The 144,179-nt window shown below is 35.9% G+C and overlaps 1 protein-coding gene across 4 annotated transcripts; it reads right to left on the minus strand.

Annotated features, from left to right (window-relative positions):
- Nucleotides 1–12,927: 12,927 nt before the first annotated feature.
- On the minus strand, nucleotides 12,928–114,232 carry Slc36a4 (solute carrier family 36 member 4). Of its 4 annotated transcripts, XM_005337194.4 has the most exons (12): nucleotides 114,107–114,232; nucleotides 86,697–86,898; nucleotides 46,630–46,753; nucleotides 45,478–45,568; nucleotides 44,230–44,318; nucleotides 42,765–42,860; nucleotides 40,879–40,963; nucleotides 33,771–33,998; nucleotides 31,620–31,718; nucleotides 29,334–29,503; nucleotides 21,173–21,342; nucleotides 12,928–17,502 (listed from the first exon to the last, which is right to left on the minus strand). In XM_005337194.4, exons 3-12 carry the CDS (start codon nucleotides 46,749–46,751, stop codon nucleotides 17,195–17,197), a joined length of 1,458 nt encoding a protein of 485 aa, XP_005337251.1. In that variant the 5' UTR covers nucleotides 46,752–46,753; nucleotides 86,697–86,898; nucleotides 114,107–114,232; the 3' UTR covers nucleotides 12,928–17,194. The 4 variants fall into 4 exon arrangements, with proteins under 4 accessions (XP_005337251.1, XP_077902988.1, XP_013219160.1 ...); XM_078046862.1 differs by lacking the exons at nucleotides 86,697–86,898; nucleotides 114,107–114,232 and adding an exon at nucleotides 61,687–61,998; XM_078046864.1 differs by lacking the exons at nucleotides 86,697–86,898; nucleotides 114,107–114,232 and adding an exon at nucleotides 61,687–61,998 and having other exon boundaries at nucleotides 17,336–17,502; nucleotides 21,186–21,342.
- Between the last annotated feature and the right edge of the window lie 29,947 nt (nucleotides 114,233–144,179).

Raw genomic sequence — 144,179 nt, forward strand, 5'->3', positions numbered from 1 at the left:
TTTTCTCTTATGAACAACTAAAGACATGTAAAACAACTAGTGGATATTCTAGTGAATAAGGAGACAACGGCCATTCCAAAACTGCTATTCTACTCCACAGTGCCCCCTAACACTGTGCAGTGTACAACCTACAGAACTATACTGGTTGGGCTGTGGTGGATGGGCATATGTCTTGTAAAACTGCATTTATAAAGCAAACATAATGTTTACATTTACATGTTTTCTTTGACAGTTTGAAGGGGAGGATGATAGAGATTTTGTAGTCCTATTTATTCACTCATTCACTTATTAATGCAAAAAGATTATTGAATGCCTATTATATATGCCAAGACCTGATAGACAAATGACTAAGAAAAGGCACCAAGTGTCCTCATACTTTTTACTGAGAAAGACCAATCGTAAACAAAATAATATTTAGTGTAAGGACAAATAGTGTTTTATTGTGAGTAAAAATAAATCAATACAAAGAGGAAGTAGCAGGAAGTATTAAAATAGGGTAAATTAAATTAGGTCCCTCTGAAATGTTACATTTGAAACTAGATCCAAATGCAGTAAGGGAACAAGTCATATGAAGGAAGGGAAGGGAATTCCAGGCAAAGGGAGCAGCCAGTGCAAATACCTGGGGCAGGAGGTCTTTGTGGCATGTCTGAGAATCAAGAAAGTTAATGTCCTGGTAGCAGAACAACCTAGGAGAGAGCACAAGCCGTGGGAGAAGAGAAGCGAGGACTAATCATGAAGGGCCTCCTGGGACAAAGGGGAGATCAGACTTAATGTATATCAGGGAGCTATTACGGGCTTGTGAACAGAATGAAGATAATCTGATTAAAGCTTTAAGGTACATTAATATGGATGAATTCGAAAACATCATATTGAAAAAGGAAGCAAGGTCTGAGAAGGATTAATGAGTCCAAAACAAACAGTTCCGATGGACTTATTACCTAGAGGCATATTTTTTAAAAGTGAAAAGCAAGGAAAATGATTAAAACAAAATTTAAAATTTGGGTTACCCCTGAGGAGAGGCAGAAGAATACAATTTGTGAGAGAATACAGGTGTTTCTCAAGTGTGGTAAACTCACTGGTAAGTGGGGGAAGTAGCGTGGACATTCATTTTATTACTCTTCTTTAAACCACATATAGTCTCTTGTAGATAGGATAGATTTTATCATACAAGTGTTTAAATACTCTAGCAACAGTGGGTCGGCTCCTTGGAGGTGGAATAAATGCAGGCAGGCTTATGACAAGGGATGGGCTTGGTGTTGAAAGAGGACCCAATCGGAATCTAATACACATTGGACAGAGGGTGTGAGGGGGAAAGGAAATGGGGCAAGAGGTAGATAGGAGAGGCTAGAGACAGGTCTATTTGGGAGGCCCCAGAACCAGATCTTTCCAAACCCTTCTAGCTCATAAGAGTCTGTGGCTCATGACTCTAAGAGGCCTTTGCGAAGCTCTTCAAGGAAAGTTCCAGGGAACATGTGTATGGGAACCAGCCTCTCTGAGAACTCCAAGAGCACACAGGACCCTACTCACATAGAACAGACTTCAATTCCAACTGCTTGTCCCAGGGCCACTGGAGTGGAAACTGAGGAGAGTGAAGATTTGGTAGAAAGAGGGTAGGGGAGGACCTCTTCTTGTTTTTCCAAGAAGTTGTTCACTTGATAATTGGGCTTTTAAGCAGTCTAAGCAAAGAAAGAAAAGAAAGAGGCTGAAACCCAAAAAACAAAAGCAAAGCACCAACTAAAGGATGACATGATGGCCCCAGGATGGGCAAGAGGGACAAGATGCAGACATCTTAACATACTCCATCTCTCAGGGAAGCTTCACCTCCTTGGAAGACTCCCTTCTGCTGAGGTCAGAACCGCCCTGAACAGGGTGTCCAAGGCACCCTGACTCCTCCCTGTCCTGCAGGGCCAGTTCTGCTGATCTGGCTGGTGCTATGGGAGCCTACACAGGGCAGAGAGGTCTTTTCCAGTCTCCTACCTTCATGCATACATATAAGGATTGATAAGGAGGAGGAGAAGAAGAAGGAGGATCCTCAGCACTGCACACCAGCTCCCTCCCCTTTGGCCTTAAGCAGGCAGAAATTTTCAGCACAGATCTTAATTATGAGAGCTCGCTACCTTCTGTTCCATGAGGGAAGGAGAGAGCTCTGGCTTCTTCATGCCCTACCAGGGCACCAGTACATTCATGAGGGCTCTATCTGGAGACCTAAGTACCTTTCAGAAGCTCCACCTCCAAGTACTGTCTCATTAGGAACTTAGGTTTTAACATAGAAATGGGGGTTGGGGGTAGCACAAACTAGCATGCAGTCTGCAGCACTTACTAATTCCCCTGACTACAACTTTTAGTACAGTCTTAAATAGAGGTAGTGAGAATGGACATCCTCTTCTTGTCTTTGATCTTAAGGGGAAAGAATTTGGTCTTTACCCATTAAGCATGTTTTAACTGTAGGTTTTTTACAGATGTCCTTTGTCACATTTAGGAATTTCAAATTCTTTCCTAGTCTGTTTAGAGTTTTTAATATGAAAAGGTGTTTAATTTTAGCAAGTGTGTATGTTCTGCATCTATTGAGATAATCTTGGTTTTTGTTTTATTCTATTAGTATGTTGTATTACATTAATTGATTTTGAGATGTTAAAAACCAAATTACATTTCTGGAATAAATCTCCACTTAACCATGTTGTATATTCCTTTTTATATGCTATAGGATTCAGGTTTCTAGTATTTTTGTAACTATATTCATAGGTTTTTTGTCTACAGTTTTCTTTATCTGCTTTTGGTAGCTTCTTGGTATCTGGCATCACAATGTAAGTTTAGGCATGTTCTATTTTTTGGAAAACTTTGTGAAGAATTGGTTTTCAGAATTGGGGGTTAAGTGATCTGGAATAGCTTTTCCAAAATAGACTTATGATTACTTTCCCTGTCTCAGTTCTGTTTCTCTCACTTCCATTTCTGGTATCTAAAGGTGCAGGGCTGGATGCTTCCCAGGTTCTGCTGAGAGAATGGGCTCCCATTTGCACAGCAGACCCTGGATGATCATTTTCTAGAGTGAACTTTTCTTCTATTCTGTTTTATATATTTATATATATTTACACTTATTTATTCAATGGCCTATAGAATTTCATGAAGCTTCTATTTACTGGTGACTGTCCTGCAGTTCTCTTTTCTATCATGTATTTCTTCCATTTGGCATAGGTACTGCTCCTTTGAAGGGTCTCGGGAAAGAGAAGAGCCGATTGTGCGCTCAACCTTCCATCCTGAGATGCAAGTCCAGTGCTTAGCATCATGATTAACACTTAAGTAGCTGGCCCCTCAGGGTCTATGAACTTGAACTGAACTGGTCATTGTGTCCAAACTTGAAACACTATATTATGTTGTTTATGGTCTTACTTTAAGTTTTTTGTATTTATAAAAATGCAATATCATTTGATTTACTTTTATAACTCTGAACACGCAACTCAATCACTAAATTCATTCTAGAAGTTTTCATTTTAATAACATGTATGTTTTAGAAGGACTTTAATGTCATGTGTCCACATATATACAAATACATATATGTATTATATATGTGTGTATGCATATGCATACATATATACACATGCATCAAAATTGTAATTATATTGAATTAACATTGAAATTATATTGGAATGTGACTTTTTGTTTTCTTTGAAGGCCTTAATTAGCAATAAAATGTTATCAAAATCCAAATTATTCTCACATTCAGAGAGATTTGGTATCATTTGATCTTTCCTTATTATAACCAAAGAGATTTTAGATATTTGCTTTCAAAGATCTGAATTTTGGTTTGGAATTTTCATAATACTGAAAACCCTTGAAGTCTCTCAGAAGTAATTTAATCAATTCTTCTTGCTCTGGGCTGAACCCTTTAAACCTTTTGCAGACATCTTAACATACCCCATCTCTCAGGGAAGCATTTCCATACTTATTACACTCTTGGGAAGTTCTTTCTTTACATATGATCTGCTTCAATGTGAGCTGTCTCCACTCTTTGTCTCCTGACATTTTTGAGGAGAGCAGAACATTCTGGAAACTTTCACATAATCACCCAAGAAGTTACTACTTCATTATCTGACTTTTAAAAAATGCCAAGAGCTATTAGCATTAAAATTAAATAATGCCATAGGTTGATAATTACTTTGATCTTTAACTTTTCAATATCATCTCTCTGCACAGAGAGGCAATTGAGTATAATAGTAATGTACTGGTAGAGGGCTAGGGTTAGTGTTGGTCAGACAACACTGGGTGTCCCCCTGCCTTCACCTTTACTAGCTATGTCTCTTCTGCATGTTGTTTAAGCCTTACTAAGTCTCTGTTTCATCTTCTGGAAATTGGGGTAATAATAATGCCTGTTTCATGTGGTTATGATACTTAAACAAGACTCTGCCTGTAAAGAGCCTTGTGTAAAGGGGGCAAATGCTTGTTTTCAGTGTTTATTATCTACACTAGACCTCCTAATAGGCTCTACCTCTTAAAGGTTCTGCACCACCTCTACACCACCAAACTGAAGAACAAGCTCCCAACAGATGAATCTTTGGGAGACACTTAAATCATACCCACCATAGCAGCTTGCTTAAATTTCACCTATTATCACCAGAGGTCTTTATTTAAATATTGCATTTAACTATGCTTTTTACTGAAAAATGTGAAACTTGAAAATATTTATTTCCAGCCACATCACAATTACACATTTAATGCTATTGCAGTTCAAAAACAATCTCCTTTAATAAATGTGGAGATTAAATTAAATAGAAAATTTAATTGCTGATTTTATCTTTTTAATGGAAAATGATAAAGTCCTATCTATATTAAATTTTTTTCCTTACATCTATTCCTCGATTCTTCAAATGTTTATTGACACCTTGCTGTGCTTGGAAGGAAAATGTAAATTTATTTCAGTGCCTGCATTCCTTGTATGAAGCTTGCTTAATTCTGACAAATAAGGGTCAAAGAAGAGAAAATACACAAATTTAAGAAGCAAAAAACATGTGAAACATCCTCCATGTTCATCTCCATAGCTAATGTTTCTAATCTCTCTCTCTTGAATGCTAAAAGATGAACAGATGGGATTCCTTTCACCTTTTTTTTGTTGTTGTTATAAAGTAGTCCCCAATCACTGCCTCCTTGAGGTTCCCACGCTGAGGCTGGATTTCATACTAAACAGATCAGAATTCCATCTTTCACCTGAGTCGCTTGTCTCCATTAAACAGGGAATGATGGGAAGGAAGGTAAAAGAAGAAACTTTGTTCTAAGTGTACAGATTGTGTACCTGGCTTTGGCTTTCAGATGTTGGTCACTGAGAGAAGATGAAGGTGTGAGGACAGCTCAGTCTGAGCCTGTTTCTGCTAGCTCATAGTTTTGGAGGCTGAAAGTACAAATAGTAGTGTGGCAAAGACACCTTTTAGGACAGCAGTGTAGATATGTTTTCTTAGAAATCTATAGTATAATCCAAATTAGAATCCTTCAACTCAAAATTTCTTTGAAGTATCATGCTTTATTTTAAAAATTCACATACTTTTTTAGATGTCCATCAACAGCATAAAATTGTATTTTGATATAAAATGGTATATATTGCTGTCTCCAGATGAGACCTGCTGGATGTTTACCAATCCCATTTCCTCTTTCTGGGCATATGCAGACTGTTTTTCAGCTCCTCTTGGACTTAGCAACGTAAGTCCTATGACTGCATGCTTGGCAGTCAGATGCTAGTATAAGTGACGGACCCCTAAACCAGGCCTGGCTTCAGCAGCCCATGGAAGATCATCTGGGCTTTTCCTTCCCTTTTAGTTGTAACTCTAGGGCCATGTGTTTAGCATAATAGTAACACAAATACAAGAGCCATATGTCTGTATCCCTGTGTGGAGGAGAGTTGGCCCAATGTACAATGTTCATTGTGACATGAACAAGAAATAAACTTTGATTATATTAAATCACTAAGGGGTGGTTTGTTACAGCAATCTGAATAATATACCATTAGAAAAAATGATTTTTACTATCAGCTGTGCTCATCAAGATGCAATTTATTAATTAATTTTGAAAACAGAGTTGAATAGAAAATTCTGAATAGCATTATTAGTTCAAGTGTTTAGGCAATTTCTCTCTTTATTGTTTTTAAAATGTTTACATACCTCAGACTAACAAAAATATGTGGATACCAAATTCGTTTTTCCCATTTCTTTCTTTTTACCTGAGCTCTATCTGATAAAGAATGTCTAGAATACCATTTTTATAATGTAATATTTTCATTCTGGTGAGGATGGAGGAAAAAGGAACACTCTTACACTGTTGGTGAGATTGTAATTCAGTACAATCATAAGGAAATCAGTATAGAGGTTCCTCAAAAGACTAGGAATGGAACCACAATATGACCCTATTATACTACTCCCTGGTATTTATCCTGAAGAATTAAAGTCAATGTACTTTCTATTCCTGCATAACAATGTCTATAGGAGCTCAATTCACAATAGTCAAGTTATGGAACCATCCTAGATGTCCATCAACAGATGAAAGGACAAAGAAAATGTGGCATATATACAATAGAGTTTTACCCAGCCATAAAGGAGAACAAAGTTACATTATTTAAAGGAAAATGGATGAAACTTGAGAGCATTACGTTAAGCAAAATAAGCCAATTCAGAAAGCCAAGAGTCATATGTGGAAGCTAGAGGGGAATAAAAGCAGGGAGATTCTCATGAAATTAAAAGGGAGAGCAGTAAAGTAGAAGGGAAACAGGGATGAGGAGAAGGGAAAGAAAAGGGAGGTACTAAGGAATGAAATTCACCAAATTCTGCTGAGTGCATGTAAAGATATGTCACAAGAAATCTCACTATGAATAAATATCAGATGCTAATAAAAAATAATCATAGCCAGGCACAGTGGCCCATGCCTCTAATTTTCCTGCTGAGGCAGGAAGATTGTGAGTTCAAAGCCAGCCTCAGCAAAAGCTAGGTGCTAAATAACTCAGTGAGACTCTGTCTCTAAATAAAATATGAAATAGGGCTGGGGATGTGGCTCAGTGATCAAGTGTCCCTGAGTTTAATCCCTGGTAACCCCCCCACCCAAAATCATAAATAAAAACATAAATGCAATATTTGGGAGCCAGTTGGGTATAAGGAAAGCAAATGGAGTCAGAAGCAAGGTGCAGAGACAAAGCAGAAGAAACTACTCCCCTGAGCTTCTAGCTTTATTTGTATCAATAGGTTACTTTAGGTCATTGGCATCATTAGCACATACTGTTAATTGTATTACTAGGCAGGTTGCAGACTTAGCAACATTATGCAGCTTATTCTTCAGTTACATACTGAGTTGCAATGTGCAATGTTAAGAGCTTTGCATAGCTTTCAAGAAAGTCCATTGAATAAAGTTACTGTTATGTGGATAGGTTTAGGCTCAGTGAAACACTGTGGTTGTCTAATAAGAAAGTCCCTTTATTCCCAGGAGCTGAGTGTCTGAGATCAAGGATAAGACTCTAGCATAGAGCCTCCTCATGAAGGACATTGCTACAGCAGCTAGGCATTCTGTGTCTTTGCATAGAAACTTCCTAGTCCCCAAGCATGGCACAGTCATGAAGCTATCAGAGACCTCAATCCCACAGAACCCTTATAGTTGGGTCAAAATTTTGTCTAGTGACTCTTCTTGTCCAAAAGAAAAATTGTTTGTATTACATGCCATATTTAAAGGTTTTCTCACCCAATATTATCTGTTAGGATCTCAACTTTTAACTGGAAAAGTATGACAGATGACACATTATTTTACACTAATGAGACCATTTCTCTTACTTATACATTAAGAATCTCAAAAGATTCTCCATCCTTATATTCACTGTTTTCATCAAATGTAAATTCTAGGGCTTATAACACTCCCACCCTTGCACCTATTCTCAATACATTTTGATTTTCCATGGATACAAACTGGAAAAAAAACCCTTGAAAAAAATCTTTCATTGTGTATCATTCCACCTACAACCTTTTACCAGTGTCTTAGTTTTTTTAACCTCAGCCCAGTTGGTGGTTGCTCTGTGTTCTCTTGGACCATTAACTTTAAATGAATAGAGACAGGATGAGTATTTAAATAATTTTAAAAATGGAGTGTAATATTAATAGTAAAAATAATTGTGTCATGTCAGTGGAAGAAATAATCTCGCTGCTAACCTTGGTTGAGTTTGTTAAGTTTTCTGCTTAGCAATTGAAGCATTTGGTTCTACATACAGAATGCTTCTTTCCTGCATCTTTATTGCTTTTAAATTACAGAATCCAAAGTTATGGTTATAGGTCATTTTAAATGTCATCAAGTATTTGATGGCTTTGTCTCATCATTCTGGATATTCAGCTAAAGCACAGATCCAGAATTAATGGAAAGATTTACCATTGAGCAGTAAAGCCCCAAATCTAATTGAAAGGAGGTTGTGACAAATAAATTTCTAATCTACTCTTTGAAAGCGTTGCACTCTGCAGAGTAGTTCTTCATGTTTCATTGCAGCATCTTGATATGATTTTTACATGTGCCTAAGATTTCACTGCTTTGTTTTCTCTTAGGAAAAGAAAATCATCAAATATTGTGAGTCAAAAGTTCAGTGACTGAGGCATTAGGACCAGAGCTTATTTTCTGTTTTGCTTTGTTTTAACCTTGATATTTTATCCTCGCCATTGAAAATTCATAGTGGTTCATCCCGGAAGTAATATAATTCTGGCCTTTCAATATAATTAAGGATATTGATGAGCACACCGTGCATTTGAAATGACAAAATTGTCTTTTTAATATTATCAGTATCAATGGAGAAATTTTCCCATTTCTCAGCTCCTAGGACAACTTTCCCTCTGTCAATGAGCATTTTTATGCTCACTCTCCCATTTCTTGGAAGAATGTTCTGAAAAGGTATACTCAATACCTGCAAGCTATCACAGCTATATTTCTCACTATTTCCTTAATCATAAACTTGCAGCCAGGAGGTACTATGGTAGACTGGTAGTTTATCTCTGAAAACAAAGTAATGTGTGGATTTGCATTTAGAGGTACTCATCAAGTCTCATAATAATTCAGTGGTCTGTCAGAATTGAGCACAAAAAAAATGTTCTCCAGTGTACATGATGGCTTGAAAATAACTTCTAATTAAAAAAATCTCCTGCTATGGGATGTTTTCTGTAGTATAATAACCAAAAGTCACAAAGCACTTCCTCCTTATATACTACGCAGCTATATGTTGCTATTCTTATTTTCATTTTTTCTTTTCTAGCTATTTGTACAAAATGATCATCTTGGCAGATTCGCTTTCCCCAACACTTGAGAATTCTCGTTCTTTATTTGCACGGGGGTCCTTTTATGGCACATGCCATGATGAACTCAGATAGTAGGTAGATTTTCAGAATGCTGGGAATGCCCTCTTTGGTCAGAAGATCCCCAAAACTACTGAATATATATATAAATATATCTCATTAACAAGCAGAGAACTCCTTGGTAACAAAAGTCCAGGAAAACATTCTTAGATTTAGATGTTACACTTTTGCATTTTTAGACAGAAAAGGACCACTTGCATTTTAGATTGCATCTATTTTTTAAACAATGGATAGAAAATTCACTTTTTTCCACAAAATTCAGTCTGCTTACATAAAACATGAAGGGTTAGGAGGAAGGGTTTTTAAAATATTTTCCTTCTTATAGACTCCACACACATTGCCAGAATGTTCTGCATGTTTTTAAGGCTTGTCTGATTCTGTTTTCTTCAATTTTTTATTGATAAATAACGGTGCATTTTTATAGAGTGCAGTGTAACATTTCAGTACATTATGTACTTACTGATCAACTCAGATTATCATTCATCTCAAACATTTATCATTTCTGTATAATGGAAACATAAAAATCATGTCTTCTAGAGATTTTGAATTATATTACTGACTATAATCACACTCTGCCATAGAACACCTGAATATATTCCTCCTATTTAATGTATTTTGTACCCTTTAACCAATTTCTTCTCATGGAATTTTCTCTAGGACATTCAGACTTGATTGTCTTTGCTTTAGCTTTTTGTGCTAGCATTCAAAGTGGAAAAGAGGGTTAGCCACATTCATTCAACAAATGAGTCATAGGGACAAAATACACAACTTTTCTCCTATAGTTAGTAAAGATTTTAAATATCAGAGATTTAATATGGGCTTTTCCTTTCATTCTTTTATTTATTTCAGCAACTCATTCATTCATTCAACAAGTGTTTCTGAGCATGTATCATGGACCTAACACTTTTCTAGGCATCAGTGAACATAATCAACAAAGCAGCCTCCATCTAGAGATTGTATCATCAAAGGGAGGGTAAACAGACAAAACAAATTAAAAAAATGAACTACAAAACTCATTTTGAATAGGAGCAAGGCTGTAAGGAAAAGCTTGCTTATTGAAGAGACTCCTAAACTAAATCCTAGCAACTAAGGCTTGGCCAGGAAGAAAAATGGGTGAAAGTGTTCATTTTAGTCAGCTTTTCATCATTGTGACCAAAATAACTGACAAGAATAATTGACAGAAGGAAATACTTATTTAGGCTCATGTTTTCAGAGGTCTCAATTGTTCTGAAGTGAAGCAAAAGGGCATGGCAGAGAACAGGTGCTCAGTTCATGAAAGTGGGGAAACGAGAGGAAGGTACCAGGGAAAAGACAAACTCTTCAGGGCATGCTCTCAGTGATCCACTTCCTCCAACCAGGTCCCACCTTCCAGTAGTCCATCTAGTTGATGAGGTCCCAAGCCTTCATGATCTAATTACTGCCTAAAAGCCCACCTCCGAACTTTGTTGCAGTGGAGACCATGCTTATGACACACAAGCTTGTGGGGGACATTCCATATCCAAACCATACCAGAGAAGGAAATCATTGGAGGTGATGGAGTCAATGCCGATCAAACACAGAATGTGTGTAGCATGTTTGTGGTGCCATAAGCTGTAAGGTGTTGCTTTTACCTGTAGGGTGAGACAGGGGTATGCTGCTCTGGTACCACATTAAGAATGTAGGTCTTTGATCAGCCATGACTGGAGAAGGATACAAGAAAAAAGAAAGGACAGTTCAACTCCTATTTCCTTGAAAAGTACTGATAGGTGTTGAAGCTATAAACAAGACACCACAGGTCCATGATGGAAGGTGCTATACTGCATTTTTCTTTTCTTTTTATCTACTTTCTTATTCTATTGTAGACCTGTTTGAACTTGGCCCACCACAGGACTTCGTGCCTCCTCACTCAGTGTGGGTGAATATTTCATGGTCATTCTCTATCCAAAGTCCAAGAAACAGCACAGAAGATAACAAAATCACTTCCTAATTTCTTCACAAGGTTAACCAACCAGCTTTAGTTAAGAAGTAGTTTATCATCCACTACTAGCTTTTTCTATGCTTTATAGTACAGAAAACTGTTGAGACCCAAAAGACCTGACTCCTTGGTACCATATTAAGCTATTAAACAAACTCCTTTGCAGGGAAGCTTTCAACCAAATCTCTTCTTCAAGCACTGATGCATGTTTCCCAAGAATATTACCCCCTGAAGTCCATGGACCCCTTGAAATGTGAGCTCCATCATTCCATGTGCAAAATTTTGTTAGCATGTGTTTATCTCTTAAGAAAAACTGCTCTAAATCTTTTAAATTATAATTTTTTCAAAGTAACCATACATCTTTTCCTCTAGCAAGTATTCTACAGGGATTTTCATTACATTTACATCTACATCTTTATGCACCTAGTCCCCCCACCCTCTCTCTCTCTATATATATATATATATATAGAGAGAGAGAGAGAGAGAGAGAGAGATGTAGATATGTAGAGAGGGAGATATGTAGATACAGACAGACAAATCCCTGTTCCTTCTCTTGCTTGCCAGGAACATATGCTACTACTTTGTTGTTTTGATGCTGGGGATTGAACTCAGGGCCCCAGGCATGGTAAGCACATGCTTTACATCTGAGCTATACCCCTGTGCCTAATAAGGTTTTATAAATTCCACTGCCTCCCCCAAACCATTTCCCTTTATTTCTCTCACAGACTCCTTTGACTCATTATTTTGAAATAGTGAAATCTATTTTCTTTATCCTAATACCTTGGCTCCATTTTCTGCATATTTTCTGTTATTACATAAGAATATTTTTACAGAACTGCAATCAACAATTAATTTATATACATTTCTTTACCATATTAGAAATCTCTGTAAATACCTATTGTATTCTAGGTGAATACAATTAATGAACTCTTTATTGCTAAAGTTGAATTGTTTGCAATTTTTCACTGTTAAAGCACAATGGTGCAGATATAGGTATAGTCTTTAGGTATAGTCTGTCTTCTCTGCTATGAGACATCCTCAGGTGACACAAGAGCAGAATCCCTGATGGATAGGTATAAATATTTTTGTGGTCTTTGACAAGGGGTTAACATAGGCTTTCCAAAAGCATCATTCCAATATAATGTTGCAAGCAAAGGGTCCATTGGCAAGAAGTTGGGATTTTTATCATTTAATTTTTTTATATTCTCTATTTTTTAAATAGAACAAAAACTTTACTGGGTATTGAACATGATTAAACATTTGTATACAATGTGTAATGTTTACAACTACCACCTCAAAGTGAAGTGAAAACATTTACAATTCTTCAAGACTTTTTGAGATCAGGAGAGTGATAAATAATCAAAGCAGCATCTGAAGAAGGCTAACCCTACATTCACTCTGTAGGAAGTTTAAGCCATGGTTTTGAGTGTGTCCTTTCATTTTTAATCAACTTCTGTTCTTAATCTTAGAGGTATTCAATATTAATTTCCAAAATGACAAATAATTAACCATAAAAACTGATTTAGGTGTTATTATGAGAATATTATACTAATATCATTTTCAGCTTACGACATCTGTTCAAAGTCATTTAAACTTACAAAGGACTTATTTATTTAAAAAGGCAAATGAAAGCAAAATAATTATGTTTTATTGAAAATTCAGAAGCATTACAGTACTTTAAGACAGACTTTTTCATATTCTTTTACAAAGAAAAATAAAACAATTGACTCGAGCACAATGATATTCAGTTCTAAAACTAACAAAATCCTTTTGAAAAACAAAAATCCACAGCTTGATTTATTTAGGTCATAAGCATGTCTTTTCCTATTTGTTGCCTAAAAAACTCAAATGCACAATTTTTTAGAGTGGTATTTCCAATATATCATCTTTCAGGATCCAATTTAAATGGTAGATTATATTTTTGTCTAGTTCACATAAGTTACTGGTGTGTGTTTGTACATGTGGGTGCACACATTCCAGCAGGAATTAGCCTATTTTAACATAAACTTTAAAGAATCAGAGTGATCCATCATTTCACTTATGGGAGGACAACAAATACCATGTCTAGTCATTTCTTAAGCATATATTCTGATCTCCTAGGCCAAAACCAACCAGTTTCAGAATGATATGAGACCTAGAATTAAATGTTAGTGGTATGTATTAGACTAACCATAATTCTATAAAGTATTAACTATTACAGTCTGCAATTTAATGTTAGAAGTATCCAATCTTTTAGATCAGCTTCTCAAATTATAGTATGAAGAGGGAGCCAAAAAGACCAAAATAAATCAATTTTTTAAAATTAATGTTTATTTTTAGCAAATTATTTTATGCCTCAACATTCATTGAAATACTAGTATTATTTAAATAATTTTATGTAATATATACATCTACTCTACTCTGTATCTTCTCCCTTTTAAATGAAAAATAAGAGATAAAGAAATGGAATTTGGGTACCTATTGTCAACAAATGCATTACTCAGATGCTGCATTGACATCTGTGGTGAAGAGATAGATAGGTATGTTACAGCAAGATCTGTGTTTTTTCACCACTAGAAATGGCATAATATAGAACTTTAATATTTTATACTTTGAAGTTAAACAGCTTCTATGTAACTATTAAGCAAATATTGAGGGAAATCAAATCCCATTAGAAAATTTATAACACATGCAGTGTATAATCCTCTTGTAAAAATTTAAGTGCATTTTCTACACAAGAGGCAGAGATCATTTTAATAAAGAAGAATTAAGGACAGAATTAAAGTGTAATGTGGCATTTGCTAATACAATACTTATTTTCATTTGGTAACACTATCTAAAGTAATCTTCAACCAACAAAAACTCTTACTTAATTGTAAAGAAATCTGGCCATGAGGAATAAATTTCCTCTGACAAAATGTTTGGGAAGCAGTGCTTTAACAACAAGTTGACTCTGATCCTAATAAAACTCTAGGTGTAAGGGAGCAGAGATAACTTGGTAAAAACAGAGCTTCACCAGAGGTAAATAAAGGTTTTCTCCCCTGCCCCACCCATTCAGCAGAGATGACTCTCAGACAACTTTCAGAAAAAAAATTTCACTGTGTAGTAGATAGATGCTGTCATTTCAAGCATATCATGATGGACCAAAAAACAGTAGACACAAAATTCCACAGGTACAATCACTCTCAATTCTCCCAGCTCCCAAAGTAAAACCAACAGCTGATACAATCAAAATATTTTCTCCAAAAATCTTTAGAAAATGTTATGACTCATAAAAACTAAATTTCAGAAAAATATTACCAATGATAAATATGTATTTCACTGCAGAATCATTGACACTGAACTAATGCATATTCATGAGCATTCTGTGCATCCTGATCTTCCACCAAAGACAGCTTAGTAAGAAATGATTTTTAAGTAATACCAACACAATGCTTAAAAAAAAAAAACTTCACATAATGGTTGTACCCCACTTTCAAAAAAAACTGGCATAAAATCTGTAATGATTATGTAGTAATATTATTATCAAATACGCTTAAATAAGAGTGCATTGAAACACTGCATTTAGTGTATCTTAAGAATTAAAACCATTTTCTCCCCCTTTAGCCCTTCTTCCTTTCTAAATTTCAACTTTTTCTTGTAGAATCTTGATAATTTAGTGACTTTCAAATTAGATGTTGAGTCAGCATTATCACTGCATATGAAAGCCCAGTTGACAACATGCTCAAGATGTGTTGATGCTAAATGTAAAATTTATTTTTATGATCAACTATTCAACATTTCATTATATTTTATTAATTCCATAAGGAAATAAATAGGTGAAAGTACAAAAATAAAATTTCACACAGACTATAAATACATTGTGAAGATAGCTGACAAAAAACTAATGCTATTTTCCATTAAGCAATGGTTTTTTAATCATTTTACAATTTATAAATTTTTAAAACGTCTAATTTATTTTTAGATTCAAGATTATATAACATTAGTTTCAACGAAGATTACTTTTCCTTTTCCATATTCTCTTAGTATGAATAAAGACTCAATGTAACATATTTAATACAAAAGTATTACAAAAACTATTATTGGCAATACTTAATGTAAATGTTTTTAAGAAGTTTTGATTCTTATGAATCTGTAGCAAAATAAAGCTTCTGATATATCTTTAGGATCATATTGATGATCAGTGAATGACATAAGCAAAAAATATCTATGTAAACATTTATATACAAAAATAGAGAATATAATCTCTACAGTGAGTTTAATGGCATCTTGCAGCATTATCCATTAGACTACCACCAGGCCAATTAAAATGTTCCATGTTTTAAAGTTTGAATTTTTTTAAGTCAAAAGAAATTCTTCTCCTTATGCTTTAAACTTAATAATTTTCATCTTCCACATCAAATGAGATTATTTGTTCTGGTTATTAAGTGTGCTTGAAGAATTTGGAAGAATAGAAGGTATTTCTCTGGAAGATACCTGGAGTGTCTCAATATTTAGTTAATAGATTATTATTATTTGAATTTTTCCTATCAATGCATTTTAAAATTTTTTTTTAGTTTTTATAGTTGGACACAATATTTCTTTTTTATTTATTTTTATGTGGTGCTGAGGATCGAACCCAGCGCCTCATACACGCTAGTTGAGAGCTCTACAGTCCCAGCCCCCTATCCATGCATTTTATGGTTCTTTTATTTTGCCCAATCAGATCAATGAAAGACTGGAAGAAGGAAAACCATAAGGCTGAAAAAATCCACAAGTCCTATATTTCGTCAGTATCTATTTTCTGCTGTTAAGGAAGATAGTGCCTATGAAACTGAGGGAAGAGAAGGAACATAAGGAGAGCTCCAGCCACAAACACTGCAGCACAGCCCATTCTAGCCCACCATGTCATAGCAGCAATGGTCTCAATTCTGTATTAAAAAACAATTGCTTCTTTCCCTTGCTGAGGTATGAAGCCACAGTGCTCGGTTCTTAGTTTCCTGGTTTTCTGTTCAGGTGATGTATACTATTCAAAGATCATATACCCACTTTCAAAATATAAAAATATAATTAAATAGACTCAACAATAAAATTAAACTGAAGATAATTTATTCTTGGATGTGATGTGAAAAATAAAATCCCTGGCCTGGTAGTCAAGAAATCAGGTTCTCTTTTTCTCAAGCCCGAGCAGCCTTGACCAAGTTGCTTAACTTTTCTGAGCTACACTTACAACTTACAAGGAATTGTACTGGGTAACCTTTAAAGTCCCTTCCAAATCTGACTGAAACACTAAATCAGAATCTTGCTAAGTACCTCCTGCCTAATATGAATATCACCTACTATACAGTACAGTGTAAAAATAATTCTGTTTGGGGGATTTTCTGATGCTTATATCATGGGAAGTATATTTTCCAATGGATGGGCTAAGCATAAGTAAGTATTTGGCTAAATACCTAATAAAAACAATCCATATTTTCTTACGTTATACAAAAAGCTTACTCTGATATTCACTTGGATGGTCTAGAGAGAGACTTTTGTTATGTATGTCCTGATTTAATTCCCAAACTGCTGAAGTCCTATATCTCCTCAATTTGGTGGCAAAAAGGTAGCATGGGGGTAAGAGAGAAATCTTGATTAAAGTGTTTCTTACAAAAATTATAAATAATTTAGAAATAGTTTTATTCTTTAACTTTTTTACATTTTAATTTTTCTAATTGTCCAAAGTAATTTAAACATTATTGGTATTATTTAAAGCATGTCATAGTTCACCATTACTGGTAAAGTATTGTAGTTTTCTGCCAAAATATTAACACTGTGCCAAAAATGGGGAGAGGATGATCTATTTTTGAGTATACGGTGATGTGTATTTTACTGTTCTCATTTTAATTGCTTTCAAAACTGAGACAAAAGTATAAGAATCTGAACTCTGCTTCTGTTATTTCAAACCAGATGCTAAGCATGTTGAATTCAAACTCAGAGAGGGATTTTGTGGAGTACCAGTTACATCTCTGGCAGTTGGATAAATAATTTCTTCAACAGTTACATATGTACCTAATAAGAAGCCAACAACTCCAGTGAATGCTATAGAAATATTTTTCAGGATCATCCATATATTGTAATGTTCCTTAGAAAATGTAAGAATTTCAACCAAAGGTGGTAGAATCAGGGCCAACGTGCTGCTGCTCACAGCTCCAACGAAGGAAATCACGATGTCTAAACGAGGAATAAGAATTGCTCCAGCACCTGAAAATAAAAATACATATTTATCTAGTTTAAATATCTAGTACTTACATGAGTACTAAATACAATATGAATACTTACTGAATACTAAATACTTTTCAATATAGTAAAAATAGCTAATGGAAGTCAGACTACTAAACTATTGCTTTGGAAGACTCTGCTATAGTTTTTTTCTGAGCATATTTAAAAAAGGGAAAAGAAGTCAAAACAGTAGAGTGATACTTCTTGAACTTTGACTTGTCAACAGTTTTGTATATAAACAATGTTTAATTTTTTGCTCTAGGGAAGTTTGGATAGTTTATTTCCAAAGTATTTGAATTATTCTGCCTGTCATACAGATCATTCTACAATACACAAAACAAGGGGTGATATGATATAAATAAATGAGAGAGAAGAGACACCTAGTCCTTACAGTAATATTCCAATTAATCAAAAAGGAAAGAGTGATGGAAGTAGAAAATCATTTTAACCAAATACCAACATAATCATTGAACAGGAAAACTCACTCAAGGATGTTACAAGTGGACATCAGGATATTTACAGAGTCTCACAATACTTCCCTACAACATACTAATTATAAAAGGAAAAATAGTGTCTTTAAAATGGAGATCTAGGTCAGAGACCATGTTAGCCAAGCGAACAAAGTTGATATCACCAGTGCAACATACTAAAACCATGATTTGATGTACTGAGAAGTGCAGAGCATCACTCCTTTGTAATTATTTTTTAAATGCTTGATTTTACTCATAAGCAAGCATCAGGAAAATCTAAACTGGACGAAATGCTACAAAATTACTGGCACTTCAAAAATGTCAAGTTCAAAGACAAAGAGACAAAATCAAAAATAGAAAGACAAAGACAAGGACTATCAAGATTAGAAGAGACTAATAAGACATAATAACTAAATTCAAGTTGAACCTTGGATTGATTCTCAGACCAGAAGAGAATATTAATGGGAAAATTAAAATAAAGTCTATATATTGGTTAGTACCATTATACCATGTTAATTTCCTGGATTTTAATAATTGTATCATAGTGATATAAGAACATGAGAGGAAGCTATGTAAAAGATTTATAGGAATTCTACCTTCTTTTACAACTTTTCTGTTACATTACTTCAAACTAAAATGACTTTTAAATAAACTAAGTTTAGCTCAGTCTTTATTTATGGGGTAGTGTGGTAATTTGATACACGTACATAATATATAATACTCAAATCAGGATAATTAAACTAGGCAGGGTGGCACATGCCTATAATTACAGGGGGGTGGGGTGAAGGCAGGAGAATTACAAGTTTGAGGCCAACCTGGGCAATTTAGCAAGACCCTATCTCAAAATAAAAAATAAAGAAAAGGTTGGGGATGTGGATTAGTGTAAAGAATCTATGGGTTCAATACCTAGTACTGCAAAACAAAAAAAATCAGAAAGATTAGCATTTCCATCTTCTTATCATTTCTTTGATTAGAGAGCATTTCAGTTTATCTTTTCTGTCATAAAATATATAATAGGTTATTTCAAATTACAGTCACCCTACTGTATTGTAAAACACCAAAACTCATTTCTCCTAATTGCATGCTTCACTATTGTCAGAAGAATTTTCTTCCAAGCCATTTTCAAGTTTGTAATTTGTAGTTGTAGCCTGGTGCTTTCTTGATCTTATCTTGATCTTATCAAAAGGTGTCAACAGAAATATTTATAAACATCAAAAATCATAGTCCTTCTTCATATTATATTTAAATTGTGATTTATTGAGAGTTTGGAGTTGCTAGCAGAAATAACAGCCTAATTTGCTCCATGCATGCTGTGGCAACACCACCATCACTGTCATCAATGACAAACATATCACCAAAGTTTTTTCTTTGGGGCCAATTATGCCAGTGTTGACTCTCCTTTACTTGTCTTCAAATACCATCATTTTGTCTCTAATTCTTTGTTATCTCTCTAAGTTCATTTCCTTTTGCTTTTCTTGTTTCTATCTTCTTTGTCTTTTATTAAATTTTCTGTGATATATCTATTTCCCTACATATGGTTCAAGTGAAATACTGCTGTGAGAAACCATGTGGAAAAATACTATATAATGTTATTATTTATATATTAAATTTCACCAAACATTTAAAAATCAAGTAGTAGTATAATTTCTTTTTGTTGTTGTTGCTTTAATTTTTGATTCTAATTTGTTATATATGACAGCAGACTGCATTACAATTCATATTACAGAAGTAGTATAATTTCAATGAGTTAAAGCCATATTTAAAATCTTATATAACCAATATATATTTGCTACTGAAAATGACTTGAAAAATGTCATTTAGTAATGATATGAGTAGACAAAGTAGTACATAAACTTTAGACAAATCCATAATACAAAAACTCAAATGGGCAAATACAATAAAATTAAGGAATGTTTAAGATAAGAATAGTTTAGTTTTTTAAAATATTCACTATGGGATTATTATAAATACATTGGCCTGTGTCATCTACAGACAACTATCATAAATAGATCTACTAAGTGCTAAATAAACTTATTCTACCCATGTGCATAAATGGATAAAGATATTAAAAATTCTGGCCTCTATTAATATGTCTACAGAACCCTAAAGAAAGAAATCAAAGAAGACCTTAGAAGATGGAAAGATCTATCTTGCTCTTGGATAGGCAGAATTAACATTATCAAAATGACCATACTACCAAAAGCATTATACAGATGTAATGCAATTCTGATCAAAATCCCAATGGCATTCCTCATAGAAATAGAAAAAGGAATCATGAAATTCACCTGAAAAAATAAGAGACCCAGAATAGCTAAAGCAATCCTTAGCGGAAGAGTGAAGCAGGTGGCATCACTATAGCAGACCTTTAAAAACTATACTACAGAACAATAGTAACAAAAACAGCATGGTATTGGCACCAAAAAAGACTGGTAGACCAGTGGTATAGAATAGAGGACACAAAGACTAACCCACAAAATTATAATTATCTTATATTAGACAAAGGTGCCAAAAACATTCATTGGAGAAAAGATAGCACCTTCAACAAATGGTGCAGGGAAAACTGGAAATCCATATGCAACAAAAATTAAATTAAACCCCTCTCTCTCACCATATACAAAACTCAACTCAAAGTGTATCAAGGACCTAGGAATTAATTTTTTTCTTTTTATTTAGTCCAATTATCAAAATGTCAATAAAAGCAATGTATGAAAACATTTAATTTTTTAAAATAAATTTTTCCTACTGGATGTCTCATGAACCACCAGAAAATGGGCTCATCAACTTTATTTAGCAATATGATTTCCCTTATAAATTGATGTAACTCTTTTATATCATTACTTTAATAAGTTTTATCTATTCTTTCCAGTTTTATTTTTCTCTTTCTAACAAAATATAATACAATCAATTCTTTAAATATAGGCACAAGCTCCATCCACACTGCTCAGTGTGATTTATGGAGTTGACCAGAAGTTCTAGGTCTATATCCTCTAACCCTAAATGGGCCAAAACAGAATTCCCAGTACTGCTTGTTCCTTGGAATACCAGTAATATGACCATTTTAGCAATCCCAGGCTAGTCCAGTGTTGTAATGCTTCCTGTTATAATAGTTGATTTGTGATAAAATAATTTTAAGAAATTCAACAATAAAAATTATTTTAATACAAGTATGCAGTGATACTTACAAGTAATACTAACCAAGAAGGATCTTATCCCAAATTCACAAATTTGCTTCCATTTAGCATGAAATTTAGATGTGACTCCAGGGATAATGATTTCTGCTGGAACATAGAACTGAATTGAATATGTCACAAAGATGCCAAAGGAATACAAAATTTTCACTGATTGATATAACCTGTTGAGAAAAATCAAAAATTTAGTCTTAATATGAATCTAGCTTACCTCCTTTTTTTTTGATAAGATAAACAAGAAATTCAGAAAAACAACAAACAAACTTGGACTAGAACCCACTAACCAAAAATATTGTTTGTAAAAAGTCAACTGATCTCCACTAATTAGGTTTCTAGATGATATTTGAACTTTGACAAGCCTGGAAAGTTTGGACATGGCATGCAAAGGTTGGCTATCTACTATTGGGAAGACTTCACTGTGGGCTAAGGGTTAAGCCAGTGTTCTGAGGGTACGCTCAGCCCCATCAAGAGCTGATGTTTTTCAACTTTCTTTTTATAAATTAAGCATATTTGTTGTCTCTGAAATCTTGAGACATGACTCAGCAATCTGTATTTAGAAGAGAAACTTCAGTGAATTCTTAATCATAGTTTATCTTGCTTAAAAATCTTGGTATGATGTTATTTGCAGCAGAAATAGGAGGGGTCTAAACAGTTTCAACATGCAAAGTTTTCTAAATTATACTGCCTATGTTAAAATTATGTTAATAATGGAAACAGAGTTCATGGAATATTCTTTTGTCCAAAAAATTTTATCTCTTTGAAATTCAGTACTTCAAAATAGCATAGAAATTTTAAGTTTCATTAATATTCTTAGATTTCTTTTAAGAATTATTTTTCAATAGATACCTAATAATTATACATATTTATAAGTGTACCACTATAGTATATTTTGGTATGTGTATAAAATGTGTGATCTCTGAATTTCTACATTATAGATAGCCTCCTATCAAACTCAGTATGCATATTTGATAAAAATTTTAGTAAATTTCTTTTTGTCTGGCAAAAGATTTATTTTATTTATTTATTTGGTACCAGGGATTGAACCCAGGGGTGCTCAGCCACTGAGGCACATCCTCAGCCCTTTTTATAAGTAATTTTGAGATAGGGTCTCCCTAAGTTGTTTTTGAACTTGTGATCCTCCTACCTCCACCTCCCAAGCTACTGGGTTTACAGGTTTGCAACCACGGCACCCAATGAAGATTTTTGTAATATTAAAAATGACAATGAATAGAAAAACATACAATAACAGGTCTCAGTAGAATATAACAGAACCTACACCCTTGGGCTATAGAAAATAAAATTAATGTGTTCTATTTTTAATATATCAGTATTTCCCAACAGTCAAAAGAAACATCCAATCAGTCTTGTTTGTTTGTTTTTTTTTAAAGAAACAAACTAGTGAGGAGGCAGGGAACTGAATGTGCTATGGCGTTAGAGCAATGATTAACGTGTGTTCTCTTTTAGCAGCAACATGATCTATAATCATAGACTTTTCACTTAAGAGTTCTACTTTCCCTCCTAAGAGTTCTAAGCACAGGGAATAGTATTTTCTTAGGATATAAATTATTTATAGATTGGGGCTGGGGTTGTGGCTCAGTGGTAGAGCATACATCTTGCATGTGTGAGGCACTGGGTTCGATCCTCGGCACCACATAAAAATAAAGGTACTGTGTCCATCTATAACCAAAAAAAATATTAAAAATAAATAAATTATATATTTATAGAGTTTTCTTTCTTAGTATATAAAATAATTTAGGATATATATCATTTCTTAGGATACAAATCATTTAAAAGGATATAACACATTCTACTTTTAGTAAAATGTTTAATTAGGCTTTAAGTTTATTTCTGATGTCTCAAAAACTTAAGTAGTAAGGATTATAAACAGTTCTTTAAACTGTGGCCAAGCAAGAAGAAATTCCATAAGTATCCTGTTATAACATATTCATCACATAATTAAGAAGATATTGCTAAGTGAAGTTAGCCATTCCCAAGAAAACCAATGCTGAATGTTTTCTCTGATATAAGGAGGCTGATTCATAGTGGGATAGGGAGAGGGGGAGCATAGTAGGAATAGACAAACTCTAGTTAGGGCAGAAGAATGGGAAGGGAAGGGAGGGGGCATGGGGTTAGAAATGATGGTTTAATGTGATGGACTTTACTACATGTATGAAGACACTAATTGGTATATTCATATACTTTGTATACAACCAGAGATATGAAAAATTGTGCTCTATATGTGTAATAAGAATTGTAATGCATTCCACTGTCACATATAAATAAAAAATTAATTAAAAAAGAGAGGTATGTTTTGTTCCTGAGAGGTATATACCATCACTGGAGGACACTTGATAAGACAGAACACAGATATTACTATTTGCTATTCAAGTCTTCTCAAGAACTTATTAAATCATCATTGGCACTCAGTGATTACCCTCAAGTCTCTGCACCTTCAACTCTCCTTTACAATAGAGATACAAACTAAAAATCTCCATCTCCATCTCTGTTCTGAGATCCATAAATTACTATTGGAAGAGTTAAGAGACAGATGAAATTTAAATACAATCATCTAGAAGATTTTAAAATTATGCGGTATTCACTCTCAAGCCCAAACTCAAAAGATAATTCTTAACACCTCTGCTGCTAATCTAATTCCACATTCTGTGTTTTAGGGATTTTCCAGATCAAACTAATATAAACACTTTCTAATTAGGACCTCCATGTTGGTAAGGAGATTCTATAACTTCAAGTAATACCAGTAACATGTAAGAACCTGACATTTATATGAAAAAAAACAACAACAAATTATATGAGGCAACCACAGTCCTTATGAAAATGAACATTTCTATGGTCCATATTATCATTTACATCACACATTTTTGAAGTCCTGTATTTGACAGGTTGATAATTTCTTTTTGGTTATTCTTCTTGCAACTGCCCTGAAACACTTTTTTTGAAAAAATCCTGAATTATATATTCCTTCTGGACTGTGGCAGTGTGCTTGGGGTTTTCCAAACTATAGATTATGTGGCGAACTTTTCTAAAGTATAGATTTTACTCCAAGACAGAATTTTTGAGAGAAAATTATTTTGAAAGAAAATGATTTCTGTATAAACTAGAATGCAAAAGGTATACTTTTTAAAAATAAAGTATACACTGATGTTGTGCTAAAGTTAGGCCATGTTGGGACCTGTCCCAGGACTCCCGAGGGAATGCTTTTCTTATTCTTCTATCTGGGTTGCTGCTATAGTATGGATAAGTGTTCCCCAAAGGTATATTTTATAAAGGTTTGGTCCTCAGATTGGACTTTAGGGAGGTTGTGAAATTTTTAAGAGAAAAGGTGGGATCTAGTGGGAGGATCTCAGGTCCCCAGGGGCATGCCCTTGAATGGAATAATGGGTCCTTCAGTCCTTTTCTCTTCTGACTTTCACTTCCCAGTCATGAGGTAAGTGAGTGATTTTTACTCAGTCATGTGCTATTGCTATGATGTTCTGCCTAGTCAGCCATGGACTGAAACCTCCAAAACTTTAAGCCAAAATAAAACTTTTTATTTTATAAGTTTAATTATCTCAGAGTAATGAAAGGCTGGCTAAAATAGTTACTCTTTGGGAAAAAAGCTAGCAAAACATTTGAATAGAACTAGAAGTCATGTCTTGATTATACTATTAGGTTACACAGGAAATGCTTCTAAACTTATAATAGTATTTTGTGAATTTACTTTATTATCACCTTTAAAATACACTCCTTGCTTCAAAAGCCAAACATATTACCTTGAATAGCATTATTCATAACCAGCTTTTACCGATGACAACTCAGGAATACTGAAGATGTAATAACTTGGAACTTCTATAATTCACACTCACTTCATCCTAGGGTCTCTAATTCAACCTTTTCTTGAAAAAAAACAGCCGTTATAATCTCTGAGACTAGTCAATTTGGCATCAAAGTCCCCTTATTCCTTGCCATGGCTAATAGTCATTAGGTCCCTGAAATGCTCTTGCTAGAGTCATCAGCTTTCATACTCAGCCACTGAGTACACTGTACACTCTGTACCTTCCAAGGCCTTCTGTATTAAATACAGAAAAAGAAGGGAAGAAAAAACATTAAAGAAAGGAATCTCAGATATAATCTCAAATTACACTAATTGAAACTTCTCACTTTATAAACAACTATAACTGTAAAAAGACGGACAAAACTTTTTCTGTATTCCTAGGCATGACTATTATTTTAACATTCCCACAGGTGCAGAGATCAAAAAGAAATATTACAGGCCACCAAAAGCATATTTCCACAATGAAAAGGAATGAAGCAACAGAAGTTCTCTCAAAGGAAATATTCATCTTGACATGCTTTCCTATTTTTTTCTGTTTTTGTTATTCTTTGAATAATTATTGTAGGTTCACTAAATGAAAAGCAGGTGACTTGCTAGACTTTCTTGAGTAGAAACTATGATCAATTTATTAGCCCCCCTTTTAATCAAATGAGTTCCATTCTAACCAGAGAGCCATAACAATTAAGGGGTAAGAAGTAGCTGTGGGAACAGAAAAAGATTAATTAGAGCTACTACATGGACAGTGTCATGTCCCAAGATTGAGCTGTGGATACCAAAAGAATTCCCTCTTATTCCTGTCCATTTTTCCTTCACCATATTCTTACTTGTCTTGGGATAAGGAATATATTATTTTGAATGTGTGCATATTTCCTCTTCTGTCCCTTCTCCCATAAAATTTTCCTTAAATGCTTTCTGAATAAGAGTAGAGAACAATTTTGAGATTGCTTCTACCTGTTTTATATTCAACATTAAAACTCCCTTTCACATTTCTCAAAAGAAGACATACAAATGTCCAACATATAAATGAAAAAATGTTCAATGAGAATAAAAACCACAATGAGGTATCTCACCTTACTCCACATGAGAATGGCTCCTCTCAAAAAGATTAAAAAAATAACAAATACTGGGAAGGATTTAGAGGAAGAGAGACTTTATACACTGTTGATGGAAATGTAAATTAGCATAGCCACTATGGAGAAAAGTACTGAGGTTTCCCCAAAACTAAAATTATACCTATCATACCATCCAGAAATCCCACTGCTGGCAATATCATCAAAGAAAATGAAATCAACATGATGAAAAGACACTTTATTGTAGCACTATTTACAATATCCAGGATATGGAATCAACCTAAATGTTCACCCATGAACAAATGAATAAGAAAATGTGGTGTATATATACATATGCAATGGAATAAAATCCAGCCATAAAAAGTATGACATCCTATCATTTGTGACAACACATACAGACCTGGAGGACACTATGTTAAATGAAGTAAATCAGGCAAAACCAGAAACTACATGATCTCACTCATGGATGTGATGGCACAGCAAGGTGAATGTAATTAACAATAATGCATGATCTCTCACTCTCATGGATCATGTAAAGAAGCAGAGGTTTCTATCCTCATAAAGGATAAAATGAACTTCAAGCCAAAATCCATCAGAATGGACAATGAAGGACATTTCATACTGCTTAACGAAATTATCCATCAACAAGACATAACAATCATAAATATTTATGCCCAAAACAAGGGAGTGTCTACATACATCAAACAAACTCATCTCAATTTCAAGAACCAAACAGACCACAATACAATAATACTGGGTCATTTTAACATGCCTCTGTTGCCACTGGATAGATCCTCCAAACAAAAACTAAATAAAGAAGCTACAGAAGTAAAAAAATACAATTGATAATTTAGACTTGACATATATAAATTATTTCATTCATAAATGACTGAATACACTTTCTTCTCAGCAACACACAGATCTTTCTCTAATATAGACCATGTTATGTAAACTATCACATATGTTGGCATCAACTATAATATTACCTTAATATATTTTTTAGCATTTGTAGAGTTATCTTAATATCTCCCTTTTTATTAATATTAATTTTTGTGTTCTTGCTTTTCTCTTAATTAGAATTGTTAGATTTTTATCAAATTTTAGCTGTATTATTTCTTCTCTATTTCATATATTTTTGCTACTGTTCTTATTTTTTCCTTCCTACTACATAATTTGAAAATAATTTGATTGTTAGTCTAGCTTCTTTCTGATACAAGTACTTTAAGTTATAAATGTTCATCTGAGAACTGTTTGATCCCAAAGATTCTAATATCTTAAGCTTTTATCATCACTTAATTCAAAGCATTTTTATTTACTTTTATTATACATTCTTCCTTGACCTCTAAGACATTCATAAGTGTTCATATAGGAAACACAGTCTGCATGATTTCAAATTTTTTAAAAAGTAGTGGAAATGCTTTTTACATTGATTGTATTGGTTACAATACATATCAAAACTGATCAAATTGCATAATTGAAATATGTGAATTTTATTGTACTTAAATTTTACCTCAATAAAGCTACAGGAAAATTTTTTAAAAATGCATGCTCTCTTCTCAAAATACTTGGAGGAAGAAATTTGAGTATATTCACCATGAGGAAAAGATAAAAATTTGAGATGATGGTTGATTCCTATCCAATGTATATCTGAATGAAAACACTGCATTCTGTCTAATAACCATGTAAATATTATGTATCAACCAGAAAGTTAAAAATATAAATAATAAAATATACCTGTCCAATTTTAAATTATTATTTTTAAGATTGAGACTAAATGTTACTGGCTTATAATTGGAAAAATATATATTTTCTAGATATTTTATAATATTCAAAGTATGAACTATACTATCATAATTTTTAGCCTTCATTCTTTTCAACTAAGTTGTTTAAGCTTTTAGTCCTTATATATGAAAAAGAAAAATATATATTTGAGGGAAACAAAAGTATGTAATTAACTATAGCATGGGTAAATTAAATATATATATAGCTTCTTTGCAATCATGACTCCATCCTGAAATACATTTACAACATTTGAAACATGTTTCCACCTTGAAACATTAACAAAATGTCACTAAGATAAAATTATGATTAAAAAAGTTAGATAAACACACTGAATGTGTGCCCCCTGACACCTGGAAACTATCCTACTTACATTCCTCTGACTTGAATGGCTTCCTATGTGCATTTGTCCTAACAAAATATTTAATCAAAAAATTCCCTGAATGCAAATGATAATTAAATAACAGACAAACTCTCATCAGGAAGCCATTCAGAAAACACAATTTCTGCTGTTGCTCATTTTCTCTATACTGGTGAGATATTTTAAAGTTTCACAGACTTCCAGCCAGGCATGGTGGCGCACACCTATAATCCCAGTGGCTCACAAGGCTGAGGCAGGAGGAACATGAGTTCAAAGCAAGCCTCAGCAATTGTATAGTAAGGCCCTAAGCAATTCAGTGAGACCCTGTCTCTAAATTAAATACAAAACAGGGCTGGAGATGTGGCTTAGCACTTGAATGACCCTGAGTTCAATCCCAAGTACCCCAAAAGATAAATAAAGTTTCACTGACATCCAGCCAAGTAGCTGAAGGAGCAGTGTGACATTTAATAAAACAGCAACTTAGCATTTATTCTTTTCATTTATCAAAACTAAGGCTTTATCCATTTTGTAAATAAGAGATTAAGTCTATATCATTATCACTGCTCATACTTTGTTAAAATTCCCAAACACCAAAAAACTCTAGGAAAACTCACATATATTGCTTCATTTACAAGACTATGATTATAATATTAAAACACTAAGATGCATCATTTCATTATTAGTAATGAGTCCCAATTGGATTCTGAATCAATTTGAAGTACATATAATACAAAGCTGACCAGTAGAATACTAAGGACCATAAATGATGACATGTTATTTTATCAAAAACCCAATGTCTTTGCTTTTTTGGCAGCAAGAATGAGTATTTTTCTATTACAGTGTGTCCATATTACAATAATTTATATTTTGCTTTTACACATGACTCATGTTTGAAACACAATTTTTTTTAATTATTTTTTTAAATCCCACAGAGATCCACAAATTCATAGATGATCTCCTCAGAGACTTATGAAAAACCCAGGTTACCCAAATAAATAAATCACAGTGAATGTTTTAAATGATTAAATCATAAATCCAACATACCTTTACCATTGAAGGCAGTAAGCTCTATCTATAAAATATAAAAACTAGGATGAACTCATATCCACCTACCATACATCCTGGGGAAGATTCAAAGTTATGCTGCCTTTGATTTCATCACGAAAGCACATATATCCTAAAGTAGCCAAAGTCACATACAAAGTTGTAACGATGCCCATGCCAATATTCAGAGCTTGAGGGAAGCGTTTTGAGTCTTTCATTTGGTTTTCCAGTGGAAGGACCTAAAATAAAAAATATAATTATTTTAAAGAGAATGTGACTCAAGTATGTTTGAAAATATCAGGGTCTCAAATTGGTCTTTTTATAGTTTATATACAAAATCTTTCTTTAAAATAATGCATATAATTATTAAAGGATTTTACCTTGTCCTATATTTTCTACAATAAACATTAAAATGTTTTTTTAAATATTTAAAAATCAGTCCTTGGCAGGCAAACCTGTCCATTTCTTAAATATTTTTTTTATTTTTGGAATAATTTTAGATTTACAAAAAAGTTACAGAGTTCTCATATATCCCTCAAGAAGTTTCCCCCACTGTGAACATATTACTTACCATGTCACACGTGCTACAACTATAAACCAATTTTTTATGTTATTATTATTTGTGCATTTCTAGTAACTAAACTCCAAACTTCATTTGTATTAGATTTTTCATTAATGCCCTTCATCTCTTCCAGAGTCCCATCCAGGATAACACTGCATTTTGCCAGCTTTCATCCTATGTCTTTTCTAATCTCTGGTAGTTTCTCAATCTTTCCTTCTTGTTCATTATACTGAAATTTTTTTTAGCAGTATGGATTATCTATTTTGCATAGTATCTCTCTATTCAAGTTTGCCCAACATTTTTTTGTGACTAGTTTGGGATTATAGGTTTTAAAGAATACCACAGAAGGGAAGTGCTCTTGTCATCATATGCTTTTATGCCTGGTGAAGTTCATTTTGATCACTTCATTAAGGTATTTTGCCAGGCTTCTCTGCTACAAAGTTATTTTTTTCTCCTTTCATCATGTTCTTTTTATATTCTAAATTGAGCCCATACTCCAAAGACTAATGGGAAATTAACTACACCTTCCAGAGGGAGAAGTCTCCACATAAATCATTTGAGATTTTGCCTCATGTATTTATTTGCTTAATCATTTATTCATATTAGCTTGGACTGACATAGATTTGTTTAATATATGGAATTATAATCAAATATTCTTGTTATGCATTTGGTCACACATATTGCTTTAACCTTGGCCATTCTGAATTCTATCAGGATAGCTCCTGTGTCCCTTTGATGTGTCTCCATTCTTTTGTTTTTAAGCATTTCCTTACTTTCTGGCACTCCAGACTCATACTGAATTTATTTGCTTCAGCCCTAAAATCAGTCATTTGTCTCTAAAGAACTTGAGTTCTTTTGTTGGAAAAGTGTATTTAGAAATAAAGATCTGGGTTATGGGCATGCTTGTTTCTTCTAGATGTCACTCCTTGTAGGTCCTATCAGGAGACAGAGCTAGGAAATACATGTGTGTATACTAACACATGTATGCATACATCTGTAACTGGTTCTATATCTATCCATTTGTATCGACTGTCTGTCAATTTCATTAAAGATAGTAACTTTTAAGGAAAAGGCTAATTGAAAAAAAATCAAGGTTTTTAGGTTAATGTTCAAAACATAATTTAACTGTACAGGGAATGACAGTATATAATAAAAATAGCAAGTATTTATTAAGTGTTTAAGTACAGCAGCTATTATTCTAAAAGCTTTGCAATAGCATCTTAGTCAGTTCTCAGAATAGCCCTGGAAGTAGTATCACTATTACTACTCTGACTTTTCATGTAAATAAGTCCATTTCATATGGAAACATTAACTGATAAAAATTTATATTTGAATTTTATATAACAATATAGTAATAATTTCAATTTACTTCAAATAATCTAGCCTATAAAATATATGGAATTTGCTTAAGTATGTGGAGTACAGATAAAACAAATTGAATTAAATTTTGAAAGCTGGTGAGTTGAATTTTGGAAGCTGGTGATGCTTACACAGGCAGTCATTATATTACTCTCCAAATTTTGTATAGATTTAAAATTACATAATATGATGTTAAAATCATCTAGTTTAGTTTCCTTATTTTACAAATAAAGAAGGAGTTAATACGTTTAAGATTAAACTCTTCATGGAAGAATTAAACTATAATATAAATCTACCATACCAAACTGGAAATCATGTTCCCAGAATAAGGAAAACTGAAATTAGAAAAAAATAAATATGCGTTTTTACATAGCTTCACAATGTTAGTCTTTGAGATAACTTAATATTTAAAAATAATACAGACTAATTCTTACCACTCCTATGCCTTCAAAAGCAAATACAGCAGTACCAAAAAAAAGCGGGTATTTTTTCCAACCAGCCACTATTGGAAGGTTGTGGGGATCTGGCATGTTCTGCAAAAAGGAGAAAAAACAGATAATATATTTATTTATTTTAGAGAATTTGGAAGAAAGAGTAAAATCCCATTCTTCTGAGCTTCACAACAGGAAATGTGAGTTATATATTATATTTCTTTCAATAAACACTTTAAGCAGCCTATGTTAAATGTAGCAAAATGTTAGGATTTAATTGCCAAAGCAACTGTTTTCCTTATGGCCACACATTCCATCTGAGCAAAATTCTCCTGATTACCTGTTTCCACCTGTAAGTTCCAGACTGTGCACACTGGGTGTGGCTCCTGCCACAACAGAAAATACAAAAGCACACTCAGGTCTAGGCTAAGAGCCAAATGGTTAATTAACAAACACTGCTTTTGGTACTCAACAGACAGTCTTTCTCCACTCTACTATCATTGCTCCTTTTGGCCTCTGAGATAACTTGGTTCCTGATTCTGGCTTTCTGTTTCACAGCTCTGCTGCTGCTCCCAGTATAAGTTTCTTCTGGTTTCAGTATTTACTCAGTGAGCTAACAGTTGTTATTACCCTTATTTCTGTATAGGTGACCTGACTCTGGTTTTGATTACATGACACTGATACATAGCCTTGTTTCTAATTCTCACAATCTGACAAACTCTCAAAGGGCATATTTTGTTCAAACTCTCTGGGTCTACAACAACCACTTCTTCCAAAGTCTGGTCCCTACTTCCTCACCATCCTGCATTCTCTGGCTTACCTGACTAGACGCAGAATTCAAGGTCAAGAAAAGCAGATGAACAAAACAACTGAAGCATGAAGCACAGGGACAATTTAGGGAATAGAAAGGGCTGGAACAATGGAAACATAGGTATAACTGTATGATAAAAGGTGATACGGTACCAAAAACGTAGGCTAGGGTTAGAAAAGAAGTTTGAAGGGTCTGAATTATTTGTCACCACTAACTGTTAGAAAAGGCAAGCAGGATGCTATTTCACTTCTTCATGAATGAACTCATGCCATTTCCCTCTATCCAGGGAACCACCTTTTCTGCCTGCTAAGTCTTACACATTCAGCTAAGGGGTCATGAATTCCAGAAAGCCTAATGTGATCTTCTTTCCTGTCCCTTTACACTCTTAAGTACTATAAGAGAGAATAAGGGTTTGGGAAATCAAAGAAGGGAAAAATGAAATACAGACCCACAATAAGAGTTTACAATTAAATTGTTACAGAGATTTGCAACAATTATCTTTGAAGAAACATATAAGAAGGATTAGATCAGGAGGAATAGAACAAGGATTTTCAACCTTTTCTGGGTAACTGGCCCTTTGAGAGATGAAAGCCATACAGCTGCTTAGCAGAGAAAAGTGTGTGTGTATACATATATATGTATATATCTAGAGAGAGAGGGAAGAAAGAGAAGGAGGAGGAGGAAAAGGAGAAGGAGGAGGATTAGAGACAGGGAGAGAGACTAAATCTTAAAAACAATTCTAAGGGATTTGCAGATTCCCTGAACCCTGAGAGGTTTTAAAGAAACTGTGATGAAAAATCCTCAGAATGAATAATAAAATTAGTTCAGGTTATTGCATATACTTCATACAAAGGGATTACAGAGTTGTACAGTGGGAATGGGTTGAAGCAGTGGCAGAATATAAATATGTAGAAGTGAAAGAAAATTGTGTAACTACATACATTTCCCCATAAATTGTTACTGGTTCAAATTTTAAAGGAAAAGATAATATACTTAATAAATTGTTCCTTGTGAGCCACTGTACTGAAACCACAACCCTAAATCTCACAAGAACTCTATGGGGTATGCAGCATCATCTTCTGAAGCACTGACACAAAGCCCAGAAGCATATTTACCAAGACCTAAAATCAGGCCAGACTAAAGAGCCTGTACTTGTCACCACTACTTCACACACTTTCAAATTAGCAGTATCCCCCAGAAAGAAACCAAGGTTTACCACTGTCTGCTGTGGCCAGATGTGCACTAATAGTCTTTATGTGTCATTACTTTTAACTCCAAAGTAAACAAAAGTTTTACTTGTGTAGGAAATATATGACATTTAGTTAAAAATACGTCATACTTACCCTAACAATGTACTGGTAAATTATCACAAGACTGACAGCCATGGAAATGTTGGCAAGGAATGAAAGTACAAATAGATTCTTTAGCTCACGAATGAAGACCAAAAGAATTATAAATGGAAGAAAGCAAAGCATGTATATCCTTAGGTCAATACTTCTTCTTTCACATGGATTTGACGAATTGGTACTATTCAAAACAAATACTTTACTGTCCAAGAATCCTTCATGAACCTATACAGGATTACCAGGGGAATAAGGGAGGAGGAAAGACACACATCAACTTATAAGAGAGAAATGAAAAAAATTACAATCTACATACATTGTGACACACTGTACAACAAAACACTTATATTTCTGGATACTCTGGCTTCCTAGAAACATATAAGAATAATTAAGGTAGGAAAACATTCTTTTCAAGATAACTTATTTTTTGTACTGTAAAAAAGTTCACTAGAAAATTATAAGGATGAGTTTACTAATTTAATCTGAAGCTTTGTGATCATGATGCTCATGATCCCTGCAATGACTCAAAAGATCCATTTCTGAGATCATCAAACTGGGAGCACATTTGTCTAGAATGACCAGGGGTATTCTACTCCAGCTTATTTTCTTCAGAATATAAAACAAACACTAAGTATCTCTTGGATACTTAGTCAAAGTGAAATTTAAAGAAGTCAAAGTAAAATTTAAAAATCACAGACTAACTTTAAAATGCATGTAAAGCAACTATTTATAAATTATCATCATTATCAATATTACTAAGAATCCACAAAATTCACATTGCTATGTTACACAATAGATGATTTTTGCTAGAAAAATTTCTACAATAGAAATCAGTTTCACTTAAAAGCCTATTCACCAATTTTATACTGCAATTTTTATATTTTTCAAAGAAATGCAAGAATTTATAAACTTCATGTTAAAAACTGTCTCTGATTCAGTTAGTCATATAATCCAACTTTCTAAAATAGAAACAAAATTACAGTAGAATTTAGAAACAATCTTCAAAACTTATAGCACAGGCAAATCAGACTATCATTTAAATACCAATGAAAAATTACTTGCAACCAAACCTCCTTTGAACACACTGATATCGTCAAGCATCAGGTTATATTCTTAAGAAACAGATCCTATAATAGTAACAGCTAGCATTTTTTTAGTGCTTTCTATGTATCAGGTACTGAACTAAAAGCTTTTTAAACATCTCATTTAATCTTCCAAATGATTCTCAGAAGTGGGTTACAATATTAATTTCAATTCAAACTAGATAAAACTGAGGTTTGCAGAAGGGGAAAGAAAAAACTTGCATAGTATCGAGCCAATGAGTGGTGGTCCTAGGATGCAAACTCAAGCCTAGATATTAACCTGACCAAAATAGTACTACCTGAAGAAGGGTACTATGTCCAAAAAGCTACCCACCTCTACTCTGACATCTTTCTTGAAAGGTACTTAATATTAAGGGGCAAACAAATCAGACACTTAAAACAAAAATCTGATATGGCTCATAATTCATGTTCCTTTTACTCTACTTTTATACTTAAAATCCATGATAAGAATTGTTTAATTAATCACTACAAACACACATGTCATCTTAGATGGTAGGGAATTTAGTAGATTTTTAAGCTACATAGGCATTTTATAATTCACACTGACCTAACAAACCCTCAAATTATACCATGCACCATTTAAGAAATGCACTGCTCATCATTTCATGTAACTGGCCATGAAAACTTTATATTTTATGTTTTATAATTTGAAATTGAACCAAAATTATTAATTTACAATACTTGGCTTTTAAGAAGATATTCAATTGTTGGCTTAATTTTCTCAGTAACCAAATCTTAAGTCAAGCACTTATCAAAGCAATACTTCTGATAATTGGATTATGTAATGATCAAGTTCAACTCTAACAAAAATTCCTGGTAAGAGAATGGCAGTTACATAAACAAAATTTTAAAGGGATGTTTGAATTATTAGGTGCTTAGAAATTTAAAAATTAGCTCTATCACAATATCTAATAAAAATTTAGCATTCTCTGGCAGAAAGATGGTTATGAAATTTCTCAGGATTAAAAAAATACAATAAAAAATGTAGATACATACCTAGAGCAAGATTCAGGTAAACATTTGAGTCCTTTGGTGCCCTCTAGAGACAGAGATGGGCTAATAGGACTTCCTATGGTCTCACATGTTTACCAAAATGTAAAACACTGGAATAAATATTATAAAATAAAATTACTAAATTCAGTTTTATTCATTTAGAGATCAAATTTACTAAAAACCCACTACTTGTTAACTTTCAATGACTCAGTAATTTTATGATTAAAATTCCAAAAGCAGATTATGTTTTTTAGTAAACTAAATCCAGTATTAAATAATTCCCTACATTTGAATACTGTTTTACATTTCACAAAGGCTTTCACAAACCTTCTGTGTCATCTAAGCCTCACAATAAGTTTATGAGGAACAAGGGTAAATTTTGTTACTACTCCTGTTTTACAAACAAGGAAACAGAGGGTTGGCCAAAAATAAGGGGATCTTGTTTAGTAAGTGAGTTAAAACTGAGAGTAAGGATACGAACTCACATCTTCTGACTATAGTCCATGAATCTGGTACCACTACATTTTTCCCTTTTACTATAATATTTCTTCCTCAATCTCCATATCCATGTACACTATTGTATCTATTTGAAATTTTCTAGAGTATCTAAATCAATAAGGGAAGAGTGATTAGAACCATGATGACCTACAGTCAAAAGCACTAGGGTTATTTTTCTCTACTGACGATCCATAATGGCTTAATGAGAACAGCAGCAGCTGTGTGGCAGCTAGAGAGCAGGTTTCCATATCTGGATGGCAATGAAACCCTTATTTCTTTGTGTTAATGAAATATTGCACCTTCAATTTCATGTACATTAAGGCAGCTTTTAATGATAATAGCAGTAATAATTGGTAAGGTTTAATTAACCAGTATGTGCACTATTGTATACTGCTATCAAATGTAAAAGAACACCTCTTGAGAGATAATGAAAATCTCTAATCTCATGCTGCTTTGGTGACCATCTACCTACTCTGCCCAGTGATGTGTTCATTATTAATTTCATCTATTTTCTAAAGCCTTTTTGTCTTTTTCCATGCTGCTCTTAATGCCTCCAAAAGAGTTTCACCTTTCTATCCACAGCAGGTGTTCTCTCTGCCTCCTAGAGCAACATGTTTTCTATGTATCTTCTTAGAAAATGTACAAATAAGTTAAACTTTTCTATTCAATTTTGGAAGAAACCTATAATATTTCATAGAAGAAAGCCACCCAAAGCTTCTAGACATTTACTGTCTCCATTTTTTCCACTATTCATGTCACATACACATACATAAACATACCCTTAATATCTGAAAATATCCTGTCCAGAGATAAGCAAATAATATATTGGGTGGCAACTCAGGCAGACACCTAGGTTTCAAACTAATTCCACATAACTTGGAGCATATTACTCATGTTTTGTGAGATTTCTTCATAAAATGAGCATAATACAGTCAGGCATGGTGGTGGATGCCTATAATCCCAGTGGTTAGGAAGGCTGAGGCAAGAGGATTGCAAGTTCAAAGCCAGCCTCAGCAACTTAGTGAGTTCCTAAGCAACTTAGTAAGACCCTGTCTGTAAGTAAAATATAAAAACGTGCTGGGGATGTGGCTGAGTGATTAAGTGTCTCTGGGTTCAATCCCTAGTACAAAATAAAAAGAAGAGAAAAAAAGCATAATACTTTACAGAGCCATTGCAGAGATTATATGCCATCATCGCTTATAAATATAAAATTGCAAGGCATTATCAACATTATTCCTAGATTCAAACAGCTTGCTGGTGACTCTTAGGAGATATTAGAAAATATATAGTGCTATCATGTTGTACAATCCTAGAAAGGTATTATTCCCATAATATTCTATGTAAATGATTGGTAAGATGAGTTATCAGTTCTGAATTTAAATGGCCTCATGATGAATGAGGAGTCCTAAGAATAAGCAATTTCTGAACTTAAATACTTGTAACATCTAATGCATATCATTTAGAGTGAGTAATGCTAATGAAAACACTGACACTTTATTTTGGTAAACAAATGAGTATAAACAGAATTCTAATTAACTCCAATTGCTATTGGTCTTTTCTATATTATCCACATCTCTTATTTCTGCTTCCTTTCACTAGTCTTTCACTCATTATTTTATAACTACAATATCTAAAGGAACAGCAATGATTTATATTACATACTTATCTTCCAGAAAATTTGTTTCATAAGAACTTAATTATTCGAAAGTATCAAGGAAAAGAGAGGAGAGAATAAATAGCCTGGAAGCAGGATATTTGAAAAAAATAAATAGTAAAATGAGGCCAAAAAAACAAACTACATGATTTATTAGAGCTCTCAAGTAGAGACAACATCTAAGATTACCCTCCTATTAAAACTGCTAGCAGTCACAACACCACTGTCTTGACACCATTCTTTTTATAGATGCAGGAAGAACTAGCTTAGTAATAAACTAAGCTAAAACAGTCATGGATGGACTGAAAGAAAAGAGTTGACAAAGAAAATGGAGTGAAGAATATATGAGTAAAGATGAAAATAAGTGGTGCAGACACTATCAATGGGAAAAATCAAACAGAAGGGCTAAACCCTTTCAGTCAACAAAATTTTATTGAACATATGCTCAAAAAAACAGGTACAACACTAGGTTTAAAAAATAAAGAGAAGGAAAATTTCAAAATCCCTCTCACTCTGTTGTGAGTTTATTCCCCTTCCAATCCAATGACCATATTGGTACCTAGAAACCAGGTACTCTTACAAGATAGTTTACAGAGATAAACACAACAAGTACAGTGGTCCTTTTCCTAATGGGGCTTTCAGTCTAGTGGTAAAAAATAATTTATAAATTAACTTTAATGTGATTAAGGCTATTTTTAAAGTGTTATAGAGGCCAGAAGAAAAAAAATCAATAAATTCTAGCAAAAGATGGAGAAAGGGATGGCATGGAGAAATAGCTAAAGGTTTCACAGAACAGCTAACACTGAAAGCCAAGTTAAGAACTCTTCCAAATATAAATAAAACTTCAGTAAATACTGAAAAGTGATATCCTGGGCAAAACACTTCTCTAGAGATCCAAATTCTAGTTATTAAATAACTGGGACCTTTTAAAGAAAACTATGTCATTTCTATAAGAGAGCTCCATTTGGTTTTTCAACATTGAACAACTAAACTTGTGGCTTGAATATAATATACACGGATAATCAAAATCAGAGTTTAGCAAACTACAGCCTACAGACAAATTTGGCTTACTACCTATTTTTCAAATAAAACTTTACTGGAATACATATATATTTCTTTATATATTGTTGTCAAAGGTTAAGTAGTTGCAATGGAGACCACATGATGTGCAAAGTGAAAAATCCTTATTATATGATTCTTTACAGAAAAAGTTTGCAAATTCTTGCTCTTAATATAAAACAAAGTATACTTTATACTTAGAAAAAGTGAATTATAAATTTGTATGTACATAAAGATTCTTTAGAAAATATAACTGTATCATCATTTGCATAAAAATGCACTTCTACATATTACTACATGCAATGCTTATTGTACTATACATAGATAATAATAAAAGTTATTGAATGAAAAATGATTAAAGTACAGCAGGGGTAACATAACATCAATCATGAATGGATGTACTTTGGCAATAATCAAAAATAAATAAATAAGGGAAAGAAAGATCTGTAGAGTAAAGGAAGGAGAATAGGAGGAGGCAGGAAAGGAGAAAAAGTGGGAGGGAACAGGGACTGAAATGACGTAAATAAAACTCCATACATATATGATTTTCTCAAAATGTACCCAACTACCACAAATAACTAGAATCTTCTAATAAAAAAATAAATGTGCTTTAGCATTGTTCTGGTAGGAATTTTTATTTCAGTGATTTGCATGTTTATTTAAATAGACAATCTCTACATGAAGGCTATAAGCCACTTCCTCTTAAACCTTTATACTATAGGGAGAATTACAGAAAAATACACATTTTTAGACAGAGTGTCTTTTTAAACAATGGCATAATTACTGCATTTCAGTAATTGTTATGATTTACACATGGTGTCCCCCAAAACCTCACATGTAAGACAATGTGAGAGTATTCAGAGAGGGAAATGACTAGATTGTGAGAGCCTTAAACTAATCAGTGAATCAATCCCTAGTGGGATTAATTGAGTGGTCAGATCTTTTAGTCACAGCAGCAAAAAAGCTGACTAAAACAGAAATGAATGCTGAGTTTTCAACCTCCTTTGTTAGGCTGCTGGTTAAAACCTTGTACACTCTTTACAGAACATGAACATAAAGAATATGCTCCAAAAGTATCTATGGATATGCTTTTGAGATATGTTAGAAGTAACTAAGAATCAGAAAATCATATCATATTTTGATTTGAAAGAACAGGCATTACTGATATTATGACAAGAACAGCAGTATCAATGTTATGGTTTAGATATTAGGTTCCCCCCCAAAAAAAACTTATGTGTGAGACAATGCAAGAAGTTTTAGAGGAGAAATGATTGGGTTATGTGAGCCTTAACCTAATCAGTGAATTAATCCTCTGATAGGGATTAAACAAGTGGTAACTGTCAGTGAGTGTGACTGAAGGAGGTAGGTCACGGGAGTGGGGGCTGGGGTGGGGGGGTGGCTTGGGTATATATTTTGTATCTGGTGAGTGAGGCTTCTTTCTCTGCTTCCTGATCATCATGTGAGCTTCTTCTCTCCACTATGATGTTCTGCCTCACCTTGAGCCCTAAGGAATGGAGCCAACTGTCTATGGACTGAGACCTCTGAAACCATGAGCCCCCAAATAAACTCTTCCTCCTATAAAATTGTTCTTGTTAGGTGTTTTAGTCACAGCAGTGAAAAAGCTGACTAAAACAATCAACAATAGCAAAAATCCAAATTGCAAAACAGAAGACTACAGAAAAATTTACAAATGATAATTTATGAAAAGAATACATTTTCATATTCAACCATGGCTCCTATAGAAGAAATATGATGCTACTAGTAGGACATTAAAGTTCACTAACTGAAGAAAAATACTCACTTGTTTCACATTTTCAGCTAAAAAGACAATATAAACACTGCAGAATCCCAGCTGTGTTATCACCAAAAAAAAGTCAACCATACTCCTAAAAGAGATATCCACAAATAAGCATCAGTAAAAGCTAGTGAAAACTTAATATATGTTAATCTCTCTTTTAAAATATTTTATATATTTTACCTCTTTAAATTAAAAAATCAAATATTTATTTCCTACACAGATCATTTATTTACTATCAGTATATCACTAGAATTACTATACAGTTTGATGGAAATTAAGTTAAAAGCCCAATATTGTTATATCATTACCTGTTTCTGAAATTTAAATTTTTAAGGAAATCTACTTATAAAATGATTTCATGAAAAATATTTATCTTTCAAATTAAGCCCATCTCTCCTACTTCTCAAGATCTTTCTCAGATTAACCTAGAGTATGGCCCACCGTTTCTAACTTCACATCATTTGAAAATATGATGAACATGCTTGTTACTATCCAAATTACTAATAAGAATACAGAATGTAAGAGGATTAGGAATAGAGCTCTAAGTAATAACATAAGAAACCTTTCCAGTAACTTTTCTCCATTCTTATTATTTAGTGAGATGCTCTAGAAAGTTTTACTTTATAAATAGTATACACAATTTGGGAAAGAATATTACCAGAGACATTAAGCAAAGTGGGTATTATTGGGAGTTTTCAAGTTATAAATTTACCTACATATTGTTAATTTATACCCCATATTTCATTTTTGGTCTAGAAATAATGAGTGATTACTATAGCATGCACTTATTAATTCATTACAGTCTCTTCTCTGACCGTCAATGTTAACAATATGTTTTTAAAAATCTATATTTTTCTTCTTCCATCTAAAACTAGAAGGTCCTTGCATGTTTTCATTGCAACTCCCATTCTCCATGGCTCTTCAGGGATCTTATTTATAATTTATCTTGTAACCATGAATTGTAACCATGAAATGATTTCAAGTTTCTTTTCTATCATGAATTACATTAGAAGTGTTTTAAGTATTCCATTAATATCTTTTCATCCACCTTTTATTTTAGTGTACCACCAACAATCATTTCAGCCACTTCTATCTAAAAGCCATTCTTCATAGAACAGGGGGGAAAACTTGTCTCTAGCCTGGGCCAAAAGAAAGATTTATTTGGTATTCTAGCTTCTGGAGGCAAGTTCCTAGATTGTTAGATTGTTTCTTCCTTCCACTTGTAAATTAGGAACACTGAGAATTCATAAACAAATCTAACTTCCAGAAAATCTCCAGAAAGGCTACCTTAAACCACAAGCTACTCTACTAACATTGCTTTTTCTTTTCTGATAATTCCCATGACTCATTGGTACCATAGTTAGCACTCTGTTGATCACTTACACTTCCTTACTCTATTCCTATATTCATCTAGCTTATATTCACTGTGTCCACCAATGGTTACATTTAAATAATAAGACAATAAAATAAGTTTATGTTAAAATGTACCCAAACATGAGATGACTTATGCACAGCTTTATTTGAAATAATGAGGTTGTCATATTTTTCTCCTTTTTTTTTCCTTTGTTGAAAAATTATTGAACATGATTATGTCATTGGCTGGCTTGATGCTTTGTAAATAAAATTTTATTTAATCTACTACAATAATTCTGTAAAGTATTATCATAAGTTCACTTCATAGTGAAAAGCCAAACCAAAGATATGAATAATTAGACCAAGGCCATAAAACGGAAAATAGTAGAGTTGAGATTTGACCCATATCTAACTCTAAAGGTTATTTGATCCCTTAACTTTTATTATACTTTTGTTTATGTATTTTATCAGACTGAAATACTTACACATGAATATAATTTCAACAACTAGACACTAAAAGCATAGCAAGTACTTACCGTCCCCATGCTGCTTGCTTCTGAAGACAACTCCAAGGACTCACTTCCATAGCGAAACTCACAGTGTCACTATAACCTAATGTTGACTTTTTAAACCTATAATCCAATGACATGCAGACACAGGAAGAAGAAAAATATTAAGTTGGTCCATAAACCATTCCTTACAAAGAACATCAAATAAATGGGAATTAATAAATGTAAGGCTATGCATGATAGGATTTTCAAAATTTGAAAATCTGCATACTCATAAACACACCTCATGAAATTTTAAAATCTGATCTGTCCTTTTCTCCAGCAAATAAGTTTTCATCTACTGCTAAAGAGAGAGACAGAAAGAGAGACAGAGCTTGTGTGTGTGTGTGTGTGTGTGTGTGTGTGTGTGTGTGTATCAGTAGAATTCAGAAAACATATTAGTACTTTGCTAATTTAAATGTTTCAAATACTTAAAAACATGAACTATATTGTACATATCTAAATTATTACACTTTTAGAACATTATTTAATAATATATATCTGTATAGAGCTTTATAGTATATTTTCACATAAACTATCTCATTTAATCTTCAATATAGCTCCATGAGGTGGGAATTATTTCTCCAGTCTCTTCCACTCTCTTTTTTTAGTATGCCTTATTATCTGAACATCATAAATAACTCAGCCACTTTAAAGAACACTTAACAACAATAATAACCAGCAAGTCAAGACTAGAATACTGGTATACTAGAAGATATTAATTTCAAAAAATTGCTTTATTGTCCAGTAGAAGCATTTCATGATACAAAAAAATTTAAGAAGCATACATGACCTTCTTGACTATCTACAAACCTACACATCAGTGCTGTGATGTGCACAAGAGGTACTGGACCTGAAATTTGAATTATTAAAAACTGAAGACCATTGTGCTATCTCCATTTTGTCTTTATATCTTTCCTGATTATTTCCATTTATACTAAATAAAAGAACTCATTCACTAAGAAGAACATATTTCATTAATAAGATAGGTTCAGTCAGCCCTCTACAGCCATTCATTCCTTACCCATGCATTATGCATGAAAGATACATGGAAAAATGCATCTGTAATAAAGACTTCTTCTTGTCATTATTCTTCAAACAATACTGTACAACTATTTTCATGCTATTTAAATTGTATTAGGTATTAATTAACATGCAAGTACTATGTCATTTTATATGAGGAACTTAAGTATCTGCAGATTTTGGTGTTAATGGGGATCCTGGAACCAATTCCCTGAAGATATCAAGGCATGACTGTAAACACATTCTGACAGCACTTACATCATGTAAAATGCTACCTTTTTCCATATTTTGTTATCTTAGATTTGTCTTTAAAACAAATTAAAGAGAATATAACTTCTGGTTTCAAAGCATAGTATAAATATGAAATGATCTGGACTCTAAATACATAGCTTTAAAATAAATTAAATAGACTTAACAAATCCACATTTACCTCTGACATAGAAAGTGACTGCAACGTACCAATATGTGCATACAGTGAACAGAAATAATTCCTATAAACACAAGGCTGATTGGTCCAAGCTGTGGGAGAGGAAATTTAGAGAGCTTAAACATTTTAAGTTTTAAAAAGTTGAGAAATCTTATAAGCAATGAGTTAATGGGACTTGCTTAAACTGAAAAACCACTCATTGGACAAAACAAAGTCATATGCATAATGGAAAATTAAGATACTTGATATAGAAAGAACGTAAAGTAATATTTAAGACAACCATGTGTACAATTCCATCTTTATGGACTTGATTCCTTAAACCAATGAATGTATAGATATGCAGCATAGGAGAATGGAATACAATATCACATTTAACATTAGATGGCAAGTCTACAACTACTAGTGTCCCACCATTGATAATACATGCAATTACATATTATTATCTAAATGACTAAGAAGCACAATATTGAACTAGGGTTTAGGCAATCCACTGCAGATTCCTTTCTGAAACCTTTCTATATCTGTTAGGAATTTTGATTAGCAAATGATTATTTTAAAAATGATATATCAAAATTTTCAAGTATTTATTTACTAAAATTAAAATGATGACCAGATTATTCAGTCACTGCCACACTAATGCCAAAGTTTATTTTTATAATTGGAAATATTTAGTTACTTAAAATTAGGGTTCACAAAACAGTCAAACTCAGAAAAAGATGATAGTTAAAACTTTTAAAGAAAATACTCAATTTTTTAAAAGCTAACTACTGTTGTATTACTACAAAAAGAATTCTCCCCATCAAAGCTCTCTGAAATTACAATAATTTTCTCTAACAATACTATTTATATATCTGTTTTAAGAGACTGTGACTCTGTTTATTATTTTTCTTTAAAGCTGAAAACTAAATACTTTCTTCTGAGTTACATGACACAAATAATCTGCTCTATTTTTTGCTATAAAATCCAAAATAATAATAAGATATTAGCATATCTGGAAAGATCTGTGTCATGTTTTGGGGGGGAGGAAGTTGATTAAATATTACAAATAAGTAATTAAGTAGAAATAAAATAGTAATTCTTGCTTCTGTTATATCTCACTATTATAGTTCATGTAATCTTATCAATACAACAGGTAAATGACCAGTTAAATGTTACATGACCAGGTTATATTTGATGAGGTTAGATGTTAGCTTACATTAATTTTTGCTGACAACTATATCTTAACTGGATATTTACAAAGATAAGACTTACCACTATTCCTGCATTTTTTATTGCCAATGGAAGTCCTAAAAGGCCAGTTCCAATATTTCCTTTAAGAAGATGCATAAGAGTTTGTAAAAATCTGAAAAAGTAAAAATTGTAGGAGTTAAACGTTTTAGAAGAAAAACTACTAAAATCACATGATCATGATTTTACTATTATATCAGAACTGGAAATTAATCAAAGTAATGAACCAAATAAACATTTCCATTTCACTACTAGTTACATGTGATTCACATTCTGTCTTTGCTACTTAAAAGTGGAAAAGACAGGGTTATTGTGGAGATTAAATGAGATATTTAAGTGAAAGTGGTTTACACATGGGAAATTAATAAAGAAACAGCAATTTTCTTATAAGATATTTAGCTGCTATGATTTTCAGAACAAGGTTGAAGATTAGGCTGTAAGACAGAAATTTATGGGCACTACTATGTAATCATGTACTAAACATATTTTGTGTAGTATTATCAATCTAAGAGAAAGTTAATTAAAATAAACAAAACACAATTTTACAGTTATATGTATGATCAGGTAAGCTAACAATTAATATTTGGATATTGTGAATTATTTAAGAGATTTAGCCTAAAAACAGTTTCTAGGAGGCAACTTAAGGAGATCTCTTGATTAAGAAGAAATGCATTGAAACTAGGAAGAATAGCATAAAATTCAAACTATTAAACAAAAAAAGCTTTAAATTTTTCTCAGCATATAATCTTATGATCAAATTTCATGTTGTTTTGTTTAATCATTAAATTATTATTAGAATATTAACTTATAAATGATTATCAAGAATCAAAAAAGCTTTGAAAAACCTTTCAGTTTTCCTTTTTTTATACCTCCCACTTTGATAGTGTTTACTGCCTTCCACTATCTAATTCTAACCATAGCAGAAGTGGCCTCAATCAGATCTCCCTTCTCTCATCACCCATAGCAACTGATATATCATTATAGTCATTCGTATATACTATTCAGTGGTTTAAATGTTATTTTTTCTTTCCCAAATAGACTATAAACTCCTTGAAGGTGAAGACTACCTCTTATTCATCTTTCTGTCATCTGTAGTATCTGGTCAAATGCCTTGCCTATAGAAGATACAGAATATGAATTAAAAGAAAAGGGAGACATGTGAGCCATCACACTTACGAAATGCCCTCTTGACCATCAAGCTGGTAATGCTTCTGAACAGGCAGGAGCTCTTGCTCATGTTCCTCATCTGATGTCCCATCAGAATTCTGCTCATTTATCAAAGGCCTCATTACATCCATATCTTAAAAAAAAAATACCAGTACTTTACTACTGTTTAAAGTTGGAAATTTAGCTGGTAGAAATTAATTTAAAATATTAGAAAATACCACTTGTATTTATCTTTACTATTTCCACCCTGAGTTAGTTCACCTTAGCTCCCTACATTTTGATATATTAAAAAGAAACAAATAGACATTTGCTGATTTTCTGTTTGAGTTCTGTAGTACAGAGCAAAATGCTTACATAGTCAATACAAAAGTTTTTCTACTTTGTCTATATGAGGTTTATAGTAAATAATGAAAAAATTATAGGATGAGAAATGGGAATAATCAAATGTTTTCATCTCTGGTTAGCTTCAAATTACATGCTGTATATAAACAGTAATTATGTTTTTAAATAATTTAAGAAAAACAAAGCCATTTCAAAATTTTAAATTTTAGTGTCAAAACTTGCCCTTATAACATCAACATGATTCTAAAAAGAACACAATCTGTTTCTTTCAATTTCAACACTAGTCACCATTGTCTGTCTTATCCTTTAAAAGTTCACAAATTCAAATCAGTTGAGATAACAGACAGCCTTAAGTACAGATTATACAGAAATGAAAGTTTATTTTATCCAAATATTTATCAAAATTCTACATAATGGATAACTTCAGTACCTAAACAAATAATTGAACTGAGAATGGCTAACTGTAAGTTTGTTTTTTTTTTTTTTTTTGAACTATTTTGGAATAATTCCAAACACATTAAATCTGTAAAAATAGTATTCCTGTGTATTAATTTTTAACATTCTGCCACATTTACTTTTTCTCTCAAACACATACAGCATTTTATAAAATAGTGGAATGGCTACACATATCATGCTATTTCACTATTAACCTAAAAATGAGAATTTGGGGCTGGGACTGTAGCTCAATGGCAGAGAACTCGCATAGCATATGTGAGGCACTGGGTTCCCTCCTAGGCACCACATAAAAATAAACAAATAAAATTAAGGCATCCATTCCATCTAAAACTACAAAAAAATTTTTTTAAAGAATGAGAATATTTTCTTAAAAACTCACATCATAATTACCAACCAAGTTACCATTGATGCAATACGTTTTTTCTTTTTTATTTGTTCTGTTTATACATGATAATAGAATCTATTTTGATATATTTATACAAACATGGAATATATCTTATTTTAAATAGGATCCCAGTCTTGTGGATGTATAAAATGTTGAGATTCATGTGGTGTATTCATATATGTACATAGGAAAGTTGATTCACTACATTTTTTTAAATTTTTCTTTTTTTTGGGGGGGGGTGGATACCAGAAATTGAATTAGGGTCACTGGGCCACTGAGCCACGTCCCCATCCTTTTTTTGTATTTTATTTAGAGATAGGGTCTCACTGAGCTGCTTAGCACCTCGCCGTTGCTGAGGATAAATTTTAACTTGGATTTTCCTGCCTCAGCCACATATTTCTGTATTTAATTGAGTTATTCCAATGGCTACCTTAACCAATTATGTCCTTTTTTCTTCCTTTTAATTTTCACTTTTTTTTTTTGACAGCTTTGGTATCTTCTGACATCAGGGAGGAAAAAAAAATCTTAAAGGTAAATGAGAATACCAATACATCATATACCAAAATTTCTGGGACACTATGAAGGCAATGCTAAGAGGAAAGTTCCTTGCATTGAGCTCACTCTTTAAAAGAAGAAAAAGTCAACAAATAAATGACCTAACATTACATTTCAAAGCCCTAGAAAAAGAAGAACAAATCTACACCAAAAGTAAAAGAAAACAGGAAATAATTAAAATCAGGCCTGAAATCAATGAAACTGAAACAAAAGAAACAATTGAAAAAATTGACAAAACAAAGTTGGTTCTTTGAAAAAATAAAGAAATTGATAAGCCCTTAGCTACACTAATGAAAAGAAGGATAGAGAAAACTCAGATTACTAAAATTTGTGATGAAAAAGGAAATATCATGACTGACACTATCAAAATACAGAAGATATTTAGAAACTATATTGAAATTTTATACTTCAATAAAATGGAAAATCTCAAAAGACATCGACAAATTTATAGAGACATATGATCTACCTAAACTGAATCAAAAGGACATACACAATATAAACAGATAAGTTTCAAGCAATAAAACACACAATGCCATCAAAAGCCTACTAACCAAGAAAAGCCCAGGACCAGACGGATTCTCAGCTGATTTCTACAAGACTTTCAAAGAAGAAGTAATACCAGTACTCCTCAAATTATTCCATGAAATAGAAAAGAAGGGAACCTTTCCAAAATCATTCTATGAAGCTAGTATCACCCTGATACCAAAACCAGAAAAAGACTCATCAAAGAAAGAAAACTTCAGAACAATATCTCTGATGAACATAGATGCAAAAATTCTCAATAAAATTATGGAAAACTGAATACAAAAATATATCCAAAAGATAGTACACCACGATCAAGTGGGGTTCTTCCCAGGGATGCAAGGTTGGTTCAACATACAGAAATCAATAAATATAACACATCATATCAATAGACTTACAGAAAAGAATCATATGATTATCTCAGTATTCAGAGAAAAAGCATTTGACAAAATACAGCTCCCCTTCATGTTCAAAACACTGGAAAAACTAGGAATAGTAGGAAAACACTTCAACATTGTAAAAGTTATTTATGCTAAACCCAAGGTCAACATCATTCTGAATGGAGAAAAACTGAAAGCATTCCCTCTAAAAACTAATAAAAGATGCCCTCTTTTATCATGTCTATTCAATATACTCCTTGAAAGTCTAGCCAGGGCAATCAGATGAAAGAAATTAAAGGGATACAAATAAGAAAAGAAGAACTCAAACGGTCTGCCGACATGATTCTATATTTAGAAGATCCAAAAATTCCACCAGAAAATTTCTAGAACTAATAAATGAATTCAGCAAAGCAGCAGGATATAAAATCAATACCCATAAATCAAATCATTTCTATATATAAGCGATGAATCCACAGCACGAGAAATTCGGAATTTCACAATAGCCTCAAAAAGAAAAGAGTAAAATACTTGGGAATCAATCTAACAAGAGAGGTGAAAGACCTCTACAATGAAAACTACAGAACACTAAAGAAAGAAAGGGAAAAAGACCTTAGAAGATGGAAAGATCTCCCATGCTCTTGGATAGGTAGAATTAATATTGTCAAAATGGAGATACTACAAGAACTGTTATACAGATTTAATGCAATTCCTATTAAAATCTCAATGACATTCCTCATAGAAGTAGAAAGAATAATCATGAAATTCATTTGGAAAAATAAGAGACCCAGAGTAGCCAAATTAATCCTTAACAGCAAAAGTGAAGCAGGAGGCATTATAATACTGGACCTTAAACTGTACCACAGAACAACAGTAACAAAAATGGCATGGTATTAGCACCAAAATAGACATGTAGACCAATGGTACAAAGTAGAAGACACAGAGACAAACCCACTTAAAAACAGTTATATCAGTCTAGACAAAGGCAACAAAACCATACAGGAGAAAAGATAACTTATTCAACAAATGGTGCTGGGAAAACTGGAAATAGCATCAAAATGAAATTAAACCTCTATCTTACCCTGCACAAAAATCAACTCAAAGACTTAGGCACTTGAAGAGAGACCTTACGCCTAATAAAAGAAAAGTAGGCCCAAATCTTCATCATGTCAGATTAGGACCTTATCTCCTTAACAAGATTCCTAAAGTAAAAGAAGTAAAAATAAGAATCAATAAATGGGATGGATTCAATTTAAAAAGTTTCTTCTCAGCAAAGGAAATAATTAATGACGTTAAGAAATATCTTTATCACATGCACTGAGATAAAGCACTAACCTCTAAGATAAAGAACTCAAAATCTGAACACCAAAAAGACCACTAACCCAATCAATAAATAGACAAAGGACCTGAACAGACACTTCTCAGAAGGAATACAACTGATCAACAAACATATAGAAAGATGTTCACCATCTCTAGCAATTAGAGAAATGCAAATCAAAACTACACTAAGATTTCATCTTACTCCAGTCAGAATGGCAATTATCAAGAATATAAGCAATAATAAGTGCTGGAGAGGATGTGGGGGGAAAAGGTACACTTATACATTGCTGGTGGGACTGCAAATGTGTGCAACCAATCTGGAAAGCTGTATGGAGATTCCTCAGAAAACTTAAAATAGAACGACCATTTGACCCAGTTATTCCACTCCTTGGTTTATACAAAGGTCTTCAAATTTGCATACTACAATGACACAGCCACATCAATGTTTATAGTGGCTCATTCACAATAGCTAAACTATGGAACCAATAAAAATGCCCTTCAGCAGATGAACGGATAAAGAAAATGTGGTACATATACACAATAGAATATTACAAAGCCTAAAGAAAAATGAAATTATGGAATTTGCAGGTAAATGGATGGAACTAGAGAACATCATGCTAAGTGAAATAAGACAATCCCAAAAAACCAAGGGCCAAATTTTTTCTCTGATAAGCAGATGGTGGTCCATAGTGGGGGACAAGGGATAGGGAAGAATGATGAAGGAACTTTGGATTGTGCAGAGGGGAGTGAGGGGAGGGTTGAGGCTATGGGGATGGGAAGGATGGTAGAATGAAACAGATATAAATACCCTATATACATGTATGATTACACTACTGGTGTAACTCTGCATCATGTACAGCCAGAGGAATGATAAGTTGTGCTCCATTTGTGTACAATGTGTCAAAATGCATTCTACTGTCATGTATAATTAGAACAAATTAAAAAAAATAGAAGGAAGACTAGTAGACTAGAAAAAAGGCATCAGAGGAAGGGAGGGGAAAGGTACTGGGGAATGAAATTGATCAAATTATACTGTTTTATTGTGTGTATGTATGAATATATTATAACAAATCCCACTGTTACGTATAATTAGAATGCACCAATAAATAAGAGGGTGAGATGGTATTTTCTGACATTCACTTAACAATGACCTTACTCCACTTTCTTCTGTCCCTATTTCTTATCCTCTCCCTTTTTAGTTGTATTCTTTTCATTTTGGCAATACATATGCTGCTTTACATAATGTTCTCCCAATCATATTTTTAATCATGTATTAGATTAATATCTATAATCAATATCAATATTCACTGTCAGTTTTCTGCCAGTTTCCTCATTATCACTTTGCTGGAAGTTCATTCTCTTGTACAGTGTGCATGAGAATGACCAATAGTGCTTGCTACAACACAAACTGATGTACTGCACCCCAAACTCTCTGACCCAATAGGTCTAAGCTGGGCCTGATAATACCCTTGTCTCATCAGTGTCTATGTGTTGCAGATATTGCTGGTCTAGGAACCACATATTGAAAACTATAGTCCACAGATTCCTCTGAAAGGACTCATGGGCAGTGTCCCTGAGTTTCTGTATGTTTCTCTATAGCCTGGATATCTCAAGAACAACCAGATATAAAATCCTTGGCCCATACTGTCTATGCTTAAGTCTCTTAAAAATATTATTCCATTCTTGCCTTGATTTTGGTATGCTTCCCTTGAGAAGTCTAAGGCCAGGTTAATTTCTTCAACCATGAAGTAATTTCCGTTTTTTGCTGAAAGGCCTAAGGATTGTTCTTTACAATCTAAAAATAGTTTTCTGATGGGCTGCTCAAGGCAGAGAAAGGGAAAGCAAGGATAATGAGTCCCTTTAGCAAGAGGTAAGCCTAGGAGTTTTCAAAGTTTTACTGTGAGACACTTTGGAGCTGATTATTCTGAGTCAGTTTTCCCAGGAACACAGTAGGCCCTTTTGACATGTTGACTTAGGTTTTTTCTTATTTCCAAAAGTCTTCCTGGAAATATTTTCAAATATTGTTTGGTTCAAATGTTTTCTCTTCATTAAGGATTCTAATCATATGCATGTTGGATCTTCTTTGCCTATCTTCCATTTTTAACCACTTTGTCTCTGGCCCTTCTGATGTCTTTTTTAATGGCATAATAAATTTTCATTTCATTACACTCTCCCTTGGTCACCTCGTAATTAATTTTGTTTGACACCTTTTCCTGTTTCCAAGCACTTCGTGCACCAAAATCCTACTTTCTGATCATATTGTGAAGTTCAGTTTCTTTCACACATGCGGTTGAGTAAATTAGGATTGAAGAGGAGGAACTGACATGTCTTCCAGTTCTGTTTCATTTTTGCAGAATACCTAATTTTCCTCATTGCTTTCTTCTTCCCTCACTGCCAGGTGTCTGAGCAGAGTCTCCGCCGCTGTTTATTTCCTTCCTGCAGAAACAAATGTTTTGCCAAGACTGCCTGCTTCGGCACTGCTCACTTTCGCATTCCCTTTCCATCCTCAATGCTATGAATTGCTGATTTTTAATTTTTTACATTTTTTTTACTTTACTTCTATGAAAGACCACTGTATTTCTTCCTAGTTTCCTGCTCCCCTTGTTCTCCAAAGAATCCCCTGCCCACTGTCTATGATTGCAGGAGCAACAGAACTCTGGAAATTTGCTGATTCTTTCTCTTCCTACAAAAAATTTAAAATTGAATGCCAAGGGGTGACTGGAAGTTTGGATATCAGGGTATAAATTAGAACCGAGAGTTGGGGGTGGGGGGAGGGAAGACCAGAATTCCCTTGAATTGTGTTTCCATGCCATATTAAGCATAAAGATTACCTTGTATTCTCTTTGCCTTCTAAAAGCCATTATTATGTTAGAAGAAGAGGAAGAAATTCAGGTACAGAAAAAATGTGTTTTTTAATAGCCTACGCGATGGTGCTTGGTGAGTCTTAGTTCTAAAGGTACCAAATGAGGAAGCCAAAGTTCTCAAACTGCTGCATACTTTGACAAGGAAAATCTATTTTTGTATGACCTAAGTCAGATAAATACGCCTGGTTTACTTCTTTTACATTTTTTATGCAGACAGTCTGTTACGCACTGTGGTTACAGATATGCAATAATTTGTACAATGGTTTATTCCCAAGTATGCCTTAAGCAGAACAAATGTATTTTTTTCTATATAGTTCCTTGCCTTAATAAATATGTAATATAAATTAAAAAAAAAATTTAAAATTTGGGGTATCATTGGTCTACTAGCAATGCTAAAGGAGTAATCTCATGAATGGTTTACTTGTGCTCCTTTTTTAAGTCTACAGGTTTTGAGAAAGGGTGTATTGAGAGATTAGGGTTTAGACAGCCACTATTAGCCTAGTGACAATTGGAATTCAGCATGTCAGTTTTTAACACATGATGCTTTCAGACAGTGGAAAATTCTTCAATATAGTCTATTTTAAAATCATTTCTAATGTAACCAATGTAAAGAAAGTAAAATTCACTAAATTATACAAAGTTACAAATTCTTGGTATCCAAATTAATAAGAGCTTTCTATAATTCAAACTCCCCAACTTTTGTCTTTGGGACAAAACTCTAATCTTCCAGATAATCTCTATATATTATTTGGTAGAATTTTCTTGCTTCATGACCTCTAGTATCAAAGTTGGAATAGCATGTACCTGTACATAGTGAAAAATAAGTGTTTCCCACACAGTAGGAATATTGAGCTATGTACTACCTTTTAGTTTTTGTAATGGTTTGGATCTGGAATGTTCCTGAAAGTTCATGAATTGGAAGCATGATCCCCAGTACATCAAGGGTCAGAGGTGGGGCTCAGAGGTGGGGCTTTTAGGCAGTGGTTAGAGCTCTGTCCTCATCAGTGGATTAATCCACTGACAGCTGAATGGGCTACTGGGAGGTAGGTCATAGCTTGAGAATTGAAGTAAGTTACAGGGGGCATTCCCTAGAAGGGTTTATCTAGTTCCCAGTCCCCTGGCCCCACTTCCTGGCTGCCATGAACTGAGCAGCTTCTTCTGTCTGCCCTTCGCAATGATATTCTGCCTCACTGTGGGTCCTAGAGCAATGAAGTCAGCTGATCACAGAATGTGACCTCTGAAACCATGACCCCAAATACATTTTCCTCTTCAAAGTTGTTCTTGTCAGGTATTTTGGTCACAGTGGTGAAAAGCTAACACAGTTACTCTAGAAATATATTAATATAAATGATATAAATCTTTTGTTTGAATAAATCCTATATCCTTTTCTATTATTCATTATACAAAGTAAATTGATACTTTACCTTACAAAACCATATTAGTTTACTAGGACTGCCCTAACAAAGTACAACAAAATGGGTGACTTAACAAAAGTTTATTGTCTCAAAGTTCTAGAGGTTTAAAGTCTGAAATGAAAGTATTAAGAAGGTTGGTTCCTCCTGAGTGGTGGGAGTAAGGCTCTGTTCCAGGCCTCTCTTTTTGCCTTGTAGATGGCCATCTTCATGTTCTCATAATAGTCTGCCAATTCACCCTTTTGTAAGGGCACCAGTCATATTGAATTAGGGACCAAGCCTATCAGCATGGCCTCATATTCACAGATTACATCTTCTATAACCCTTTTTCCAAATAAGTTCACACCCTTAAGTTGTGGAGACAACACTTCAACATATGAGATCTGGAGGGGAAACATTTAACCCATAATAACCATCCTCAGTTGCATCAGCTTCAGTTTCAAATAGAAATATATTACTATTTTCATTCCTAAATGTACTCCATTGTCCTTGATGCCTCTTGAGCTTGTTTATTTTTATTAATTCAGCTTATAAAAACTGTCAATTATGTTAACTTTTGTTCTTCCCAGGGCCATGATGTACTATGTTCGGTATATTCTGTGCTGTAATAAATTCTCTTACTTTTGTCAAAAAAGATGATTATCACTGCCAATATTTCAAAAACTGAACAATCTGTTATTGCAAGTACACTGCCCAAGAAATAATAATAGCCATGAAAAGTCAGAAAGAAGCTAAGTTTTCTCATTACTTTATTTATTTATTTATTTGTTTGTTTGTTTGTTTGTTTGTTTGTTTGTTTGTTTGTTTATATTTGGTACCAGAGATTGATTAACCACTGAGCAATGTCCAAGGCCCTTTTTATTTTTTTTTGGAAACAGAATCTCACTAAGTTGCTTAGGGCCTTTCTAAATTGCTGAGGCTGACCTCAAACTTGCAATTCTCCTGCCTTAGCTGCCCAATTCACTGATGTGTGCCACCATACCCAGCTCTTCACATAATTTATATATATAATTGTATATATATGCTAATACAATTATATATATAATTCTAAATAATAAGTTTATTTTCAGTGTCATTATCAGAGAATATATTGGAATTTAACAATTATTGGAATTGTTAAATGATCTCTAAATTTTAGTTCTGTAATTCACAGAATCAACATTTTTAAAATTAGCATTACAATGTTCACTCAGATTCTCATGTACAACTTAATTGGTCTTTTAATCACTCTTAAACACACAGTGTTTATTTAACTTTGTTCAACAATATAATCCCCTAAGGTCATACTTTTTCCCAGTTCTTAAATTCATTTTTTTCTCAATGCTATGTTATTTAGGAAACAATAAACATAACTTACTGTGAAAAATAGCTGTTCATATATATATATATATATATATATATATATATATATATATTTCTGTCCTTTAAATCCATTAGCTTCAACCCTTACATTTAAAAATCTTAATAAAATTTAATTATTCTAGGAGTTCTTTGTCACAGATAAAAAGAGGTAATTTTAAAAAGTTGAAACAATTTGAAAGAAAAATACTTAACAGTGTTAGAAATTCAAAAAGTACATATTCACATATTGTTTTGATTCTCCTATTAAAGTGGAACTGTGCAATGTGACACATCATTAACTAATTTTTAGCCATGTGCTTATATTTTTTAAAAGCAGTAAAATAAAATCTCTAAGACTTTTTTCCCAGTTTTGGTCTACTTTATTGAAGTAACATGATATGCTAAGCAACACATACTTCTTAAACTAAATAAATTAAGAATAGTTGAAACAATCAAGTTTTATTAGCTTGAATGGTACAAAACCATTCTTAAATCTAAAGAATAAATTCAAAGGCATGTAATTACAAATATCTAAGAAATACTCACATATCCCAGAAGTTACACCTTTAAATGGTAAAGTCTTTTTAAGCCTAGATACTCAAGGAAAAGATCTACTGATAGAGTCAATTAGTGTTTTATAACTTTTAGAAGCTCCAGGAAATACTAAAAGTAAAATACTAAATTACATTTTTGTTCTGAATAGATTTATAGTATAAAAAATGCAGTAATATTGTTTTCTTATATTTACTCTTTAATTTTTTAGCAGAGATATTACCATTGGCAATGGTCATGAGAGTAAATGGGACACTTCAGGTTTGAATATGGTGCCAACTTTGGATTGATTTATGGCTACATATTGTTTGCATTTGGGCACTGTAAACACTGATCTCCCCCTTAAAAGGCAAGGTATTAGTAACCTGCAGGGACACTACAAGATTATAGGGTAGAAACTGTAATACACCGGATCTGTACTGCAAGAGACGATGAGACACAGACAACATGAAAAAAACAAGGGAACAAATTAAAAAAAAACTAGGGGAAAAGAAAAAAAACTTTGACAAGAAACTAGAACTAATTTAATAATAATTAATTCTGAGAATTTCAGAGTTCCAAATTGTGCTCTAAGATTGAGTATGCAAACATGGACAAAATATATTATGCCAGCCAGAAGGAAATAAAAACTAGTGGAGGAGACAATACTTAGAGATTCAATATGGTAAAAGCTTTCACAGAATTAAGAACATATGAATCTGAACACTCTCCCCCAAGTAGTTAAAAAAATCACATGATCCAACTTACACTACACATAAAGTCTATTATTTGCCAATGTCCTACTATAATTTTTGGCCAACTACTAAATCAGGCAGCTCTGTAATTACTATAAATAAAAACTAATAATGCCTTATGAGATAAAATATTTTTGTGAGATATAATAATGCCTTTATGAGATAAAATATTTTTAAGCAATAGATATTAAACTACCACATAAGTGGAGAATTTATAGATGAATAAGAAACACTAGCTTGATTCAATATTATGTCATATGTATATATTTACAGATTTTAAGTTAGGCAGTGTTTCTATACTCTCTTTTGTCACCGGATAATTTTTTCAACCTCAATTTCTTAACCTAAAAATCAACATGAATTCTCAGTTACAGACAGAATAAATAAATATCATATCAATTTAACAATATGTATTAAATCCTTAAAATATTTATTGCTTTTTCTAGTAACTATACTTCTGGCAAGCTAGTGATGAAGATAAGGATTTCTGTAAAAAAGATGTTAACTGAAATATTACAAATTTTGAAATTGAAAACGAACTAAATGTACAAAATCAGGAAACTGCTAAATCAAATAAAGCAATCCCCTTTGTAAAGTATCACACTGACATTAAATTATGGTTATGAAGTACCTAACAAGAAAAAGTTTATCATATGCTGAGTGGGTAAAAAAAAATCCATGCATTCTCAGTGTGGCAGCAATATTTTTAAAAGTTAAATAGGAATGAAGGAAAGAAACCATACCAAAAGTGAATAAGTTAACAAGAATACAATGGACAATGGGATCATGAGTGTCTTTTTCTTTATCTGGAAAATATAAAACATAAGAATGAAGTAATAAACTTGCATGATTTTTATTATAATAACAAAATAAAGAAAATTATATTTTGGCAATGGACAAATTTTTAAAAGTACAAATAGTTTCTTTAAATATAAAATAATATTGCCACCTGAACCTCTAACCTACAATGTAGATACAAAATGGGAAGAATAAGTATTCATTTCTAAAGTAGAGAAAATACGCACAATGAGAAACCTTTCAGAAGTCCTAAAGGCCTATGAAATAAAGTTCAGAGTTTAAGATTAAGGAAACTGTACCTAAACATTTCTACCAGTGCTTTGGATTTAGACAAAAAATTTTAAATTCCTTTTTTAAGGTAAATAATACTTATTCATTGTAGAAAAATCATAAAACATGAAAATATTTTTAAATTAAAAATTACTTCATCACCAAAAATTATTGTTAACATTTTGAAGTGTATGTGCACATGCAAGTGTGCATTCATACACATGTGCACGCACCCGCTCTCTCTCCCATAGATTCTCATTCAGTCCCTATGGCTTTAAGTACTATATATATGCTGATAACTCCCAAATTTCTACATCCAGAGCAGATCTCTCAGAAATTCTAGATATGACTATAATTGCCTACTCGATGTTTATACTTGATGTCTAAACAGACACCTCAAACCTCTTATGCTCTAAACTCCTCATCCTCACTAAACTGCTCTTCCTGTGACTTTACCCACCAGTACTAGTTATTTATTGCTTTATAACAAATTTATGGCTGTTGCTTGGAGGCCTCACTTCCATGCAACATGGACCTTTCCCTTAGGACTGTTCTAGTGTCCTCACAACACAGAAGCTGGCTGCACCCAAGGAAGTGAGCCTTAAAGAAAAAAGCATACAGCCATAAAAATGCCCTAGGATTAAAGTGGTACGTCATTTCTTCTACTTATTCCTTACAATGAATAAGTCCTGCTCACACTCACAGGAAAGGAAATTAAGTACCTCCTCTTTAAACAGAAACATCAAGGAATCTGGAGACATGTTATGAAGCCATTGTAACATCTCAGTTGACGGCAATTTCATTCTTCTAGATACTCAGATTCCTGGAATTATCCTAGTCTTTCTGTTTTACTCTCATCCCTCATCTAACCTATTAGGAAACCATGCTGCTTCTACTTTCAAGCAACCAAAGTCTAACCCTTTCTCTCCACTGCAACTGCTGCTTTGAAGGACATGCATATGTGGTTTCTGAATTACTGAAATAATCTATTTTTACTTTCATCCCCTTATAGTCAATTATTCACACAGCAACCAGCGCAATTCTTTTAAAATTGGAATCAGGTTGTGTCACTATAAACTGCCCAGTCCTCACCCCCCACTCCTGATATCCCTTACCCAGCTCGTTTTTCCCATAACACTTTTCACCTACAATCCTATGTAATTAACTGATTATTATTTTTGCTGTTTATTGCTTGCTTCTCCTTACTAAATACAAACTCCATGAGTGCAAAAATCTTGATCTGTTTTATTCACAATGTATTCCAAATGCCCAGGAGAAATTCAATGAGTATATTGAATCAATGAATACATATGACTTTAAAAAATAACTGAAGTAATTTGAAACCTTTTTTCAGTTAATAAACATGTATATGGTGAAAATTTTTTCCTCATCACTTTTAATGGCTAGGCAGTAGATGATCATATGGTTAAATCACAATTTACCCAACTAATTTCCTTTCACTGGATTTTAATTACCAGCTTTTCTCTATTTCAAATACTGTAATAAATTCTCTTGATATATCATAAATATAAATATGTGTGTACGTATACATACACTTTTTTTTTTTTTTTGGTACTGAGGATTGAAACCAGAGGTTTTTTTACCACTGGGCTACATCCCTAATACTTTTTATTTTGGGACAGGGTATTGTTAAGTTGCTGAGGTTAGCCTTGAACTTGCAACCCTTCTGCCTCAGCCTCCTAAATTGCTGAGGCAATTTGTGTCATATGTGTCACAGTGCCCAGACTTTATACAAGTAAAGTTGCTGGGAGAAAAGATATATAAAATTTTAAGAATAAATATACTATTCCGGGGACTGAGGCTGTGGCTCAGTGGTAGAGTGCTTGCCTAGCATGTGTTGGGCACTGGGTTTGATTCTCAGCACCACAAGTAAATGAATAAAATAAAGGTCTATACATCTAAAAAATATTTTTTAAAAATACTATTTGGCTCCTACCAACTATACATAAGAATGCCCATTTTTTTTCACATCTTCACTAAAGTTATTAATGAAGTTAAACCTGAATCATATCTGGGTACTGCCATTAATGAGCTAAAAATCACAATATCTACCAAAGGGGAATAATAATAAAGCTTGCTTCAGGAAATTATGAGGAGTAAAGAAGACAATAACATAAGTAAAGCACTTAGCACACTGCTTGTACACAGAAGACTGAATAAAATGTTAAGTTTATTGTTTCTGCCATTATTGTGACTTGAAAGAAATCAACCGCAAAGTGTTCTGCACATGACAGGAACATCAGCCTATTGGTTACTTAAAGTACTTTTAATTCAACATGTTCCTTGAAGATTACATTTAATAATTCAGCATGGAATTAGAAATATCCCAAAATAAATTAAATATAACCGGAAGGACAATCATTTTACCACCCCATCCCTACTTTTGTTTTCTTTTGCCAACAATCATTCCCAGCGCCCAGAAGAGAACAGGCCAGAGGAAAGCAGGTAAACAAACTTTGCCTGCTGACAGCCACAGGTCTCTTCAGTTCATTTTAGTAAGCAACTCCAGTTTGAACTCCTGGAGCAGCACAGGGTAAAATAAGAATCCACATGAAGACTCCATAAGGACTGCTGCTGCGTTTGAAAGGAAGAACAATGACCACTTCCTTAAAGCATCATTGGGAAAAACCAGGCGAGTCACAGCGCAGGCTCCAGCCTGCCTTTGACGTGTACACACAGAGCACCTCCTCTGCCCTTCAAACACACACACACACACACACACACACACACACACACACACACACACACACACGCCCTTTGCAGACCATGGCTATTCTCCTGACCAAGCTTTCTGGTCATACAACCGGTCCCTGGGAGGGTGTTGACCCTGGGGTCAGTCAGTAACCAGTCATCCCAAACGTGCTGGGAAGGTTTGCTTTGCTGGATTTTAAATTCAAACCCGTGCCAGGCCCGCAACTCAAGAGCGTTCACACACACACACACACGACCGTCCCACGCTGGCCCACGAATGTCGCTGTCTGGTAAAAAACAACTCGAACCCGGATGCCCACGGCAGCGGGCGCGGAGCCGAGCACCGGCCTGGGAAGCCGGGCGCAACCAGCTGACGCGCGGCCCCGCGCCCACCTCCGCCAGCCTCTGCCCACACGCAACACCCACCTAGCTCTTCGCGCCCAGCCGCTTCGGCCGCCGCCGGCGTCGCCGCTTCCATCTCTCCCGGGTCTCCAGGACGACGACGCCTGGTTGCCCGCTCTCCCGCCGCGGCGTGACCGGCGTCAGGCCCAGACGCCCAGCCCCGCGGGACCCACGCCTGGCGCCTGCCTCCCGCCTCCTCCCCTGGAGCACCCCACCCACGCGCGAGGAGCATGCGCAGTGGCGCGGCTGGGCCCTGCTGGATGCAGAGCGCAGCGGCCCCCTCTACGCTGGGCGGGTGCTGCCAGGGAGGGGCGGGAGGGGCAGAAGAAGGATGACTGGAACCCAGTCTGTCTGGGGCTTCCGCTTGGAGAACCGCTGGATATCCTTCAAGGACACACATTTTGGATATAAAAAGGATGGGATTGGATTCTTAGAATTTGAAGAGACCCAGGCCTGTAGCTCCTGGGGATATTTTGACCACTTAAATATGGGGCACCAAGCAGTTTGCAAGTTCTTAACATTCTGTTAAAATCACCTAGAAGACTACAACGATATTAGTCCTCAATCCATTTTGGACTACTCTTTGACTATCCGTTTTACAATGCTCCTATTTAGAGATATAGGATATACACTCAAGTAGAATTTAATTTAGTCACTTTTTCACATTAAGAATGTCTCAATACCCTTCAATATATTTGACGTTAACCATGGTGCTGAAAGAAAATTAAGGTTAATTATTCTAATATGGTATCTAAAATTCTTAAAACTTTATATATACATTCTTTATGTAAACACAAGCCAAATTTTAGCACAACGAAATCTTAAAATGAAAAGTAACTATTCAAAAATGGAAAATACCTTCTTTTTTATTTCTTGATTCATATAAATCCTGGAGAGGTTGCTTTAACCAAAAGTAGACACTATGCTTTTTATTATACAAATATATTCAGTTTTTTTAATTTTATGAATTAATTGTAGTTATACATAATAGTGAGGTTTGTTTGGACAGAATTACACACACGGAATTTAATTTGCTTCATTTCATTCCCAAGTACTTCCTCTTTCCCTCCCACGCCTGGCCCTGTTCCTCTTCCTCTGTTCTACTGGTATTTCTTCTTTTGATGTGTTTTTTTTTTAATTGGTGCTTTATAGATATACATAAAGGTGAAATTCACTGTAGTATATGCATATAGGCACATAGCAAAATTAGGTCAATTTTATTCTGCAGTTACTCCCTTTTTCCATTCCCCCCTCCCACCCTTTCAATCCCTTTCTCCCACTCCACTTATCTTCCTTCTATTTTCACATATTCTTATTTAATTCTGTGACCACCCTTTGAGAAATCCTAATGTTTATATCCATTTTACAGATGAGGGAAACATATAAGGCACACAGACATAAGTAATTCATCCAAAGACAATAAGTAATAAATGATAGAGATAGAATTTTGCCCCTATATCTGGGACTCTCAACCAACATGCAAAACTGGCCTTTTATTCACCAGTAAATATTTGTTGAATCAATAAATGAAGCATGCTTTTGATTTGAAAGGAAAATATTTAATTCTGAAATTGCTTTTTTTTATCACACAGTTATTTAAAGTCAGGAAACCAGAGAAGACTTTTGTTTGTCCCTTTCATTCAATAGAACTTGTGTGTATGTTTTAGTGGGGCTGGGGCAGGCATCTGATTTCTAGGATTACTGATGTGGTGAATGTGTTAAGTATTTAAACCAGATTTAAAAGGTACATAGTTACATTATATCTATTTCTTTCCTCCTACTACATGCAGTGTAAGCTTTCACTAAATAACTGTTGATAATGCTGCTTCGTCAAAACCCTTTTTTTTTTTTTTACTTGAAGTCAACACCAAGCAGGCACACACGTGCATTGGCAAAGGGAGATGTTATCTGAAGCATTCCTAAACAATATCAAAGATATAGGAGAGACAGAAAAAGAAGAAAACTATCCTGAAGCATAGTCCTGCAGGCCTGTTGGGTGGATCACTTAATTAGAAATCTGCAAGAAAGAAGGTAGATATCAGAAGTGATTGTCTGCAGGTAATTTTCCATTAACCATCTATTGTAATGAGAACACTTAAGACTCTCAAAGAGGGACATTATCAATTGCCTGTTAAAAGGGATCGAAATACATGTATGACTGCACATATGGTTGGATGCTACATTGTGTACAACCAGAGAAATCAAAAGTTGTGCTGCAATTGTGAACAATGGATCAAAATGTATTCTGCTGTCATATATACCTAATTAGAATAAATAAATACATTTTCTAAAAAAGGAATCAAAAGCTATTGTTCCCTAATCTCAGCACTGGGGAAAGCAGATCTGGCCTGACTGTACCATAGCCTGGACTTCTTTAAAGAGGTCTGGATTGGGGCAGGCAGCCAGGCTCAGTGTTTTTTTACAGTGATATGCATATAAATGAAGTACGAAGAACTATATTTTTCAGGCATCATTATTTGAGAACATATTTACTATGACTTCTACTCTAGGTCTTATAACTTAAAAGAGGGTGCAATAGTCCCCTTCATCTGAAGGGATTATGTTTAAGAACCTCAGTGGATGCCTGAAACTCAGAATGTACTGAATCCTATGTATACTGTTCTTTTCTTACACATACATACCTAAGACAAAGTTTAATTTATAAATGAGATATATATAGTAAGAGATTATCACCAGTAACTAATATAAGACCATTATAACATATCCTAATAAAAATTTTGTGAATATACTTTTTCCTCTCTCCCTACCCAATGTCTTCTTGTACTGTCTCACCTTTCTTCTTGTGATAATGTGAGATGATACAGTGCCAACAGGATGAGGTGATGTGAGGTGAATGACCTAGGCATTGTGACAAAGCATTAGGCTACTACCTGAGGGCTGTTTAAAGTAAACACAAGTATTATGATACTACAATAGTAGATCTGATGACCAAGGTGGCTACTAAGTGACTAATGTGCAGGTAGTATGTACAGTGTGCTTACACTAGACATAGGGCTAATTCTTCTCCCAGATAGGAAGGAGTGGGATTTCAACAAGATACTCAGAAAATGGCATGTAATTTAAAACTTGTGAATCCCCCATTCTTTTGAATTTTCTTTTCAGACTACATTTGACCAGGACAAAATTGAACCCCAGAAAGCAAAAATCACAGGTAAGGGAGGACTACTATACAATCATGAACACACTGATTGGTTACACTTTATCAAGTACTATTACTGTTACAGTTAAAAATGTAAGATTGTTACTGCTTTAATCTATATGAAATCAAAGACATACAATTTCAGTAACCCAAATAATTAAGGGTAATTTCCCTAAAACTGTTTTTGTCCCTTAAGCCATTATGTCCCAAACGCTAGAAAGGAACCCTAGCGTTTCTGATAATTCTAGCCCATCATGGTTATAGTAGCTCCTCTCTGTTCTTACTTAGATACACTAAAAAAATTTTGGGTAGATTAGCATGTATATGGGCATGGAGAGTGGGGAAGAAATGTTGTAGTAAAAGGTAAAGCTGTTTCAGAATAGAGATATTACAAAGAAACTGTTTTAACCCTGGCAGTTCCCTTCTTTCTTTTCCTGACTTTAACTTCCTAGATCATCTTAATTAGTTCCTTCTTTGCAACCTTGGCACTTTGTTCATATTTCTGTTATAACACTTTCTTGTGTTGTAATAATTTTCCTGTCTGGGCCTTATGCCATACTGTGAGCTGCTGCAGGCTAGAGGCTATATTGCATTTGTCTTTGTCTCAGTAGGACCTAGAACAGTTCCCTACACATATTAGTTTCTCAAAAATTGATGTTGAAATTATTGAGCATAGCCTCAGAAAAAGGAAGCATTGTAGGAGCATTTAATTTATTCAATCAAATAATGGAGCATATTCTCTATTCCAGGCACTGTACTAGATTTAGAAGCTCTAATGAATAATAGTATTATGTTCATCTGTCTTAGAACTCATAATGCAGTGCAGAAGTATACAAAAGAAAAGAAATAAAATACTGAATTGTATTTTGTAATTATGTAATTTTGATGAGGAAAATAACAGGGTGCTACTAGGGAAACATCATCTTGGGTGGCAAGACAGCCATCTCAGAGGACATTCATCTAAGTGACATCTCAAGATGAGAAGGAGTTAGCACAGCATGTGTATAAAGAGTATTTCAGGCAGTGGGAATACCCTGTCCCATTTTACAGATGAAGAAATGGTTCTGTATGAACATATTGATTTGAGACATTTGTAGAACATCTTGATAGAGTTGTCTATTATGCAGTAATTGGATCTCTACTATATAAAGTTTTCTCATCCTTAATATTACCAACTTTGCATATTGTTGTGATAATGCGAAAAAGTATATAAAGAATTTGCATGATTGATAGAAAGTATCAAATAAATGGAACATATTAGGGATTTTTTATTATTATTCCAATGGAGAGGTCAAACTAGCCTAAGTCAAAAAGGAAATTTAATGAGAATGATGAGATTCCCCAGGGCAGAGATGAGTCCGGGCTTAGAAACAACTGATCCTGATGCCTCTGAGACTATGTCTCATTCTCCAGTGATTGCTGTTCTCTGTGCATATGCTTATGCATCTGTGCAGGTTTTGACTGCAGATCCTCCTCTTCTCAGGCTCATCTGGTAAGAAATGTTTCCTAAAAGCTCTCAATGTCTGTATTTTATAGCTTAGATGTTCAGAAAGGTACTGATCTCTTTTTCTCAGTTACAATTTTTAAATTTCCCAAGGAAGAATTGTGATAGAGTCATGTTGGATCAGATTCCCATTCCTGGTCTGAGGGGTGGACAAAGTCATATGTTATGGTATGTCCTGATGGAACCACCTAGATGACAGTGTGGAGAAGAGAGACTGAGCAGACCAAATGCTAGGCATCCACTTTGATTCTCCTCTATACAAAATATTGCTCATTTTCTTTTTTTAAATAGAAGGTTTTTTAAATATCTTCACTTTATTTACTTATTTATTTATTTTTATGTGGTGCTGAGGATCGAACCCAGGGCCTCACGCATGCAAGGCAAGCGCTCTACCGCTGAGCCACAATCCCAGCCTCTAAAATATTACTCATATTCTATCTCAAGGCTTTTTTACTCTCTTATATTTTCAATGGAAATAGAGACTCACCATCTTCTAATTAACATCTGCTTCAGTAACTTTGCTGTTCTGTTAATGTGCCAAGGAAACATGTTGACCCAAACTGCTCTTTTGGAATGCCTTTTGTTAGGGTGATTGTTACTTATAACCTTTCTTTTATTACCAATAGCTTTGTTTTATTTAACTAATTGTGGCTAATTTAGCAGATGGAAAAAAAATCCTGAAAACTAAGTGCCTAGAGAAAAAGAGAAATGATGCAGATAGATCTTTACACTGAGCCAAGCCCTCTCCAATAGATTTTTTCTTTTAAATATGTTGTATCTACAAAATGCCTGGCTGCAGTACTCTGAGAAAGAGTAAATGTAATCTCTGTAATAAATCCAGATTTATCTCTATATTCAGTTTATGTAATTATATAATTTTGAATATAAGCCACAGGACTTATCATTTTCATAATACAAAAAAAATTTATTAGGATAGTTGGGAAAATGTTGCAGCTATAAATTAAGAATACAATGCTATAGAAAAGGGGATAATTAAGGAATCTAAAGTGAAAAAAAAACAAAAAAAGAGAAAAAATTTAAAAATTAAATTAGTCACTCAGCAGATCAGTGTCTTAATTCAAAAAGAGAAGAAAAAAATGAAAGTGATGGTACAACAGAATTTCTCAAAATTGAAAGGCATGGGTTTCCTGATTTGAAGAATCGATTGAATACCCAATACAACAAGTGAAAACTGACCTAAGCCATGATGTACTAGCACAAAACTTTTCAAGTTCTGAAAATAATAGGAAAGTCCTAAAAATTTTCCCCAGTTGAAAAAGTAAATAAGTAAAAGATGATGGGGAAGTGGGGGGTCACATTCAGCTGGAATCACATGTGACTATTCATCAGCAGCATCAAAAGCTGGATATAATTGAGCATTGCATTTCAGCTTCTGAAGGAAAACACATCCAACTTAGCATTCTGCACTTAACCAAACTATCAAGTGTAAGAGTAAAATAAACACATCTTAAAACATATAAAAACTTGATATGTACATTCCATGTACTCTTTTTAGAATTCACCGGAGGAATGTTCCACCAAAATTAAGAAATAAACCTAGAAAAGAGAAGACATGAGACCCAGAAAACCAGGAATTCAACACAGCAGAGAGAAAATCCTAAGTATATGCCAAAAGGAAGTGGCATTTGTGCAGCAGATGTAGAGAGCAACTAGTCCAAATTGGGGCAGGAAGACAGAAGGCACAAGGAAGGGATACCTACAGGGACAAAAGAAACTGATTCATAATCTTAAGAGTGTATAAAATTGAAAAGACCTTTATTTTTCCGAGTTTTTGAAGAGTGTGAAAAGACTTTGCCACAAATATGAAGAAAGCCAAGAAGATGGGGTGGGGGGGTGGGGAGGCAACTCCAGTTCACAAAATATTTGTCAAACAAACAAAAATACAGTACATTATTTCTCTCATAGAGTATAATACATACAAATCATAATCAAACAAGATATGAATTTAATGGAGAATGTATTACAACTCTCTTTGAAAATATAAGTGAGGTGGAAAGAAATATTCTTCATGAAGGCTGATATAAAAAAGCTAAATTTTCACTTTTCAAAATTGTAAAAAAAATGGTGGTAAATAAACATGAAAGTTAATAATGACTATTATTTAAAAGTATGGAGGTAAATACAAAATAAATCTACTGCAAAGTTCAAAGTGGTTGCCTCTTAAATAAAGAAATTGTAGGATAATAGAGTACAAGCACTTGTTTTTTTCATTATAAATATTATGTGATTCTTTAAGCTAAGTGAATAATAAAATAAACACTAAATCTGCAAAACAAAAATCAACAATCTCAGCCAATTAGTAATTTTCATTTGGATAAGTATCTAAGAAAGTCATCTATAACATGAAGTTTATTATTTAAACTCATACAGTTTCCTACTCTGTAGTTGTTTCCAGATTCTTTGTTTTTAATGCCAATCATCTTTTGTGCTAAGGGTCATAGCAATTTCAGATTCTAAATTTTTAGTGACTGAGCAAAACAGTGAATAAAGTGAATTTTCTGAAAAGTCTTTTGAAACTTTATAGTTAAAAATCAAAGGGAACCTTCTAATTAAAGACTACTGATCCATAAGAAATAGGTTTAATACAATACTAATCTGCCTAACTATTACTACTTCTTGCTTTTAAATTGTTTATATGTAAAATTTTGTCATCAAGAAAAAATTATAAGTCATTTTTTTCTTGAGTTGGGAAAAGGTAAGTTTTCCATACAATGTAAAAATTTTTTAAAGAATTTAATTAAAATTCTAGTCATTTCACTAATTGATCTAAGGAGGATTCCCTAAAACAGTAAGATGCTCTAGAGAAAAAGGAAATCCAAGCTGAAGAACTAGTTAACAGTTAGATTTGCATTTCCCTCAGATCTACCTCAGTTAGGATCTCTTCACATAATCTTGCAGCAATGGTATTAAACTTGTAATTGCATCCTGTAAAACTGAGCACATAAGGCAACGTTATTGGGAAAATCCTCTGGACAAGCAGCAGACTGAAATGTATTTCTGAAGTGTTCAAAAAGTTTGTATTTATAAAGCTTTGAACAATTCTGAAAAGCTCTTTATTTTAGACAGCTTTTTCGCTGCTGTGACTAAATGTTCCAACAAGCACAATTGTAGAGAAGGAAAAGTTTATTTAAGGTCTCCCAGTTTCAGAGATCTTAGTCTATAGGAGGCTGGCTCCAATCCTTGGAGCTCAAGGTAAGGCGGAACATCACCAGAGAAGAGTGTGGCAGAGGGAAGCAGCTCACATCATGATCAGAATGCAGAAAGAAAGGTCTCCACTCTCCAGATTCAAAATATATACCTCATACCCACACCCCCAGTGAACCACTTCCTCTACCCACACCCACCTGCCTCCAGTTAACACTCAGTTAATCCCATCAGGAATTAATTTACTGATTAGGTTCAAGCTGTAGCCTAATCATTTCTCCTCCAAATTTTCTTGCATTGTCTTACATGAGAGCTTTTCAGGGGGATACCACATCTAAACTATAACACTCTTGAATCATCTCCTGTCCATCCCCCAAAAGGTGAAGCTAGAATTCAAAGTCTGGTGTGTGTATTATTTTCTTATTATAATAATTATAACTACTATCTACTAGTTACCTGACACACACTGGTTACCTGACACTAGTTACCTGTAAGCTGCTTCAATCATCCTCTGTGACCCCCTCCAGGTTCACTTTTCCTCTCTCTCCCTCTCCCTCTCCCTCTCCCTCTCCCTCTCCCTCTCTCTCTCTCTCTTTCTCTCTCCCTCTCCCTCTCCCTCTCTCTCTCTCTCTTTCTCTCTCCCTCTCTCTCTCTCTCTCTCTCTCTCTCTCTATCTCTCTCTCTCTCTCTCTCTCTCTCTCTCTCTCTCTCTCTCTCTCTCTCTCTCTCTATCTATCTCTCAGTGCCCTAGAAGGCTCTCCTGAATAGATTGCCGCAGTGGGCTCCCTGAAGTTCATTAGGTTTGCCCATTGGAGGTAGAATGGGCAATGGAAGGAGATCAGGGAGCAGATGTAAAATGAGTGGGAGTTATTCACCTGACCCTGCTAACAGAGTACTACAGATTGGTTGGATCTCATGGCTACAGCATTTTTCAGGTGCCCTCCCCTTCCTATTGTCTTTCCAGACCTAAAGATAAATAACACTTTTCCTCCCCATTGCCTTCCTAAGATATATGTCATCCCTGTTGAATTTCCTAAAAACCTTAGTCAATTTGGTCTTCCAAAACAAGTAACAGAGTATGGATGGCTTATAAACAAGTGAAATTTATTTCCCACCACTCTGAAGCCTGCAAATCTGAGATCATGATGAGGTTCCAGGAGACTCCATGTCTGATGAGGGCCCTTTTGCAGCTTACAGACTGCCAACTCCTCATTGTATCTCAGTCAGTGGAAAGAGGGCAAGACAGCTCTCTGTAGTCCTTACTATAAGGTCACTAATTTCATTCATGAGGATGTCAAATTCATGACCAAATCACCTTCTGAAGGTCCCACTTTCCAATACTGTCACACTGTGGCAGGGCTTCAGCATATAAATGGGGGTGGGGGCATCAGTCCATTGCACCTGCCCAAACCATTATAAATAGCTCCTTCACTCAACATCCTTTTATTTACAGTTTTCTTTGTGTGTGTGCCACCTATTTCCTAGTGAACTTTACAGAAATGTACATACATGATCTTATTGTTTCTCTTAAAAAAAAACTTCAAGTATTATCTCTATTTTATAAAAGAAAATAATACTAAGTGAAGTTAATGTAGTTTACTCAAAATCAAATAATAGAGTCAAGATTTTAACAGATTTCTAAATACCTGTTTTCCTCTCTACTATAGTCTCTAAAAACATTCATTCAGGCAACAGAATGTTCTCAAAATTTGAAATCCTGTGAGCTTTCATTATCATCTCAATAACTGTGTTGGAGATGCCTATTTGTATAGATAGGAGGACAGTAGTTACTGAAGTACTCATTATCTTGATTTTGGCCAAACACCTAGGCCTCTTACCTTCCAAATTAAACATTCTGGATAGTGGTATATAGGTGCCAAGCAAGGGTTTCTTCTCATGTGCTGTGTTCTTTCCCCTATCCATCCATCATCTCCAGTCTCTGCCTCCTTTTTTCAGGTTGTTAAATTGTGAACCGAATCTTCTGAATCTCCAATCTCCTCTCTTCTCCCTCCTTCTACCTTCCAACTGACTAGTCCTGGGAGGGCCCTACTAAAGATACACTAGCCTAGGGCTGGGCCACCAGATTGTAATTCATTCTGGAATTTTTTTCTGTAGAGATTCCATTGTTTTATCATTTGGTAGTGATGAAGGGAAAAAAGTTAAAAGCAAAGGATAAAGTCATGAGAGTGAGGTTAGTTTAGTTCAGTTTAATCCTTTAACTAGGTTCTTGCTTTCCACTTCTTCTTCCCATCAGTCATATCTTTAAGATAAAAAATAATCACAATAGTTTAGATAATTCTATAAAAATAATTTTATAAAATTCTATATAAATAGTTATAAATAATCATAACTAAGTTTTACTAAGCTAGACCCTGTGCTAAGTGCTTTTCAGCATTACTTCTTTTATCTGGCACAACAACTGTATATGTTAGGTGTTATACTGCTCTATTTTTTAATTGAAAAACCTGAAGCTTGGATCTATTTGCATGACATCAGCAAGACAGCAGCATAGGACTTTCCGGTGCTCATCCCTTTCCAGAAACATCAACTTAATGACTATCCATGCACAAAAATATCTTCATAAGAGCAAATGGATCCAGGAGAGACATTATAGCCCCTAGCTGGAGCACAAAAAAATAAGAAAAGATGCATTGAAGAAGGTAGGAAAAACAATTTCACATTATTTATACCTCCACTCTCCCAAACTTACCAGCACAGCATAGGGAGAGATCCTCACTGTGTGGAGGAAGTAGAATGAGGTAAACACCCAACTTTGCGTCGGACACCAGCACTAGGCACAATTTAGTGAGTACCAGTACCAGGCTGTTCCATAACCCAGGCTCCAGTCCTACTTCCAGTGCTAAAGACCCACTCAGCACCAGCATGGCCCCTGTGGAGCCAGACTTTAGGTCATTGCCTGCAGATAAAGACTCCAGGTCTCTCCACTTTATGGTTCCAGTCTATAGACCCACCCACCCACAGGCCTAGGCACAATATCAGTCTACCTGAGAACTCCAGCAGCAAGCCTAACTACAGACCCTTCCACTTAAAACCTCTGGATGGGCTGACTGGTAAAGGACTTTCTCTGCTGAAGTTAATCTATAAAGACTAAAAGATTTGGATGTGGTGGTGTGTGTCTATGATCCCAGCAACTCAGGAAGCTGGGGCAAAAGGATTGAAAGTTTGAGGCAAGCCTCAGAAATTTGGCAAAACCCTGCTGAAAATTAAAAAACATAAATAAAAAAGGGGATGGGAATATAGCTCAGTGGTAAATTGCCTCTAGGTTTGATCCTCAATACTGGGAGGAAAAAAGAACGAAAGACTTAACTCCTGCAAATGTGCAGACACCAAAACAAAAATCACAGAATCGTGATTAACCAGGGAACATAACATCACCAAAGGAATAAAATAAATCACCAGTAGCTACTCTAAAGAAATGGAGCTCTGTGAACTGACAAATAAGTCAAAATAATCAGCTACAAAATGATGAAATGATATCAGGTTATTAGGCTAAGTGAAAAAAGCAAGGCAGGGAAATACAAATGCTGTGTGATCTCATTAACTTGGAATCTAAAACAGTTGGATTCACAAACACTTGAGTGATGGTTTCCAGAAGCTGGAGGTGGAGGAAATGATGAAATGTCAGTCTAATGTTACAAAATTTCAACTATGCATGATGACTGGGTTCTAATGTGTAGTATGATTACTATAGTTAATCATACCCTGTTGTTGTCATAATTTACATACGAGATATCCCTCCAAAATCTCATGTGTGAGATAATACAAGAACATTCAGAGATGAAATGATTGAATTATGAGACTTGTGACCTCATCAATGGATTAATTCATTTGAATGGATTAGCTAGGCAGTAATTATAGGCAGGTAAGGTATGGCTGGAAAAAGTAGGTCATTGGGAGGATGTACCTTTGGAATTTATGTTTTGCGCCTGGTAAGCGTAGCTCTCTCTGCTTCGAAGTGATGCATTCTGAGCTGCTTTCTTCTGCCATGCCCTTCCGCCATGGTGTACTGCCTTCATAGGTCCAGGACTATGGAGCTGACCATCAGTGGACTAAGACCTCTGAAACCATGAGCCAAAATAAACTTTTCCTTCTCCATGTTGTTATGAGGTGTTTTGGTCATGGCAATGAAAAAGCTGAGTAAAATGATATGTACTTGAAAGTGGATCTTAAATGTTCACAAAATGAACACAGATAACAATGCAAAGTGGCAGGTAATTTAGCTTGATTATAGTAAACTTTTCACAATGTACACACATATTAAAATATCTTACTGTGCACTGTAAACAGATTCAGTTTTTATTTTCAGTTATACTTCAGTGAAACACAGTTTCACTGGCTCTAACTGCAAATTCTCTTGCCACATAAATGTACTTTTAATTTAAAGGTCTCTAAGTCAGGCTTCTCTCCTACCAGGCAGGGAGAAATGAGGATTAGACAAGACTAAGCAACTTGTCTGAAGTCTCATAACTAAAAAGCAAGTCCACTTGCAACTCTAGAACATGTGCCCTTCATCATCCTGCCTCAGGCCACTCGAGGTATTGAGCTTCTGAGTTGGCAGGTGAATGTCAACCACACTACCAACTGCTATTGGGTGCATGATTTAGTCAATGCAGTATTGTTCATTTTTTTCTATGATTCTCATATAACTAATGGAAGATCAGGAAGATCACTGTGAAATAAGGTCACTGAGCTCCATTCGCTCTTGGGGCTTAACTCTGACGTAAATGTCACTACTAACATATTAAACATTGTCCTCTGAAAATATTGCTCTTTGAAGGGAAAGAGAAAGAATGACTTATGACAAGTGCTGAAAAGCACAAACTTGTTATTTAAAAGCACACATGCTATTTATTCCTTGTGGTATTTAACATAAATGGCAAAAGGCTTTAAAAGCTCATATTTTAATAAATTCCAGTGTGCTTCCAAAGACTCAAGAGAAAAAGTGCCTTCCCTTTTTCTACTTTAAGCATTATGTATTGGTTAAATATTAACCTACAAGAAAATTATTTTACTTGTGTTCTCTTCCGGTGAAACTGTTGTCCTGCTGAATACAAAAGACTGGGTTTTCTCTAGACACTAAGAACTCATGATCCTCACATGTAAATTTAACGTGGTAAGTCCTCTCTTATTTGGGGCTTTTTAACATCAAGGACTGGCTTGGGATTTAATTTGATAGGCTGTACCTGTCGACTTTTGTGTAGTTCTCTTTTATCAGAGTTCAAAGGGAGTGTGTGAAAGATTTACGGCAAGTAGGTCACTTGAGACCCATGTTAAGCATGAGGAAACCTGGCACTCTTGCTATCTGAAACACTGTCTGTGGTGATCTGAGGAGCTTGCTCACAACTTAATAACACTGTGGAGAATATCAGCCACTTTGAAAGGAATAGAATATTGCCTCATTACTGAATCTGCCTAAGAGATGAAGATCCTGGTGGACCTGATTAGAGAATATAAACACCAACATACAGCCTGTTTTTTGGTAATAAAAAGAAGTGGTGCAGAAGTTGGAAAGCTTCCATTCAGGAAGAAGTTCCAGCTAGAGAGTCATATTCCAGCTCATGCTGTTTGAAGTTTTTGAGACTTGGAAAGAAGCCTTTAGAATGGGTACCATTTAAAAAGAAAATGTCACCAACCTGTTTCACTTAAGGCCAGACTAGTAACCAGTCAGGTTATGCTCTATTTATGTGGTGCTGTTCTGTCAATTTTGTTTGTAGTCATAATAACACACAATTGTTCATTGTCTGATGAATCCATACCTATTCATTGTCACAGGGCAGCACTTACAAGGAAGACCTAACTTTTCTCAGCAGACCCAAAGCACAGCTTGCTCCTTTAACTGAGAAGCCCCATTCTCACATTAGAATGCTCATCTCATTGTATCGCAGGATTTATTGAATTAATCCTATAGATTTGTTAGATATCTCATATGAATATAGCATATTTACAGTGTCTTAGTACTTATTTTCCAGATTCACACTTTTACCTTTGGCACTTGATTTGGAGTTAAAATAAGGGGCTGTCACAAATTCCATTCCCAATGGGTGATCTATGCTGATAACTAAGGGCCCAGTTTGCCTGGGACAGTTTTAATGTCCTCCATTGCTCTATAAGTAATGCAACCACCCTTCTCATAGCACTAGCTAATATCCAACATGGAGCATGTGTCAGAGAGCCACCATTGTCCCTTATCCAAGTGAAGCAAATCTAAATTTCTGGTGTTGTTCACAAGGACATAATGTCTTGGGCCAAATCCCTAATCTCTTCTTAAGGAATATATACTTAAGGAAGGCCCCAAATTCTTTGAAACCCATCCTCCTTTTAAAACTACTTGAACAGTCACTTGGCTGACAATAACAGCAAATTTTTCAGACATTATGACTCCTAGAGTGGTACATTATATGTTTCAAAGGGCACTGCTAACATATCCGTCACAAATTCTGCCCTGCACAACTCCTCATCATGAATACTCAAAGGAAAATTTAAGTGTCTGGTGATGCCACTCTGTGAACAGTTTCCTCTTTACAATGCCCAGAAACGACTAGAGAGTGCACTAAGCAAATATCAGACATAAATGTTACATTAAGCAAACAGTGGGAGCAAAGAATATGAGATAGGTCAAAAGGACCCCATGCTACCCAGCTGTTCCAAGGGCAAATAGACCACAACATCGTGGTAGACAGTATGTACTCAACAAATGTTAATGTCTCCTTTGCCCTGGCTCTAACTGGAAATCTTCTTGCCACATAAATGTACTTTTAATTTAAAGGTCTCTAAGTCAGGCTTCTCTCCTGCTCACCTGTGAGATAAAACATGCTGGGCAAGAAGGCAGGAAATGCCCCTGAACATCTGGTTCTGGCTGGGTCACAGCTTTCATAAATCACTTGGAACTCAATTTAAAGGACTAAAAATTTGTTGTGCATCTGCTGGGTTTGAGTGTGATATCATTCCTGACCAAGATAGAGCTCACCAACAAAACTGTATTTCACCAAGAAAGATAAGTCTTGTACAAAAATAATTGTAAAGAAAAGCAGAACCTGACAATTACCTGAACAGGAGAGAAACAAAGTGCAAAGGAAATACAAAAGAAAAAGAAGGTCTTTTTTTGGAAATGGTAAGGACTTCATGGAGGTAGAAGGCATTATTTATTATCATCACGATAACAACATTAGCAAGTATTTGGAGTGGGGGATTATTATGTCTCAAGTACTATTCCAGATACTTGAAATGGAGTTTTATCTGAATTCATCTCAGTTAAATTTGATATTGGAGAAAAGCCATAATTGGGAAGTACATGAATGGAGAAAAATGACATTCCAGATGTTGAGAACAATTTAATGAAAGGCATGATGTCAGAGGCATCCAGGAAACAGTACTTATTGCAATACTTTTTGGACAGACTTTGATAGATGTAAGAAATGAGGGAGATAAGACTTGAAGAATGAGTAGGTGCCTTAAATATCACAGTGGGAAATGTGGGATTTTCTCAGTAGGCAATGAGGTTCCACTAAAACAATGACTCTTAGGGGCTGGGGATATAGCTTAGTTGGTAGAATGCTTGTCTTGCATGCACAAGGCCCTGAGTTCCATGATCCCCAGCACCAAAAAAAAAAAAATTGACCATGGATCTATGTTGGAATCCCTATGGGGGCTTTTTCAAAGTATGTATGTCCATGCCTCCTTCACAGAAACTGATTTCGGAAATCATATGCAGCCCAGAAATCTGCATATGAAAAAAGATTTTCATCAGGAAAGGGTATTCCTCCGGCATCCATTGCTTTGAATTGGTAAAGAGGGTAAGAGTATAAACTGGCTAAGTGTTTTGGTTGTAAAGAATAGAAGATGACTCTGGCTAGTTTTAACATAAAACAAGTAATTTTATACCAGTGCTTGAGGAAGAATTGTGGGGACATTCACACGGAGCCAAGGGGTGAATTGAAAACCGAAGCTCAGGGAGGGTAAACCAAGGCAGCTTTAGGGTCCTCCTCAATTCACCAGACCCTTCTCTCTAGGTGGTACAACCATCACTGCAGCTCCACGCCAGTAACTTCTGTGTCTCTTCAAGCTCCAAATTCAAGGAGAGAGAAGTTTGAGCAGCTCAAGTCTTTATCTCTTTGCCTGGAAAATTCAGCACTGGCCAAGGAAGCCATGCCAGCAAAGCTGGATTTGAGGTCACCAAAGGGTAGCAGTGCTCCAAGTCCCACTAAATTGTGGGATTTGGGGGAGCCAGATTGCAAGGTGCTGATAAGTGAGAGAGGGCAATAGCACATTACAACACTGCTTCCAGCCCTGTGACTATAAGAGGAAGAGGAGGAACGGGGCTTGAAGGCAGGCTTTTAAGGGAGGGGGTCAAGAAACTAATATATAAGCAATAAAGGATCCACACAGAGACCTAGATGATGGCAACAACTGATTGGATAGAAGGATTCTTAAGAGGCCTGTGGAATTACCTTTATACAAAATAAGATAAATGTCAAAACAAGGGAGAGGCAAGTTAGTTGCTCTCTGTATGTACATAGGAGTGACAGTGAAGTGGCCACAAAGAACTTGAAATTCTTGCACAGGGAAAATCTGTAAAAGTGACAGTCTGTGATTCAAAGCTGAGATATTTTTTAAAATCTCTACAAAAAGGAAAAAAAAGCCTAGGAGCTTGCAAAACTTATCTATAACAGAAATGAATGTATTAATTTAGCTAAGCAAAGAATGCATAGGTAGGAAAGTGAGTTTGTGAGTCAGATTTTCTTTTCCAGTTCTGGAGATAGAACACAGGGCCTCACACATGCTAGTCAAGCACTCTACAACTGCGCTACAACCCCAGCTCTTAATTTTATGAGTTAGTCAAGAATAGAAAAAACAGAAAAAGTCACTGAGGAGAATTTTAGTTATGTCTATTTCAGCACTATCCAAGAAAAGTAGGGACCTATCCGGTATTTCTGGTCCTGTGGGTGAGGAACATTCTTAACTTGGTGACAGTAAGCCATCACTTTTCACCTTAGAGCCTGTACTCTGAATTCAAAACAACCTTCTTCCTCATTAGGATTAAGTTCTCTCTTAAGGAAGTCTATTGCCCAATAGATCTGTATTCTTGTCTTTATACTGTAATTTCTTCTGAGGGCCTGGATTGACTTGTTTCTGATTTGATTGGACTTTTCACAGAGTTTGACATGGATCATAAGGACTCCATATTCTGATAGTCATTTCTCATGGAAAACTAATAGACCAATGGCCTGGCTGGGGGCAGACTCTGCTAATTGTCTACCCAATATCCTTGCTTAGTGACACACCATCATGATTGACCTATACATGACTCTCTTATATTCTCATCTATTCATGTTTTTATACTGTTAGGGGTTAGACAAATGTGAATGGTAGGAACATGAGGTTAAGAGAATAATTTTATAAAATGAACCCACTATGCTGACTCCCCACATGCTTTGTTTTCCAAGAAGAAATTTACCTGCAGCCCTGCCCGGCTTACCTAAACAGGCTGTGTCACATTCCTCAGCAAACTGTTATCAGCAGGAGAAATGCGGGCCTGAATTAATGTTGATAGGAGGAATCCAAGTTACCCTGAAGAGGGATACTTTTTTTGACCCTATTCACAGACCAGGTCCCCAAAATCAGAGAGACAAGGCTAATTTCTCCTAACTATAAAATCATTAAGACTTTATGGTTAAGAATCCAACTAGAAGTGGTTAGCATGGGCTGAGGTTAGCATGGGTGAGTTGTCATGGCATTAGGTACTTGAAAGTCTGATGTCATTCTGCTGTCAGTGGGAAGTCAAGAGGTAGACCAGGGTAGGACTCTCTGAAAACTTCTCTGTGATCCCCAATAAAACTGTAGTGCAATAGAGACACAATGTCCCTCTCCTTTCTGAGATGAGCCACTCTATCCCTTGAGAATGTCCCCTTTTCCTTTTCCTATCTCTTCAATAAACTCATTCCTGTTATTCTAAACTATATGTCTGAAATATTTCTGACTTGATCACAAGAATTGAGGTTGGGGGGTGGTTTATGCCGCCTCGATTTCTCAGAAGACCCTGATTCTTTCCTCACCTCTTGCCTCACTCTGATCCTAGCTTTGTAACAATACCATCAACAGATAAAAATGAAACAATTAAAAACCATAAGTAAAAGATGTATTGGTTTCTCTATTACTCTTGTAAGTTTGATTGAATTATGAAACTATCACCTAGATAAATTTTATCTCCGTGGATGGATAAAATGAGGGTTCTTGTTTTGTGTGGGTCCATTCAGATCATAATGCTGCCTCTGGAGGCCCATGAGGGATCATTAGTGGCCTCTTTGAGCAGACATACTCTGGACATCATTGAATGTTCTCTATAATAACCCCTGTAGACACTAGTGCTTATCTTTCTATACTACCCACTTAGGCCAAAGTAAAATGTTGGTGAAAAATATACAGTCTTCACAATTTTTATTTCAAGTAAAAGAATTCATTTCTTGACTTTTATCCACCTACTCCTATATCAAAGAAAATTAGTTGATTAATTTTCATAGTTGTAAAAACAAAAATTTGCTAACATATAATAAGCTTTAACTTATGTGCCATGGACAGAATATGGCATTTATATGAATTATCTCATTGAATCTCACAACCAACTATCCAGTACCCAGTAAGAATAAGCTCCTGGTACCTCAGGCATGACTGCAGCCTATGTCCTTTGAGTTTACACAGCTATGACCCTGTATTCTGCTGTGTTCCTGATTCTTTCCTCAACTCTTGCCTCACTCTGATCCTATTGGTCATGACCCAGGGATTCCATGTTCTCAGCTATGGTTGCTCTCACCACCAAAGCAACCTATGTGATGACCCAGTTGGAGCCAGCCCAGGACACTGGTGGGTAGTAACTATCCAATCTGCAGCCCATGAAGCCAGCTTCCTTCCAGTCTTGTCCCACATCCTCTAGAGGAAATCAAACACTTCACTTTTGGACCTCTCCCTGTTACTCTCACATGTAATGTGGGGTTTTGCCACACTCTTCTTTGGGTCAGGAACAACAGGTTTGTGCTACCTGAAGTATGTCAAGTGCCCCAGTTTCTCTTTAATACCTTCTTCCCCATTGGAATAGACAGTTTCCTAGTGCCTTCTCACCATTCAAGGAGTAAATCTTCTATAATCATCTCAGTTTTTTTTTTCTTGATTTGCTGGAAACTGCTTTAGAAAGATATAGTTTCCTTCTAAATATGGTTTATTATGATGAGTAATGATGGTGACAACACCTCTTCAATAAGAATGTCCTTAATGATTTTCTTTGAATGCTGTTTTTGTCTTCAGAAGTCTGCCTGATCAGTTAAAAATAGGAGAGAAATCAAATATCATCACAACCTAGGTGACTGACTAGTCCTGATTTAGCACTGAAATCCCTCATTCAAGGAAACTCCCCAATCCTAGGCAAACAGGGAAGTTGGTCAGCCTACCTCCTCTACAGAAAAGTCCACAATTAACTTAAGATGATAACTTTTATTAAATCAAAGTCTTTTAAAGGAGATTTTCCACTCTCTGGTCCTATCGGAGGTATCTACACCTACACATATATACACAACACTAAAGTTAGGAAGAAGCAAGCATCTGATTATTGTTGTAACTCAATGAATATCCTTTAAGTTTTAAACTCTACTATAGGGTTTGAAATACTTTACCCTCCTCCAAAGGTTCATGTGCTGGAAACTTGTCTCCAGAGTGGAGGTATTGAGGTGGTGGAACCTGTAAGAGGTGGCTAGTGCCTAGTGGAGTAACTGGGTCATGAAACACCATCTTCACTCAAAAAGCTGAAGCACCAAAAAAACAACCCAATCAACAAATGGGCCAAGGACCTGAACAGACCCTTTTCAGAAGAGGATATACAATCAATCAACAAATGTATGAAAAAATGCTCATCATCTCTAGCAATTAGAGAAATGCAAATCAAAACCACTCTAAGATATCATCTCACTCCAATCAGAATGGCAGCTATTATAAAGACAAACAACAATAAGTGTTGGTGAGGATGTGGGGGAAAAGGTACACTCATACATTGCTGGTGGAACTACAAATTGGTGCAGTCAATATGGAAAGCAGTATGGAGATTACTTGGAAATCTGGGAATGGAACCACCATTTGACCCAGCTATCCTTCTCCTTGGACTATACCCAAAGACTTAAAAACAGCATAGTACAGGGACACAGCCACATCAATGTTTAGCAGCACAATTCACAATAGCTAAACTGTGGAGCCAACCTAGATGCCCTTCAGTGGATGAATGGATAAAGAAAATGTGGCATACATACACAATTGAATTTTACTTAGCAATAAAAGAGAATAAAATCATGGCATTTGCAGGTAAATGGATGGCATAGGAGAAGGTAATGCTAAGTGAAGTTAGCCAATCCCCAAAAAACAAATGCTGAGTGTTTTCTCTGAGGCTGACTCATAGTGGGGTAGGGAGGGGGAACATGGGAGGATTAGATGAATTCTAGATAGGGAACAGAGGTGGGAGGGAAAGGGAAGGAGCAGGGGATTAGCAAGGATGGTAGAATGTGATGGATATCATTGTCCAAAATACATGTATGAAGACACAAATTGGGTGTCAACATACTTTATATACAAACAGAGATATGAAAAATTGTGGTAGATATGTGTAATAAGAATTCTAATGCAAAAAAAGTACATGTATAAAGACATGAATTGGCGTAAACATACTTTATAAAAAAAGACATGAAAAATTGTGCTCTATATATGTAATAAGAATTATGCATTCCACTGTCGTGTATTTAAAAAAATAAAATCAATTAAAAAAAAAGAAACACCATCTTCATGAATGGATTAATGCTATTTCTCGGGAATGGGCTAGATCTCATGGGATTGAATTAGTCCTCTTGAGAGGATTGTTTTAAAGTGGTCCCACTTTAAAAGAAGAAGAAATTGTTTCAGCTTTGGGTCTGTAACATGGTGGACTCCTGTGTTCTTCCTAATTCAGGGGCCTATAATCATTTCAACACCCTGAAAGAGCAGTACTGGGAAAACTGTATTTGTAGTGATCATATTACTTATTGACAAGCTTAGGATATCTTTTGAGATTGTAATGGGACCCTTTTAATAATATTCCAGGTGAAAATGGAATCTGTCCTGGGTCAACCAGCAAATGTTCTCATTCTTTTGAATGTGTATCAGGCCAGTACCCAATGATGGGAGAAGAAGCTTGCCTGTAGCAGCTTGCCTACATTGGCTGCCACTCTGCCATGGTTGCTCCTCCTTGTGGATGCAGTAGATATTATTGGATAAGACTCCTAGGGCCTTGTGAGGCACAACTTCTCTTGTGAAGATTATTAATTCTTCAGTTGCAATGAAAGAGACTTCCTAGTGCTTGAGCTCCTAGGAAGAATTGAGATACACACACACACACACACACACACACACACACACACAACTTACATAGGGAGATACACTTACCTGCCTTCTAAATTTTCATCTGAGAACATATGTCATTCTACAGTAGTGCACTGAATAGCCCTCATCAGCTTGTGACACAATAAGGCCACCTTGTTATTAATTCCCAAATTTTAACGACTTGCTTCCCATGTGCTGTGAACTCCTTGCCCTGAAAATCATCAGGGGAAGTCACTTCACTCTCTGATCTGCTCCCTCAGGACCAGCATCCCTACTGTACTACAAAGCAGGTGGTACCCACACCGAGTATCACTGGAAACTGGTAACTGTAGTCACCAGGGGTTTCCTGTGAGGAACAGGTGTAGGAGGGAAAACACTGCTTATTGTATGCCTTGTTATGCCTTTTGAAATTTCATCTCATGTATTTTTAGCATTCTTTCAGATACTAAAATAAGTGAAAAGAGAAAAAAGCTGTCTGTGTAGGTGGCTGTGCAGGAGCAGCTGGAATATTTCCCTAGTTTCTGTGTTAAAAAAAGAAAAAGGTAAGCCAAGCCATCAGCTTAGGCATCCATGCACTACGGAATAGCCCTGCTGTTTTCATTTCTCAGTCCTTGTTCTAATTAATACAACAGTTACTAATTGGGCATTATGTAAAATTGTGGATGTGTAACCAACGTGATTCTGCAATCTATATTTGGGGTAAAAATTGGGAGTTCATAACCCACTTCAATCTAATGTATGAAATATGATATGTCAAGAGCTTTGCAGTGTTGTGAACAACCAATACAAAAATTAAATTAAATTAAATTAAAAAAAGACTAAGGCAAATAATATTCAGGGCTGGGCCTAGGAACAGTTGAGTACCAAACACCACTTACAAATCCCATTTTCTTCTGATGGTAAAGCATTTGTTCCAGGATGAATCAGACTCATCCTGTCTGGCTTCTCAGCCCCAGCCCTTCAAAAAGGGCAGATCATCCAGAAACTTGCCAGACTTTCCTGAGACCAATGAGCCACCAACAGGGAACCCAACCAAGGGATCACATGGATCTAAGGGAAGAACATTATTGAAAAATAGTAATCGCAACTTCAAATTGTTCATAAAACCTTATAAAGGGCTCTTGACTAAAAAAACGTTAATATGCTTAACTAAACTCCTCCTCTCCAGGCAGGGCAGGTAGGCCCTGAGCATACATGCACCTAGTCAGTTTTATAGTTGCAGGAGTGGGTCTGGGAGAGGCTTAGCTCTTTATTGGAAGAGGATTTGTGGTCCTCATGAATTCTCTAAGTAACATAGCCCCTGCACATTTGTGACAGTGTCTGGCACATAGAAAATGTTCAGTAAACATTAACCCTTTTTATTATTATTATTGTACGTGTTTTTATACATTTCAGGTGATTTAGAATGGTAAAAACTGTAATCCTTTTTTATAAATTGATGATTAATGAAGATATTCCAAGGTTTTAACAATAATTACTTTCTCCAAAATGGCAGGAACCACTACTTTCAGAAGTGGTTGAGGAACACGCTTGAAAGAATACTATGGGCTTTTCTGCCACCTAGTGGAAAATTAGATTATTATAAGCTTCTCAATAAACATGTGAACTAAGCAAATAGGTTTCAGTAATTAACAATTGGCTTCCATTATATGCATTATCACAATATCAAGCCTCTAAAGACACAGTCTATCTCTATATGGAGTCACCTTTTTAAAAAAAAAAATACCGAACAAATCCTGTTTGAGCTGCCTAATCACAAACCAAAATCTATGGAGATTCCTGGCCACTTCCAGGTATCTTAGTCACTAGAACATGGCCAGAACCTAAAAGCAGGGGGCCTGGCTTTGATGAATAACTTCTTCATGAATCTTTACCACAATAATTACGAACATAAAATAACGACAAATACAAAACAACAGGAAAAAAAACCAAACACTTAAGCTATTTAATCATATTTCCCTTTCTAAAGTGTTTTTAATATAAATACTTTATTCTCAGAAAAATCTATGAGATTGAGTATTTATTTTTAATTTTAAAGATGAGGTTAATTGCTGAAAGGACAGTGGGGAAGAGAAAGAAGGAGCAGGAGAATCCCTGCTGTCTTCTGACTACATTCTGACCTCTCCCAAATCTTACATGGTCTTCAGGAGAAAGATTAAGAAGGAAGACAATGGTTTGTTTTTCTCTGAGAGAACAGCAGAGAACCCTATGAGAAAGGAAAGGGCAGCCAAGCTGAAAGGCAACGCCACAGGGCTCACATGCCCCTTGGTGGGAAGACTTATTCTGCCCCCTGCTCAGGGCCAGTTGTATCACTGTGCCCCTGATCCACAGCTCTCTGGTTCCCCTGGACTTTGCTAATTTAAGCATCCACCTTTCCTAATTCTCTAACTTTTCCTCTCCACAGGAAAATCCCTTCCAACTCTAAAATTCTGTTTTCATCCAACTATCCCCATAGATTCTGTCGTATTGTTCTCCTGCTCTTCAAAATAGACTTATCAGAAGAATAGATTCTTATCACATTTCATTCCCCACAATTTACTCCTTAATTTACTACATACAATGTGGATGTGTAACCGATGTGATTCTGCAATCTGTATTTGGGGTAAAAATGGGAGTTCATAACCCACTTGAATCTAATGTATGAAATATGATATGTCAAGAGCTTTGTAATGTTTTGAACAACCAATAAAAAATAAATAAAAATAAAAATAAATAAATTTACTACATACAACTTCCTTACTAGTTCCATGCTTGTCAGCCCTGGAAGTGGCTCTGCTTATCAAGGACCACTTCATCCAGGGGACTTTTCTGGAGTCTGCTTTTCTCCCCAAGGTCTCATTGGACCTCAGAGACACCTCGTACCTGCTGCTTCAAATCATGACCATCACCCTTGCCCAAACCAGTTGTTCCCCCACCGGTTGCCATGCCCTGGAACTCAAAGTTATCAACAGAAAAATGTAACAGTGAAAAAAATAGTGGAAGATTCCCAAGCCAAAGGGGAGAATAACTTTTTTATGTTATCTAGTTGGGGAGAGATTCACATAAAGATTTTTAAAATTTGTTTTACCTTTTTACTCTGTAAAAGTTTCAAACATAGAAAAGTTGCAAAATTTGTACAATGAACTCTCATATATCCTTTAGTGAGATTTACCAGTTGCTAATACTTCATCGTATTTGCTTCATCTCTCTCCGTCTATGTTGTTGTTGTTACTAAATCACTTGAGAGCAAGTTGCAGACATTCACTCATAAATATTTAAGCATTTATCTTTGAAGGTCAGGGACATTCGCTTTCACAGGGTAATGATCATTCAGAGACTTTAATGATGACACAATATAATTATGATAGTACATAATGATGGTATAGTTAAGGAATGTGCAGACTATAACCAAATTTTACCTCTTATCCAAATGATGTCCTTCCTAGCAACAAGGAATTTTTCTCATCCAGCATTTAATAGAAAATTATATCTTACATTTAGAAGTCATTGTTTTTAATGTCCTTTATTCTAGTATGGTTCTCAGTCTTTGTGTCTCCTGACACTAATGTTTTTGAAAAATGAAGGCCATTTGCTTTGTGGCTAGTCTTTCAATTTGGATTTGATTGATAGTCTCATAATAAAATTCAAGTTATACATTTTTGGTAGAAATATTACATAAATTGATATTAAATCCTTTCCAGCATATCTTATCAGGAAATACAAGATACCAGTTTGCTCTCCACCATAAGAGTGCTATTTCCTCTTCTAGTTAGTACGTAATCTTTAAGGAGAAACTTTAAACTGTATAAATATACTCACCCCAAAGAAAGGGCAGCCAAGCTGAAAGGTAAAGCCATGCCTCTTGGTGGGAAGACTTATTCTGCCCCCTGCTCAGGAATGTCTCATCATACACTTATCATGTTCTTTAGAATCAGCTGTCTTCAATGGGGAATGGCATTTAGACATCCTGATCTGGGTTCTAGGTTTTCTCATTGTTCTGAGGTACATTACTTCTAGCCTCCTATAATTAAGAAAGAAACATGCATGTTCATATATTATTTTCAGTTTTTTGAAAAATCATGGTTTGATACTGACCCTTATCAGGAAATATTCTAAGCCAATATTATACATTTTCTTATTTCCCTACCATAAAATGCATATCCTTTTCCCCACAACAGAAAACTATATTCCCAGAACAGTCACTATATTTACTCAATTGATTATTCCTAAAGTTCATAAAAAATAGCTTCAAAATTAATATGTTTATGTTGCTGCCAAAAACAATATTTATTAGTACTTCTTTTTGGCTTTAGACTGGGAGTATATACCTAAGTACTGTATTCAAAGTGATTTGGATTCATTCTCTTTTTCCTTCTATTGGGTTCTACCATCCATTTGATATACTTTTAGATTAATTTGTTACTGTTTTTATTCAATATAAGGCTATTAGTATCATTAAGAATGATACAAACACAGAAGCACATATATACGCATACTCATATACACAGAGGACTTTCACTCTTTTTCTGTGTTTTCTACTCTGCACCGGGTAAGCAATTCTATTAGTTTCTGGTTTCTTTGTATATTTCTTTTTGGGTATGTGTGAGTGGCAAAAAAAAAAAAAAAATGGAGATACATGTATATATTCTTATTTCCTCTTCTTTCTTTCAGAATAGTCAGCATAATATTTTTTTTTCTGCCTATGGGATTTGATCAAGGAAATCTCCATAGAAAGCAGGATTTTAAACTTCCACCTATTCCTAAAAGTAAGAAGCCAAGAAAAATGCCTTAACAATTGCCAGGCACAGTGGTGCACACCTATAATCTCAGTGGCTCAGGAGGATCAGGAGTTCAAAGCCAGCCTCAGCAAAAGCCAGACGCTAAGCAACTCAGTAAGAACCTGTTTCTAAATAAAATACAAAAAGTAGGGCAGGGGATGTGGCTCAGTGGCCAAGTGCCCCTGAGTTAAATCCCCAGGACCCCCTCAAAAATGCTTTTTGATAATAAGAAAGATGTTCTGACCAATGGTTGTCAAAGCATCATCATGGGACCAGCTTTACTGCACCACCTGGGGACTTGTTAGAAATGCGAATTCTTTGACACCTCCCCAGACCTACTGAATCAGAAACTCTGGGGATGGGACCCAGTAATTCATAGTTCAAACAAATCTCTAAACAATTCCTGGGTCTTAACGTTTTAGAACAACTGGTCTTGGTTAGTCAAGGAGAAAGAAGTTGAAAGAATAACACCTATCTTTCACTGAGTGCTTACTTTGTATGGGACAGGTGTACACATCTTACATGATCTGTATTCCTCATATAATCCTCATAACAGCCTCAGCCAGTAGGAGCTGTGATCAGGTTTACCATGGAAGAACTGTGGTACTATGAACATAAAAAAATTCTTAAAATCATACCGTTAATAAGTGGAGGGGACTAGATTTGAACCTGAGCACACGGACTTTAAAACTCATGAGCTTAACCATTACACTATACTACTTCTTATGTCAGCATTCAATAAAAACAAACTAGATTTCTCTCCTTAATAAAATTATAGGCTAGCTTCCTGTGGGAAGTGTTTCTGAGTATTTCTGTACTAGGTGAGTTGAGAGAAATGTTTGGCTAGAAGGAGGGAAAAGAAGGTCTGGGAAATGATGGTAGGCCAGTGCTTTGTGAAGAATGTCATATGAAATAGTCACAGTGGTGGGGACAGTGGAGGGCCTTTAAGGCCAGGGCCTTTAGCCATTCCATTTCATCATTTCCCATATATTGTGTCTTACTGAAGTCCCTCATCATCCTCCAACCTTCAGGGAGAGTTGTGGGAGAGTTCAGGGAGAGCAATGTATGTCCATGCTTTACACTTTGACCCTAGAGGCGAGGTCCAGGCATGTCGAAGTCAATGAGGAGAAAGCATAGCAGCTGTTAGGTAAGGAGCAGACATAGAGGATTCACTGGGAACAGGAACTGACATCCAAGTTCTGAAGAGTGTTTAGTGAAACCCTGAGACCAACTGATGATACAAGGAGGTGGATACCACACACAGGAGTTAGAAGAAACGCCAACCCCATCGAAGATGGTGGGCCAGTGGAAAGAAGGCAGCATTCTGTGTTGTCCCATGACCCAGGACTCAACCTCTGGTGGTAATATTGCTTTTCTGAGAGTGATAGAGGATCCCTCCACAACTGATCACACATAGGAATCATGGCCACCATGACTCCTGACTCCCAACTACTCACCCAGTCAGGTCTTGCAGGTGCCTTAGCAGGACCACCAGCATCATCCCCAGCACAGAATTCCCAGATGCTGCACCCACAAAGGACATTCAGCAGCTACCTATGCACAGGAACTCCATCCACCACTCCCATGTGGATCCCCATCTACCAACGTGGGGCTCCCCTGGTCACGTCTATCTTGGGACTCAGCAGCTACTGCCATAATCCCCTACTCACAGTAGCCTGCCTGCACCTGGGGACATCACAGGCTTTGAAGAAAGCCTACAGCCACAACACTGCACACCACAGAGTTCATCTCTGAACGAATAGCATAACACCATCACCCAGCTCCCTCCACCCAACCCAACACCCCACTGATGAAAGCAGCTGCCTCCATCACATCTTTAGTTGGGGCAACTACCAGTTTAGAACCCTGGATAGCCAGGTATGCATAGTTTTCTAATTCCCTCCAATCCCCAGCAGCTGCTTACTCAGCAGAGTAACTGCCCAATACAAAACAGCCCTCCCCGGCTGCTGTGCAGCCACCAGAGTGCAACACACAAGACTCCCAGAGAGAAAGGTTCCTGATTAGGAAGTAGAAAGAGAGAGGGTGAGAGAGATACACTTTAGAGACTAATTTAGAGGGCAGGAACCGTAAGGTCTACAGGCGCGATAAGACCAGGCACCACATCACAGGAACAAACCCCAAAGGAGATCCTTTAGGTGCAGACTCCCTCCCAATGGGATGGCGGGTGCCATACCCCACTGCTAGGTGCCCGGCACTCAAGACCAACCCTCAAACTCTGGTAACCCCCACCATCCTGAGGTCAGAGATACCAACTAGGAACAGAAAATCCCACCTATTGGATGAGAAGGGAAGCAGGAAAGATACTGATTTCCAACCAAAATAATCCTTGTTTCTTACTTCAATATTTTTTCTTTCTTCTCCCTCTTTATTCCTCTGCCCTCATACCCCCAACATATGTGAAACCAAGTTTGCATGAATTAGGATATTGAGGACTGAGACAACTAAATAGTATATTACAGTTGTTCTCTACATTCTTTTTGTTTGTTTGTTTTCTTTTTCTCTTCAATTTTTACTATTTTAACATTTTTTCATTTTCCTTAATATATATGTGTGTTTGTTTTATGTACTCTACTATCTTCCCTCTTACTTGTCTACCCAAAATTACTACCTCTCTATTCTCCTGCTACTAACCTCCTTCTTTAGATTTCTCTTTCACACTTCCTAATATATAATAACTCTTCATCCTCATCTCATACCTCCTCAGCATATCTTCCTACACCTACCCCCTGGTTCTTTGTCCACCATCAGAAACTGTAAACACTTTTACAAACCTACTGATTATATTGTAGATAATAATTGAATTTACCATTTCTGTATATTGTGACCAAACTGTAAATGTTTTAACAACAACTATTTGTTTTTAGGTGGTATTTTGTTTAGATTGGGATCTGTAAACATTGTCCTTCCCCTCAAAGGAGAGGCATTGGAACCTTAAGGGGCACTATAAGCATATGGGGTAAAAATAGTAATGCCTCGAATCCACAGAGCTAGAAAGGAAGATAAGGAAGAAAGTGCCCCCGGCAAAAATTAAGATACCACATTATTAGGATCCATGGCCAGCAGAGCAGATGAAATCACAGAGAAGGAGTTCAGGATGTACATAATTAAAATGTTTTGTGAATTAAAGAATGATATAAGAAAGCAAATACAGGAAGCAAAATCATTTCAACAAAGAGCTACATAAGCAAATACAGGAAGAAAAAGATTACTTCAATAGGGAGATAGAGGTTCTAAAGAAAAACCAAACAGAAATCCTTGAAATGAAAGAAACAATAAACCAAATTAAAAGTTCAATTGAAAGCATCACCAACAGATTAGATCACTTGGAAGACAGGACCTCAGACAATGAAAAAATATATATAATAATGAAAAGACTATAGACGACACAGTGAAAATGGTAAGAAACCATGAACATAATAGTCAAGAAATATGGGCTAGCATTAAAAGATTGAATTTAAGAGTTATTGGGATAGAGGAAGGCATAGAGTTCCAAACCAAAGGGATGAACAACTTATTCAATGAAATAATATCAGAAAAATTTCCAAACATGAAGAACAAATTAGAAAGCCAAATTCAAGAGGCTTACAGGACACCAAATGTACAAAATCTCAACAGATCCATACCAAGTCACATTATAATAAAAATGCCTAACATATAGAATAAGTAGATAATATTAAAAGCCACAAGGGAAAGGAATCAGATTACATATATGGGGAAACCAATTAGGTTATGTACAGATTTTTCAATCTAGACCCTGAAAACTAGAAGATCCTGGAACAACATTTACCAAGCTCTGAAAGAAAATGAATTTTGTATCCAGTAAAATTAGGTTTGATAATGAAATAAAAACCTTCCATAATAAACAAAAGTTAAAAGAACTTACAGCTAGAAAACCTGCACTACAGAACTTCCTTGGCAAAATATTTTATAAAGAGAAAATGAAAAACAACAACGAAAATCACTAGAGGGAGGTATTACACTAAAGGCAAAGCTAATCAAAGGAGAAACCAAGTCAGGTTAAATAACAAAAATGGCTGGGAATACAAATCATGTCTCAATAATAATCTGAATGTTAATGGACTAAACTCACCCATCAAAAGACATAGGCCAGCTGATTGGATAAAAAAAAAAATCCCAACAGTATGCTGCCTCTTATAGGAAAAGACATCCACAGACTGAAGGTGAAAGGTTGGGAAAAATCATACCACTCATGTGAACTGCAGAAGTAAGCAGGGTTTTTCATCCCCATATCAAATAAAATAGATTAGTTAATCAAAAGGGACAAAGAAGTACATTTCATACTACTCAAGGGAACAATACACCAACAAGACATAACAATTATAAATATATATGCCCCAAACAATGGAGCATCTACATTCATCAAACAAACTCTTCTCAAGTTCAAAAGTTAAATTTGACCATAACACAATAATTCTGGGTGACTTTAACACACCTCTTTCATCACTGGATAGATCTTCCAAACAAAAGCTGAACAAATAAACTATAGAACTCAATAATACAATCAATAAGTTAGACTTAACTGACATATATAGAATATTTCATCCTTCAACAAGCAAGTACACTTTCTTCTCAGCAGCACATGGGTCCTTCTCCAAAATAGACCATATATTATTTCACAAAGCAACTCTTAGCAAATATAAAAAAATAGTAGAGATACTACCCTGCATTCTATCAGACCATAATGGAATGAAATTAGAAATCAATGATAAAATAAGAAATAAAAGCTACTCCAACACCTGGAAACTAAATAATAAGCTACTGAATGAACAATGGGTTGCAGAAGACATCAAAAAGGAGATTACAAATTTTTTAGAGGTGAATGAGAACACAAGTACAACATATTGAAATCTCTGGGACACTATGCAGGCAGTTCTAAGAGAAAAGTTCATTGCATGGAATTCATTCCTTAAAAGAAGAAAAAGTCAAGAAATAAATGGCTTAACATTATATCTCAAAGTCCTAGAAAAAGAAGAGTAAATCAACACCAAAAGCAGCAGAAGACAGGAAATAATTAAAATCAGAGCTGAAATCAATGAAATTGAAAAAATGACAGAATAAAAAGTTGGTTCTTTGAAAAAGTAAATAAAATTGACAAACCCTTAGACATGCTAATGAAGAGAAAGAGAGAGAAAACTAAAATTACTAAAATACATGCTGAGAAAAGAAATATCACAATAGACACTACAGAAATACAGAAGATAATTAGAAATTATTGTGAGAACTTGTACTCCAATAAAATAGAAAATATCGAAGGCATCGATAAATTCCTAGAGCAATATGATTTGCTGAAATTGAATCAGGATGGGGGCTGGGGTTGTGGCTCAAGCGGTAGCGCGCTCGCCTGGCATGCGTGCGGCCCGGGTTCGATCCTCAGCACCACATACCAACAAAGATGTTGTGTCCGCCCAGAACTAAAAAATAAATATTAAAAATTCTCTCTCTCTCTCTCTCTCTCTCTCTCTCTCTCTCTCTCTCTCTCTCCCTCCTCTCTCACTCTCTCTTTAAAAAAAAAAAAGAAATTGAATCAGGATGATATACACAATTTAAACAGATCAATTTCAAGCAATGAAATAGAAGATGCCATCAGAAGCCTTTCAACCAAGAAAAGCCCAGGACCAGATGGTTATACGGCCGAGTTCTACAAGACCTTTAAAGAAGAACTAATACCAATACTTTTGTTTCAGGAAATAGAAAAAGAGGCAGCACTTCCAAAACCATTCTATGAGGCCAATATCACCCTGATTCCAAAACCAGGAAAAGACACAACAAAGAAAGAAAACTTCAGGAAGATGGCCACTGCGTACAGGGGTTGCTGAAGTGCTGAGAGTGGGGCTCTGAGCAGCGGCTCTAATCGAGAGTTTAAGCAGCATGTTAGAGCTCCTTTCACCATTAATCTGTAGTGGACCACCTTGCCAAGCAGCAGAAAAAACAAGGAGATTGAAATAGAGACGCTTTTCTGCTCAGAGCCGCGGGTGCTCTGCGCCCATCTGCTGCCTCTTTCACTTCGCTACTGGCAGAGAAGCTGAATACGTAATCATCTGCGGATTGTAAGTACCTGACAAAGAAAGCTCAGTACAACACCTTTTTTTTTTTTTTTTTGAATATTTTCTATGCAAGGAGAGTTAGTGGATTGGGATTGTTGGCTGGGCTGTGGTTTCGGGGCCGAAAATCCACTCCGCGGGAGCCGCCATTTGCTTCCTGCTCTGACTACATCGTCCTGCTGCCGCACCTAGAGACGGGAACTGGGCTGTGTGCCGAGTCCTATCCTCTGAAGGCGGGACCACGACTCCGAACGCAGTGGTTGCGTGTTCCCTGCTGCACCTTTGGGCAAAAACGGTTCTGGAGTTGCTTGGCAGTCCCCTGCAAGGGGACCCGCGCTCCAGAGGGAGGGGCCGGAGAGCTGCAGCGGCAACCGCTTGGGGAGCCAGGCACCTAGCCAAGGAGCGACGGAGGTCCCAGCGTCGCTGCTGAGGCCGCGGACAACCGCGGCGCCCGAGCACGGCCCACAGCCTGCTTGCTCAGGATCACTAGGCAAAGCTGAGCTGACGTGGAGCTAAGGCGTGCAGCCTGGGCCCCTCAGAAAACACACACTGAGCACGAATCAGCGGCATGCAAGCTCTGGTTCCCCTGCTTCTCGTGTCTCAGCACTAACAATCCCACAGAAATAACTAGTCCCACCTGAACTCACAGAGGTAAAAACCAACTGAGCACCATAGCCGGACCCAGGGAATCAGGAGGGACGTGGGAACTGCAGAGCAGAACTCACAGCTATTGCTTTCCACCAGTGCTGACAACAGAGGTCCCTTGCACCAGATACCAGGGGAGTCACTACCTGAGGGCAAACAAGTTTGCTGGGGCCCTCAGCCCCAAGCCATACAAACTTGGGGTCTGAGGGAGGCAAACAGAAAGGGTGTGGCCAGGCATCCATGAAAACAGAGCTCCCAGGAGTAGACCCAGCGTGTAGCCAGTATTGTGGTAAGCGTCACAGGTGAGCGGGGCCTGGATTGAGGAACCACAAGAGAAGGCTCTGAGTACTCAGGATTGGAGACCCACACAGTCTGGGAAGAAGAGCTGAGGCACAGTGATTGGTTCCTACCTATCAAGAAAAGAAGCCTGGCCCAGTGGGCATAGCTCCACCTACTGGAAGAGAAGTTAACCGAGCTCTATGACTGCATTTATTATTATTATTATTTTTCAATGATTATTATTAGTACTTTTTAAAATTTTTCTATTTTTTTTATCTTTTTATTTTTTTATTTTTTATTTTTATTTTTTTTTACTTTTTGATGTTGATTAGTTGTTGTTCTTTAACTTTCTTATTAATGGTTTCAATTTTTTAAATTCTTTTTATTCTATTATGGTTACTATTATTTTTTAAACTTTAATTTTCATTTTTTATTATCACTATAATTTTTTTTTGTTTTAAAGTCTTAATTTTTTGTTCTTTTCTTTCTTTCTTTTCACTTTTTTCTTCTGTCTTTTCATTTCTTTTCAATTTTCTTACTTCCCCTTTCCTAAACTCTACCTGCCTACACTCATTCTCTTTAGTGACTTCTTCCCTTCCCTTCTATTATCTCTCCTCCCAAGCATCCAATAAATTTATAAGAATAAACAATAACTCAGCAGTCAAACAGAACAAGAAGTAACATGAGCATAAAAAAGCAAGGAAGAAAAGGAGTACAAACAATGAAGGACAGCCTAAATATTCAGGAGGACTTAGAGTCATCAGAAAAATGGCCATATAAAGAACTCAAGGAACACCTTAGACAGATGGAAAAGAATCTTAAAGATCACATTGAAAGTGAATTACAGAAACAGATAAAAGAGGAAGTTAAGCATCTTTATCAGGAAATAGAGATTATTAAAAAAAATCAAAATGTAATTCTGGAAATGAAGGAAACGGTAAACCAAATTAAAAACTCAATCGAGAGTATCACCAACAGAGTGGAACAAGTAGAAGCCAGAACGTCAGATAATGAAGACAAAATATATCATCTTGAAAGGAGTCTAGCCAACTCAGATAGGCTGGTAAAAAATCACGAGAAAAACATCCAAGAGATTTGGGATAATATAAAAAAACCAAATTTGCGAGTCATCGGGATAGAAGAAGGCACAGAGATTAATACCAAGGGAATGAGTAACCTGCTGAATGAAATAATTACAGAAAACTTTCCAGAAATAAAAAAGGAAACAGATATACAAATTGTAGATGCATACAGGACACCGAGCACACAAAATCACAGTAGACCAACGCCAAGACACATTGTTATGAAGATATCCAACATACAGAACAAAGAGAAAATATTAAAAGCTACAAGAGAAAAGAGGCAGATTACATTTAGGGGTAAACCAATAAGGTTAACAACAGATTTTTCATCACAGACGCTAAAAGCGAGAAGATCCTGGAACAACGTATTTCAAACACTGAAAGACAATGGTTGCCAACCAAGAATTTTGTATCCAGCAAAATTAAGCTTCAGGTACGACAACGAAATAAAAATCTTTCAGGATAAACAAAAACTAAAAGAGTTCGTAGCCAGAAAACCAGCATTGCAAAGCGTCTTGAGCAAAACATTGCATGAGGAAGAAATGAAAAACAATAACCAAAACCATCAGTGGGAAGTACCTCTATAAAGCCAGAGGGCGGGGGAAAGCTAAGCTAGGAGAAACAAACTAAAAGAAGATAAATAATCAAACATGGCTGGAAGTACAAACCATACATCAATAGTAACTCTAAACGTTAATGGCTTAAACTCTCCAATAAAGCGACATAGGCTGGTAACATGGATTAAAAAAACAAACCCAACAATATGCTGCCTCCAGGAGACGCATCTGATTGGAAAAGACATACACAGGCTGAAGGTGAAAGGTTGGGAAAAAATATACCACGCACACGGACTTCACAAGCAGGCAGGTGTGGCCATCCTCATATCGAATAAAATCGACTTCAAGACTAAATTAATCAAAAGGGATAAGGAAGGTCATTATATACTGTTAAAAGGAACCATTCACCAACAAGACATAACAATCATCAATATTTATGCACCAAATAATGGGGCTGTGACGTTCATGAAAGAAATTCTCATCAAGTTCAAGAACCAAATAGACCACAATACAATAATTATGGGTGACTTCAACACACCTCTCTCACTATTGGACAGATCTTCCAAACAAAAGTTGAATAAAGAAACTATAGAACTCAATATCACAATCAACAACCTAGACTTAACTGACATATATAGAATATATCATCCAACATCAAGTGGCTATACTTTTTTTTCAACAGCACATGGATCCTTCTCAAAAATAGACCATATATTATGTCATAGGGCATCCCTCAGTAAATATACAGGGGTGGAGATAATACCATGCATTTTATCTGATCATAATGCAATGAAAATGGAAATCAATGATAAAAGAAGGAAGGAAAAATCCTACATCACATGGAAAATGAACAATATGTTATTGAATGATCAATGGGTTACAGAAGACATAAAGAAGGAAATCAAAAAATTCTTAGAGATAAATGAAAACACAGACACAACATATCGGAATCTATGGGACACAATGAAAGTAGTTTTAAGAGGGAAATTCATCGCCTGGAGGTCATACCTCAAAAAAAGGAAAAACCAACAAATAAATGAGCTCACACTCCATCTCAAAGCCCTAGAAAAGGAAGAGCAAAACAACAGCAAATGTAGCAGAAGGCAAGAAATAATTAAAATCAGAGCGGAAATCAACGAAATTGAAACAAAAGAAACTATTGAAAAAATTAACAAAACTAAAAGTTGGTTCTTTGAAAAAATAAACAAGATTGACAGACCCCTAGCCATGCTAACGAAGAGAAGAAGAGAGAGAACTCAAATTACTAACATACGGGATGAAAAAGGCAATATTACAACAGACACAACAGAAATACAGAAGACAATTAGAAATTATTTTGAAAACCTATATTCCAATAAAATAGAGGATAGTGAAGACATCGATAAATTCCTTAAGTCATATGATTTGCCCAGACTGAGTCAGGAGGATACCCACAACTTAAACAGACCAATATCAATAGAGGAAATAGAAGAAGCAATCAAAAGACTTCCAACCAAGAAAAGCCCAGGACCGGATGGGTATACAGCGGAGTTTTACAAAACCTTTAAAGAAGAATTAATACCAATACTTTTCAAGTTATTTCAGGAAATAGAAAAAGAGGGAGCTCTGCCAAATTCATTCTATGAGGCCAACATCACCCTGATTCCAAAACCAGACAAAGACACCTCAAAGAAAGAAAACTACAGACCAATATCTCTAATGAACCTAGATGCAAAAATCCTCAATAAAATTCTGGCGAATCGGATACAAAGGCACATCAAAAAAATTGTACACCATGATCAAGTAGGATTCATCCCTGGGATGCAAGGATGGTTCAATATACGGAAATCAATAAATGTTATTCACCACATCAATCGACTTAAAGATAAGAACCATATGATCATCTCGATAGACGCAGAAAAAGCTTTCAACAAAGTACAGCATCCCTTTATGTTCAAAACACTAGAAAAACTAGGGATAACAGGATCTTACCTCGACATTGTAAAAGCTATTTATGCCAAGCCCCAGGCTAGCATCATTCTGAATGGAGAAAAATTAGAGGCATTCCCCCTAAAATCTGGAACAAGACAGGGATGCCCTCTATTGCCACTTCTATTCAATATAGTTCTCGAAACACTGGCTAGAGCAATTAGACAGACGAAAGAAATTAAAGGCATAAAAATAGGAAAAGAAGAACTTAAATTATCACTTTTTGCGGACGACATGATTCTATACCTAGAAGAACCAAAAGGGTCCACAAAAAAACTACTAGAACTAATAAATGAATTCAGCAAAGTAGCAGGATATAAAATTAACACGCATAAATCAAAGGCATTTCTGTATATCAGCGACAAAACTTCTGAAATGGAAATGAGGAAAAACACTCCATTCACAATATCCTCAAAGAAAATAAAATACTTGGGAATCAACCTAACAAAAGAGGTGAAAGATCTATACAATGAAAACTACAAAACCCTAAAGAGAGAAGTAGAAGAAGATCTTAGAAGATGGAAAAATATACCCTGTTCATGGATAGGCAGAACTAACATCATCAAAATGGCGATATTACCAAAAGTTCTCTATAGGTTTAATGCAATGCCAATCAAAATCCCAACGGCATTTCTTGTAGAAATAGATAAAGCAACCATGAAATTCATATGGAAAAATAAAAGGCCCAGAATAGCAAAAGCAATTCTAAGCAGGAAGCGTGAATCAGGCGGTATAGCGATACCAGATTTCAAACTATATTACAGAGCAATAGTAACAAAGACAGCATGGTACTGGTACCAAAACAGATGGGTGGACCAATGGTACAGAATAGAGGACACAGAGACTAATCCACAAAGCTACAACTATCTTATATTTGATAAAGGAGCTAAAAGCATGCAATGGAGGAAGGATAGCATCTTCAACAAATGGTGCTGGGAAAACTGGAAATCCATTTGCAACAAAATGAATCTGAATCCCCTCCTCTCGCCATGCACAAAAGTTAACTCAAAGTGGATCAAGGAACTAGATATCAAAACAGAGACTCTGTGCCTGATAGAGGAAAAAGTTGGCTCCGATCTACATATTGTGGGGTCGGGTTCCAAATTCCTTAACAGGACACCTATAGCACAAGAGTTAATAACAAGAATCAACAAATGGGACTTACTTAAACTGAAAAGTTTTTTCTCAGCAAGAGAAACAATAAGAGAGGTAAATAGAGAGCCTACATCCTGGGAACAAATTTTTACTCCTCACACTTCAGATAGAGCCCTAATATCCAGAGTATACAAAGAACTCAAAAAATTAAACAATAAGAAAACAAATAACCCAATCAACAAATGGGCCAAAGACCTAAACAGACACTTCTCAGAGGAGGACATACAATCAATCAACAAATATATGAAAAAATGTTCACCTTCTCTAGCAGTCAGAGAAATGCAAATCAAAACCACCCTAAGATACCATCTCACTCCAGTAAGATTGGCAGCCATTATGAACTCAAACAACAACAAGTGCTGGCGAGGATGTGGGGAAAAGGGTACTCTTGTACATTGCTGGTGGGACTGCAAACTAGTGCAGCCAATTTGGAAAGCAGTATGGAGATTCCTGGGAAAGTTGGGAATGGAACCACCATTTGACCCAGCTATTGCCCTTCTCGGACTATTCTCTGAAGACCTTAAAAGAGCTTATTACAGGGATACTGCCACATCGATGTTCATAGCGGCACAATTCACAATTGCTAGACTGTGGAACCAACCCAGATGCCCTTCAATAGATGAATGGATAAAAAAAATGTGGCATTTATACACCATGGAATATTACGCAGCACTAAAAAATGACAAAATCATGGATTTTGCAGGGAAATGGATGGCACTAGAGCAGATTATGCTTAGTGAAGCTAGCCAATCCCTAAAAAACAAATACCAAATGTCTTCTTTGATATAATGAGAATAACCAGGATCAGAGCAGGGAGGAAGAGCAGGAAGGAAAGATCAACATTAAACAGATACAATAGGTGGGAGGGAAAGGGAGAGAAAAGAGAAATTGCATGGTAATGAAGGGAGATGCTCATTGTTATACTAAAGCACTCATAAGAGGTTGCGAGGGGAATGGGTAAATAAACAAGGAGAGAAGTGAAATACAGTAGATGGGGTAGAGAGACAAGATGGGAGGGGAGGGGGGATAGTAGAGGATAGGAAAGGGAGCAGAATACAACAGATACTAATAGGGCATTATGTAAAAATGTGGATATGTAACAGATGTGATTCTGCAATCGGTATTTGGGGTAAAAATGGGAGTTCATAACCAACTTGAATCTAATGTATGAAACATGATATGTCAATAGCTTTGTAATGTTTTGAACAACCAATAAAAAAAAGAAAAAAAAAAAAAAGAAAGAAAACTTCAGACCAATATCTCTAATGAACATAGATGCAAAAATTCTCAGTAAAATTCTGGCAAATAGAATATAAAAACATATCAAAAAGATATGTTCATCCCAGAAATGCAAGGATGGTTCAGCATACAGAAATCAATAATTGTAATTTATCACATAAATAGACTCAAACATAAAAATCATGTGATCATCTCAATAGATTCAGAGAAAGCATTTGACAAAAAGAGACAAAACATCTCTTCATGTTCAAAACACTAGAAAAACTAGAGATAACAGGAACATATCTCAATATTGTATGCTAAGACCCAGGCCAACATCATTTTAAATAGAGAAAAATTGAAAGCATCCCCTCTAAAAACTGGAACAAGACAGGGATGCCCTTTTTCACCACTTTTTTTTTTTTAAGAGAGAGTGAGAGAGGAGAGAGAATTTTTTTAATATTTATTTTTTAGTTCTCCGCAGACACAACATCTTTGTTGGTATGTGGTGCTGAGGATCAAACCCGGGCCGCACGCATGCCAGGCGAGCGCGCTACCGCTTGAGCCACATCCCCAGCCCTCACTACTTCTTATTAACAGTTCTTGAAACACTGGCCAGAGCAATTAGACAGATGAAAGAAATTAAAGGGATACAGATAGGAAAAGAAGAACTCATATTAGCACTTTTTGCCAATGATATGATTCTATACCTAGACGACCCAAAAAATTCCACCAGTAAACTTCTAGAACTAGTAAATAAATTCAGCAAAGTAGCAAGATACAAAATCAATACCCATAAATCAAAGACATTTCTGTAAAGGGAAATGAGGAAAGCTACCCTATTTACAATAGCCTCAAAAAAATAAAATATTGGGAGAGCTGACACACGCGCCTGCAGGGAACGCGGTCCTGCGACCCACCAGCAAGACAGGTCCAGTGGCCTGGCGAGGGGCAGGCCCGTCCCCTCCCCCAGTGCCTGCAAGGTAGGCGGGACTGTGACCACCAGCAGATCAGGCCTAGCGGCCTGCTGAGGGGCAGGACTGTCCCCTCCCCCAGTGCCTGCAAGGTAGGCGGGACTGTGACCACCGGCAGATCAGGCCCAGCGGCTTGTTGCGGGCCGGAGCCGGCCCCACCCCCAGTGCCTGCAAGGTAGGCGTACCTACCGGGGACCCATCGGGAGGTTAGGCCCAGCAACCTACGGAGAGACAGAGGTGGCCCTCGCGCCTGCTGGGTAGACAGACCTTCGACCGGCCAGCAGAGCAGACCTAGGGCCCGCTAGCGTGGTAGACGGATCGCACCAATTGGTGGAGGATCACAGCCACCACCTGTCCTGCAAGGGAGACTTTTCAACTATACAAGAGCAATATAAATAAATAGAGGGAAAATTTCAAAAACAACAGTTTCACCAAGCAGAAAGAAACGCCAGCAGTATGAAAAGACAAGGAAAGAAAGGACCACAGGCAATGCAGGTCAACTCAACTCTAGAAGAGGTAATAGCTGCAACAGATGGAATGTCAGACAGAGAGGTCAGGATATACATGCTTCAGATGATCTGGAGTCTCAAGGAAGACATGAGACAGCAAAATCAGACAATGAAAGATCACATTGACAAGGAACTACATAAACAAATCCAGGAAGTAAAAGATCAATTTCACAGGGAGATAGACGAAATAAAAAACAAATAGAAATCCTAGAAATGCAGGAAGCAATAAACCAACTTAAAAACTCAATTGAGAATACTACCAGCAGAGTGGATCACTTAGAAGATAGAACATCAGACAATGAAGACAGAGTATTTCAACTTGAAAAGAACATAGACAGCTCAGCAAGTCTGCTAAGAAATCATGAGCAGAACATCCAAGAAAATATGGGATAATATCAAAAGACCAAACTTAAGAGTCATTGGGATACAGGAAGGCACAGAGCTCCAAACCAAAGGAATAGACAATTTATTCAGTGAAATAATACAAGAAAACTTCCCAAACTTGAAGAATGAGACAGAACCCCAAATCCTAGAAGCCTACAGGACGCCGAATGTGCAAAATCATAAGAGATCCACACCTAGACACATTATAATGAAGATGTCCAACATACAGAATAAGGAGAGAATTTTAAAAGCTACAAGAAAAAGGAAGCAGATTACATTTAGGGGTAAACCAATCAGGATAACAGCTGATCTCTCAACACAGACTCTAAAAGCTAGAAGATCCTGGAATAACATATTTCAAACGCTAAAAGAAAATGGGTTCCAACCAAGAATCGTGTATCCGGCGAAATTAAGCTTCAGGATGGAAGATGAAATTAAAACATTCCATGATAAACAAAAGTTAAAAGAATTTGCAGCTAGAAAACCATCTCTTCAAAAAATCCTTGGCAAAACACTACAGGAAGAGGAAATGGAAAACAACAATGAAAACCAACAGTGGGAGGTAGGACAGTAAAGGGGGGAAAATAATCAAAGAGGAAAACAAATCAGGTTTAGCAGCATTAATAAACAAATATGGCTGGAAGAACAAACCATATCTCAATAATAACCCTAAATGTTAATGGCTTAAACTCACCAATTAAGAGACACAGGCTAGTTGAATGGATCACAAAACAAGACCCAACAATATGCTGCCTACAGGAGATGCATTTGATAGGAAAGGATATACATAGACTGAAGGTGAAAGGTTGGGAAAAATCATATCACTCATATGGACTGCGGAAACAAGCAGGAGTGTCCATACTCATATCAAATAAAATAGATTTCAAACCAAAGTTAATCAAAAGGGATAAAGAAGGACACTACATACTGCTCAAGGGAACCATACACCAACAAGACATAACAATCATAAATATATATGCCCCAAACAACGGTGCTGCTGTGTTCATCAAGCAAACTCTTCTCAAGTTCAAGAGTCTAATAGACCACCATACAATAATCATGGGAGACTTCAACACACCTCTCTCACCACTGGACAGATCTTCCAAACAAAAGTTGAATAAGGAAACTATAGAACTCAATAACACAATTAACAACCTAGACTTAATTGACATATATAGAATATACCACCGAACATCAAGCAGCTACACTTTTTTCTCAGCAGCACATGGATCCTTCTCAAAAATAGATCATATATTATGTCACAGGGCAACTCTTAGACAATATAAAGGAGCGGAGATAATACCATGCATCTTATCTGATCATAATGGAATGAAACTAAAAATCAACGATAAAAGAAGCAAGGAAAAATCATGCATCACTTGGAGAATGAACAATAGGTTACTGAATGATCAATGGGTTTTAGAAGACATCAAGGAGGAAATTAAAAAATTCTTAGAGTTTAATGAAAACACAGACACAACATATCGGAATCTATGGGACACATTGAAAGCAGTTCTAAGAGGAAAATTCATTGCTTGGAGTTCATTCCTTAAAAAAAGAAAAAACCAACAAATAAATGATCTCATACTTCATCTCAGAATCCTAGAAAAAGAAGAGCAAAACAACAGCAAAAGAAGTAGAAGGCAAGAAATAATTAAAATCAGAGCTGAAATTAATGAAATCGAAACAAAAGAAACAATTGAAAAAATTGACAAAACAAAAAGTTGGTTCTTTGAAAAGATAAATAAAATTGACAGACCCTTAGCCATGCTAGCGAAGAGAAGAAGAGAGAGAACTCAAATTACTAGCATAAGGGATGAAAAAGGCAAGATCACGACAGACACTTCAGAAATACAGAAGATAATCAGAAATTATTTTGAATCCTTATACTCCAATAAAATAGAAGATAGTGAAGGCATCGATAAATTTCTTAAGTCATATAATCTGCCCAGATTGAGTCAGGAGGATATAGAAAACCTAAACAAACCAATATCAATTGAGGAAATAGAAGAAACCATCAAAAGATTACCATCTAAGAAAAGCCCAGGACCGGATGGGTATACAGCAGAGTTTTACAAAACCTTTAAAGAGGAACTAATACCAATACTTTTCAAGCTATTTCAGGAAATAGAAAAAGAGGGAGAACTTCCAAATTCATTCTACGAGGCCAACATCACCCTGATTCTGAAACCAGACAAAGACACTTCAAAGAAAGAAAACTACAGACCAATATCTCTAATGAACCTAGATGCAAAAATCCTCAATAAAATTCTGGCAAATCGGATACAAAAACATATCAAAAAAATTGTGCACCATGATCAAGTAGGATTCATCCCTGGTATGCAAGGCTGGTTCAATATACGGAAATCAATAAATGTTATTCACCACATCAATAGACTTAAAAATAAGAACCATATGATCATCTCGATAGATGCAGAAAAAGCATTCAACAAAGTACAGCATCCGTTTATGTTCAAAACTCTCGAAAAACTAGGGATAACAGGAACATACCTCAACATTGTAAAAGCAATTTATGCTAAGCCTCAGGCTAGCATCATTCTGAATGGAGAAAAATTGAAGGCATTCCCTCTAAAATCTGGAACAAGACAGGGATGCCCTCTCTCACCACTTCTGTTCAACATAGTTCTCGAAACATTGGCCAGAGCAATTAGACAGATGAAAGAAATTAAAGGCATAAAAATAGGAAAAGAAGAACTTAAGTTATCACTATTTGCAGATGACATGATTCTATACCTAGCAGACCCAATAGGGTCTACAAAGAAACTGTTAGAGCTAATAAATGAATTCAGCAAAGTAGCAGGTTATAAAATCAACACGCATAAATCAAAGGCATTCCTGTATATCAGCAACAAATCCTCTGAAATGGAAACGAGGACAACCACTCCGTTCACAATATCCTCAAAAAGAAAAAAATACTTGGGAATCAACCTAACAAAAGAGGTGAAAGACTTATACAATGAAAACTACAGAACCCTAAAGAGAGAAATTGAAGAAGACCTTAGAAGATGGAAAAATATACCCTGTTCATGGATAGGCAGAACTAACATCATCAAAATGGCGATATTACCAAAAGTTCTCTATAGGTTTAATGCAATGCCAATCAAAATCCCAACGGCATTTCTTGTAGAAATAGAGAAAGCAATCATGAAATTCATATGGAAGAATAAAAGACCCAGAATAGCAAAAACAATACTAAGCAGGAAGTGTGAATCAGGTGGTATAGCAATTCCAGATTTCAAACTATACTACAGAGCAATAGTAACAAAAACAGCATGGTACTGGTACCAAAACAGGTGGGTGGACCAATGGTACAGAATAGAGGACACAGAAACCAACCCACAAAACTACAACTTTCTTATATTTGATAAAGGGGCTAAAAGCATGCAATGGAGGAAGGATAGCATCTTCAACAAATGGTGCTGGGAAAGCTGGAAATCCATATGCAACAAAATGAAATTGAATCCCTTTCTCTCGCCATGCACAAAAGTTAACTCAAAATGGATCAAGGAGCTTGATATCAAATCAGAGACACGGCATCTGATAGAAGAGAAAGTTGGCTACGACCTACATGCTGTGGGGTCGGGCTCCAAATTCCTCAATAGGACACCCATAGCACAAGAGTTAACATCTAGAATCAACAAATGGGACTTACTCAAACTAAAAAGTTTTTTCTCAGCAAAAGAAACAATAAGAGAGGTAAATAGGGAGCCTACATCATGGGAACAAATCTTTACTCCTCACACTTCAGATAGAGCCCTAATATCCAGAGTATATAAAGAACTCAGAAAATTAGACAATAAGATAACAAATAATCCCATCAACAAATGGGCCAAGGACTTGAACAGACACTTCTCAGAGGAGGACATACAATCAATCAACAAGTACATGAAAAATGCTCACCATCTCTAGCAGTCAGAGAAATGCAAATCAAAACCACCCTAAGATACCATCTCACTCCAGTAAGATTGGCAGCCATTACAAAGTCAAACAACAATAAGTGCTGGCGAGGATGTGGGGAAAAGGGTACACTTGTACATTGTTGGTGGGACTGCAAATTGGTGCATCCAATTTGGAAAGCAATATGGAGATTTCTTGGAAAGCTGGGAATGGAACCACCATTTGACCCAGCTATCCCCCTTCTCGGTCTATTCCCTAAAGACCTAAAAAGAGCATGCTACAGGGACACTGCTACATCGATGTTCATAGCAGCACAATTCACAATAGCAAGACTGTGGAACCAACCTAGATGCCCTTCAATAGACGAATGGATAAAAAAATGTGGCATTTATACACAATGGAGTATTACTCTGCATTAAGAAATGACAAAATCATAGAATTTGGAGGGAAATGGATGGCATTAGAGCAGATTATGCTAAGTGAAGCTAGCCAAGCCCTAAAAAACAAATGCCAAATGTCTTCTTTGATATAAGGAGAGTAATTAAGAACAGACTAGGGAAGAAGAGCACGAGAAGAAGACCATCATTAAACAGGGTTGAGAGGTGGGAGGGAAAGGGAGAAAGAAGGGAAATTGCATGGAAATGGAATGAGACCCTCAGGGTTATACAAAATTACATACAAGAGGAAGTGAGGGCAAAGGGAAAAATAATACAAGGGGGAGGAATGAATTACAGTAGGGGGGGTAGAGAGAGAAGAGGGGAGGGGAGGGGAGGGGAGGGGGGATAGTAGAGGATAGGAAAGGCAGCAGAATACAACAGACACTAGGATGGCAATATGTAAAGCAATGGAAGTGTAACTGATGTGATTCTGCAAGCTGTATAAGGGGTAAAATGGGAGTGCATAACCCACTTGAATCAAAATGTGAAATATGATATATCAAGAACTATGTAATGGAGGGGTAAGACAAGATAATACAAATGGAAGAAATGATTTACAGTAGAAGGGGTAGAGAGAGAAAAGGGGAGGGGAGGGGAGGGGGGATAGTAGAGAATAGGACTGACAGCAGAATACATCAGACACTAGAAAGGCAATATGTCAATCAATGGAAGGGTAACTGATGTGATACAGCAATCTGTATACGGGGTAAAGTTGGGAGTTCATAACCCGCTTGAATCAAACTGTGAAATATGATGTATTAAGAACTGTGTAAGGTTTTGAATGACCAACAATAAAAAAATAAATAAATAATAAATAAAAAAAGAAGAAATCACAAAAAAAAATAAAATATTGGGAATCAACCATGAAAGAGGTGTAAGACCTCTACAACAAAAACTACAGAATAGTAGAGAAAGAAATTAAAGAAGACCTTAGAAGATGAAAAGATCTCCCTTATTCTTGGGTAGGTAGAATTAATATTGTCAAAATGCCCATACTACCAAAGCACTATACAGATTTAATGAGATTCCAATCAAAATTCCAATGACATTCCTTACAGAAATACAAAAAGTAGTCATTAAATTCATCCAGATCAATAAGAGACCCAAAATAGCTAAAGCAATCCTTAGCAAGAAGAGTGAAGCAGGTGGCATCACTATACCAGACCTTAAACTATCTACAGAGCAATAGTAACAAAAAACAGGATGGTATTGACACAAAAATACACTGGTAAACCAATGGTACAGAATAGAGGACACAGAGACTAACCTATATAATTACAATTATCTTATATTAGTCAAAGGTGCCAAAAGTATACATTGAAGAAAAGATAGCCTCTTTAACAATAGTGCTGGGAAAACTGGAAATCCATATGCAACAAAATGAAATTAAACCCCTATCTCTCACCATATACAAAACTCAACTCAAAGTGGATCAAGGACCTAGGAATTAAACAAATGACACTGCACCTATTAAAAGAAAAAGTAGGGCATAATCTCCATCATGTCAGATTAGGCCCCAACTTCCTTAACAAGACTCCTATAGCACACGAATTAAAATCAAGAATCTATAAATGGGATGGATTCAAACTTTTAAAAAGCTTCTTCTCAACAAAAGAAACAATCAATGAGGTGAATCTTGGGAGCAAATTTTTACCACACACACATCAGATAGAGCACTAAACTCTTGGGCATATAAAGAACTCAAAAAGCTAAACACACACACACAAAAAGAAAGCTCAATCAATAAATGGACCAAGGAACTGAACAGACACCTTTCAGAAGATGATATACAATCAATCAACAAATATATGAAAAAATGTTCAACATCTCTAGTAATTAGAGAAATGCAAATCAAAACTACTCTAAGATTTCACCTCACTCCAGTCAGAATGTCAGCTATTAAAAACACAAACAACAATAAGTGTTGGCAAGGATGTGGGGGAAAAGGTACACTCATACATTGCTGGTGGGACTGCAAAATGGTGCAGCCGATATAGAAAGCAGTATGGAGATTTCTTGGAAAGCTTTGAATTGAATCACTATTTGACCCAGCTATCTCATTTCTTGGTCTATACTCAAAAGGCTTAAAAACAGCATACTACAGGGACACAGCCACATCAGTGTTTATAGCAGCACAATTAACAATAATTAAACTGTGGAACCAACCTAGATGCCCCTCAGTAGATTAATGGATTAAAAAAATGTGATATATATACACAATGGAATATTACTCAGCAATAAAAGAGAATAAAATCATAGCATTTGCAGATAAAGAGATGGAGTTGGAGAATATAATGCTACGTGAAGTTAGCCAATCCCAAGAAAAACAAATGCTGAATGTTTTCTTTGATATAAGGAGGCTCATTCATATTGGGTTGGAGGGGGAGCATGGGAGGATTAGACAAACTCTAGATAGAGTAAAGGGGTGAAAGGGGAAGCGAGGGGGCATGGGGGTAAAAAAGGTGGTGGAATGAGATGGGCGTTATTACCCTAAATACATGTATGAAGACACACATGGTGTGAATATACATTATATACAACCAGAGATATGAAAAATTGTGCTTCATATGTGTAATATGAATTGTAATGCATTGTGCTGCCATATATAACAAATTAGAATAAAAAAAATTAAAAGAAAATACAAAAAATGTGATAAAGTAACAAAAGTCAGAGTACCATAATAAAGGGACTAGTTTTGTGAGTCTGTTTAACCATGTCCTGTGAGATGGCAAAAATATAGAAACAATCCACTCATTGCCTAAAACAGGCTATATCAATAATCTGAAAAGTTTTCTTGACATAGCTTTTCTCTGGCAAAATTAATTTTCAGCTATACTCTATATTGTTACCACATTTGTTTTTATAGATACTAATTAATAAATTTTCCACTGGAATTAAAAAGAACAAGAAAGAAATGCCAACCCATTTCTAAATGTAGGCATTGGTAGAAAGAGGGAGAGGTGGAGAGCAGCAGGAAAGCCAGACTCATGTGTGCCACAATGCTTTATTTGAGTTGGATTTGGTTATTAGATTGGTAAGAGATTTGCCACCCTCTCTCATGCAGGTCTCTGGGACAACCCTCACAGACTTAATGGTGTAGTGTGCTTAAGCAGAAAAAGGTCCTGAGGTTTTACCTTTCAGGATCTCTTCAGTTCCTGTGTTGGTCAGATGTTGAATGGAAGGTCAGCCCATTAGACCCCACAAGTGAGGTAACCTTCAAGCCTATGGGTCTGGATTCTATAACCAGCAGAGGCAGGGGGAGTCAGGTCAGCTAGGGTTAATCCCAGGATCCAACTGAGCCAAGAGAGAGATCAGGGTCTGAGGAACACATAGCAGACTCCACTGCACACTGGAGGACAGGAGGCACTTCAGGGAGGCCAGAAGAGGGAAGGGGCATGCAGCAGGGGCAGTCAGCACTGCCCTTCTGCATCATGTCCTGTAAAAGAACACCCTGCATCCCCTCTTCCCTAGCTCCCCGTAAATGTGTGTGCTAATTTTAGAACCCAAACAGAGGAAGGACATCTGAAAAGGTGAACATTTTGCTGTTGATTCTGAGCATTGCCTAACTCAGAATTGTTTCAGATATTGGATTGGACAGAGTTTAAAGATATTCTACATCTAATTTTCTCACTAGCAGTTCAGGATTCATAAGGACAAAAGAAAAACAACAATCTTCTCTCTTTTATGCTCAATGAGAGTTTAACTTTCTCCCCACCCCCAACACACACATTTATTCATATGCTTGGTTGTCTAATTCCCCCCTCCCTCACTAGAATGTCAATCCCAAAGGGCAAAGACTGTCTTTTTGCTCCCTGCTCTGGCTCCAGTGCGTGAGAGCAGGGACTTCTCTCGATCTCTATGTTATCTCTAGCACCTAGAACAGCTCCTAGAATGCACTAAGCACTAGTTAAACATTCTTTATGCTGAATTTTGCTTATAACTGTTTTTGTGGATTAATAAATCAATGAAAGAAAGGAGATTATCAGGTAAAAGGATGCCTGGTTGCTGATTTCTGTGGCTGTGGATTAACAAACAGAATCAATGAGATTCTACAATGTAGTAGATTACTAATGGAATCATTAATGCACATGATGTTTTTGGACATATAGGACTTAAGGATAAAACATTGCATGTGTGTCGTGCTTTAAAGTTTTCAAAAGGCATTTATATACTATACCACTTGATTCCTTCAACAGCCTATAAGACAGGTCAGCTGTGTTAATATTTATTTTGTAGATAAGCTAACTGTTTAGAAGATGAATGAACTAATCTGAGGTCTAAGGCGTGGAAATCAGCAGAGTCAGGTTTTCTGTCTCCAAGTTCATAGGACTACATAGTAATGGCCAGGACAGCTGACCAGGAGACTGATCAGGAGACCAGTGAGGAAGGTGCACTGGGTACAAGCATGTTATTTTCTTCCAGTGACACTAGTCAGAATTTACCAGCATTTGAAGCCCCCTGGAGGGCAGAGGAAGGCTGACAGTGAGGAGCATGTTCCAGTGGAAGCATTTCTCCTATGAGGTGTGTCAGCCTCAGTGTCAGTCAAGGTGGTCAACCAGGGGTGGCACTACTCCCAGAGTTATGCTTCCAGGGTTATGGGGGTGGGGGTGGGCCAGAGTCCTCCTCTCTAACTACACACAAAGAAAGGAAGGTGCAGTGTTTCTCTATGTCCCAAAAATTGTACCATAAAAGTGCAATTTTGTTTTGTTTTAATTTGGACTGTACTTTAAGATAAATCTTTAAGCCCTTACTTTGAAGCAAGACTGGGGGGCACTCTGAGTAAGGGGAACCTTGGGGGAGGGAGACCCTTCTCTTCTTCACCCAGGAGGCTTCATTGCTAATATTATCATTAGCCTGAAGCTGAGATCCAAAGCAGGCGCAGGTGTCCTAATCCTGGCACTACTCAGACTGTCCTCACAGTGGCAGTGCAGTCTCAATTAGCAGATGCTTGTCAACTGTGTGGAGGAGGACATAATAGTAGCACTGCTTACCTAGGACACAACATCCAGCCTGCGCCCTGTGCAGATGAATGCTTGACACCTCTGCAGGACTCCCATCACTCATTCACTCATTCTTTCTTTCATTTTGTGTTTCCTAACAGCCATGCATTGAAGGCAAATATGTGTAGGTGCTCAGGTACTAAGGATACAAAAATTAAAAATATAATAATAATTTACATCATGCCTTCAGACCTCTGGGAGCTCAATGCTGAGTGAAAGAGAGATTTGAAAATAGCAATTGCCACGTTACCATGGTTAATACTTAGTGCAGTAATGGCGAGAATGAAGTATTGTGTGATGCAGAGCAGAATGCTTCAGATCTTAGCTTAAATGTGGCTTGCAGGTGAGTGCTGCTCCTGGCCCCTAGACCAGTTATGTGCCCTGTTATCTGGTATCTCAGACTCCTGTACTTCCTGTCTTTTAAAAGTCCACTCACTGTATTACTATCCCTTGTTTACTTCTTTCCAGATAGAGACAATAAGCTACTCAAAGACAGGGACTATTTCTATCTTGTTCCTTACTACATCCCCAATACCAATCATAAAGTCTGGCTCACAGTAGGTGCTCCATAAATGCCATTAAAGATTAATGAAGACAAAATGGTTCCATGACACCTCAAGTGCAAGAAATGTCATCATATGTCTTTATTTTTCTAAATCAAATAAAATCTCAGTTTACCAATATTAATAACAAGTCCCATATTAGTTTTAAATTTTCTTTCCACTTGTATGGATCATATCCAAACCCCAGGGTATAAGTAGTTGAGGAAAACAGAAGGTCAAGGACCATGGCCCTTATCACTTCCTCTTGTGCACGGGAGATTGAGCTCTGGACTTGAGCTACTAGTTGCGCTAGTTGCACTGGGCACTACAACTGCACCTCTCACAGAAACCCCTCTGACTCCTCTAGCTGCAGGTCCCATATAAATCCTGCCCGCTCTTGACACTGCCTGCAAGTGGTACCCAGGTGCAAGGTGAAGCCCAGAACACATGGCCACACTTCAGTCCCTGAGAAGTCCCCTCCAGGTAGGGCTACTTGACACTTTCCATTCTCAAAACCTCCTCCCCTCTTTGTGGCAACTATCCAGGGAGGAGGAGGGGAAAAACACTTTTGGAAATAATACTAAAAAATTAACAGTTTCAAAAAGAAAAGTGCAAACTAATTCTCAATAACTTCCCTTGTTCCTAAATTAATACATGTATGTTTGTGTGGAGGAATTTTTTCTGAGAACATTCCATAATTCTGTCTTAAGGTACCTGAACTTCTATAAGTCAAAAAGCCTTCATTATTTCTGCACTAGTGACTTTATTTGAGTCTCAAAAAACAGTCACATAACATTTTGAAATTGAAAGATTCCTGACACCTAGTATTTTCTATGTTTAGGTATGTTCAGATATACAGAGACCTACCATTCATTATGTTGCAATCACCAACAATATTCAGTACAGTAACATGCTGTAGAGGTTTGTAGCCCAGGAGCAAAAGGGTTATCACACACATAGCCCCTAGGTTTGTATAAGGACACTCTGCAATCTTCCCACCATAACGAACATGCCAAACAACGCATTTCTCAGAACTTATTCCAGGGTTTCAACAATACAGAATTGTGCCCACATCCTTGTGAGACTAAACAGAGATGATGACTTTAAAAGCACCCTGGGACCTAGAAGTACTATACAAATATATTGTTATTATCAACTGGTGATTTCTATATTTCACAGCCAGAGGAAAAATGACATGATAAATTGCCCTTTGGGGTCCTTTCCAATTTTCCCACATTTTAATTTATTTTTTTTCCTAAAAAAATATCCTTCAGCTAGCCATTATTTTAGGAAGCTATGTACTACTTTTTTAAAAATCCATGCATTAGTGTTTCTACCTTTTCTTCTCCTAACTGGCCTCAAATGTGAATTGAAGCTCTGAAGTATTCAAACGGAAACCACCTGTAAGGGGAGCAGACAACAGACTTCATTTTAAATTCTACAATTTCATGACTTATCAAATTCCTTCTTGCCAATGACTGCAAATCCCTGGTTTCTCCACTTTTCTTCCAGTCATTTGGATAACATTTATTTAGCACTATTCTATATGAAGTATCATTCAAAGCATTTCTTATATTTAATAATTGCCTACAAAAAAAAACATTTAATGTTCTGCTCACCTCAGAAATTTTGCACATCGAATTTTCTCTCAGCGTCTCCCCACCCATGTCTAACTTTTTTTCAGAGCCCCAGTTACTTACATTTTCTCTGCTTTATCTCAGTGCCATTGGACAACTTGGTGCTGATGCCTCCACTTCCATGTCAAGGTTCTAACTGTCACTCTGCTTATTGTATTTATATTGTTTGCTAGAGGAGAGCGTTCATAAGCCTTGAGATAAAACAGGAGAAACAGGGAGTGAGATAAAAAGCAGCAGGATAAAATCCCAGAGAGACACAAACTACAGTGTTAATTACATGAAGTTTGACCTGCTTTTTCTCTAGCAGAGGAAATACCAGTTCTGAACTTGGTAAGCACGGACTAAATTCTGAGGCAGATATTCAAGCTGAATATATGCTTTGACATTGCATAGACAGTTTTATTTTGATAAAAGTGGGCCTCCAATGTCCAATTTGTAATGTGCCCTCTGACACCATCACCCAAATCATTCCTTGCTTCTCTTTGTCTGAAAACTGACCTGATCCCCTTTTTATTGAGCATATGACTCCCAATTCATAGTTTGGCATACATGGTCATTCTTTACAATGTGACCTTTTTTCTGTATTCATGACTTTCATAGACAAGGAAGGTGCCTGACTCATGCTTTTGGAACCAGGACTGGAAGGAAATTTCTCCCTGCCATCCTATAAAATTTGGGAGCAGTGGGCAGATGAAAGAAAGAAAGAAAGAAAGAAAGAAAGAAAGAAAGAAAGAAAGAAAGAAAGAAAGAAAGAAAGAAAGAAAAGAAAGAAAGAAAGAAAGAAAGAAAGAAAGAAAGAAGGGAAGGAAGGAAGGAAGGAAGGAAGGAAGGAAGGAAGGAAGGAAGGAGGGAGGGAGGGAGGGAGGGAAGGAAGAAAGGAGGGAGGGAGGGAGGGAGGGAAGAAAGGAAGGAAGGAAGGAAGGAAAGAAGGAAGGAAGGAAGAAGGAAGGAAGAAAGAAAGAAAGAAAGAAAGAAAGAAAGAAAGAAAGAAAGAAAGAAAGAAAGAAAGAAAGAAAGAAAGAAAGAAAGAAAGAAGCAGGTGTAGTACTAACTTTAACTAACATATGTTGAGCCCTGCCACGGGACAGGCACAGCTTAGAGTACTTGACAAATATCAAACCTACCCAAGCTGAAACAGTGGCCAAAAATTCTGGTTCCAGCTTTCTCATGGCCCCTTTCAAACACTCTCTCCCTCCTACTCCAGTGTTAACCACTTCTAAAATCTATATTGTCTTTGCCTGGTTTGAACTTTATGTGAATGGAATCATAATTCTTGCATGTCTGACTTCTTTTGCTTGTGAGATTCCTCCATGTGGTTTGATACAGTTGGGCTTTCCATTGTATGAAAGAATGTATAGTCTTCCATTGTATGAATAGAACACAATATAGTAATCCACTATACTGTGATGGACATTTGATTGTTTCTAATTAGAGCTTTTTATGACTAGTGCTACCATAGATATTACCGTTCAGTTTTCTGCAAACAAGTGCATAATTCATGCAGGGTTTATACCTGGGAACGTAAAAGGAGACCTTTCAACACAGACAGCAGAACTTTGGGCAGGTAGAAGTAGGACATATTTGAAACGAAGATCATAGAGGAAACAACTCCTCACAAGGAGGATGTGTTTAGGCTATAATTCTACAAGGATTAATTCCCCACTCAATTTGGGAAGCTTGTACAATCTCTTTTCTTGGAGAACAAGATCTTCTGCAGAAGGTATTTATGTACAGACAGCATTTGTATCAGAGTACTTCATATTTGAGGGCCACTAAACCCGCCATTATTTGGGCTCTTATCATAGTGAAAAAACAGATTAGAAGGGTGGACATGCACAAGATGGAATGTGTGGAGCTATAGTGCAAAGTCAGAGATTTCAGTCATCACAAGCACCAAGCAAGCCTGAGGACTCTGCAAAGTGTAACTGCAGGGAAGTGATTCTTCTATGGTGGGCTGGGATGGAGCTGCACTCAGGTGAAATGTAGAAGAGTAAAGTCTAACTGTTGGATGAGAGAAAATGAAGAAATGCCAGGTGGGTATCAGCACAGGCAGGCTGCTGGGCATGGTGGCTGAGGCACTGACCAGGTTTCTCCTACCAGAATGTAAGGTCCATGAGTGAGAAATGTTCTCTAGTCAATGTCCCCCACCCCAGCATTTAGTCAGGACTTTGCAGAATATGAACCAAAAATGCTGGTTAGGAAGGATTAATTATACCAACACCATAGTTAATTATTTGCAGTAAATATATTCATGTATAAGTACTACTAAGAACTGTTTAATTCATTTTGAGGGATTAAAAGGAATAATTATGCCAGTCACTGATTAGTAACTATAAATCGGTGAGTTACCAGCTCAACTAGCAGACATTCTAAATATCCTTTCCTCCATTAGTCTCTGCATAATTTTTTAAAGGCAAGTGACTTTGAATAGCTGACTTGTTGTCTTTTTCCTTTTGTGGTTTTAATTAATTAATTTCTTCTAAATAGTACTGTTATCTTCAATGTCCACTGATAAGAATCACTTCCACTGATAAGTAAAAATAAGAACTTTCTTCTGAAAAAAGAGAGAGAGAGAAACGTGTCACAGTAGATTGGGTAGAAAGAGGGGAGGGGAGGGGAGGGGAGGGGAGGGGAGGAAAGGAAGGGCAGCACAATACAATAGACACTAGTATGGCCCTATGTATAAATGTGGCTGTATAACCAATGTGATCCTGCAATCTGTACACATGAAAAAATAAGATTAAGATTACGTACCCCATTTGAATCAAATGTATGATATGTCAAGATCATTGTAATGTTTTGAGCAATTAATAAAAAAAAAGAATTAAGGGCCTAATCAAGAACTTAGATTCATATAGGTGTCTTATAGATCTGAAATTTGGCCAATGCATTCCCATTTTTAATCTACTCAGCCAAACATCGGAAGTCAGTGAGTTGACTCATATTTATAGGTTTTTAGAGATACACTAGGGAAATATTTTTATATTAACAGATTAGCAGTTTTCCACTCAATACAATAAATTCACGGAAAAAATAAATCAGATTTTTTTGAATATTTATTGTGTATTTATAGGTTTTTAATATATAAATACAAATGTGAATAAATCATATTAATCAATACATTCTATGTATGTGCTTTACAGGTAACTTAATTGATATGTATTTATTCAATGTGATCCAAACTCACTTGAATTTTCAAACTAAGAATTGAAGTCTTCCTGAAAAATAAAAAAAATTCCATTTTTATCAAAAAAAAAGAACTTTCTTCTGAAAAACCTAAATTTAGTGTTAGAAATATTGAGTCATAAAGGAAAAAAACAAGACTCTGGATAATAAGATAGTAGTAAAAATGCTCTTTTTTCATTTTTTCTTCATCTTTTTTTCTTTGTATATTAATGAGAATAGATGGCCAGTCGGAATACATAGACAATTTAATTTCACAGTCTATAAAATTTCCTAATATTCTTTTAGTGAGATGATTTTTGTCAGATTCTATGTTTCTGAAAAAATTATCTTAGTATTCTAGGTGTTATAGGTCAAAAGGAATATGTTCTTATAACAAAAATACTTGAGTCTGCAATAAGTATACTCTCCTTCTACAAGGCCCATTAACTGATATAATGTAAAGCTGGACAGGTCAGAGCTATTGCTAATACCATGTGGACATAATCTTACCGGCAATGAAGCGAACATAGAAGAAAGCAAAGGTAAGTAATCAGAACAGCAAGCACACAGGAGGTATTATGTAACATCATTGAAATCACTCCTAGATTCAGCCATACCTGAAAGAAAATGCATCTTTGTTTCCCAGTTTCATGAGCAATACAGTTTGAGCTAGGCTTTCTGATGTTTGTGTTCATGATTATCTTCTTGATACAGACATATGTTGCTTGGGGAAAAATTAAAATTTGATCCATAGCCCATTCTCTTATTACCTACACAGCATTGTGAGAATGGGCCGAGTTGAAGATGAATTTGATAATATACATAAGATTTAAATCAATAAATAAAAATAAACTATACTTGATAACTAAAGGAGTATCTATTGCTTCTGACAAATCCTAGGCAAATAGTGGCTGCTAGAGAAATAAAAGAGACAACACCCTGAAAGAAAAATAAGTTTGGTCCATTCTAGGAATTTGCATGAGGACCATTTTGTCTGATGTGGTATGGTCTGTATCCCTTGAACATGTTCAGGGAGATTCTCAGGGTAAAGACATTACAGTGGCCAAGTGGTTATTTATAAATCAATGATTCTCAGTCTGAGTACCACAAACTCACACGGAGAGACCTTAGAAATATTCTTGTGGGTTTAAGAATCAATAAACATAGTAGAGAGCTGTGAGTACATCTCAGTAAAGCTTTATTACTGAAGGAATGAATGAATGTTTACCTAAAACATTATCAATGGAATCAAAATGAGATATTTGGTTTATACAAATGCATTCTGTTACTTTACAACTAGATGCTTTGTGATTGAAAAAAAAAACAATAAAATAAAAATTCACCAAAAGGCTTTATTGGTTTAAGAAAAACTCCCCTCACATCTACGATTAATAGATCTATCAGTAACAATTATTAAAATACCTAATTCCTGGGTTTTAGCTTGTTTTATGTTAAAAATGCATCATCACTCTTGAAAACATTGAGGACCACTGTACAAATTGTACTTTGTTGATGTCAGAAATTTGTCCACCCGTACCCCTAGTATGGTAACTTGTGTGTACTCAAAATTATAAAAATGTACAAAATACAAGACTGACTAATCATATTCTATAAGAATATTCACTTCCTCTTTAAACTTATTATTTAAAACATCATTTTATTGTTATGTAAAACTTATTCACATACATTCATACAAGTTCATTCTTGAATATTTCACACATAGTTGTAAAGAAAACATCCTGTAGTCACTTGCAGGATAAGAAATAGAACACTTTGAGAATTACAGCCCTTTACCCATATGTGGCTTCTCCTGATTGTAAGCTTCTCTTGTCCCCAAATGATATCACTGCTTTTAAAGTAATTTTACTATCCACACACATCCCTAAACTAAATGGCTTAACTGTGCCCTTAACTTTTGAACTCTATTTAAGTGGAATATGTATGTGTGCATCCTTTGGTGTCTTGCTTTGTTGTTTTATATTATTTGATTCATCCATTCTCTGTTGTATATGACTGCAGTTTGTTGTTTTCTATTTATTTTCAGTATAATATTTCACTATATATTAGTACTACAATTTATCCATTCTGTAGGACATCCAAGTAGTTTTCAGTTTAGACCTTGTTAGTTGCTGGGGCTGGTTTTGAACTTGCAATCCTCCTGCCTCATCTTCCCAAGCCACTGGGATTACATGCATGTACTACTACTATACTATACTTGTCAGTAATCATTTTTTAAAAAATTTAATAAGCAATATGTGTTCACTGTAGAAAATTAAATAGGCTAAAGGGGAGAAAAATCTTTTAGAAACAACTCAGGGGATCACAAGATGGCAGATGCTCTGCTATTTGAAATTTGAACACCAGGAATACTGCTTCATAAAGAGGGGGGGTGTCTGAAGAAAATCTTGACAAATTATGATTTGGCTATCAGAAATTCAGAGAAGTCTAGAGATTCTGGTGTAGTGAATGGAGGGTATAAGGAAACAGCTGAGCCTGGCAAGGACAGTAGCACTGAGTCACTGCAAAGTGAAGAAGAACACAAAGGAATAGGAAAACACAGCGGAAAAATTTGGCAAACAAAATGTGCTCAGTGTTTCTCAGCTTCTAAGTGAAGAACTGAGGTTGGAGATACAGCTTAAGGAATTTATGCCAAATCTTGTTCCTATAGGAACACAATAGTCCTTAGCAAATTGTTCCCTCTGTCTCAGCCAGTGCTTACTGCATGCACATAATGCACCTGGCAAATCATGATTCCCAAACAGTTATAGAGTAGAGTGGATCAGGGGGATGCAAGACAGACGTACAGGACAGTGCACTGGGACTTTGAGTCCAGTGACATGTGATCGACCAGCAGAAAAAGCATTGAAAATTTCTGAACACATGTGATTACACTGGGGACAGGATGGTGCAACCTGATTTCCTTTTAAGCTCTGTGGCAAGAATGACCAGCTGAGAAGGATCAGGAGAAATTGATCAGGTGGGTGTGATTACATTTGGGGATGGAGACTTGGAAATTCATATTTGGGTGAAAGGTGGGCTACAGGAAACCTGCTATGTACTATCCACCCAGAGATGCTTATCACCCCATGATTAGAGCTTTAGGGAGACAATACAAACCCAGATGCCCACCAAGATTTACATATACTCAGCCCAATGGGTAAAAAGATTTAAGTACTTTGGAGTGCATGCCCCAAACAAAGGCCCAAACTTTCATTTAGAATACCACAGCAGCCAGAACTTCCCAAATAGATTTCAGCACCACTTCCAATTAGGAAAAGCAGCAATCTAAGATGTCCAGACAAAATTCCTATTAGTAGAGGGTACTTCCAGTTCCATCCCTCCTTGACAGCAGAGAAACTGAGAATCATTTCTACTGGCAACACTTCTTATCTACTCCAGGAGGTGAAGTGCTGAAAATCACAAACGGAGCTTGGTTTCATATCATGCACTCCTGGCTTCCTCTAGGAGGCACTTAGCCCAAGAAATAAGGGACAGAAGGACATACTGGAATAGGATGTTAATTCAGCTTCCTTAATGGGAAAATAGCATTTTTAACTAAGAATTTTTCTTTTTCATTATTAACATTTTTTTTAGTTGTTGTTCTGACTACATTTGCTAATTTGTTTATAAATATACATATACACATGTTTTGGGGTTTTTTTTCTATTTTATCATTAATTTTTCTTTTATTAATCTTTTACTGTTTTGCTCTGTTTTTTTTCTAAGAATTGGTGACTTTTAATTGTTTGGAAGGTTTTGTTTTTATTTTTGTTTTTTAAATAGAGGGCATCGATGTTGTTTGTCTGTATGTACTTGCTTGTTTAATTAGTCTTATTATCCTCATCTCTCCTTCTAATAGCAAAAATCTTGCTCTCTTCTATGTCTTCACTTTCTCCCTTCATGCATGACCTTGCTCCCATTTCCTCTCTTCTTGACTTTTGAATGGTCCAACCTTCCTTTTGCCTTCAAAACCAAACTGCTTTACTCTTAATGAACTACAATTTTAACATTCTTTTAATTCATGTAGTCTATCCCTGTGAGTAGTAAGGTGGTTCAAAGGAAGCCACATGATCATAGCAGCTCACCAAGAATGAATCAAAACAGGGATTCAGCACCAGAAAAAATCAATCTACAAAGCTAAGAATTCTTTCACTTGAAATAGACAAACTAAGCTCCGGTATTAGGAGTCTGGCTGACACGGGAGGTGTGGCAGGCTGAGACCAATTAAATTCAGACCAAATCTGATGAGCCCTGAGTCACCTCTTCCAGGCCTAAAAGGGCTGGAGGATAGGCTGACATGTTCTACTCTCCTTCCCCCAGCACGTGATCTGAGACTTACAGAAAGAGGAGGCGGGCATCAGAGCTGTCCAGCCAAGAAGGGAGTGAAACCCTGTAGAGAAACACTACACAGAAACTCCCCTAACAATCTTGACCACTTTGAACTGAGACTAAGGAAACTGCACAAAAACTGAAACCCCAGAAAGAAAACACCGGACTTCAAAAGCCTGACCAAGAATAATAGATTAGTAGGCCATTGAAGAACATCATTAATAAGTTTTCAAAAGATATATTAGGATAAGGCATTGTTCTGAAGTGACTGTCATTACTGGAAATTAGTATCTCTTTTCAATGTGGTATTAGAGATTGGACATAGTAACAAGTACAAGTTGAGTGAAGGTATATTTATCCACACTAAAGAGAAACACAGTAAAGAGAAACCAGTTCACTAAAAATTTCTTTATACAAAAGTAGAAGAGACAATTAAACCAGAAGATGGGTAGAAATACTAACAGTGTGAAAAATCAAGGTAACAAGCCATCCCAAATAGCTTATATCAGACTCCCATGGATCCCAGAGTGGAGAAAATGTCAGAAAAATAATTTTGAAAGTTGATAATTAAAATTTTCAATGAACTAAAAGAAGACCTAAGGAATGAACTCAGAGAGAAAGTGCAAAAGTGAAAGAACATTTCAATAGAGGGATGAAGATTCTGAAAATAGAACAAACAGAAATCCTGGATATAAAATACCCAATAAATCAAATTAAAAATTCAGTTGAAAACATCACCAGTAGACCACTTTGAAGACAAATTCTCAGGCCTCAAAGACAAAGTATATAAGTCTTGAAAATAAAGTCAGCAATAAAGAAAAGATGTTAAGAGGCCATGATCAGCATACTCAAGAATTCTGGGATACATAGAAGGAAAGAAGGAAGAAAGGAAGGGAGGGAGGGAGGAAGGAAAGAAGATCCAGGCCTTTATTAAGAGGCCAAATCTAAGAATCATAGGCAAATAAATGCAAAATTTTTTTCAATGAAATAATATCAGAAAATATCAAGATACCAAATAAATAGTCTAACATTACACCTCAAGGTCCTAGAAAAGGAAGAACAAACTAATTCCAAAGCCAATAGAATACAGGAAATAATTAAATGAGAGCTGAAATTAATGAAATTGAGAATACAAAAATACCACAAAGGATCAACTCAATGAAGAGTTGGTTCTTTGAAAAGATTTTTAAGAACCTGATAAATTCTTAGTCACACTAACTAAAAAAGGAGAGAAGACCCAAATCAACAAAATTTCAGATGAATAAGGAGATATTAGCCCAGATACTTCTGAAATCTTGAGGATCATTAGAAACTATTTTGAAAATTTATACCCCAATTAACAGGAAAATCTAGAAGACTCTGATAAGTTTATAGACACATACAACCTACCCAAGTTGAACCATAAGGATACAGAAGACAGTAATTAAGAGTCAGAATCAGAAGACCAGTAATTAAAAGCCTTCCAACAACTACAAAAATAAATAAACTCAAGACCAGATAGATTCTCAGCCAAGATCTACCAAATATCTACCAAATTTTCAATGAAGAACCAATGCCAATCTTTCTCAATTTATTCCATGAAATAGAAAGGGAAGGAATAGCTCCAAATTAATTATATGAAGCCAGTATTACTCTTATACAAAGCAAGACAGATACATGAAGAAAAGAAAACTATAGATCAATATCCCTGATGAATATGCAAGATTGGTTCAACATATGTAAATCAATAAATGTAATGCACCACATAAATAGAATTAAGAACAAGAATCACATAATAATTTCAGCAGACACACACAAAAAAACATTTGATAAAATCCAACATGCATTCATATTAAAACACTAGAGAAACTATGGATAGACGAAAATACCTCAAAGTTATAAAGACTATCTATGACAAAACTAAAACCAACATCATACTGAATGAAAAGAAACTGAAAGCTTTTTCTCTAAAATCAGGAATAAGACAAGAATGTTCACTCTCACCATGACTATCCAACACAGTTCTTGAAATTCTAGCCAGAGCAATCAGGCAAGAGAAGAAAATTAAAGGGATATAAACAGGAAAAGAAGTCAAATTAACTGTTTGCTAGCGACATGATCCTATATTCAGAAGACCTAAAAAACTCCACCAGAGCTGACAAATTCAGCAAAGTAGCAGGATACAAGATCAAATCCTGAGGAGCATTAGAAACTATTTTGAAAATTTATACTCCAAAAAATACACAAATAAATCACTTTTCAGTATTTAATAATGAATATGTTAAGAAAGAAATAAGGAAAACTACTCCCATTTACAATAACCTCAATACAATACAATAACATTGTATTGTATTACAATACAATGTAATACAATACAATACTTGGGAATAATCTAACCAAGGAGGAGAAAGACCTCTCCAATGAAAACTATAGAGAAACCATGAAAATTAAACAGATTAATGGAGTAGAGAAAGAGATTGTGAGGTAAAAGGAAGAACAGGAAAAGGGAGGAAGAATGAAATTGACCAAATTATGCTATGTATGTATATGAATATACCACAATGAATTCCACTTCTATGTATACCTATAAAGCACCAATTTAAGGTAGGTAAATAAATAAATAGAAGGAAGACCAATAGAGTAGAGTAAGGAAAACAGGGGAGAGGGAGAAGGAGAGGAAAAGAAGAAGTACTGGGGACTGAAATGGAGAACATTATATTTCATGTATATACAATTATGTCAAAATGAACTCCATTACTAAGTATAATGCACTAATAAAAACATAAAAGAACTAAAATCTACTACTTATAAATAACCACGTTGGAGTTATATCTGTTTGAGTAAGTATGTGTATGTATAGGGGTCGGGACGGCAAGAGATTGCATGGAGTGACAATGAGTTCGACTTCATACACAGTGCAGTCTTGAAGACAAACACAGGAACACTGGGTCATAAGGTATACATGGCTTTGTAATATGCTTTTCATGCTTGATCATAATGGTTTTACATAGGAAAAACTGAGTTACAATGAACAATGCTAGCATCCTTTTGCAAAGGAATTAAATGAAGAATAGAAAGAACATCAAGCTGGGGCTAGAAGTAATACAGCAAGGCAGTGTCACAGAAGGGCAACTGGATAGACTGATGAAAATAGCTGGAAACTAGGGTAGTTTTCCTGCCTGCAATATTCTTAATTAGTGATTCTGACTCTAATTATATTTTTTCTCTCCCCTTCCACTACTAGATGTGGTATCTGGGGCAATTTCTCTGTTCTTCAGAGAACTTGCTGTAAGATCAAATTTGACCACAACCCTACAGTTAGCTCTGAAAGTAGCAGCTGTCGGGAGTTTACATTCTTTCTCTCTGTCCTCCCACCCAGGAAGCACATCTGTGCTGGGCAGTGAGAGCCATTTCACAGCTGCTATTGGAGGTTCTGCTCCAGAGAGAGTCATAAGGGCTCCTGCTTCCTTCCTGAGCATGTAGCAGGATGCTTTCTATGTGGGTGATTTTAAACTGTGTCAGGGTCCAAATGTGAGCTTTGAAAAAACGGTTGCAGAGTTACATGTTCTCTTTCCCTCCATCACCCCACAACCTTCCAAGCTCCCATGACATTTAAAAATCAGAATACTTCAAATAAATTTTTAAATTTTTCTCATAAAATCAGAGGCCCTGCTACCACAGAACCTGAATTACTACTTGGAAGCAATCAACAGGGGTGGAGAAGCCATGTGATCTCAGATGGGGCACACACTCTGCAGTTTGCCTGAATCCCAGACACTCCATTGTCTCCATCACTTGGGGTACAGGGTCTTGGACTATGTATGATAGCTCACTCAATATTTTCCCTCACTTATTTTATCTACTAGGCTTTATATTCATGTTACTTGCATCTCCTAAAGTCTAAAGGTTTAATATGTGGATTAATAAGTAAAACTATATCCAGCTATTTGACACCTCCAATCCCTCATTCTTCAGGCTGCATCTTGCTCTTTTTGGTCATCCCCCTTTGATTTCCTCCCCTTGAAAGCAAAAATTCAGAGTTCCTTTTCTACAGATTCAAATAACACAAAAACTTTGGCTGTTGGAAAACCTTCCTACTGTGGTTTACTCTGAGATCTGCACCATCCAGAGACAGCCCCACAGTCTTTTTATGAATTCTCAGGGATTTATATTGTCCTTTGTACAGGCCAAGAGAGCTACGTATATATGCTGGGCACTTTCCTGAAATAATGGAAGTGCTGATAGAGTAAACTTCTTTAACTTTGATGTTTACTTCATGTGATCTTTATTTAGAGCATTGTACACCCCAGGTAATTCTGTTAAAAGAAATCTGACTTTGACCCCCTGCTTGCTCCATGACCACTGATGAATCAGAAGAGTAGGATTTAGCTTTGTGATTGTTGCTATTTTAGAATTGAGAAAATATTTCTTAAGCCTCCATCTGGGGATATTGCTGGACAGGGCCACACCATCACTAAAGAACAGTTCCCTGACCTTTAGCTTTGAAGCTGTGTGTAGGATTCCTGAGAATAAAGAAGTCTTTTTCTTCTTTATTTACACATTGAATTTGAAGCACACTATTAAAATCTATTTAAGTGCATCATTTGGTTAATGTATTATTTCCTTATTCTTTCAAGTTTCTCCATCTGTGCAAGTTGCTTCATTGGTGACTGCTGAGTAAAGAGCACAGCTCAGGACTCTGTGAAAGATTGAAAGTGAGAAATACTTCAGGGAGGGTGGCTGGTGGGAGATTATTGTCATAGTCTAAGTTTGTAGGGTGATAAAGACTTAGGCTAGGTTTAGAGCTCTGGAAATGAAAAGAAAGGCACATATTCATTATCTGATAGAAAGGCAATCAATTAGAAAAATGCTCAAAAACTGGAAGCCAAGGGGAATTTCTTCAAATATTGACAGAGCTTCAGCAAAAGTTTGTTCTCTAGAATTCTAATTCCATTGATTATTAAAATGAGAAGTTTCATACATATGGAAAGTAGAAAACAGTGAAAGTGTGGAAGACTTGCTAATAAGGTACCAGCCTAGATTCCGAGGAGGAGATGTTTTTCAGCTGGTAAGTGGCTCCAGGGAAGGTACTTTTGATATTGTAGTGGATTCTTTGAGACACAAATGTTCCCCCTCAAGATCAAGGACACCTCTAGCTTAAGGAATGTGGCTAGCCAAAGCTCACAGGCCATTTGCTGAAATTGCTCTAAGTTGAAGGTATTTGTCTTGCCCAAATACTACCCCCTGGGGACTAGTGTGTTTAGGTGGTACAAAGATCTAGCCCCTTACTTTGACACAAATTGTTTCTGAAGGGTCATCCCAGTTCATAGCCAACTTGAAGTCAAGTTCTTTATAGTAAAGGAAGCAATTGGATGAAGGAAAGGCCAAGTTCCCATAGGGAAGGAACCTGCAATATGGAAAGTAATTTTCCCCTAGTCCTTTCTCAGAGGGGACACCTACAGCCATTAGGTCAAGCTACCAGAGGCTAAAAGGATAATATACAGACATTTCAAGAATATTGGACATTCAGTTTAAGTTGACATTCGAATTCATATGATCAACTGAGGTATCTGTTACAACCATAATATCATGGCTGTTTTATTAGATTGGGTTATCTGCTGTTCAAGTACAAATGAAGTCATGGTCTAGGTCCTGGTTCACTATGTGTTCACCATCTCCATGAGCCCACTTAGTGGTCATTTCTCCAGGCACTCAATATGTCATTGGAATGGACATCTTTGATGATTGGTAGAACTTCCATATTTGTTCTTTTGCTTATAAGATAACAGCTATTGTAGCAGGAAAAAAATCAAACAATAGTCTCTGAAACTTCCTTTCTACCTTATTAAGACTGTAAAATCAAAACAGTGTCATCTGATGCAGGGAATGATGGGGGTCAAAGCGACCCTTAAAGACCTACAGAGTACAGGGACAGTGATCCCTGTCATATCCTCATTTATTTAATTCATCAGTTTGGTCTCTATGGAAACCAAATGATCCCAGAGAATGAAAGTGGAATATTATAAACTCAACTAAGTGGTGTCTCCAGTTTCAGCTGTTGTTAGTTGTAGTACATTTGCTAGAGCAATTAATACATTCTCATATGTGTGGTATGTGGATATTGACAAGGTGAATGTTTTTATTCCTATCATGAAGGTGGACCAGTTGAAATTCAAAAGGAATAGATAACAGTTTAAATTTACAGACTTTTCCCATCACTATTTCAACTTTATCATCCTCTTAATATATAGTCTGAATGGACTAACACCATGTTGCATTCCACATTACATTATATTAGTTTACCATATCTTTGACATTGTTAATTGAGCCATACAAGCAAACACTGTATGTCAGAAGACTTGGAAGTCTTGGTTGTTATAATTATTGTTCATATTGTTGCTATTATTGTTGTTATTGTGATACTCGGGATTGGACTCAGGGCCTCAAATGGATGCTAGGCAAGCACTCCACCACCAAGCTAATATCCACAACATTGACTTGGAAGTCTTGGAAAGACAAATGTTTACCAGGGAGTGGGAGAGATACTCTTCAAAGATTCAAAGCATTCACACTGGTAAATGTTTTAGAAATCTGGTAGCTAGGCATGCTTGGATTCACCCTCCAATGTAAAGGATAAATTATTACAACTTATATCCTCCACCAATAAAAAAGAAGTCTAACACTTAAAAGTCCTCCTCAAATTCTAAAGGCAGAAACTTCCACACTTTGAAATTATTTTAACATACTTTCCAGTTGACATTGAAGCTGTCTAGCTTTGAGTGGGGACCACTATAGAAAAGCTGTCTGGGTGTGGGACAACGAGCCCTACAACTTGAGCTAAAAATGACAGACCTTATGGCACTGGTATTCTCTTGGTGCATTGAAAGACAATGGGAAGTTTCCAACAAGCCCCAATAGCAAAACCACAAAAAAAGAGTAGCAGGGCTCTGGAACAATGTATTCCATCCATCCCAGAGATCTACACACTTTTTGAAAAAGAGTCATAATAGAGCGTGAACACAGGATATAATGATGTGGCTAGAACTGTGCACTCTTAGCTGGATTCTCACTATGTCAAAGAATCTGGCAGCTCCAGCAGTAATTCTTCAAAAGATGAAAATGGTACATATAGGGCCATCATGAATAAGTAAGCTTAACCATCAGGGCATGTAAACCTCTGTGCCATCCACCACCATTGCCCTGGTGCCTTTGCTCACAATATAGTAGTGATTGTGGGGTCTGCAATGACCTGCTGATGACATAGGAATAGAATATATTTGATGATCAAGCTTTGTATGTGGTGGAGTTGAAACTGGACTATTACTGTACTGCCTCAATCAAGAATGGTAAAATATAGCAGTGAGACAAAGTTTACAAAGTGTAGCTGGTTACATTCTTTGTGTAGAAAGAGATGTATCTTGAGACTATAAAAGAAATATACCTTTCTTTATGTATTTACACATACATAAAGGTACACACATACAAGTATGCAGAGATCATAGGCTAAGGCATTTAGACTGAATGATCAGAGGCTTGGAAGGAGAATGGCATGGCATGGCCCAGGAGAACTGAGAAAGAGGCATGTTTATGGACCTTAGGGGAGTGGGCACAGTGTGAAGATCTTTGTATGACATGTTAATTTATACTAGAAAACATTAGCCCTGCAATAGGCACAAAACTACCAAATATACAGAATGACTTGGACAGCCCAGTGTGGCACAATGGGTTCATAACAAGACAAGCTATGCTTTCAGGACTGTGGCTCTACATGGACCCAGTGGAATGGGCTCCTGATCACCAAGGTTGATGTAGCTCTTGTTGTGAAATGTCTAACCTGCCAGCAATGGGGAACAGAACAGATCCCCCAGGATAGATATTACTAGAGGAGACCAATCAGCCATTTAAGGGAAAATAATTACATATGATTGATTAAACCCTAGCATTTCATCTGACTAGAACTGATATATATTCTAGATATGGATTTGCGTTTTCTTCCCTCCTACCTTTAGTTAGCACCACTATCTGAAGGCATGGAGTTGCTGATCTATTTTTTTTTTTAAGAGAGAGAGGAGGAGGTGGGGAGAGAGAGAGAATTTTTTAAATATTTATTTTTCAGTTTTCGGTGGACACAACATCTTTATTTTATTTTATGTGGTGCTGAGGATCGAACTCAGGGGCCCCGTGCATGCCAGGCGAGCACGTTACCACTTGAGTCACATCTCCATCCCGAGTTGCTGATCTATTGAAGTAGCATTTTAGTAAGATTTTTCATTACTGTGATCAAAATTCCTGACAAGAACAACTTAGAGGAAGAGAAATTTATTTGAGGCTCACAGTTCCAGAGGCTCAAACCATAGATGGCTGACCCCATTGCTCTGGGCCCTAAGTGAGGCAGCACATCATGGGGGAAGAGTCCAGCAGAGGGAATCTTCTCAGCTCATGGCAGGGTCACAAATCAGAGAGAGGGAAGGGACAGGAGTCATGGGGAAGATGCACCTTCAAGGACATGCCCCCAGTGACCCACCTCCTATAACTATGCCTCGCCTACCTACAGTTTCCACCCAGTCAGTCCATTCAAACTAGGATTGATTGATTTGGTTACAGCTCTCATGATCTAGTCATTTCAGTTATTCATATTCTTTCATTAACAGGAGTTTGAGGGGGACACCTCATATCCAAACCATAACATTTGCCCCTATCTCCAAAATCTTATGTCCATCTCACAAAGAAAAGTGTATTTAATTCATCTCCAAGAGGCTAATAGTCTTCTATCCATCTAGTGTTATCCAAAATCCAAGCTCTAAGTCTCCTCTGAGACTCAAGGCAAACTCAGATGTGAAACCCTGTAAAAAATCATAAAAGCAAGTTACATATATCCAATAGACAGTGGCACTGAGTAAACATTCCTATTCCAAAATGGAGGAACAGGGGCACAGCAAGAAGGATGGGGCCAAAGCAAGACCAAAACTCAGGTGGGCAAACAGTTTCCAGAATTTTATCTGTAACTCTGCACACAGCATCTAGGACACGTGGTCATGACATGTGTTCTCCAAAGGGTTGAGTTTGCCCTGTCCCTTTAGGCTTGCCAGTTACCAATTATATGGACTCTTTTAGCCTGGATCTCCCTGTAGCCAGCAGCTTTTCGCAGCAGATACTCCCCATCACTGACTGGGGTCTTCATTCCAGTTTCAGCTTAACTTTCACAACTTCTTGCATGACCCTCTTAGAGGCAGCCTACAGGGACATGGAGCCTGCTACATTTTACCTGACCTCCCAGACCTTCCTTTGAAATCTCAGTGAAAACTCTATGTCCCCTTAATTCAAGCATCCTGTATTCCTTCAGAACCAGCACCATGTGGTGATGCCAAGATCTAATATCAGCTTATACAATAGCGGGTTTTCCTGGAATCATGGCTGCAGTGACCTCTGAGTGTCTCCATGGCTCAGTATGATAAAACAACTTCCTAGGCCACCCTATAAGATCAGGGCACCCCCATGATCTCTTCGCAAAGAAATGTTTTTATCTGTAATGTGTGTGGCTTTGCAAATTCCTGAGATGCTCCCAAGATATCTTTACTATTGTCTCTGTGCAAAGTACTTTACCATCTCTTTAGGACTATAATCCCTTCAATAAGCACACCTTCTTTGCCCCAATTTTACATGCAATTTTCTGGCCAAACTGAACATTTTTTAATTCCTTTAGCTCTGTTTTCTGCTCACAATTTTCAGAGTAAACTGGCTAACAGTTGCCAGCAATATCCATGCCTCTAGCTGAATGATATGCTGCTTGGAATTTCCTCCACCAGATTAATTAGTCTGTCACTATTAAATTCAGTCTCACATAAAGTCTCAGGACATGAGCAAAATGTAGCCCAGTTCTTTACCAGAAAGTAACCTGAGTGGCTTCCAACCCAACTCTTAGTATACTGAGTTCTCATTTTCCTCTGGAAACTTAGAACACAGCCTGCAGTCCTATCATATTCTGTTCATCTGAGCTATCACAAAAAAACTGTCCATTAAGTTCCACTTATAAAATTCTAAAGCTATTGTGTAAGCTGATAGTAGTCTTGCTTTGGCCCCATCCTTCTTGCTATGCCCCTATTCCTCCATTTTGGAATAGAAATGTTTACTCAGTGCCACTGTATATTGGATGTATGTAACTTGCTTTTATGATTTTTACAGGGTTTCACATCTCAGGAAGTGGGAGGAGGGCTTGTCCACAGTTATCATCACAAGGTGGCAAAATAGCTTTGTGCTTCAACTGTCAAGGGAGTATAACGTGAACAGGAAGGAAGTTTGAAGAAATGTGAGAGAGCTCATGTTCCTAAGGTTGTGATCTAAGAATGTAGGTTGATTGTCTAATATCAAGTAATTTCTTATTAGCTGCCACTCTCTACTAAGAGGAGGGAGTGTTTCTTGGATAAAAGGATAAGAGGAATGTCAGGAAAGATACATACAAAATAAAAGTGATGAGATTTCAAGTGGGGCACTGTGGTTCATGTCCATAATCCCAGCTACTCTGGAGTCTGAGACAGGAGCCAATCACAAATTTGAAGCCAACCTGGGAAACTAAGTGAAATCATGTTTCAAAATAAAATATAAAATGGAATTAGGATGTAGTTCAGTGGTGGAGCACTTGCCAAGCACATGTAAGACCCTCGGTAATAAGGTTTTAAAAATAAACTTTGACTCATTCTCCAAATGCAACGTAGGCTCCAAGTCTTGTAGTATTATTATTATTTTGGGTGATGCTGGAACTTGAACTCAGGGTCTTGCACATGCTTGGCAAGTACTCTGTCTCATTTTTTGCCAATTTTTTATGACTATGTATGTACACTACTTTTAAACCTAACTTGGCTAGAAATGATGCATTTTTGATGCCCTTAAATATGCAGAACTCTAATCCAAACCAAAATATTCTTATGACCCAGTAATTTCATTTTTGCTAAGTACCCCTGCCATGGTTTGGCTGTGTTCCTGAAATGCACAGAAACTCAATCTTCAGTGCAACAAGGTTGGGAAATGGAACCTTTAAGAGGTAATTGGATAATGAGGGCTCTGCTCTCAAGAATGGATTAATGCAAGGGTTCATTTGTTCTAAAAGCCAGTGTGGCTCCCTCTTGTTCTCCATTGCATGTCTTCTCTTGCCATGTGATGCCCTCCACCATGCAGTAACTCGACAAGAAGGCCCTCAGCAGATGCAGCTCCTGGGTCTTGGACTTACTGGCCTCCAGTAAGAAAAAAAAAAATTCTGTTCCTTATAAATTATCCCGTCTCAGGTATTTTATATTGCAGCAAAAAATGTCTGAAATACTCCCCAAAACTCTAGTAAATATGCAATAATGTTTATAGCAACAATGTTTACAGTAGCACAATTTTGAAGCAATCAAAATATTCATTAAAATAAAATTGAAATAATACTCATACAATGGAGTATCATCATATTCAGCAACAAAATATAGCAGTTGAAATGACTAAACTACAGTGAAATTCAAAAAAAAAATTGAAATGGATGAATCTAGTGGTATGTTAACTAAAAAAGTAAGAACCAAAAGATTATGTCATTTCATTTTTATAATGATGGAGATATAACTTTTTAAAAAGTTTATAAGAATACATATGTAATCACTGGGTGAGGTGGTGCATGCCTATAATCCCAGCAGCGCAGGAGGCTGAGACAGGAAGATCACGAGGTCAAAGCCAGCCTCAGCAAAAGCAAGGTGCTAAGCAACTCAGTGAGACCCTGTCTCTAAACAAAATTCAAAATAGGGCTGGGGATGTGACTCATTGGTCAAGTGCCCCTGAGTTCAATTCCTGGTATAAAAAAAAATCAACTCAAAATGAATTAAAGATTTAAATGTGTGGGCTGGGGTGTTGCTGAGTGTGGAACACTTGCCTAACATCTATGAGGCCCTGGGTTCAATCTCCAGATTTAAATATATGTACACACACACACACACACACACACACACACACACACGAAAACATAAAGGTTGAGGTAATGTTTTCTAGGGTTGGACATATATGGGGATGTTTTATTAGATATAGATTATTGTTGACCCTACTTTTATTTTGGTGATGGGTGGTACATGATGCTTATTATGATTTTTATTTATTGATTAATTTGGGGTTATCTACAGATCAATGATACAAGGGTATAATAGATCAAAGGCTATAAAAATTAATACAATGCCAGTCACGAAAAGAGAACCTCCCTGCAAAAACCCATACTGATTTGGACCTTTAATGTTAATTTCAGTATCACATGATTATACATCTATGGTAGGTACTATAAATTCAACTCATTCAAACACCATCTGGCTCCCTTTTAGCATGCAGAGGCCAGAAAGTGATAAACTATAATTCTAAAATTTCTTGCAGATATAATTTCATCAGAAAAGTGTAATCAGGTGAGGTTTTGATTTAGAAATAAGCCATACAGGAAGGGAGAGAGGATGCCCCACCATTTTGCGGGTGGGCAATGGTACTGGCAGAAATGCAGTAGATTCAAGAGCAAACAGAATATCAGGTTCCTAAATCTGCAGCCTTGACCATTGCAGAAGCAACCACTGCCTTAACCGCTTGATTAAGGGAGTTTTCCTTGAAGTTTAGCCTAGAGGGTAATTCTTTGCCTCTTAATGGTACAGCAAGCCATAAAATACCCTTTAGTAAATCTCTTTCTTTTAAACTTACTGAATATGTCTTTTTATTATATATGTACCTATGTATATATAATGAACATATGTACACATGTGTGTATGTAAAATAAAAAGACTAATCAATATTTGTGTGTGATATATATATTTAATTTTTCCCTCTGATCAGGAAAGACCTAAAGTCTTCCTGTGTTTCAATTTAAATAGGAGTGACACATATAAGTTGAAAATATGGCAGATAAAATTTGTCTCAGCATTATTCTTATTTGAGATAGGAAATAAATATCTGAGCAACACCAAGTTGCTGTGCACCCAACCTACTTCTGTATTGTGAAATTATATTATGCATATTGGTATTAAAATTCTTCAGATGTAAAAAGGTGTATGACAGTGTGATAATTAAATAAAGTTCAACTTGCTATTAAAGTCATATCTATTTAGATGTTCCTAATACATAATTATTAATGAAGAAGTCTTACTACAACCTCCAAGTGACAGGAAATGTATGTGATGTGGATGCTTACTCAGATAGGTCACTCATCCAGTTAAAAGGACTCAGTGGGGTGTCTGTTCAGCTTCAGAGAATGGCTTAGTCTCCAAGCAGGAGTCCTGCCTGATTATTCAATGAGGCTCCTGACTGAGAGGCGCTTGGAATGGAAATAGTCTGGACAAATGGCATTTCCTGGGGAGGAGCCTTCTGTTTCCCACGTGTTGAATATGTAGCAAAATGACAATCAAGGACATCAGAAAATATAATAACGTAATTATAGTAAGACTACTACTTACTGCTAAGCTCATTTTTACTATGATTACTTTCTGTTGAGTGTAGATTCATATTAATACTCTGTAGTAAAAGACCTTTCGTAACTGTACCAACATGTTGCAGAAGGACGGGTCATATAAAGCATGGGAATTGAGGGGGCTTGTAGGACTTTTGGGGTAGATGTACTAGATGGGAAAGTGGATGCACATGGATGCCTGACCCAAAGATGCTCTGGAAGATACCCTTGAGGTAATTTGATCTCAGTTCTATATAGATTGAACATTGATGGTAGAAATGATGCTTAATTAAGGCTGGGTACTATAGGAGCCACAAAAGAAGTTTATGGAGAAAAAAAAAAAACCAAAGCAACAGGAAGAGAAAAGCATACATATAAAGAAGCTGTCAGTCTTGGCTTTCATTAGCTAACAGAATATAATATACTCTGAACAATGCCTAAAAACCATATGTAACCACAAATCAAACAACCTTCACAAGGTACCTGCTTCAATTCTGACCAGTCACCACATTGAATTGATAATTATTTCCAAGGCCTCTCTACCACTTCCTTAGGATATGGCACTTTTGCCTTCATGAGTTCTTTCTTCCTTTAGAAAAAATTTCTAAATTAAATTATATAAGTCACAGATATAAGGCAAATATAACCCAGACTGGATGCATTATTATGTATCCATTATTATTATACTCATCCTTTCTTCTGCTTTTAAAAGAAATTTAAGACATTTTCATGAGCCCTGAAGTATCATTCATATGCACACAGGATCACAGTATTGTGTACCCAATGGATAAGTGAACTCTGGGAATTTATAATACCTCTGAGGATTAGGCATAAGGGACTTCTTTAGAGCAAAGGTTATAAATTCATCTCTCATCATTTATTTTAAGAGCTCTTCAATTTTCTTTTGAGTTTTATGTTCTTCATGTACTTTGTTTTAAAATGCCTGACTTGTTTGTCAACAAGATACTTCCTATTCTGAGTACATCTATAATTTGGCTGTCAGTTTATAAGTGGTTGTCATTCTTGTCCTCAAAATTGATGCCTTTTACTTTCCTATCTCCCTTAAGGAAGCATGTGACTTTGAACTGATTTGTCTTAAGGACATGATTAGTTTTCCAAAACAAGACTGCCTCCTCAGCACATCAACTGAGAAGTACTCAGAGAAAAAAAAAAAAAATGGAGACTGAAAAGCACCCAGTGCAAAACACATAGGTAAAATGGAATATATGTGAGCAATTTATTCCAGATTTAATCAATTTTGATAAAGTGACTTGGTCCCTTTTCCTACCATCCTACAGATAGCCACCTTCTCTGTGTGTCCCACTCCAAGGTCTGGAATGAAATAAGCAAAGGCTACTTAGCACGATTCACCGGATGGTTAAATAGTAAATTTGAGTTTGATTACTTCTTGGGAATCTAGTATGTTAATAAAATGATTATAATTTTTATTTGAGAATACTTTTTAATGTTGATTTTGTTATATTTAAGTTACATATTTTAAGTTATATACTAACTTCCGATATGATAAAATAGAATAAAGGACAGAGTTTCTTTCTTTCTTTCTTTCTTTTTAAAGAGAGAGCGAGAGAGATAGAGAGAATTTTTAATATTTATTTTTTAGTTCTTGGCAGACACAACATTTTTGTTGGTATGTGGTGCTGAGGATCGAACCCGGGCCGCACGCATGCCAGGCGAGCGTGCTACTGAGTCACATCCCCAGCCCCAGAGTTTCTTAACATTTGGGAGATCACAGATCCTTTTAAGTTACTCCCTAAAAAACTGTGAGCCTTCTCCCTATAAAAAGATGCATACAAGTACACTGAGTGGGAAATTTGTAGCAATCTGATTTAAAAAGCAGATCTCAAGGAAAGAATCTCTCATTGCACTTCAAGAAACTAAGGGAATAAAAAACAAGAACAAAACAAAACCCAAAGTAATAGAAGAAATAATAAAGATTAGAACCAAAACAAAAAAAATAGAAACTAAAAAAGCAACATGAAAGATTACTGAAACAGTGGATTCTTTGAAAAGAAAAAATTGACAAATTCTTAGTTAGACTCAGAGAAAAATAAGATTCAAGTAAACAAACCCAAGAGGTGAAAAAGGAGACAGTACAACTTATAGCATAGGATGCAACAGATCATTAGAGACTATTTTGGAAACATTTGATAATCTAGGGGAAATGGACAATTCCTGAACACATACACTTAACCAAGATTGAATCATAAAGAAGTAGAAAACCTAAACAAATCAATAATGAGAAACAAGATTGAATCAGTAATAAAAAAAAAAAAATCTTCCAAGAAAAGCCCAGGACCAGATGCCCTCATTGCTGAATTCTACAAACATTTCAAGTAAAACTAATAGCAATTTTCATTAAATTATTCCCAAAAATTGAAGAAGAAAAAGTTGTTACAAACTCATTCTGCAAGGCCAGCATTACCATGATACCAAAACCAGAAAAGGACACAACATAAAAGAAAGCTGATGAGCATAGATGAAAAAAATCCCCAACAAAATACTAGCAAACAGACTTCATCAAGACAGGAGAAAGACTTTTTCACTCTAGTCAACTGAGATTTATCATGGGATGAAAGGTGATTCATCGTAAGCAAATCAATAATAGGATACATCACATCAGTAGAAAGAAGCACCAAAACCATATAATCATTTCAATAGACACAGAAAAAGCATTCTGATGATAGTCAATAGCCCTTCATGATAGAACCATGAACAATTTATATATAGAAGGAACATAACTCAACATTACAAAGGTTTTTTAGAACAAACCCACAGCTAACATCATCCCCAATGGGGGAAAGCTGAAATCTTTCTCTTTGGGGGGAAAAAAAAGGGATTGTGACAACATGGATGGAACTGGAAGACATCAAGTTAGTGAAATGAGTCAGGCAGAGAAAGACAAATATTGCACAATCTATCATGGGTGGGATCTGAAAAGGTGGTCTCCCGGAAGTTGAGAGTAGAATTATGGTCATCAGAGGCTTGGGAGAGAAATGGGAAGGGAGAGGTAGGGAAAGGTTTGTGAGGGGGTACTAAGTTACAGTTAGAGAGGAGAAATAAGTTCTAGGGTTTAAGGTCTGGCACAACAGGGTGACTAGAGATGATGACATATACTGTGTACTGTTAAAAAGTTAGAAGAAATAATTTAAAATATTTTCACTACAAAGAAATTATAAATGTTTAAGGAAATACAAATGCTTTTCCTCATTTTTGAATATGGCAAAAGTATTCATGTATCAAAGCCTCACATAGTACCCTATAAATTTATACAACTTTCTCGAGTCAAAAACCCAAAAAATAAATTTACAAACAGAATATTTCAAGCCCATTTCACTCATGAATTTGGATATAAAAAATAAAGAATGTCTATTCCTATGAAGTTGATTTATACCACAAATGGAAGATTAGGCTAATATAAAATATAAGTTGAGCAAAAAAAGCATATGATAAAATTTGCTCACCAAATAACATTGAAACTCTTAAGAAACTTAAATCACTTATGATTTTTCCCTAAAACTTTTTAGATTAAAAAAGAACTCTCTAAAGACTATTCTAATAAATAATAACCACAAAAAATTCAGTAAAATTATACTTAACAATGACATATTAGAAAAAATTTCCTTTGAGATCAAGTGCAATACAAGGATGTTACTATCAATGTTCCCCTCTAACTTTGTTCTAGAGATCCTCATAGAAGCAATTAAACAAACAAACAGAAACAAAATTGCAGGACTCATAAGGGTTGAAAATTGTCACTATTCATAGATAATCTAAATACAGGCACTGAAAATCCAAAAGAATCTACAGATTAATTTTCATTATTATTAAGAAGAATTACCAATCTAGCTAGATATAAAAGCAAATTTCAATATCAATATATAACAATAGTGGCACTACAGATTAACTGACTGTATTAATAAATAAATTATACTATCATGATACAAAGGTTTATGCATAGCAATAAAAAGTGAGTGAATTAGAGGTACATGCAAAATTATGAATGAATTTTACAGGCATCATGTGAACAAAAAAGCAAGACACAAAATAATCCTGACATATATTATGATTCTGTTTAATTACAGTTCAAAATCAGATTTTCTATTGTGCCTGTTTTTAAAATTTGCTAGATCATTTTTACTGTGGCATAAATCAATAAAATGCACCCACTTAAAATCAGTTAACTGAGTTTTACAAATGTATGTACCTGTGTTACTACTGTCCCAATTATGATACAGAATTTCCATTATTCCAAAAAGTTTCCCTATATCCCTTTGCAAATCCCCTAAGTCCCAGCCCCTTGTATAAGATTTTCTGTTTTCTACCATTGTATGGCTCCATTTATATAAAATCTACAACTGGCCAAACTAACCTCAGACAAGCTTTCAGGCCTTCTCATTACCATGTTTACATTCCCAGAAAATTGTCATTTTTTCTTCCTGGAAGTGACTTGGTGACTTTACTAATCCCAATAATTAGATTATGCTGTGCTTAATTTAAAATGGAAAAATCCCAGAGGATTAATAGAATGCACATTTATTTTTGGGTCATGACGAATCCCTTATTCCTATGCAGTACCAGGTTGCTCCAACCTCATGGCACCTCTGTGTCAGCGTGCACTCCCATGATAACCAAGGTAGGTAAGAGTGAGCTGGAGAATCAAGGACTGGCAATTAAATGCTTCCACATGGTGGTGGAATATGCCATATATTTCATCGGCTAAAGTAATTCACATATTACTCCTTCCTTTAAGGGAGCAGAGAATTCTCCCACGTTGTATTAGTGAAAGTTACATATGAGAATTCAGCCAAAATAAATTTTTTATATTTTGTAAAGATAAATTTAGTTCCACTTGAATTAGAAGTGTAATAGACTTAATGTTTTCATCCCACCCTGCCAAATTCATATATTGAAATTCTAATCCCAATGAGCTGGTATTTGGAGATGGGGCCATTGGGAAGTGATAGGTCATGTGAATCCCTATGAATGGGATTAACACCATTGTAAAACCAGCAAAAGTGCTAGTTTGCTCACATGGGAGGATATGAGAGGTAGACCATCTGCAAACAGAAAGAGGTTTCTCACCAAGACTTGACCATGCTGGCACCTTGATCTTGGACTTTCAGTCTTCAGAACAGAATTTCTCTTGTTGATAAGCCACATCTAGTTTAGCCAAAATTAAGATGAGAAAAGTAGCATCATAATATCTTACTTTTGATTAATACATTTGAGTTTATAAATCATTTTCCCAATGTACATTTCATTCAATTACTCAGCAAATATTTTAAAGCACTGATTATAGGCGGGCTAGGTACAGAATATAGTCTTCAAGAATAAAAAGTAAACTCTGCTATTTCACATGACAATATAATTTAATAATAACAATATAAAAACTTGTATGGACACAGTGATGGCCCAGAGGAAAGCGTATTCAGCATCATCAGAGACACAAAGAGAAGACTTCTTATATGAAGTGGCATTTAAGGTGGGGTTTTGAAGATAAGGAGTTTATTGGACAGAAGAGATAGATGGGGAGATGGAAAGCACAATTTAGGGAATAAGATGGGTATGAACAAAGACACCAAGAGTAACCTGCCCAGCACAACCAGGCATTTACCACACTTCCAATTTTATAGATAAAGAAATTGAGGCATAAAGAAGAAAACTATTTTTCCAGGGCATATACCTAATGCAAAGCCGAACAGAACTCTGGTTTTATAATTTCACATCCCATGTCTTAAATGCTTATCATTATCATCCAAATAAAAGATATGCTTTAATGAATGCATACATTTCTTACAACTTATCCTACCATACTAATGCTTGGCATAAAAGAAGTATTTAAGAAAAAATGGCAAAATGTAAAGCTCTAGATGACTCTGCCTTCTATGTACAAGGTATGGTCCATACAAGCAGGAACTGTGTTTCTTTTGTTCATCAGTATATCTGTGGGTTCTAGTTCAGTGCCTGATGCCTTAAAGGTTTATCTATAAACATTTTATTGAATGAATGAATGAACAAATGAATGAATCTATATGTCTTTATCATAGGCCAATATGTGAAGTTCCCCTGATCTATTTGAATCCAAAAATAATCCTTCAATTTGCCTTCATAGAACTTCCATTCTACATATTGTCCACTTTTCATCAGGAAATACAACAGTCAGGACACAAAAGTGGGGGACATGGGGGAGAAGCTTAATTCAGGTGCTTTGAACATGTAGGTATTCCAGAAGGGTTGGTTGAATGATTGAATGGCAAACTCATATCTGCATTATTCATTTGAAACAACACATCTGTGTGGCTTAAACCTTCAGAGACTAGAGATTTATTACACATTAGTGATTACTTCAAACATTGCAGATTAATGAGGCATGAGAGATTACTTCAGACTTTAGTGATCTCAGGAGTTTAGTAAACACTGCAAGCTCTTCTGTCGTGCAGAGAGGTCTGATGGGGCCACAGCAGACCTTATTTATAGAAACTCTGGTTCTGCACCAGTAGTGGGTCTGCCCTTTTATTTTGAGAGAATTCAAAAGACAGTTTGGGGTGATTGCACACTAGTCCTTATCCCTTATCAAAATGCTCCAGTCAGCCATCATTAGGATTAGCCATATTTTTGTGTGGCTATTCAAACAGTCTTGTATCTGAAAACATGGATGCCAAAAGTCACCTGTGTATCAGATTGTCATTCATTTTAAGCAATTACTATACACCAGAGTGTCTTCATTACTTGCTAAAGTGGATAGTAGAGAAACAAAAACAAGGCATAGTCTTTTTCTCTTAAGGAGGATGCAAACAAGATGGGGACGTGAAATAGCAAATATTTAGGCAATAAGACTATAAGAAGAGAGATGCTGGGGTTTGAGAGCACCCAAGAAGACTTATTAGGAGAAGCAGAACTTGAGATGTTTGAGTTTGAACATCACAGTTTTTCACTCCATGCTCCTTCAGAATAGATCTCATACAATTATTCATGGGCTGCTCACTCTGCCCGGCATATTGTCCCCACTTGCCTGCTTGACCAAACCCTTCTTCAAGGCCCAATTCATATGGCATCCTCTTCCAGAGTCTTCCCCCAGCTCCTTTGGCACTGGACCTTTCTTTGAGGTCCGACAGTCTTTGGCATGTGTCCCCAGTGCAGCACTGACACACACTGTCCTGTAAGAAATCTTTCATGTGTCTGTTCTCCCTACTCGAAGGTGCCAGGAAATCAGGAGCTCTCAGTAAATAGTGTTTACATGGATGTATGTGAACATTACATGGATGTATGTGAACATTAGTTGAAAAAGAGCTTCATAATGAGAAATCAGTGGCAAGTCCAGTAAAATGGGTCCAAACTTTGAAATATCTTTTAAAAGAAGGCAAAAGGGAGGGAGAGAAGAGAAAATGATGTGCTTAAGTAGATTAAGGAAAAACGCTGGAGCTTGTTTCTTTATGATTTGGAAAATAAAAGGCCTCCATAATCCCACTTCTCAGAGGTATCTTACTATTAATATATTTGTGCTTCTCTGAAAGTTTTTCTATGCATATAAATACATTGGCAACTTTCCCTACAATTTATGTTCCTATAATTCCTATAAGAGAGTGTCCCAAGATCCAGTCAAGCAACAAATATTTATTATGTGCTTAGGAATTGCTATGTAATGGCAAACAAATTAGACATTATTCTTCCCTTCCATAGATTATTATAGAATAGTAGATTAAAAAGCAATGAAAAATTATAAATTGTTAAGAAAATGATTAAAACGTACAAAAACTCATCCACACCATTCCTGTGGATGTTTCAACAGAAGCATGATATGATGAGTGCAGTGTTTAGGACGATTAGGCTAGTGGCAGAATAGTTTGAATAGCGAAGACATGAGCTGAAAAAACATGTCACGGGTAAATGGCAATGGTGCAGAAATAAAGCTGAAACCAAGAAAAGCTTAAAGAAAATTTCTTAATCTGTGGTCCATAATCCCTTTAGGGGATATAAGGATAAACTTCAAAATTGTTGAAACCTCAAATAGACTTTATGCATATTTTGAGTATTTTTCTATGGGCAGCAAGTTTTATAGGTTTCACCAATCTCTGTAGGGGCAATATAACACAGTGGTCATCGCTGATGCCCTCTTCCTCCTCCTCCTGCTCTTCCTCCTCCTCCTCCTCCCCCTCCTCCTCCTTTTCCTTCTCCTTTTCTTATTTTTAGATATACATTAGAGTGTATTTTGACAATTTATATATACATGGAGTATAATTCATTCTAATTAAGAATGAATCCCATTCTTGTGGTTGTAGATGATGTGGAGATACACTGGTCTTGTATTCATATATGAACACAAGAAATTTTTGTCAGATTTATCCTACTGTCTTTCCTATTCCAATCCTCCCTCCCTTCCCTTCTTTTCCCTTTTTCTAATGCCATGAACTTCTACTCCCCGCCCCCACCATTTTCCTTTGTTATGGGTTAGCATCCACATATCAGAGAGAACATTCAGCCCTTGGTTTTGGGGGACTGGCTTATTAGCATGATAGTCTCCAGTTTCATCCATTTACCAGCAAATGTCATAATTTTATTCTTCTTTAAAGCTGAGTATTATTTCATTAAATATATATACCACATTGCTTTATCCATTCATCTATTGAAGGACACCTAGATTGGTTCCATAATTTAGCTATTGTGAATTGAGCTGCTATAAACATTGATGTGGTTGCATCACCATAGTATGCTGTTTTTAAGTCATTTGGGTATAAAACGAGGAGTGGGATAGCTGGGTCAAATGGTAGATCCATTCCAAGTTTTCTAAGGAATCTCATACTGTCTTCCAGAGTAGTTACACCAATTTGAAGTCCCACCAGCAGTGTATGAGTATTACTTTTCCCCAACATCCTCACCGATATTTATTGTTGCCTGTATTCTTGGTGATTACCATTCTGACAGGAGTGAGATTAAATCTTAGAGTAGTTTTGATTTGCATTTGTTTGATTGCTAGAGATGTTGAACACTTTTTCATATATTTGTCTATGGATTGTATTTCTTCTTCTGTAAAGAGTCTGTGCAGCTCTTTAGTCCATTTGTTGATTGGGTTATTTGTTGGTTTTGGGTTTTTTGTTTGTTTGTTTTTGGCATTAAGTTTTTTGAGTTCTTTATTTATCCTAGAGATTAATGCTTTATCAGAGGTGCATGTGGTAAAGATTTTCTCCTAATCTGTAGGTGCTCTCCTCG

The sequence above is a fragment of the Ictidomys tridecemlineatus genome, chromosome 4 (genome assembly GCF_052094955.1).
Source record: "Ictidomys tridecemlineatus isolate mIctTri1 chromosome 4, mIctTri1.hap1, whole genome shotgun sequence".
NCBI lineage: Eukaryota > Metazoa > Chordata > Mammalia > Rodentia > Sciuridae > Ictidomys > Ictidomys tridecemlineatus.

Coding starts and splice junctions, on each gene's coding strand:
- Slc36a4 (XM_078046862.1), bottom strand. CDS start 61,894: ATGCTCCTCGCGCGTGGGTGGGGTGCTCCAGGGGAGGAGGCGGGAGGC. Junction 33,999..40,878: donor TAGCTGAAAATGTGAAACAA/GTGAGTATTTTT, acceptor AATCCTGTATAG/GTTCATGAAGGATTCTTGGA. Junction 31,719..33,770: donor TTTACCAGTACATTGTTAGG/GTAAGTATGACG, acceptor TCCTTTTTGCAG/AACATGCCAGATCCCCACAA.